Genomic DNA, 133,181 nt, shown 5'->3' with positions numbered 1-133,181 from the left:
CCCGGATAATTTTTATATTTTCAGTTGAGACAGGGTTTCACCATATTCACCACTCGAACCTGGATCACTCAAGTGATCCTCCCACCTCAGCCTCCCAGAGTGCTGGGATTACAGGCGTGAACCACCGCGACTGGCTGGATTATTTTAAATGAAATTCCAGATAGCACACCATTTTGGTCTCTAATAAAGGCTTTTAAACATCATAACCACAGTGCCACTATTACATCTTAAAGAGTTAACATTTACTAATTCCTTAACCTGATCTATGATCCAGTGTTCAAATTCCTCAATTGGAACTTTTTTGTTCGCTTTTTTTTTTTTTGAGACGGAGTCTCAACTCTGTCGCCTAATTGGAACTTTTTTGTTTGTTTTGTGAGATGGAGTCTTGCTCTTATTGCCCAGGCTGGAGTGTAATGGCGCTATCTCTGCTCACTGCAAACTCCACCTCCCGGGTTCAAGCAATTCTCCAGCCTCAGCCTCCCGAGTAGCTGGGATTACAGGAGCCCACTACAATGCCTGGCTAGGTTTTTTTTGGTTTTGTTTTTTTTTTTTTTTTTTTTTTGTATTTTTAGTAGAGACGGGGTTTCACCATGTTGGCCAGGCTGGTCTTGAACTCCTGACCTCATGTGATCTGCCTGCCTTGGCCTCCCAAAGTGCTGGGATTACAGGCGTGAGCCTCCGTGCCCGGCCTGGAACTGTTTTTTTTTTTTTTTTTTTTTTGAGATGGAGTCTTGCTCTGTCACCCAGGCTGGAGTGCAATGGCGTGATCTCGGCTCACTGCAACCTCCGCCTCCCAGGTTCAAATGATTCTCCTGCCTCAGCCTCCTGGGTAGCTGGGATTACAGGTACACACCACCACGCCGGGCTAATTTTTGTATTCTTAGCAAAGACAGGGTTTCACCATGTTGGCCAGGCTGGTCTCGAACTCCCAACCTCAGGTGACCCACCTGCCTCGAAGGATTACAGGTGTGAGCCATCACACCCGGGTGGAACCGTTTTTAAAAAGCATTTCTGGCCGGGTGTGGTGGCTCATGCCTGTAATCCCAGCACTTTGGGAGGCCGAGGCGGGCAGATCACCTGAGGTCGGGAGTTCAAAAACAGCCTGACTAACATGGAGAAACCCCGTCTCTACTAAAAATACAAAATTAGCCAGGCATGGTGGTACATGCCTGTAATCCCAGCTACTCAGGAGGCAGGAGAATCGCTTGAACCGGGGAGGCAGAGGTTGCAGTGACCCTAGATCGTACCATTACACTCCAGCCTGGGCAGTAACAGCAAAACTCCATCTAAAAAAAAAAAACAAACAAAAAAAAAACAATTTTGGCTGGGCGTGGTGGCTCACACCTGAAATCCCAACACTCTGGGGGGCCGAGGCAGGCAGATCACCTGAGGCCAGGAGTTCAACGTTGCAGTGAGCTATGACTGCACCACAGTAGTAAAGCCTGGGCAACACAGCACGACCCTGTCCCTAAAAACAAAACAAAACACAACAACAACAAAAAAAGAGGCGGAGCACAATGGCTGACACCTGTAATCCGGCACTGAGGTAGGCTGAGGCAAGAGGAACACTTGAGCCCAGGAATTCAAGACCAGCCTGGGCAACATAGTGAGACCCCCGTCTCAGTTTTAAAGTTTTTCTAAAAAAGAAAAAAAAAGAAGACCCACGTGGATTTTGGTTGGTTAAGACATAGATAAACTAGGCCGGTGCGGTGGCTCATGCCTGTAATCCCAGCACTTTGGGAGGCTGAAGCGGGTGGATCACCTGAGGTCAGGAGTTCGAGGCCAGCCTGGCCAATATGGTGAAACCCCATCTCTACTAAAATTACAAAAATTAGCTGGGCGTGGTGGCGCATGCCTGTAGTCTCAGCTGCTCAGGAGGCTGAGGCAGGAGAATCACTTGAACCCAGGAGGCGGAGGTTGCAGTGAGCCAAGATAGTACCACTGCACTCCAGCCTGATTGTAAGAGCGTGACTCTGTCTCAAAAAAAAAAGGGGGGGGGGGGGGGGGCGGGTGGCCAGGCACGGTGGCTCCTGCCTATAATCCCAGCACTGTGGGAGGCCAAGGTGGGCAGATCACAAGGTCAAGAGATCTAGATGATCCTGGCCAACATGCTGAAACCCCGTCTCTACTAAAAATACAAAAATTAGCTGGGCGTGGTGACGCACGCCTCTAGTCCCAGCTACTTGGGAGGCTGAAGCAGGAGAATCACTTGAACTCGGGAGGCGGAGGGTGCAGTGAGCCAAGATTGCGCCACTGCACTCCAGCCTGGCGACAGAGTGAGGCTGCCTCCAAAAAACAAACAAACAAAAAGACATACGTAAACTAGTCAAGACTGTGACTGTGTTGTCTAGGCAAGAGGTGACCTGGGTGGTGATGATGGACATGAAAAGAAGGGTCAGGTTTGTGACATTTAGAAAATAACACAAATAGGTCTTGGTGAGAGGCTGAGCAAAGGGTTAGAAAAGGTGTTAGAAATAAACTGCATGGCAAAAAATGAGGTCATGATCGGCACAGCTGAATGTCTATGTCCCAGAGAAAACACCCAAAGGAAACCAGGTTGGTGGCGAGGGAAAATCCCTGTGGTTTGGACACTGAGTCTGAGATGCCTCTGAGGCAGGACATCAAGACAGCGTTCCGACAGCCAGTGTCCAAAGAGTGCACCGCCAGATGTCTCTGTCACGCTTCTGCGTAAGCACCCTGAGGAAATCCTGCACTCCAGGATTTGGAGGAAAGAGATTCATCAAAGTTCACAGGTATAGGAGGAAAACCTGTCTTCTCACTAGAGTCATGTCATGTTCTGAGAAGTGCGTCGTTTGATGATGTTGTCGATATGCCAACATGAGACGGCACTTCCATGAGCCTAGATAGCATACCTAACACTCCTGGGCTAGACGGTGCGTCCCACTGCTCCAAGGCCAAGCGCGTTACTACACCAAATACTACAGCAATCCTAACACAATACTAAGTATTTGTGCATGTAAACGTTATCAAAGCATAGAAAGGGTACAGTAAATATACGGTATAATCTTTTTTTTTTTTTTTTTTAAGACAGATTTTTGCTCTTGTTGCCCAGGCTGGGTTGCAGTGAGCCGACGCGATCCCGGCTCACTGCAACCTCCACCTTCTGGGTTCAAGAGATTCTCCTGCCTCAGTCTCCCGAGTAGCTGGGATTACAGACACCCGCCACCACACCCAGCTAATTTTTGTACTTTTAGTAGAGACAGGATTTCACCACGTTGGCCAGGCTGGTCTCAAACTCCTGACCTCATGATCCGCCTGCCTCGGCCTCCCAAAGTACTGAGATTACAGTGTGAGCCACCGTGCCTGGCAAAATATGGTATAACCTTATAGGATCACCATCACATCCACGGTCCCCTGCTGACTGAAACATTGTTATGCTGCGTGTGACTGTACAGTTTTCACTTTCAGAATAAAGAGCCACTGGAGGTTGACATCTGACCCTCTTATGAGTTTCGTTATTGGCAACAACACACCTGCCTTGTACTCCAATTCCTCCTCTATGTGGAGGGGATGGAACATCCTCAGCCCAAGGGTCAGGGACCTAAGGTTAGAGCCAGGACAGACCCACTAGCCCACAACCCACCACTTCAGCCTGTGACACCCAGCTGGGTTGTGGGAGCCCCTTAACTGTCCTCCCGTGCAGGAGGAGCCCAAGGTACCAGGGGGCTCCCTTCCTGCCAAGTTTTACCCTATGTTCTGCTGCTGAAAAGCCTAAACCAAAAACAGTGCTTGCGAAGTGGCAGGGACTAAACAAATGAACTAACAACCCTGCTCCCCACAACACAGGCCTTAGGGAGACAGCAGGGTCCTGGGTACGACCTGGGAAGAATACGGAGGGTTTGGGGGAGGAGAGAGCCAAACGGTGGATGAGAGACTTACACATTTTAAGCTCTGTCTCCACTTCTTGCTGTCGCCGCTCAATCTTTTCCCGTCTCTGTCAGGAGAAAGGGGAGGTGGAGAAGTGAATGCAGATAGAAGTGCCCTAGTGTCAAGGATCATCTGGAGACAGTGGTAAAACAGGGGGTCAGGAAGCAAAAATGACATACTTTCCTCTCCATGCGCTCCTCTCGGGTTTCTGCACGAGTTGGAGGAGGGGCATCTCGAGGGTCCTGGGAACAAGAAGAGAGGTGACAGGGTGGGAAGGACTAGGGGAAATGGCAAGGGACACTCACCAAGGAAATAAGCAGGTTAACCCTCCCACCCCTACCCCCTACAAAAATAAACATCCACGCACACTTCTCCTGTCACAGTGGAGGGAGGGGAGTGGCACAGATCAAAGCAAGGTCTGCGGCCACCCACAGTGGCTTCCACTTGTAATTGCAGCACTTTGGGAGGACGACACAGGAAGAATGCTTGAGCCTAGGGGTTTCAGACCAGCCTGGGAAAACACAGTGAAACACCATCTCTACAAAAAACTTAAAAATTAGCCAGGTGTAAAGGCCGGGCGCAGTGGGCACACCTGTAATCCCAGCACTTTGGGAGGCCAAGGCAGGCAGATCATGAGGTCAGGAGATCCGAGACCATCCTGGTGAAACCCCGCCTCTACTAAAAATACACAAAATTAGCTGGGCGTGGTGGCAGGCGCCTGCAGTCCCAGCTACTTGAGAGGCTGAGGCAGGAGAATGGCATGAACCCGGGAGGCGGAGGTTGCAGTGAGCCGAGATCGCGCCACTGCACTCCAGCCTGTGCAACAAGGCGAGACTCTGTCTCAAAAAAAAAAAATCGTGTCTCAAAAACTAAGCACGGTCCATGGACCAGTACTATCTAAACTGTTGCTGGACTGTGATAAGTACTTCAGGAACTTCTACAGCAATTTCACAATTTGAAGTCCACTGACTCTAATACAAATTGGGTCTTTTATTCTGCAGGTCTTTTTTTTTTCTGAGATGAAGTCGTGGTCTGCTGCCCAGGCTGGCGCGCAATGGCGCGATCTGGGCTCACTGCAACCTCCGCTTCCCAGGTTCAAGCGATTCTAAGCCCTGCTTTCCCCCCGTGCCCCGTCTCTCTAAAGGAACCCAGGAACTGACTAGAATTGTTCAAGCGGTTCTCCTGCCTAAGCCTCCTGAGTGAGTACCTGGGATTACAAGCACACGACAGCACGTTGGCTAGTTTTTGCATTTTTAGTAGAGATAGGGTTTCACCATGTTGGCCTGGCTGGTCTTGAACTCCTGACTGTAGATCTTTCTTTAAAAAGTAATTCTATCATATTTATCAAAAGCAAACAGATTGGAAGCAGTATTTGTCCTTCACCAAGACAGTTTGAAAAAAGCACTGGTACAGGTGACATCTAGCTTTATAGTATTTAGGAAACACACTGTCTTCCATATTTAGGAAACACATTGCTTCTCACAGCTCCAAGTATCACTCACATTGAACAAAGTGCCAGGGGATGTGATGGGAGTGGAGTGATGGCAGGGCCCTGCTTATGAGTGCCAGTGAGGATGACCAGGCCTGAAGCAACATGAGCTGACAGAACAGGGCTCCGAAGCCCACAACTGCACACCCTCTGAGGGCCAAGGCAACTCTTAAAGGTCTCATCAACCACACATTAAATAGTAACTGGCTGGTAGGGTGCAGTGGCTCATGCCTGTAATCCCAGCACTTTGGGAGGCCAAGGCAGACAGATCACAAGGTCAGGAGTTTGAGACCATCCTGGCTAACACGGTGAAACCCCATCTCTACTAAAAATACAAAAAATTAGCCAGGCATGGTGGCGGGCACCCGTAGTCCCAGCTACTTGGGAGGCTGAGGCAGGAGAATGGCGTGAACTCGGGAGGCAGAGCTTGCAGTGAGCCGAGATCACGCCACTGCACTCCAGCCTGGGCGACAGAGCGAGACTCCACCTCAAAAAAAAAAAAAGTACCTGGCTCCCAGGCATGGTGGCTCACACCTGTAATCCCAGCACTCTGGGAGGCCAAGGGGGGTGGATCACCTGAGGTTAGGGGTTCAAAACCAGCCTGGCCTACATGGTGAAACCCCATCTCTACTAAAAATACAAAATTAGCCGGGCGTGGTGGCGCATGCCTGTAATCCCAGCTACTTGAGAGGCTGAGGCAGGAGAACTGCTTGAACCGGAGGCTGCAGTTAGCTAAAATCACGCCACTGCACTCCAGCCTGGGCAACAGAACAAAACTGTCTCATAAATAAATAAATAGTAACTGACACATGACCTGCATCATCAAAGGGCACCCACCACCCGCCTGTGCCCATTAAGTTAATTGGCCAGTAACATTTCTCAAGTGCGGGTTCACCAAGGGTGGCAAATCCCACTGAAGATACACCTTTCTGTTATCTACGAAATTCTGCTCTGCAACTCCCTCGCCTCCAGCTGCCCTTACCTACCCAATGCTAGAACGTTCTTCTTGTAACTTCCGGCTGTGTGCCAGCTTTTCTCAGGTGTGCTCTGATGCACCTAAGAGGTGACCCCTGTCATCCCATTTCACAAATAAAAACACAGAGGTCCAGAAGCCTAAGTCATTCATTCCTATTTACCCCGAAGGTGCAGAGCTAAGATCCCCATCTGCAGTTTTAAGCCCTCCAATACTCAATACTGGGTGCTAAGCCTTTATGAACATCATCTTATTAACAATAAAAATAGTAAACAGAGTAACAAACGCTGACACGTGCTGACTGCTTGGTGCCAAGCCCTCTTACATACAGTTTGCCATTTAATTCTCCACCAACATTATGAGGATGCTACCAATATCCCCTTGCTAAAGATAAAGAAACCAATGCATTAAGAGGATACAACATTTGCCCGAAGTCAGAGCTGATAAATGGTGCGGGTTAAGTATGAATCCTCAACCACTACTCACTGAATTTTCACAAAAATTCTACAAAAGGTGGATTATCAACCCCACTTTTTTTTTTGAGACAGTCTTGTTCTGCTGCTCAGGATGGAGTGCAGTGGCGCGATCTCGGCTCATTGCAACCTCCACCTCCTGGGTTCAAGTTGATTCCCGTGCCTCAGCCTCCCAAGTAGCTGGAATTACAGGCATCATCATGTCCGGCTAATTTTTGTTATCTTTAGCAGAGACGTGGTTTCACCATGTTGGCCAGACTGGTCTTGAACTCCTCACCTCAGTTGATCCGCCTGCCTTGGTCTCCCAAAGTACTGGGATTACAGGCGTGAGCTACCGCACTGGGCCACAACCCCACTTTAAAAAAAAATTTTTTTTTGAGAGACGAAGTCCTGCTCTGTCACCCAGGCCGGAGTATAGTGGCACAATCAGAAAGCACTCCAGCCTCCGACTCCTGGGCTCAAGTAATCCTCCCACCTCAGCCTCCTGAGTAGCTGAGACTACAGACGCACTCGACCACACCCGACACCCGGCTCCAACCTCATTTAAAACAGGGAAACTGAGGACCACAAAGATTAAGCCCCTCGCTTAAATCACGCAGCTAGCAAAATGGCCAGAGACTGGACTCCCAAATCCAACCCTCTGCTCCCCAGAACCCAAATCATTCCTGGCCTGCTCAGCGAACTCACCTCAAACTCTCGAATGTACGGCGCAATGCCACAATAAGGTTGATTGTGGTGTTTTTCATGTGGCAGTTTCTCCAGGGGTGGCAGGTATGGAATAGGGTCACGGGGGGCAAAGAGGGCCAGAAGGTTGGGCGGCAGGAACTGGGTCATCTTGCCAAGTCTGAGAGCAGAAGCAGGACAGCCTTAGGTTAGATCGGGTCTGCACAGAGAAAGCCCCTATTAATCCTTGACTCTCAAAATAAGAAAGACAGGAGAAAAGTCTCGGAATTAAAGCAGGCTCTGTAAGGGCAGAGAACGGTCCTGTGTTACGGGGGAAAGGGTACGTCTTGGTGGGGGTGGAGGTGAAAGGCCAGTGAAGAAACAAAAACAACGGCTGGAAAAGGGTTCCTGAGTAGCGAAGTCTCAGAGTCCTGAGACACGAGCTGTGGGGCGGAGAGGTTCCCTGGGAATTTCTGGAGGAATCAAGGACCCGAGGCAGGCCCAGAGCAGTTGTGGCTGCTCGTCCCGTGCCGTGGAGGGCAAATTACGAGATGCAGTTTGCAGGGTCCTGGGGATCGGAAGTTTCCAAGCAAAGAAAGAGAAACATAAGGAGCGAAGCCCCAAAACCAAGTGCCTGTGGGTAACAGACCTGGATCCCGCAAAAGCGAAAGGAATTATGGGTAAGGGTCCAAGACAACAGAGAAAAACGAAAAAGAAAAAAGGCCACACACCGCAAGTGCCTGTGGGTAGGGAACCGCGAGGGCGCTGTGGGAAGCGGGCGTGGGTGCCCAGAGATCTCGGGGTCCGGGAAAGAGATGCAGAAGGGACCTGTGGCGGGGACGCGGGAAAGGGGCCTGGCCGCGGGGAAGAGGACCGGGCCCACCGCTGGGGCTTCTGGGTAGCGGCCCCGCACCCCGTCGGGCCACTCAGTCACACTCACTCGCCGCGCAGCGCCCTCCTCGCTCTGGCGTCTGTCTGGAGGCTCGCGGCGGCTGCTGCGGCCCCTCAGCAACAACAACTCCTGCTTCGGTTTCCACTCCGGGGGCGTCCGCGTCCGTCTGATTCCGTCGCCCGCTAAGCGAGCGCACCAGGCCGCTGCTCACCCACCCGCGCGGCCTCGGATAGCGACTGGAGCAGGGGGTGGGTCCCGGCCGCAAATCCCTCCGCCGTCCGCACTGCGCACGCGCCGCGCGAGACCAAGAACAACCCACACACTAGGACCCGGCGCTGCCGCGGGCACAGCGCACGCGCGAGGTCACTACCCCGCCTTCGGGCACCTTGAGTACCTCAGCCGCGGGGAGCTGGCGTCTGCACTGCGCGCGCGCGCTTGCCCCAAGCCGCCCCTCCACTTCCCGCTTTCCGCTCCGAACCGCCTATGTCCGCGAGACTCTCCCTGATGCTCCGCCCCTTTCCGATCACACTTCCCGGATTTTTCGCGCATGCGTTTTGCGTAGAGAACTGTAATGTACCTCTCCGCCGCCTAGCAAAGAGTCCCTAGGTGAATAGCCTGATTGCGTTGATGTCTAATCTATTCAATCAGTAACTATTCATCGAGCATCTCGTGTGTGCTAGGCACTGTCTGGGCTTTGGAGGTACAGCACGTGATTAAAGCAAAGTCTTCTTCTGCTAGGGCTTACATTGTACTGGGAGAGACAATGAAAACATTTAACTGAATAAAGATAATTTGAGGCCAGGCGCGGTGCATCACGCCTGTAATCCCAGAACTTTTGGGAGGCTGAGGCGGGCAGATCACCTGAGGTCAGGAGTGTGAGACCAACCTGACCAACATGGTGAAAGCCCGTCTCTACTAAAAATACAAAAATTAGCCGGGCGTGGCGGTGCGCGCCTGTAAGCCCTGTTACTCTGGAGGCTGAGGCGGGAGAATCGCTTGAACTCGGGAGGCGGAGGTTGCAGTGAGCCGAGGTCGTGCCATTGCACTCCAGCCTGGGCGACAGAGCGACTCCGTCTCAAAAATAAATAAATAAATAAAAAATAAAAGATAATTTGAGATAGTGGCCAGCATAATGAAGAACGACGGAGCAGAATAAAGGGATGGGAAGTGAGAGCGAGGCTATTTTAGAAAGGGTGATAATGGAAGGCTCCTCTGAAGAGGTAACATTTGAACAAAGGCCAGATAGAAGCGAGATCTGGGGTGGGGCCCGGGGAGCGGTGTTTAACAGTAAGTGCAAAGGTCCTGAACTGGGACCAGATGGCAGGAATCTCAGGTTGTTGGCCATGAGATCAGAGAGCTGGCACTTGTTATTTAGAGCCCTGTTCTTAAGTATTGTATCTTAAGTTTTTTGGATGGATTCAATAGCCTGTTTAATAACTACAGAAATTATTGCAAAATTAAAATGACTAATTTTATGTTTCAAGAAAAAGGCCGAGTGCAGTGGCTCACGCCTGTAATCCCAGCACTTTGGGAGGCCAAGGCGGGCAGATCACCTGAGGTCAATAGTTCAAGACCAGACTGATCAACATGGAGAAACCCCGTCTCTACTAAAAATACAAAATTAGCTGGGCATGGTGGCACATGCCTATAATCCCAGCTACTTGAGAGGCTAAGGCAGGAGAATCACTTGAACCTGGGAGGCAGAGGTTGTGGTGAGCCAAGATTGCACCATTGCACTCCAGCCTGGGCGACAAGAGCGAAACTCCGTCCCAAATTAAAAAAAAAGAAGTGGGAGGATCGTTTGAGCCCAGAAAGTCGAGGCTGCAGTGAGTCAAGATTGTGCCAACAGACTCCAGCCTGGGCGAAAGAGTGAGACCCTGTCTCAAAAAAAAAAAGAAAGAAAAGGGCTAGGTGTGGTGGCTCACGCCTGTAATCCCAGCACTTTGGGAGGCCGAGGTGGGCAGATCACCTGAGGTCAGGAGTTAGAGACCAGCCTGGCCAACATGGTGAAATCCCATCTCTACTAAAAATACAAAAATTAACTGGGAGTGGTGGCACGCACCTGTAATTCCAGCTACCCGGGAAGCTGAGGCAGGAGAATTGCTTGAACCCGGGAGGCAGAGATTGCACCACTGCACTCCAGCCTGGGCAACAGAGTGAGAATCTGTCTCAAAAAAACAAACAAATAAAATAGGCCGGGTGTGGTGGTTCACACCTGTAATCCCAGCACTTTGGGAGGCCAAGGTAGGAGGATCCCTGAGATCAGGAGTTCAAGACCAGCCTGGACAACATGGCAAAACCCCTTCTCTACTAAAAATACAAAAATTAGCTGGACATGGTGGCACACACCTGTAATCCCAGCTACTTCGAAGGCTAAGGCAGGAGAATTGCTTGAATCTGGGAGGTGGAGGTTGCAGTGAGCTGAGATTGTGCAACTGCACTCCAGCCTGGACCAAGCAAGACTCTTATCTCAAAAAATAATAATGATGGCTGGGCGCGGTGGCTCACACCTGTAATCCTGCTACTTTGGGAGGCTGAGGCAGGCAGATCACGAGGTCAAGAGATCAAGATCATCCTGGCCAACATGGTGAAACCCCGTCTCTACTAAAAATACAAAAATTAGCTGGGTATGGTGGCATGTGCCTGTTGTCCCAGCTACTTGGGAGGCTGAGGCAGGAGAATCGCTTGAACCCAGGAAGCAGAGGTTGCAGTGAGCCAAGATCGTGCCACTATACTCCAGCCTGGCAACAGAGCGAGACTTTGTCTCAAAACAACAACAATAATAAAAATAATAATAATAATAGTAATAATAATAATAAAATAAAAGGGAGAAATCTGCCAAAGGAAAGGGAAAATAGGCTTAACAGAAGTCTGAAACACAGCAGAGAAGACATTAAACTTTAAAGCTCTGGCCTGGCACAGTGGCTCACACCTGTCATCTCAGCACTTTGGGAGGCCGAGGTGGGTGGATCACAAGGTCAGGAGTTCAAGACCAGCCTGGCCAAGATGGTGAAACCCCGTCTCTACTAAAAATACAAAAATTAGCCAGGTGTGGTGGCAGGTGCCTGTAATCCCAGCTACTCAGGAGGCTGAGGCAGAAGAATTGCTTGAACTCGGGAGGCGAAGGTTGCCTCAGCCAAGATTGCACCACTGCACTCCAGCCTGGGCAACAGAGAAAGACTCTGTCTCAAAAAAACAAACAAACAAACAAACAAACAAAAAACTTTAAAGCTCCAAAATAATCCCTGATTCCATGTTCTGCATCCAAGGCACACTGGTGCAAGGAGAGGGCTCCCAAAGTCTTGGGCAGCAAAGTCCAGCCCCAATGTCTCCTCACACAGGTTGGAGTTTAGTGCCTGCAGCTGTTGTAGGCTCAGGGTGCAATCTGCTGGCAGATCTATCACTCTGGGGTCTAGAGGGGAGGGGTCCCCTTCTCACAGCTCCACTAGGCAGCGCCCTGGTGGGGACTCTGTGTTGGGCCTCCAACCCCACCTTTCCCCTTGGCACTGTCCTAGTAGAGTCTCTCTGTAGGGACTCCAACCATGCAGCCGACTTCTGCCTGGACACCCAGGCTTTCCTACACATCCTCTGAAATCCAAGTGGGAGCTGCTAAGCTTTCTTCCCTCTTGCGTTCTGTGCACCTGCAGGCTTAATCCCACATGAAAGCTGCCAAAGTTTACAGCTTGCATCCTCTGGAGTGGTGGCAAGCTGTACTTGGGACCCTGTGAGTCATGGCTGGTGATGGAACAGCAGGGATGCAGGGGAGCAGTGTCCCCAGGCTGAGCAGGAGACAGGGCCCTGGATCTGGCCCAATAAACCATTCTTTCCTTATATGCCTCAGAGCCTGTGATGGGGGGAGGCTGTTTTGAAGACTCCTGAAATGCCTTCAAGGCCTTTTTCCCATTGTCTTGGCTGTTAGCACTTGGCTTCCTTTCAGTCAGGCAAACCTCTCTAGCAAGGCAATACAGCCTGCTTGTATTTCTCTCCTAAAAAATGCTCTTCCCTTCTCTACCACATTGGCAGGTTGTGACTTTTCTAAACTTTTATGCTGTGCTTCCTATTTATTGATTCATTTTTCAAAGACAGGGTCTCACTGTGTCACTGAGGCTCGTGTGCAGTGGCTATTCATAGGCATGATCCCACTCCTGATCAACACGGGAGTTTTGACCTGCTCCATTTCCAGCCTAGGTCAGTTCACCCTCTGCTAGGCAACCTGGTAGTCTCCCACGCCTGGGAGTTCACCATATTGAAGCCAAACTTAGTATGGACACCTAATCAGCATAACACACTACAACCCAGAACTCCTGGGCTCAAACAATCCTCCTGCCTCAGCCTCTAAGTAGCTGGGACTACAGGCATGTGCCACAGTGCCTGGCTGCCTCTCTTTATTTATTTATTTATTTAAGACGGAGTCTTGCTCTGCCTCACAGGCTGGAGTGCAGTGGTGCAATCTCGGTTCACTGCAAGCTCCACCACCCAGGTTCACGACATTCTCCTGCCTCAGCCTCCCGGATAGCTGGGACTACAGGCGCCCGCCACCACACTCAGCTAATTTTTTGTATTTTTAGTAGAGATGGGGCTTCACTGTGTTAGCCAGGATGGTCTCGATCTCCTGACCTCGTGATCAGCCTGTCTTGGCCTCCCAAAGTGTTGGAATTACAGGCGTGAGCCACCACGCCTGATCCAGAACATCCCTTTTTAAGAATGAAAACTTGCCAGGCACAGTGGCTTACGCCTGTAATCCCAGCACTTTGGAAGGCCGAGGTGGGTGGATCACCTGAGATCAGGAGTTCAAGACCAGCCTGGCCAACACAGTGAGACCCTATCTCTATTAAAAATACAAAAATCAGCCAGGTGTGGTGACACACACCTGTAATCCCAGCTGCTCAGGAGGCTGAGGCAGGAGAATTGCCAAGATCGCACCATTGCACTCCAGCCTGGGCAACAAGAGCCAAACTATGTAAAAAAAAAAAAAAAAGAAAAAGAAAAAAGAAAGAAAGAAAAGAAAGAGAAAGAAAGATAGATTTAAATTATTCGGGTGTGGTGGCTCAGGTCTGTAGTCCCAGCTACTTGGGAGGCTGAAATGGGAGGATCTGTTTGAGCCTGGGAGGTCAAGGCTGCAGTGAACTATGATTACAACACTGCACTCCAGCCTGGGCAACAGAGTGAGACCTTGTCTCAAGAAAAAAATGTTAACATCACCAGTGATATGGCATATGGACATCATACGCCCCCAGTATGATATAATGAGAAGAGCAATGCCTCTCTGTGGCATTCTCTCTACCCCCACCCCACAAAAAGTATAACCTCAATCCAAGCAAGATAACAGACCAGAGGAACACAAATTGAGAGACTGTCTACAAAACAACTGACTAGTATTCTTCTAGTTTCCAGATCAGGAAAGACAAAGAAAAAGTAACAAACTATCACAGATTGCAGAAGACTAAGGAGGTATGACAACCAAATGCAACATAGTAACCCTGACTGCAGCCTGGCGTGGGAAAAAGATATTAGTGGAAATAGGGAAAACCTGAATGAACTCTGTCATTTTTGTCAAAAGTATTGTGCCACCTCAATGTCTTGGTTTTTTTTGTTTGTTTGTTTTTTGTTTTTTGTTTTTTTTGAGGCAGAGTCTCGCAGTCTTACCCAGGCTGTAGTGCAATGGCGCGATCTTGGCTCACTGCAACCTCCACCTCCCGGGTTCAAGCCATTCTCCTGCCTCAGCCTCCCGAGTAGCTGGGACTACAGGCGCCCGCCACCACGCCCAGCTTTTTTGTACTTTTAGTAGAGACGGGGTTTCACCGTGTTGGCCAGTCTGGTCTCAAACTCCTGACCTCAGGTGATCCGTCCCCCCTAGCCTCCCAAAGTGCTAGGACTACAGGCATGAGGCACTGCTCCGGCCAATGTCTGAGCTTTAACAAATGTTGCTAAAGCAATGCAACATTCTAACATTTGGGGAAACTAGGTGATGGATATTTTTTAAATGTCTGTACAGTCTTTGCAACTCTTCTGTAAGGCTAAAAATAGTTCAAAGTGAAAATGAAACAAAACGGGCCCAACACAATAGCTCACACTTGTAATCCTAGCACTTTGGAAGGCTGAGGTGGGTGGATTACCTCAGGTCAGGAGTTCGAGACCAGCCTGGCCAACATAGTGAGACCAAAAATTAGGCCGGGCACGGTGGCTCATGCCTGTAATCCCAGCACTTTGGGAGGCCAAGTCAGGTGGATCACAAGGTCAGGAAATTGAGACCAGCCTGGATAACACAGTGAAACCCCGTCACTACTTAAAACACAAAAAAAATTTTAGCCGGGCGTGGTGGCACGCGTCTGTAGTCCCAGCTACTCGGGAGGCTGAGGCAGGAGAATCGCTTGAACCTGGGAGGTGGAGGTTGCCGTGAGCCAAGATTGGGCCACCGCACTCCAGACTGGGGTGACAGAGTGAGACTCCATCTCAAAAAAAAAAAAAAAAAAAAAAAAAAAAAGGCAGAGCAGGTCCAGTGGCTGACACATGTAATCCTAGCACTTTGGGAGGCTGAGGCGAGAGGATTGTTTGAGCCCAGGAATTTAAGATTGGCCTGGACAACATAGTGAGACCTTATCTCTACCAAAAATTTTAAAGAAAATTAGCCGGGCGTGGTGGTGCACACCTGTAATCTCAGCTACTCAGGAGGCTGAGGCAGGAGACTTGCTTGAACCCAGGAGGCGACGGTTGCAGTGAGCTGAGATCGCACCACTGCACTCCAGCCTGGGCAACAGAGTGAGTGAGACTCTGTCTCAAAAAATAAATAAAATAAAATAAAATAAAATAAATAAAATAAAATAAAATAAATAAAATATAAAATATAAAATAAAATATAAAATAAAATAAAATAAAATAAAATAAAAGCTACCATAACGTCTGAGAATGACTCTGAGGAATTGGAGAGTCTGTTATTTTCTTGTTGCCGCTACAACAACTTACCACGAACTTAGTGGCTTAAAACAACACAAGTTTATTAGAATGCAATTCTAGAGGTTAGACGTCGAAAATGGGGTGGCAGGGCTGTGTTTCTTCTGGAGGCTCTAGGGGAGAGTCTGTTTCCTTGCCTTTTCAAGCTTTGGGAAGCCGCCCCAATTCCTTGGCTCATGGCCGTTCCTCCGTCTTCAAACTTCAAAGCCAGCACCATGGCATCCTCTCTTCTCTGACCTCTATGTCCATCCTCACATCTTCCATGAATCAGACCTTCCTGCATCCCTCTTTTGTTTTATTTTTTATTTTTGAGACAGAGTCTCACTCTGTTGCCCAGGTTGGAGTGCAGTGGCTCAATCTTGGCTCACTGCAGCCTCCACCTTCCGGGTTCAAGCGATTCTCCTGCCTCAGCTTCCCAAGTCACTGGGATTACAGGCACCCACCACCATGTCCAGCTAATTTTTGTTATTTTTAGTAGGGATAGGGTTTTGCCATGTTGGCCGGTCTGGTCTTGAACTCCTGGCCTCAGGTGATCCACCTGCCTCGGGCTCCCAAAGTGCTGGGATTACAGGAGTGAGCCACTGCACCCAGCCACGTCCCTCTTTTAAAGACCCTTATGATTAGTGGGCCTACCCGAATGATCCAAGATAATATCCCTAACTCATCAGCCTTAATTTTTTATTTTTTATTTTTTTTAGACAGGGTCTTGCTTTGTCACCCAGGCTGGAGTGCAGTGGTGTGATCATAGCTCACTGCAGCCTTGACTTCCTTGGCTCAAATGATCCTTCCACCCAGCCTCCCAAGTAGCTGGATTACTGGTGTGCAGGACTACACCTGGCTTTTTGTTTTGTTTTGTTTTTGAGACACAGTCTCACTCTGTTGCCCAGGCTGGAGTGCAGTGGTGCCATCTCAGCTCGCTGCAACCTCCACCTCCCAGGTTCAAGTGATTCTCCTACCTCAGCCTCCAGAGTAGTTGGGATTACAGGCGCGAGCCACCCAGCCCAGCTAATTTTTGTATTTTTAGTAGAAATGGGGTTTCACCATGTTTACTAGGCTTGTCTTGAACTCCTGACCTCAGGCAATCCAGCCACCTCGGCCTCCCAAAGTGCTGGGCTTATGGGAGTGAGCCACTGTGCCTGACCCACCTTTTAAATTTTGTTCTAACTTCTTGAGCAAAAAAATGGCACCTTGGCTGGGTGCGGTGGTGCATGCCTATAATCTCAGCACTTTGGGAGGCCAAGTCAGGTGGACCACTTAAGGTCAGGAGTTCAAGACCAGCCTAGCCAACATGGTGAAACCTCATCTCTACTAAAAATACAAAAATTAGGTTGGGCGTGGTGGCTCACGCTTGTAATCCCAGCACTTTGGGAGGCCAAGGTGGGCGGATCATGAGGTCAGGAGTTCGAGACCAGCCTGGCCAACATGGTGAAACCCCATCTCTACTAAAAATACAAAAATTAGCCTGGTGTGGTTGCACACACCTGTAATCCCAGCTACTCAGGAGGCTGAGGCAGGAGAATCACTTGAACCAAGGAGGTGGAGGTTGCAGTGAGCTGAGATTACACCACTGCACTCCAGCCTGGGTGACAGAGCGAGGCTCCATCTCAAAAAAAAAAAAAAAAAAAAGGCTGAGCGTGGTGGCTCACGCCTGTAATCCCAGCACTTTGGGAGGCCAAGGTGGGCGGATCACGAGGTCAGGAGATTGAGATCATCCTGGCTAACACAGTGAAACCCCGTCTCTACTAAAAATACAAAAAATAGCCGGGCGCAGTGGCGGGCGCCTGTAGTCCCAGCTACTCGGGAGGCTGTGACAGGAGAATGGCGTGAACCTGGGAGGCGGAGCTTGCAGTGAGCTGAGATTGCGCCACTGCACTCCAGCCTGGGTGACAGAGCGAGACTCTGTCTCAAAAAAAAAAAAAAAAAATTAGCTTGTGTGGTGGTGCACACCTGTAATCCCAGCTACTCAAGAGGCCGAGGCAGGAGAATCGCTTGAACTCAGGAGGCGAAGGTTGCACAGTGAGCCGAGATCATGCCGCTGCACTCCAGCCTGGGCAACAAGAGTGAGACTCCGACTCAAAAAAAAAAAAAAAAACGAGAATGGGAGAAAATAGGAGACAGAGACCAGAAAGATGGTGGACAGAGAGAGATAGAGAAGGCCAAAGACCATGAAATAAATGGACACAGACCCAGACAGAGGGAAGATAGAGACCTAGAGAGAGGGACACAGAAGTCCAGGGGACATAGAATCCCAGACAGGGTGGGTGCAGTGGCTTACACCTGTAATCCTAGCACTTGGAGAGGCCTAGTACAGTGGATTGCTTGGGCTCAGGAGTAGAAGAGCAGCCTGGGCAACATAGCAAAACTCCGTCTCTACAAAAATTACAAAAAATAGCCATGCATGGTGGCTCACGCCTATAGTCCCAGTTACTTAGAAGAGGTGGGAGGGGCCAGGTGGGGTGGCTCATGCCTGTAATCCCAGCACTTTGGGAGGCCAAGGTGGGCGTATCACCTGAGGTCAGGAGTTCGAGACCAGACTGATCAACATGGAGAAACCCTGTCTCTACTAAAAATACAAAATTAGCTGGGCATGGTGGCACATGCCTGCAATCCCAGCTACTTGAGAGGCTGAGGCAGGAGAATCACTTGAACCTGGGAGGCAGAGGTTGTGGTAAACCGAGATTGCACCATTGCACTCCAGCCTGGGTGACAAGAGCGAAACTCCGTCTCAAAAAAAAAAAAAAAAAAAAGAAGTGGGAGGATCGTTTGAGCCCAGAAAGTCGAGGCTGCAGTGAGCCAAGATTGTGCCACTAGACTCCAGCCTGGGCGACAGACTGAGACCCTGTCTCAAAAAAGAAAGAAAGAAAGAAAGAGAAAAATAAAGAAAAGGGCGGGGCGAGGTGGCTCACGCCTGTAATCCCAGCACTTTGGGAGGCCGAGGTGGGCAGATCACCTGAGGTCAGGAGTTCGAGACCAGCCTGGCCAACATGGCAAAACCTCGTCTCTACTAAAAATACAATTGTAGGGTCCCACAGGGTTGGTGGGTTTTTCTCCCCGTTGCAGAGACGAGAGATTGTGGAAATAAAGACACAAGACAAAGAGATAAAAGAAAAGACAGCTGGGCCCGGGAGACCACTACCACCAAGACACGGAGACCAGTAGTGGCCCTGAATGCAGGCTGCGCTGATATTTATTGGATACAAGACAAAGAGGCAGGGTAAGGAGTGTGAGACATCTCCTACGATAGGTAAGGTCCCCTGGGTCACATGTCCACTGGACAGGGGGCCCTTCCCTGCCTGGCAGCCGAGGCAGAGAGAGGAGAGAGAGACAGCTAACGCCATTATTTCTGCATATCAGAGACTTTTAGTACTTTCACTAATTTGCCATTGCTATCTAAAAGGCAGAGCCGGGTGTACAGGATGGAACATGAAAGCGGACTAGGAGCGTGACCACTGAAGCACAGCATCACAGGGAGATGGTTAGGCCTCCAGATAACTGCGGGCGAACCTGACTGATCTCAGGCCCTCCACAAGAGGTGGAGGAGTAGAGTCTCCTCTAAACTCCCCCCGGGGAAAAGGAGACTCCCTTTCCAGGTCTTCTAAGTAGCGGGTGTTTTTTCTTGTCTTCCCAGACTCCGGCGTTACCGCTAGACCAAGGAGCCCTCTAGTGGCCCTGTCCGGGAATAACAGAAGGCTCGCACTCTTGTCTTCTGGTGACTTCTCACTATGTCCCCTCAGCTCCTATCTCTGTATGGCCTGGTTTCTCCTAGGTTATGATTGTAGAGCAAGGATTAGTATAATATTGGAATAAAGAGTAATTGCTACAAACTAATGATTATTGATATTCATATATAATAATATCTATGATCTATATCTAGTATAACTATTATTGTATATATTTTATTATACTGGAACAGCTCGTGCCCTCGGTCTCTTGCCTCGGCACCTGGGTGGTTTGCCGCTCACAAACAATTAGCCGCGTGGGGTGGGCGCCTGTAATCCCAGCTACTCGGGAGGCTAAGGAAGGAGAATTGTTTGAATTCAGGAGGCAGAGGTTGCAGTGAGCCAAGATCGCAACACTGCACTCTAGCCTGGGCGACTGCAAGACTCCATCTCAAGAAAAAGAAAAAGAAAGAAAGAAAAAAGGGCCGGGTGCAGTGGCTCACGTCTGTAATCCCAGCACTTTGGGAGGCCAAGGCAGGTGGTTCACGAGGTCAGGAGTTCGAGACCAGCCTGGCCAACATGGTGAAACCCTGTCTCTACTAAAAATACAAAAATTAGGTGGGCATGGTGATGGGTGCCCGGAATCCCAGCTACTCAGGAGGCTGAGGCAGGAGAATCGCTTGAAACTGGCAGGCGGAGGTTGCAGTGAGCTGAGATCACGTCACTGCACTCTAGCCTGGACAACAAGAGCGAAACTCCTCTCACCAAAAAAAAAAAAAAAAAAAAAAAAAAAAAAAAAAAAAAGAAGGAAGAGAGGAGGAATGGAAGGAAGGAAGACAGGAAGAGAAAGAGTGCCAGGATTAGCAGGGCGTTCTAACCCTTAGTACCTCTCTCCACACCTCCAGCAGAGGGCGACCAGGACTTCTTTCCTGGGAGTCTCAGTGATCAAACCCCTCCACTTCCCCCAAGCCCATCTGATGGAGCTATTTTTATGCAGTGTCACCGGACACCAGTGGCTAGAAGGCCACCGTCTTGTCTCTGCGCCCTTCAGTTCCTGAAAATGACCCTGTGGCATCTCCCCGGCCCACACCCCCAACCCCCGCCCATTCCGGCAAGACCAGACTCCTTTTGCGAGAGTCATAGCCACAGCTCAGGTCCTGCTAGGTCTCAGAAAGTCTTGCGAAGAATCCAGGTGGAGACTCTGGAGCGAACTCTGGGGAGAGAATGGGGCGTGTGTGCACATGCTCAGTGGTTTGCAGCTGCCAGAGTGACCCCAGGATGATGGGACAGCCACCGGGACTGTGGCAGGACCCACATGGAGTGATTATCAGGTCAGGGAGAGATCCAGAGATATGACTCCGGAGACCCTAAGTCCTCTAGAGACGCTAAGGGGAGACCCAAAGGGGAGCGGCAGAGGAACCTTGAGACAGAGACATGGAGGGCTAAGACATAACGAGCAAAAAGAGACCTAGAGAGGAGAGACAAAGAGACCAAGAGAGACAAGAGATAAACGGAGACAGACCAAGAATCAAAATAAAGACGGAGACCAAGACGTGGAGGCTGGCAGAGGGACCCATACAGAGGCCCCCAGAACGACGAATCTCAGAAATAAATGACCCATAGAGATACTCAGAGATACATCCCAACAGAGACAGAGACCCAGAGGGGACAGCCGGACACAGACACACAAGAGAGTGAGAGACAGGTGCAAACGGCGACTCCAGGCCGGGCGCCGTGGCTCACGCTTGTAACCCCAGCAATTCGGGAGGCCAAGGAGGGCAGATCACTTGAGGTCGGGAGTACCAGACCTGCCTGGCCAACATGGTGAAACCCCTTCTCAACGAAAAAAAAAAAAAAAAAAGAAAAAAGAAAAAAGAAAAAAAAATTAGCTGGGCTTGGTGGCGCCTGTAATTCCAGCTACTAGGGAGGCTGAGGCACGAGAATCGCTTGAGCCCGGGAGGCGGAGGTTGTCGTAGTGAGCCGAGATCGCGCCGCTGCACTCCAGCCTGGGCGACAGAGGGAAACTGTGTCTCAAAAAAAAAAAAAAAAAAGAAAGAAGAAGAAAGAAAAAAGAAAAGAGGCGACTGCAACCGAAGCCTGATTCTGAAGAGACACACGCACACGGAAACTTGGAGAGACGCAGGACAGGATCCCGGCGGCAGAAAGACGGAGAGAAACGGGATTCCGGGACGGGAAAGGCGCAGAGCAGGCGCGGGCGGCGGCGGCGGGGCAGGGCGGGCATCCCGGCAGAGGGCGCGCGGTCGCCCTGTCGCCCTCCGCCCCGCCGGGGTCACAGTGCCCCCTCCCCCGCGCCCTAGCCGCCCTGCCGGGCTATTTTTACGCGCGGACACCGGACACCGGACACCGGGCTGGGGCGGCGGCGGCGGCGGCCGAGGAGGCCAAGGCGGGGCCGCACCGGGGCCGGGCGTCGGGGCCACACGTCCGTTCGCGGGTCGCCGGGGCTGCGCGCGCCATGGAGCCGCGGTGCCCGCCGCCGTGCGGCTGCTGCGAGCGGCTGGTGCTCAACGTGGCGGGGCTGCGCTTCGAGACGCGGGCGCGCACGCTGGGCCGCTTCCCGGACACTCTGCTCGGGGACCCAGCGCGCCGCGGCCGCTTCTACGACGACGCGCGCCGCGAGTACTTCTTCGACCGGCACCGGCCCAGCTTCGACGCCGTGCTCTACTACTACCAGTCGGGCGGGCGGCTGCGGCGGCCGGCGCACGTGCCGCTCGACGTCTTCCTGGAGGAGGTGGCCTTCTACGGGCTGGGCGCGGCGGCCCTGGCGCGCCTGCGCGAGGACGAGGGCTGCCCGGTGCCGCCCGAGCGCCCCCTGCCCCGCCGCGCCTTCGCGCGCCAGCTGTGGCTGCTCTTCGAGTTTCCCGAGAGCTCTCAGGCCGCGCGCGTACTCGCCGTAGTCTCCGTGCTGGTCATCCTCGTCTCCATCGTTGTCTTCTGCCTCGAGACGCTGCCTGACTTCCGCGACGACCGCGACGGCACGGGGCTTGCTGCTCTAGCAGCAGCCGGCCCGGTGAGAGGCGGGGCGTGGGTGGAGATGGGCGGGGTTTGGGAGGAGATGGGCGGGGTCCAGAGGGGACCTGGCCAATCATAAGGCGGGGCCAGGGGCTACGAGGGGTGGGCCAGCCGAAGACAGGGTGGGAGGGAGGCGGGGCCTGAGGATCTGGGTCGGAGGACCTGCCCCATCAGAAGGTGGGGTTGAGGTCAGTGAGAAACCCGGCGTGCAGAGGGCAGGGCCCTTGATGCAAGGGGTAGGAGGACAGGAACCTTAAAAATCAGAGCTGAGGGGGCCAAGGAGAGCCTGAAAACTCCGGGGTCTGTGCGGCTGGGTGGTGGAAGCCAGGCCCTGAATAACGCCAGCTGAGGGTGCTGGAGCCCAAGGGGCGAGAGTAGGAGGAATCTATGGAAAGAAAGCCAGGCTGAGGGGCCAGAGGAGGGGCCTAGGGCTCGGCTTGCAGAGAAGGTCTTTTTTTTTTTTAATTTTCCTGTGAGACAGAGTCTTGCTCTGTCGCCCAGGCTGGAGTGCAATGGCGCTATCTCGGCTCACTGCAAGCTCCGCCTCCCGGGTTCAAGCGATTCTCCTGCCTCAGCCTCCCAAGTAGCTGGGATTACAGGTGCAGGCCACCACGCCTGGCTGATTTTTGTATTTTTAGTAGAGATGGGGTTTCACCATGTTGGCCAGGATGGTCTCTATTTCCTGACCTCGTGATCCGCCCTCCTTGGCTTCCCAAAGTGCTGGGATTACAGACGTGAGCCACCGCGCCCGGCCGCATTATAGTCTGGCCTGGGACTGGGGAGGGCAAGGAAAAGCTAGGCACAAAGTGGTGGGGCCAGGGCAGGGAACCCTCCCCATCTAGAAAATCAATACTGGAGGCGGAACTTTGGGAGAGAAGAGGTTGCACCCTACTCAAACATGAGTTCCCACGCATGAAGGGGCAGGGACCACCTCTCCAGCCACCCACCAGGTCAGGAAACCAGAAAGTCAGCGGCCCAGGGATGATCCCTGGGATCCTGGGAGGAAGTCTGGGATAACCAGGTCGCCGAGGGCCTTGGCGCAGCGGCTACTGACCAATGTGTAAAGAGGAGCTGAGTATTTAAATGATGATTAAGGCTGTCCCCGTGTCCTAGCCCCAGCCTGACCCTCCCTGAACACTTTCCTCCCTGCAGTTCCCCGCTCGGCTGAATGGCTCCAGCCAAATGCCTGGAAATCCACCCCGCCTGCCCTTCAATGACCCGTTCTTCGTGGTGGAGACGCTGTGTATTTGTTGGTTCTCCTTTGAGCTGCTGGTACGCCTCCTGGTCTGTCCAAGCAAGGCGATCTTCTTCAAGAACGTGATGAACCTCATCGATTTTGTGGCTATCCTTCCCTACTTTGTGGCGCTGGGCACCGAGCTGGCCCGGCAGCGAGGGGTGGGCCAGCAGGCCATGTCACTGGCCATCCTGAGAGTCATCCGATTGGTGCGTGTCTTCCGCATCTTCAAGCTGTCCCGGCACTCAAAGGGCCTGCAAATCTTGGGCCAGACGCTTCGGGCCTCCATGCGTGAGCTGGGCCTCCTCATCTTTTTCCTCTTCATCGGTGTGGTCCTCTTTTCCAGCGCCGTCTACTTTGCCGAAGTCGACCGGGTGGACTCCCACTTCACTAGCATCCCTGAGTCTTTCTGGTGGGCGGTAGTCACCATGACTACAGTTGGCTATGGAGACATGGCACCCGTCACTGTAGGTGGCAAGATAGTGGGCTCTCTGTGTGCCATTGCCGGCGTGCTGACCATTTCCCTGCCAGTGCCCGTCATTGTCTCCAATTTCAGCTACTTTTATCACCGGGAGACAGAGGGCGAAGAGGCTGGGATGTTCAGCCACGTGGACACGCAGCCTTGTGGCCCACTGGAGGGCAAGGCCAATGGGGGGCTGGTGGACAGGGAGGTACCTGAGCTACCACCTCCACTCTGGGCACCCCCAGGGAAACACCTGGTCACCGAAGTGTGAGGAACAGTTGAGGTCTGCAGGACCTCAAACCTCCCTAGAGGGAGGGAGGGAGGGCGGGCAGGGTGGAGGGCAAGGCTGGGGGGAGGGGATTGGGTTTAGGAAGAGCTAGGTTAAGTGGTAACGAGTGGGGAAACACTGAGTCTTGTTGGGTCTTGGGTTGTGTGGTTTGGTAGCTCCTGTGGGTACCTCCTGAAGCAGCAGCAAATGGCAATAGGTTGTGTTGTGTTAATGAAGACCCAATTGGTTCATATTACTCTGAGTTGTGCAAAGCTCATGGAGCCTTTTGGGGTAGTGTTGAGATAGGTTTGGTCGTATCATTTTGTGAGTTTCCTAGGTCAGTGTTGGGTTTGGTTGGGTTGTGAGTCTGGGAGAGTGTGGTCCAGCTGCATTGTGTAGGATTCTGTGGTTTGGTGGGCCCCCTAGGGCCATGTTGGGTCAAGTTAGGTGGCATTGTTGAGATGCCCCCATGGCATTGTTGAGATTGATTGTGTGTGGTGTTCAGTTTCGTTGAGACATGGTGGAAATTGTGTAGCTTTGTGATTCTTCTAGGGGCATGTTATTTTAGGTTCTGTGAACTTGTGAGTCACATAGAAATGTGAAGAGTCCAGTGGTAGAATTTGAGCTTTCTAGGTCACATTGGGTTAAGTATGTATGACCAAATGAATCTTGTAGGGTTCCGCTGGGCTGAACTGTGTAGAGGCGTGTGGCTGGACATTTATCATGGCCACAGCGAGTTGAGTTGTATTGAATTGTACAACCATATGAGCCTTGTAAGGCCAGTTCAGTTGGGTCATGCCACTGTTTGAGTCTCATAGGGCCATGTTGAGTTGAGTTCCATTGAGTTGTGTCACTATGTGAGTCCTACAGGAAGTTGGGTTGAGTTGGACTGTGTGAATGAGTTCCATAGGGCCACATCAGGCTGTTTTGCATTTAGTGGTAGCACCAGGACCCAAAGGAAATAGCAGTGGGGAAGCATCATGTATCAGGGAGCATGCAGTGGCGAGGGCTCTGGGAGACGTGCTGAGCTGGCTCCCCAGCTCACTGTAGGGAGCGGGACTGAATTCTGTATCCATGGGATTGGGTGTTCATCCAGAGGCGATTGGGGTAAACTAGGAAGAGGTGGATGCTCCTTCTGTTTACCCCACATCCACTTCATTGTGCCGTTCACTCCCATTCTCCCCTACAGTTTTGTGCTCAGACATGGAGGTCACAGCCACAAGGGAAGCGGGAGAGGGGGAGAAAACTGTACTCTGTCCAGACATGATAGAGGGACAGAGCCAAAAGGATGGGGAAAGAGATCCAGAAAAAGGAAGAGATGGAAACCCAGAGAGACAGAGACCCAAAGGGAGAGAAATAGAGACTCAGGGAGAGGGAGACAAAGACCTGGAGGGTGGGGTATGGCAGAGACACGGAAGAGGGGAAGAGAAATCCAGAGTGAGAAGGGGACAGAGACCAAGAGCAGGGGATAGAAGCCGGGCGAAGTGGCCCATGCCTGTAATCTCAGCACTCTGGGAGGCCAAGGAAGGGGGATTGATTGAGGCCAGGAGTTCAAGACCAGCCTGGGCAACATGGTGAGACCCCATCTCTCTACAAAAAATACAAAAATTAGCTGAGTGTGGTGGCACATGCCTGTGATCCCAGCTACTCAGGAAGCTGAGGCGGAAAGATCCCTTGACCCTGAGAGGTAGAGGCTGCATTGAGCCGTGATTGCACCACTGCACTCCAGCCTGGGCAACAGACGGAGCCCCCGTCTCAACAAACAAACAAAAAGAGCCTGGGGGACAGAGACCCAGAGGGCAGCGTCAGGCACCCAGAGTTGGAGACAGAACAACAGAGTCTCAGGGAAAGAGAACTACAATAGAAAAAGGCAGAAAAGGCCGGGCGTGGTGGCTATGCCTGTAACCCCACCACTTTGGGAGGCCGAGGCGGGCAAATCATGAGGTCAGGAGACCCAAACCACCCTGGCTAACACGGTGAAACCCCGTCTCTACTAAAAATACAAAAAAATTAGCCGGGTGCAGTGGCGGGCGCCTGTAGTCCCAGCTACTCGGGAGGCTGAGGCAGGAGAATGGCATGAACCTGGGAGGCGGAGCTTGCAGTGAGCCGAGATTGAGCCACTATACTCCAGCCTGGGCAGCAGAGCAAGACTCTGTCTCAAAAAAAAAAAAAAAAAGAAAAAAAAGAAAAAAGAAAAAGCCAGAAAAAGTTGGTGCCCCGAACCCAAGAGTGATGTACAGTCTATTCCATAGAATCACAGAACAATCCTGAACCAGGCCTGTCACCTACCCTCCCTGCAGCTCGGGAAGGCTGTCAGACAGGCTGGGGGCCTCACTCTGTTTTCCAGGGGAGAAACCTGAGTCTCAGAGCAGGTGAGTGGCTTCCCAAGGTCTCACAGCTTGTCCCCAGGGGCCAGGCAGGCTGTCTGTCTGCTTCACATGTCCCCATCAGCCTGCTGGGACACACGGGTCCTCCTGAGTCCCGTAGCCTCGTTTCTTACAGACAGGGAAACTGAGGCTCAGAGCAACGGGTGTTACCCAAGGTCACAAGGCCGAACATTTTCCGAAATCTTTCAGAACTCAAAGGGCATTTAGAGGAAGAAGGCTGAAATCACTAACACATATAGGGCTTCCTTTGGTATCAAAGTACTTTACTTGGATTAATTTATTAAAACCTATCCAGTGGTTTACAGACTGTTGTTGTTATTTTTAGCCAAACCCACCCCTTTTTTGGGTCAAATAAATCTTCCTTAGAGACACCAGTGGGAAGCATGGGAAGGGAACTGGTTGGAGGAGAACACGCCTCCTCTTGGCAACTCAAAATGCAGCTCAGGAATTCAGTGTGGAAACCCCTGGTTTCATCTGAGCACCTTTTCATACAGCTAAAGAGAAGGTACGGATGGTGGGAGGAGTTTGATAATGGTTGAAATTAATAGAAGCTTTAGGTAGTCACTTGTCTCTGAAATGGAGAGAAAGCCACATTTAGGGACAGAATGGAGACAGACCTCACAGTGACAAGAGACAGGTCGGACTCCAGCACAGAGACCTAAAGAGGAGACACAGACAGCAACTGAGGCTGGGAGGGAGGAGGGGCCTAGAGCAAAAGAGAGACATCCAAGGGCGAGGGGGAAGTGGGCAGATGGCTGGGACTGGGGACAGAGACCCCCACGAGGGGAAAGAGAAGCAGACAGTGACCCCAAGAGAGAGGATGCAAGAGGCTCAGAGAGAAGGAGACTGTGTCCCAGACAGGGTGGACAGATATCCAGAGAGAAGAAGACTGGGACCCAGAAAGAGGGGGACAGAGACCCAGAGAGAAGGGGGGACAGAGATCTTGGGGGGAACAGAGACCCAGAGAGAGGGGGGACAGAGACTCAGAGAGAGAGAGAGGGACAGAGACCCAGAGAGCGAAGGGGACAGAGACCCAGAGACAGAAGGGGAAAAAGACCCAGAGAGAGAGGGGGACAGAGACCCAGAGAGAGAGGGACAGACACCCAGAGAGAGAAGGACAGAGACCCAGAGAGAGAGGGACAGAGACCCAGAGACAAAGGGGGACAGAGACCCAGAAAGAGAGGGGGACAGAGACCCAGAGAGAAAGGGACAGAGACCCAGAGAAAGAGGGGGACAGAGACTCAGAGAGAGAGGGACAGACCCAGAGTTGGAGGGAGACAGAAATCCAGAGGGAGGGGGACAGTGACCCAGACAGGGAGAGGATAGAGACCTGGAGACAGGGGTACAGAGACTGTTTCCCAGTCACTCTGTTTGGAAACCTCATCCATACTATCCCCTCCAGGACTAGAAGCTAGAAGCTAGAGTCCTCCTGCCATGCGGCAGGATGTATTGGGTATTTAGGAACAGGGGAAGTGTGGAGACGCCGGAGAGGTGACCCAAACGCACACCCAAAGCCTGGGAAGTGGCCCTTCCCCCCCTCCAATAAATAACTGGAGCGGCCTTGTGTGTTGCCTTGGCTGGGATAGTGAGGAGCAGGAAACACCCTAACCGGGGACACCCTCCTGCCACCTTGCCATGCTATATTTAGGCTGGGGGGGTGTGGGATGACCCCCGAGGCAGGTGTCGGTTTTCCTTCTGAAAATAGCGCAGGCCGGGGGGAGCGGAGTCTCAGGGTGGAGGTGTGGTGGGGTGAGGAGCCCCACTGCCCTCATGACTGTCCTGAGACACTCCGGCTAGGGTCCCATCCCTGTCTTTCTCAGGGTCTCTCAGGGGCTCTGTCCCCTTCTCGGGGGGGGGGGGTCTGCCCTCACTCTCTCTGGGCCTCTGTCTTCTCTCTGGGCTCCTGCCCTCCCCCACTCTCTCTAGTCTCGGTCCCCCTCTTTCTTTTGTTCTCTCCCCACTTTTCCATGTCTTCTCCCTATCTCTGCCTTCATCTGTCACCGCGCACCATTTCTCAAAGTAGCTGATTGTTCTTAAGACGCATCTGTCTATCTCTGGGTCCTATGATACCTTGCACGTCTCTTATCTGAGCTCAGGACAAGACCCTCTCCCCGGTCTCCAGCCAGGAAATTCCAGGGGAGAGGAGTATGCGGGAGCCCCCACATCCACTGTCTCCCCGGGCCTGAAGTCTTATCACTGCCCAAGCCCAGCTGGTTAATGTCTGGCGTGGAGCTCCTGGGAAGTGGGGAGGAGAGCAGAGGGTGGGAATCTGCCCCGGGATTGACACGCAATTGGCAAAAGACGGCAAAGGAATCTCAGGCCCAGACTCCTGGGGCTAATGGAGGAGGAGGCTGGGGGCTGGACTCCTGAGTCTGAGACGGGGCGGGGTTGGGAGGTGGTGGGGGGAACTGTGGGCTTAGTACTCAGGCGCCTGGGGCTGGGGGGAGAAGTGGCTGGGGTCGCAAGTCCTGGGTCTGAGGGAGGAGGGGCTGGGGGCCTGGACTCTTGGGTCTGAGGGAGGAGGGGCTGGGGGTCTGGACTCCTGGGTCTGAGGGAGGAGGGGCTGGGGGTCTGGACTCCTGGGTCTAAGGGAGGAGGGGCTGGGGGCCTGGACTCCTGGGTCTGAGGGAGGAGGGGCTGGGGGCCTGGACTCCTGGGTCTGAGGGAGAAAGGGCTGGGAGCCTGGACTACTAGGTCTAAAGGAGGAGGCAGCTGGAAACTGGGACTCCCGTGACCAAGGCGGCCGGGTTGAACGAGCCAGGCCTGGCTTCCAAGGTCCCGGCACGCGTGTGCAAGGCAGGATCCCCCGGCCCCTCCTCTGCCGCCCGGCGCCGCCCCGCCCCCGCCCCCGACCCGGGCCCTGCGGAGCGTGAGCAGCTAGCAGCCGGCGGGCCAGCGAGCGTCCCTGCAGCCAGCGAGCAGGAGGAGGAGCTGCTGCCGGGCCGAGGGCAGCCGGGGGAGCCGAAGAGGGCGCCCCAGGTAAGAGCTCCACGCCTCCTCCCTCGGGATTCCGGCGTCCTGGTCGCCCTGCCCTCCGGTGGGGAGTGACGGGGGCGGGGCCGACCGGGGCGGGGCTTGGCGGAGGAAACTGAGGCAAGAGGGAAGTGTCCCAGATATGCAGCCGGTTTCCCCTGAGGGGTCTCGGAGTCCGGAACCCCCACCCCAAATCTGGAGGATGAGGAACCCGGAGTCTGCATTTCTTAGTACCCGAGAAGGAAGAGCCTGAATTCCAGAACTCCTGGGTCTGAGAGAGGAGGGCACTGGGGGCCTGGATTCCTGGGTCTGAGGGAGAAGGGCGCTGGGGGCAAGGACTCCTGTGTCTGAAGGAGGAGAGCGCTGGGGGCCTGGACTCATGGGTCTGAGGGAGAAGGGTGCTGGGGCCTGGGCCTGGACTCCTCCTGGGTCTGAGGGAGAAGGGTGCTGGGGGCCTGGACTTCTGGGTCTGAGAGAGGAGGGCGCTGGGGACCTGGACTCCTCCTGGGTCTGAGGGAGGAGGGCGCTGGGGATCTGAACTCCTGGGTCTGAAGGTGGAGGCCCTGGGGTCTGCACTACTCGGTCTGAGGGAGAAGGCGGTCCTGGTTGGGTCAGCCTGGGCTTCTTTCACTCTCCACCCTTCCCCTTTCCTGTACCGAGGAGCCAGGGCAGACAGCCACTCCAGGTATGTGCAGAAGTCTTGGGCGGGCCCTGGCCTGTCCTGTGAGGAGGGAACATTCCAAGAAGCAGCTTGGGGAACCAGGGCTTCTTGAATGTGGGCCCTCAGGGACCCGGGTGTCCAGGCCAGTTCCGCCCCATCTGGGAGATGAATGGGCCGAGGGGGATGTAATCTCTTCCATTCTCCTTCATCCACTGCCTCTCCCTTCCCCTCCTCCCCCTCCACTCCCTCCATCTGCCTCCCATCCCAGCCAGGAACCAGCACCTGCGTAGAAAAGGGGCCTCTGGAAAGGGGGCGGGGCCTTGACTCTTGGGTACCCTGCATTTGAAGAGGAACTCTGGGAAGGGGTTGTTCAGGGATTTGGCCCCTTCCCTACCTGCGTCTATAACCTGTCTATTCTTTTCTTCCCCTAGGTGGTTGCCCCCTCCCTCTCCTGAGATGTCAGGAAGGAGGGGGCCACCTGTGTCCTCCACAGGGGCCCCCCGAAGCCTGGGGACTCCCAGCCCCAGAGCTCCGAGGTGGAGGAGGTGCTGACAGGTCTGGTAACTACTGACTGTTTCCCAGTCTTCTCCACGCCACCCTTTCCCAGAACCACAGGCTTCCAGAACGTTGTAGAGAAACTGCAAAATTCACACCTCCACCAGCCTCTCCCAGAGCCGGGTCAATTTTACACACAGGGAAACTGAAGCCTGCCTCAGAGGGGCAGCGTTTTACCTCCTTAGTGGCAGTTTTGAGGTGAACTGGGGTCTCCCTAGGATTCCAGGTTGTGACCTTTCTCTAAATTGTGGAATGTGGCCAGGCGTGGTGGTTTGAGTCTGTAGTGCCAGCTACTCAGGAGGCTAAGGCAGGATAATCGCGTGAACTTGGGAGGCGGAGCTTGCAATGAGCCAAGATCGCACCACTGCACTCCAGCCTGGGCGACAGAGCGAGATTCCATCTAAAATAAAAAATAAAAAATTTGTTTGGGACCAGGCACGGTGGCTCATGCCTGTCATTCCAGCACTTTGGGAGGCCAGGACAGGACTATTGCTTGAGGTTGGGAGTTCAAGACCAGTCTGGCAAACATGGTGAAACCCCATCTCTAATAAAAATACACAAATTAGCTGGGCACAGTGGTAGGTGCTTGTAATCCCACCTACTCAGAAGGCTGAGGCAGGAGAATCACTTGAACCCAGGAGGCAGACATTGCAGTCAGCCAGGATTTTGCCACTGTACTCCAGCCTAGCCAACAGAGTGAGATTCTGTCTCAAAAAAAAAAAAAAAAAAATTGTTTGGAACATCCTCCAAGATGCAAGACTGTCGGTTCCTCAGAGTTGCACAGGAAAGATGGCAGAGTGCAATTGCCCAGAGGTGAAGTCCCATCTCTGCCATTTGCTGGCTGTGTGACCGGGCACAAATCATTAACTTCTCTGAGCCTGTATTTCAACATCTGTTACTATTAGGTAATAGTAGTTGAATTATTTTTATTTTTATTTTATTATTATTATTGTTTTTTAAGACGGAGTTTCGCTCTTGTTGCCCAGGCTGGAGTGCAATGGTGCAATCTCAGCTCACCACAACCTCCACCTCATGGGTTCAAGTGATTCTCCTGCCTCAGCCTCCCAAGTAACTGGGATTACAGACATGTGCCACCACACCCAGGTAATTCTGTATTTTTAGTAGAGAAGGGGTTTTACCATGTTGAACAGGCTGGTCTGGAACTCCTCACCTCAGGTGAGCCACCCACCTCAGCCTCCCAAAGTGCTGGGATTACAGGTGTGAGCCACCATGCCTGGCCTTATTTTTACCTTTGAGACAGAGTCTCACTCTTGTTGCCCAGGCGGCAGGGCAGTGGTGCGCTCTCTGCTAACTGCAACCTCGGCCTCCCGAATTCAAGTGATTCTCCTGCCTCAGCCTACCGAGTAGCTGGGATTACAGGCGTGCAGCACCATGCCCGGCTAATTTTGGTATTTTTAGTAGAGATGAGGTTTCACCATGTTGGCCAGGCTGGTCTCGAACTCCTGATCTCAAGTCATCCACCCGCCTCAGCCTCCCAAAGTGCTGGGATTAGAGGTGTGAGCCACAGTGCCTGGCCTGTAGTAGTGGAATATTTATTATTAATATACAAGTTGGGCATTATGCAAGCCCTAGATATAGGGTCCCCCAAACTTCTAGAACAAGGGCTTCCCCACAATCCTGGCAGGCAAGCCTCCCCTGGGGTTCCCAACTTCTGTCCCCGCTGAAGTTTTTACCCCCTTCTCTAATCCCAGCCTCCCTCTCTCTGTCTCCAGGTGCTCCGAGAGATGCTCCCTCTCCCCTCATGCTCCCTCCCCATCCTCCTCCTTTTCCTCCTCCCCAGTGTGCCAATTGAGTCCCAACCCCCACCCTCAACATTGCCCCCTTTTCTGGCCCCTGAGTGGGACCTTCTGTCCCCCCGAGTAGTCCTGTCTAGGGGTGCCCCTGCTGGGCCCCCTCTGCTCTTCCTGCTGGAGGCTGGGGCCTTTCGGGAGTCAGCAGGTGCCCCGGCCAACCGCAGCCGGCGTGGGGTGAGCGAAACTGCACCAGCGAGTCGTCGGGGTGAGCTGGCTGTGTGCGATGCAGTCAGTGGCTGGGTGACAGACCGCCGGACCGCTGTGGACTTGCGTGGGCGCGAGGTGGAGGTGTTGGGCGAGGTGCCTGCAGCTGGCGGCAGTCCCCTCCGCCAGTACTTCTTTGAAACCCGCTGCAAGGCTGATAATACTGAGGAAGGTGGCCCAGGGGCAGGTGGAGGGGGCTGCCGGGGAGTGGACAGGAGGCACTGGTTATCTGAGTGCAAGGCCAAGCAGTCCTATGTGCGGGCATTGACCGCTGATGCCCAGGGCCGTGTGGGTTGGCGATGGATTCGAATTGACACTGCCTGCGTCTGCACACTCCTCAGCCGGACTGGCCGGGCCTGAGACCCATGCCCAGGAAAATAACAGAGCTGGATGCTGAGAGACCTCAGGGATGGCCCAGCTGATCTAAGGACTCCAGTTTGGGAACTCATCAAATAATCACAAAATCACAATTCTCTGATTTGGAGCTCAATCTCTGCAGGATGGGTGAAACCACATGGGGTTTTGGAGGTTGAATAGGAGTTCTCCCGCAGCAACTTGAGGGTAATAATGATGATGATATAATAATAATAGCCACTATTTACTGAGTGTTTACTGTTTCTTATCCCTAATACATAACTCCTCAGATCAACTCTCAGGGATTTGATCATTGGTGGCCCTTGGTGTTAAGTTGCTGACTACTCAGTCTCAGAGGACACCACCTTGCTCATCCTGGGGAGTGGGAGGGGACATTTCACGATGTGGGTGGGGGAGGAGAGAAACTAGAACAGGCAAGCAGATGGCCAGGGGACCTTGAGAACGTGGCCCACAGAAGGCCTTTAAGTATCTGGGAGCTGGGGTTCAAATGGGAAATCTTACTTGGTAAGAAGGGGCAAAGGTTGACTTAGAATATTCTGTTTTGAGATAATGAGCTACCGATCACAGGGGAGTACAAGCAAGGTTGAATGAGAAGTGATCAGGAGGCTGGAGAGTTCAGCCCTCAGCGGGGAGCTAAAGTCAGATTTCTAGCCCTCTTCCCTTTCCCAACCTTTACTCTACATTGGGAAAGAAACAGACCTTAAAAATTTCCAGCTTGATGGCCAGGTGCGATGGCTCATGCCTGTAATCCCAGCACTTTGGGAGGCCGAGGTGGGTGAATCACCTGAGGTCAGGAGTTCGAGACCAGCCTGGCCAACATAGTGAAACCTGTCTCTACTAAAATTATAAAAAGAAATTAGCTGGGCGTGGTGGCGGATGCCTGTAATCCAAGCTACTCTGAAGGGTGAGGTAGGAGAATTGCTTGAACTCAGGAGGCAGAGGTTGCAGTGAGCCAAGACTGTGCCATTGCACTCCAGCCTTGGCAAAAAAAAGTGAAACTCCGTCTCAAAAAAAAAAAAAAATTTGTCCAGCTTGAGTGTGGCATGAGTTTCTGACTAACTCACCGGCCCCCTGGCTAGGATCCGGGGGTCACTCTCCATTGAGAGCCGTTGAGTAGGGCCAGCAAAATCCAACAGAAAGGCCCCAGAAGCCTGAATGGGGTTGGAGGGGTAAGTGGGATCCTGGGCCTGGCTGCACAAAGTAGCCTCAGTTTTCCTTGTCTGAAGAGTGGGCTGGTAGGATGAGATAATGGGGGTTGAGGAGTCAGAGGCCTTGACCAAAAGCTTTTTTTTTTTTTTTGAGATGGAGTCTTGCTCTGTCACCCAGGCTGGAGTGCAGTGGTGCGATCTGAGCTCACTGCAGCCTTCACCTCCTGGGTTGAAGTGATTCTTCTGCCTTAGTTGGGATTACAGGTGTGCGCCACCACGCCTGGCTACTTTTTGTATTTTTTGGTAGAGACAGGGTTTCGCCATGTTGGCCAGGCTGGTCTCAAACTCCTGACCTCAAGTGATCCGCATGTCTCGGCCTCCCAAAGTGCTGGGATTACGGGCATGAGCCACTGCGCCCGGTGATCAAAAGCTGTTTATAGTGAAGAAGTGACAAGGGAAGCCAGGGACAGACCACAGGCCTTCACAATAGCCCTTCACATGTTACCCATTGCCCCGCCAACTCTCTCTCTCTCTCTCTCTCCCTCAGGTCCAGCTTTGAGCAAAGGACATAGGCAACTTCTCCCCCCATCTATACAGACCAGGCCCCTGGGCAGGGTGGGGCGTGGCTGCCTCAGTTTCTACGGCTTCTTGTTTTCCATCTGCGATTTTGGTCGTTTTTGCCACCTTCATCTCTGTCTCTAACTTCCAGTGTCTCTCGCCTCTGGGTAGTACTAATAGCTCCCTTTCCATCGTGGTCTCTTTCTTCTTCCCTGTCTCTCCCCTTTCTTGTTGTATTTCTTCCTCACTCATCAAAGCCCATCTTTTTCGCTATGTCCCTGTGCACTTCTCTCTAGATCGCTTTCTCTTTCCCCACCCAGCATACCCAGGTGGAAGTTTTCAACCAAATCAAAGGCAGGCAGGACAGCTGACACCGCCGCTGACTCCTTCAGCACGTGCGGGAAGGGTTGGGGAGCCCCAGGGACGTCTGGAAATCGTTACCCCGAGGTGGGCAGGCCTGGCAGAGGGAGGAAGCACTGGGAGGTTCTGGACTCTGGAGCAAAGGGGGGTGTTTCTCATGGATGTCCTGAGGTGCTGAGTGCAGTGCAGGGGTCTCTGTCTGTATCTCTGACACCCCCAGGTCTCTGTCCTTCTTTCTGGGTCTCTGTCTCCCCCACCCCCTGGGTCTCTGAAATCCTGAACTTCTCCGTCCCCTTCTGCCCGCCTCTTTCTGACTCTCCATCCCCCACTCCGTGTTTCTCTGTGCCCCTCTTGGAGTCCCTGTCCCTCTGTCTCTGGGTCTCTTAATCACTCCATCCATCCAGGTGCCTGCAGGCCTTTCATTGGCTGGATTGGGGTAGGCGGGTTCTGTCACCTGGGGCAACAGCAACAAACCAGCTCCTGCTCGGCTACAGAGAGGGGGTGGAACCATGGCCAGTGGCACCCTGGCTCTGCGCTGTGGCCCCCCGTGGTCTTCCATCTCTGCAACGGAGATGCCTGAATCCTGGCCCAACTGGCATTTCACCAGCAGCTACGTTACCCATGGCATTATCCCACCCGTACCCTTCACCCCGCCCACGGTGCTGGTGGGCAGACCCTAGGCTGAAGCCCTGCCGGGCTTGGGGACCCAGAAAGATGGGGGCTGAGAAAAGGGGATTGGGAGCTTGGACTCCTCTCTGAAGGAGGAGGGTCCTGGAGTCCTGGGTCTGAGAGAGGAGGGGCCAGGGAAGCTGAATGCCAGGGACTGCAGAGGAAAGGGCTGGGGGCCGACTGGAAGACGTCAGAGTTTGGGGTGGGGGGTGATAGGGACTCCTGAGTCTTTCTAGCTGATGTGCGGCGCCTTCTCTCCAGTCCACGGTCGCGGACCCTCTACCTCCGACTGCAAAGCAGGATTCTCGCATCTGGGCTTTCGACGAGGTCCTCAGCAGATGGGAGACAACCTCTGGCTCGGCCTACGTGCCCAAGACCCATGGCTGGCCCTGCGCCCAGCCCAGAGCCCCAGAGCCTGCAGACCCCACGCGGACTGTGGGGATCAAGGATTCAGGAGAAAAGGTAAGATTTGGGGAGTGCCGGAGTCTGCAGGGGACAGGGCGGGGGACTGCATTTGAGTCCCCTGCTCCTTCACATGAGTCTCTGCGTCGCCTTTCCGCAGCTCAGACACCGCGGCTGGTGCCTCCCACTGACCACAAAGTACCAGAGCAGCGAGCCGAGGGCGCAGTACACTTGCTCTCCAGGCCCGGACGCGCGCGCCCCCAAATACATCGGGCCCCAGCCCCTCACAACTCTCAACCCACCACCGCGGGGGGCCTTCCCAGGTGGCTGGGTGGAAGCCAGCGCTGGCGAGATGGGGCGGAGCTCCGGGAGCCTGGGGCGGGGCCAGAAGTAATCACAGCTTTGGGGCGTGGCTAAAGGGTCTGGGGAGGGATCTGGAGGTTAGAGGAGCCGGGGGAGGGGCTGGGCATCCAGGCCAGGCCAGAAGAACCAGGGGCTGGAAACTCGCCTTCAGGGCTCCTAAGCTGCTGCGGAGCTAGACGGCTGGCTGTGGGTGGGGACGAGACTAGAATATTCTGAGACGTGGTCTGGTGGGAGTTAGGAGAGGTAACGTGGAGTTGTTGCCCAAGATGCAGCTCAGCTCCAGTGGCCACACCAAGAAGGCTTGAGACCGCGGGCGGAACCAGGGGGGGTTTTGTGGTGACTGGGGGCCTGGATTTGAGTTCCTTGACCAGCAGGAGGGCTTGGATTTAGGGAGGTGAGGCTGGGAAGGGTTCCCGTATGAGGAAGGAAGCTGAAGTTCCCTGGCGTGGGTGGCAGGAAGGGCTCTGACTCTGGGGCGGGGTGCGAGGGCCGTGGCCGTCATGGCTGTCGGGGCCGAAGGAGAGGGATTCTGAACTCGGGACCCAGGGCTTGGGATGGGGTATGAAATCTAGGTCTTGGGTATGCCTCCTCCCCCAATCTTGATCAGGCTCTAATCTCCTGCACGCAGAACCCCGCGCTGTCTGGCCGGCCTTTCACAGTATCCGACCGGGGCGTCCTGGACCGCCGCCAGCTCTATCTAACCACCTCGGCGCGGGACTTTCGGTTCTATCCCAAGTAAGCCGGGCTCTCGCTGGGCACCGCCTCCTGCACAGCCCCCGCCTTGGCCGGTGCACGCCGAGCCCCTGGGCTGGCTCCCATTCCCTGACCGGTGGTCTCAGTCTCGACTCCTATAGCAGCAACAACCACAGTTCAGGCCCCAGCCCCTCCCTCTTTTAGCACCCAGGAGTCCTTAGTGTCACCTCTCAGGAACCGCGGTAGGGACAGGAAGCCTGCACAGCGGCTCGAGGGGATTCTGGATCTGAGGGCAGGGCCTCCTTCGGTACTGGAGACCCCAGATACTCCTTCCCAAGGAAGCGAAAGCCCCCTTTTACTTCCCTAGGATGCGAAAGCTCAGTTTCCAGGACGTTAAGTACTTCGAGGACCCAGGAACGCAGGCTACGCGTGCCCGGTCGCGTCCCTCCTAAGGGGTCCTCTCCTGGAAATGCAGGAGTTTGAATGTGCAGACTCCTTAGATCCCGAGGTCTGAACCTCGTCCCCAAGGATCCAGCTGTATCCTCACCACCCTGCCCTGCTGCCACAGGACGGAGCTGTCCGGATACCCCCGCAAGGACTACCTGACATACTGGAGTTTCGAAGAGAGGCCCCAACTCTGGAGTCACGACTCGCAGCGGCAGCCCTGTCTCTGCTCCTCCCGGCCGCCTCCAGCGCCGCACGGCGGGGCCCTGTCTCTGGCTCAGGAATCCTACAGCCCCTCGCTGCACCCGCTCCGACGGCTCGACCGCTTCCGCCCGCTGGAGGCGACCTGGCGTGGCCCCCACTGGAAGCCCCTGCCGGGCATCCACAGCCTCCCGAAAGCCTACAGCACCGAGAACTCCCGCTCAGGCAGCTGGAAGCCGGCGCTAGTGGGAGCCTGCCCGGCCAGCCCCACCCCAGACACGCTCCCTGGCCTGGGGGCGGAGCGGAGCTCTGGACCTCCGCTCACTACCCAGTGTCCGGACCTAGGCGGGCTCGCACTCATTAAGTCTATCCGCAGTGTGGGGACAGGACTAGCCCAGACACGCCCACCCAGCTGCGGCAGGATCGCGGGGAAGGGACTAAGTCCAGATAATGTCCCCGGAGGCTGTGGACCCGCGGGCAGGACACACCTCCTGCGGGCCTATTCAATAATCAGTCAAATCACCTGAAGCACACGCATTTCCGGGGACCGCTCCGGGTATCCTGGCTTGAGGGTAGAGTGGGCGAAGGTTCCTAAGGGAGAGGTGTGGCTCGGGCTGAATCCCTCGTTGGGGGGCATCTGGGTCAAGTGGCTTCCCTGGCAGCACAGTCACGGGGAGACCCTCTCTCACTGGGCAGAAGCTAAGTCCAAAGCAGCGCCCCTCCTGGGAGGTTAGACTGTGGCGCAGGAAAGCTTCAAATAGAGGAGGGTTGAGGCTTCAGTCCAGCACCTTTCTCGGGTCAGGGCCTCCTCCTGGCTCCCAAGACCCCACCATAGGCAGAGGCAGGCCTTCCTACACCCTACTCCCTGTGCCTCCAGCCTCGACTAGTCCCTAGCACTCGACGACTGAGTCTCTGAGGTCACTTCACCGTGGTCTCTGTCTCATCCTTGGCGCCCGACCACTGAGGGGAGAGGGCTGGGGCGCTCTGCTGAGGCACTCCTGCACCTCCCTGTCCTTGTCTACCTCTCGTCCCCCGAGGGGTTAGTGTCGAGTTCACCCCAGCATCCTATCACCTCCTGGTGGCCTTGCCGCCCCCACAACCCCGAGGTATAAAGCCAGGTACACGAGGCAGGGGACGCACCAAGGATGGAGATGCTCCAGGTAAGACTGCAGGGCCCCTGGGCACCTTCCACCTCCCTCCAGGCCATCACTGGCATGAGAAGCGGCAGACCCGTGTGAGCGGTGGAAGGAGGCCTCTTTCTGGAGGGGCATGACCCCCAGTAAGCTTCAGGTGGGGCAGTTCCTGAGGGTGGGGATCTGAAATGTTGGGGTATCTCGGGTCCTCTGGGCTGTGGGGTGAGCTCTGAAAGGCAGGTGTCCGGGTGGTGGTTCCTGAATAGGAGATGCCGGGAAGGGTCTCTGGGTGTCTGTGGGTGGTGTACCCCGGGGGATGGGAAGGGCAGGGCTCAGGGCTGTGGTCTCAGACCCGGGTGAAGCAGTGTCCTTGTCCCAGGGGCTGCTGCTGTTGATGCTGCTGAGCATGGGCAGGACATGGGCATCCAAGGAGCCGCTTCGGCCACGGTGCCGCCCCATCAATGCCACCCTGGCTGTGGAGAAGGAGGGCTGCCCCGTGTGCGTCACCGTCAACACCACCATCTGTGCCGGTTACTGCCCCACCATGGTGAGCTGCCCGGGGCCGGGGCAGGTGCTGCCACCTCAGGGCCAGACCCACAGAGGCAGTGGGGGAGGAAGGGTGGTCTGCCTCTCTGGTCAGGGGCTGGGAAATGGGGTGTGGGAGGGCAGGAACAGAGGGCTTCCTGGACTCCTGAGTCTGAGAGCTGTGGGGGCAGCTGGGGAGCTCAGCTGAGGCGCTAGCCCCAGGCACATGCTCATTCCCCCACTCAAACGGCTTCCAGACGCGCGTGCTGCAGTCGGTCCTGCCGCCCCTGCCTCAGGTGGTGTGCAACTACCGCGATGTGCGCTTCGAATACATCCGGCTCCCTGGCTGCCCGCGAGGCGTGAACCCCGTGGTCTCCTACGCCGTGGCTCTCAGCTGTCAATGTGCACTCTGCCGCCGCAGCACCACTGACTGCGGGGGTCCCAAGGACCACCCCTTGACCTGTGATGACCCCCGCTTCCAGGACCCCTCTTCCTCAAAGGCCCCTCCCCCCAGCCTTCCAAGTCCATCCCGACTCCCGGAGCCCTCAGACACCCCGTTCCTCCCACAATAAAGGCTTCTCAATCCACACTCTGGAGGTGTCTTTCTGTGGGCTCAGGGCAACCACACACACACAGGGTGGGTCCAGTTTCCAAATCATTTCATACAGAGTCACGGTATCAGAACTCTGGTAGAAAACAGGGTGGACGGCTGGGCGCGGTGGCTCACACTTGTAATCCCACCACTTTGGGAGGCCGAGGCGGGCGGATCATCAGGTCAGGAGATCGAGACCATTCTGGCTAACACGGTGAAACCTCATCTCTACTAAAAATACGAAAACTTACCCCGGCTTGGTGGCAGGCGCTTGTAGTCCAGGCTACTTGGGAGGCTGAGGCAGGAGAATGGAGTGAACCTGGGAGGGGGAGCTTGCAGTGAGCCGAGATCGCGCCACTGAACTCCAGCCTGCATGACTGGCGAGACTCCATCTCAAAAAAAAAAAAAAAAAAAAAAAAAAGGAAAGAAAGAAAAAGAAAACAGAGTGGAGATGGGGGATGACCTCCAGCTCAGGAGGTGTCCGGGGTCTCGCCTTCTGTGCGGAGAAGGAAGGCCACATGATCGGTGTGGCCCAGGGGGCAGGGCCTCAGCCTTCTAAGGCGAGCTCCCTCTTCCTCCCTCTGAGGTTGGCACTGGCAGTGCAGGTGGGGGCTTCGGGACCTGAATGGGATGAATGGGCCGAGGGGGATGTCATCTCTTCCAGCCTCCTTCATCCACTGCCTCTCCCTTCCCCTCCTCCCCCTCCCCTCCCTCCATCTGCCTCCCATCCCAGCCAGGAGCCAGCACCTGCTTAGAAAAGGGGCCTCTGGAAAGGGGGCGGGGCCTTGACTCTTGGGTACCCTGCACTTGAAGAGGAACTCTGGGAAGGGGTTGTTCAGGGATTTGGCCCCTTCCCCACCTGGCTGTATAACCTTCCTGTTCTTTTCTTCCCCTAGCCGGTTGCCCCTCCCTCTCCTGAGATGTCAGGAAAGAGGGGGCCACCTGCATCCTCCACAGCAGCCCCCGAAGCCTGGGGTTCCCAGCCCCAGAGCTCGGAGGTGGAGGAGGTGCTACAGCTCTGGTGACCACTGGTTGTTTCCCAGTCTTCTCCACGCCACCCTTTCCCAGAACCACAGGCTTCCAGAATGTTGTAGGGAAACTGCAAAATCCACACCTCCAGCAGCCTCTCCCAGCGCCAGGTCAATTTCACACACAGGGAAACCGAAGCCTGCCTCAGAGGGGCAGGGTTTTACCTCCTTAGTGGCAGTTTTGAGGTGAATCGGGGTCTCCCTAGGATTCCAGGTTGTGGACTTTCTCTAAATTGTGGAAAGTGGCCAGGTGTGGTGGCTTGAGTCTGTAGTCCCAGCTACTCAGGAGGCACAGCAGGAGGATTGCTTGAGCCCCGGAGTTCAAGTGCAGTGGGGAAACATAGGGAGACCTCGTCTTAAAACAATTTGTTTGGGGCCAGGTGTGGTGTCTCACGCCTATAATCCCAGCACTCTTGGAGGCCAGGCCAGGAGTATCACTGGAGGTTGGGAGTTTGAGACCAGTCTGGCCAATGTCGTGAAACCACATCTCTACTAAAAATACAAAAATTAGCTGGGCACGGGGGCAGGCGCTTGTAATTCCTGTTACTCAGAAGGCTGAGGCAGGAGAGTCACCTGAACCCAGGAGGCAGGCATTACAGTGAGCCAGGATTGTGCCACTGTACTCCAGCCTGGCCAGACAGAGTGAGACTCTGTCTCAAAAAAAAAAAAAAAAAATAGGGCCGGGTGCAGTGGCTCATGCCTGGAATCCCAGCACTTTGGGAGACCAAGGTGGGAAGATCACGAGATCAGGAGATCAAGACCATCCTGGCTAACACGGGGAAACCCCGTCTCTACTAAAAAATACAACAAATTAGCCAGGCGTGGTGGTGGGCGCTTGTAGTCCCAGCTACTCGGGAGGTTGAGTCAGGAGAATGGCTAGAACCTGCGAGGCAGCGCTTGCAGTGAGCCAAGAACGAGCCACTGCAGTCCAGCCTGGGCGACAGAGAGAGACTCCACCTCCAAAAAAAAAAAGAAATTGATTGGAACATCCTCCAGGATGCAAGACTTTCGGTTCCTCAGAGTTCTACAGGAAGGATGGCAGAGTGCGGATGCCCAGAGGTGAAGTCCCATCTCTGCCATTTGTTGGCTGTGTGTGTGACCGGGCACAAATCATTAATTTCTCTGAGCCTGTATTTTACCATCTCTTGCTACTGCGTAATAGTCGTTGACTATTTTCTTTTTTTATTTTTATTTCATCTTATTATGGTTTTTTTTGAGACGGAGTCTCGCCCTGTCACCAAGGCTGGAGTGCAGTGGCGCGATCTCGCCTCACTATACCTATGCTTCCCGGGTTCAAGCAATTCTGCTGCCTCAGCCTCCCGAGTAGCTGGGACTACAGGCGCGCACCACCACACCCAGCTAATTTTTGTAATTTTTTTAGTAGACACAGGGTTTCACCATGTTGGCCAGGCTGGTCTCAAAGTCCTGACCTCAGGTGATGCACCCGCCTCGGCCTCCCAAAGTGCTGGGATTGCAAGCATGAGCCACTGCGCCTGGCTGAACATTTTTTATTTTTATTTTATTATTATTATTATTATTATTTTTTGAGGTGGAGCTTTGTTTTTATTGCCCAAGCTGAAGTGCAATGGTGCGATCTTGGCTGACGGCAATCTCCGCCTCCTGGAATCAAGCGATTCTCCTGCCTCAGCCTCCCAAGTACTTGGGATTCTAGGCATGCACCACCACGCCCGAGGATATTTTGTATTTTTAGTAGAGATGGGGTTTCTCCATGTTGGTCAGGCTGGTCTGGAACTCCTCACCTCATCTGATCCACCCACTGCAGCCTCCAACAATGCTGGGATTACAAGTCTGAGCCGCCATGCCTGGCCTTATTTTTTATTTTATTTTTTTGTGAGACAGAGTCTCACTGTGTTGTCCAGACGGAAGTGCAGTGGCACGATCTTGGCTCACTGCAATCTCAGACTCCCGGGTTCAAGCAATTCTCCTGCCTCAGCCTCCCGAGTAGCTGAGATCACAGGCGTGCAGCATCATCCCTGGCTAATTTTGGTATTATCAGTAGAGATGTGGTTTCACAGTGTTGGCCAGGCTGCTCTCGAACTCCTGACCTCAAGTTATCCACCCGCCTCAGCCTCCCAAAGTGCTAGGATTACAGGTGTGAGCCACAATGCCTGACCTGTAGTTGTTGAATATTTATTATTAATCTACAAGTTGGGCGTTATGCAAGTCCTATATATGGAGTCCCCCAAACTTCCAGAGCAAGGGCTTCCCCATAATCCTGGCAGGCAAGCCTCCCCTGGGGTTCCAAACTTCTGTCCCCACTGAAGTGTTTATCCTCTTCTCTAATCCCAGCCTCCTTTTCCCTGTCTCCATGTGCTCTGAGAGATGCTCCGGCTCCCACAGGCTCCCTCTGCATCCCCCTCATTTTCTTCCTCCCCAGTGTGTCAATGGAGTCCTAACCCCACCCTTGACATTGTGCCCTTTTCCTACTCCAAAGTGGGACCTTCTTTCCCCCGAGTGGTCCTGTCTAGGGGTGCCGCTGCCGGGCCCCCTCTGGTCTTCCTGCTGGAGACTGGGGCCTTTCGGGAGTCAGCAGGCGCCCGGGCCAACCGCAGCCAGCCTGGGGTGAGCGAAACTTCACCGGGGAGTCATCGGGGTGAGCTGGCTATGTGCGATGCAGTCAGTGGCTGAGTGACAGACCCCCGGACTGCTGTGGACTTGGGTGTGCTCAAGGTGGAGGTGTTGGGAGAGGTGCCTGCAGCTGGCGGCAGTTCCCTCCGCCAGCACTTCTTTGTCACCCACTTTGAGGCCGATGACTCTGAGGAAGGTGGCCCGGGGGTAGGTGGAGGGGGCTGCCACCAGGCTGTGGACCGGGGGCACTGGGTGTCTGAGTGCAAGGCCAAGCAGTCTTATGTGCGGGCATTGATCGCTGATTCCCAGGGCCCTGTGGACTGGCGATGGATTCAAATTGGTACTGCCAGTGTCTGCACACTCCTCAGCCGGACTGGCCGGGCCTGAGACTTATACTCAGGAACTGGTCAGGCAGAAAAAGAACAGAGCGGCATGCTGAGAGACCTCAGGATTGGCCCAGCTGCTCTATGGACCCCAATTGGGGAACTCATCAAATCATCACAAAATCACAACTCTCTGAATTTGAGCTCAATCTCTGCAGGATGGGTGCAACCACATGGGGTTTAGAAGGTTGAATAGGACTTCTCCCGGGGGAACTTGAGGGTAATCATGATGATGATGATGATGATAATAGCCATTATTTACTGAGTGTTTACTCTTTCTTAGCCCTAATACATAACTCCTTGGATCAACTCTCATGGATTTGATCATTGGTGACCTTTGGTGTTAAGTTGCTGACTGCTCAGTCACAGAGGACACCACCTTGCTCATCCTGGGGAGTGGGAGGGCACATTTCATGATATGGATGGGGGATGAGAGAAACTGGAACATGCAAGCAGATGGCCAGGGGACCTTGAGAACATGGTCTACAGCAAGCCTTTAAGTATCTGGGAGCTGGGGTTCAAATGAGAAATCTTACTTGGTGAGAGCGGGCAGGGGTTGGCTTAGAATATTCTGTTTTGAGACAATGAGCTACCGATCACAGGTGGAGTACAAGCAAGGTTGAATGAGAAGTGATCAGGATGCTGGAGAGTTCAGCCCGCTGGAGAGTTCAGCCCTGGGCGGGGAGCTCAAGTCAGGTTTCTAGCCCTCTTCCCTGTGCCAGCCTATACCCTACACTGGGAAATAAACAGACCTTAAAATTGTCCAGCTTGATGGCATCGCGGGGAAGGGACTAAGTCCAGATAATGTCCTCCGAGGCTGTGAACCCGAGGGCAGGACACACCCCCTGTGGGCCTATTCAATAATCAGTTAAATCACCTGAAGCACACGCATTTCCGGGGACCGCTCCAGGCATCCTGGCTTGAGGGTAGAGTGGGCGGAGGTCCCAAAGGGAGAGGTGTGGCTCAGGCTGAATCCCTCGATGGGGGCACCTGGTTCAAGTGGCTTCCCTGGCAGCACAGTCACAGGGAGACCCTCTCTCATTGGGCAGGAGCTAAGTCCGAAGCCGCGCCCCTCCTGGGAGGTTGGACTGTGGCGCAGGAAAGCCTCAAGTAGAGGAGGGTTGAGGCTCAGAGAAGTGAGTCTCTGAGGTCACTTCACCGTGGTCTCTGTCTCACCCTTGGCGCTGAACCACTGAGGGGAGAGGGCTGGGGCGCTCTGCTGAGGCACTCCTGCACCTCCCTGGCCTTGTCTACCTCTTGCCCCCCGAGGGGTTAGTGTCGAGGTCATCCCAGCATCCTATCACCTCCTGGTTCACGAGGCAGGGGACGCACCAAGGATGGAGATGCTCCAGGTAAGACTGCAGGGCCCCTGGGCACCTTCCACCTCCCTCCAGGCCATCACTGGCATGAGAAGGGGCAGACCCGTGTGAGCGGTGGAAGGAGGTCTCTTTCTGGAGGGGCATGACCCCCAGTAAGCTTCAGGTGGGGCAGTTCCTGAGGGTGGGGATCTGAAATGTTGGGGTATCTCGGGTCCTCTGGGCTGTGGGGGGGGCTCTGAAAGTCAGGTGTCCGGGTGGTGGTTCCTGAATAGGAGATGCCGGGAAGGGTCTCTGGGTGTCTGTGGGTTGTGTACCCCGGGGGATGGGAAGGCCAGGGCTCAGGGCTGCGGTCTCAGACCCGGGTGAAGCAGTGTCCTTGTCCCAGGGGCTGCTGCTGTTGATGCTGCTGAGCATGGGCGGGACATGGGCATCCAAGGAGCCACTTCGGCCACGGTGCCGCCCCATCAATGCCACCCTGGCTGTCGAGAAGGAGGGCTGCCCCGTGTGCGTCACCGTCAACACCACCATCTGTGCCGGCTACTGCCCCACCATGGTGAGCTGCCCGGGGCCGGGGCAGGTGCTGCTACCTCAGGGCCAGACCCACAGAGGCAGTGGGGGAGGAAGGGTGGTCTGCCTCTCTGGTCAGGGGCTGGGAAATGGGGTGTGGGAGGGCAGGAACAGAGGGCTTCCTGGACTCCTGAGTCTGAGAGCTGTGGGGGCAGCTGGGGAGCTCAGCTGAGGCGCTAGCTCCAGGCACATGCTCATTCCCCCACTCAAACGGCTTCCAGACGCGCGTGCTGCAGTCGGTCCTGCCGCCCCTGCCTCAGGTGGTGTGCAACTACCGCGATGTGCGCTTCGAATACATCCGGCTCCCTGGCTGCCCGCGAGGCGTGAACCCCGTGGTCTCCTACGCCGTGGCTCTCAGCTGTCAATGTGCACTCTGCCGCCGCAGCACCACTGACTGCGGGGGTCCCAAGGACCACCCCTTGACCTGTGATGACCCCCGCTTCCAGGACCCCTCTTCCTCAAAGGCCCCTCCCCCCAGCCTTCCAAGTCCATCCCGACTCCCGGAGCCCTCAGGCACCCCGTTCCTCCCACAATAAAGGCTTCTCAATCCACACTCTGGAGGTGTCTTTCTGTGGGCTCAGGGCAACCACACACACACAGGGTGGGTCCAGCTTCCAAATCATTTCATACAGAGTCACATTATCAGAACTCTGGTAGAAAACAGGGTGGACCGCTGGGCGCGGTGGCTCACACTTGTAATCCCACCACTTTGGGAGGCTGAGGCGGGCGGATCATCAGGTCAGGAGATCGAGACCATTCTGGCTAACACGGTGAAACCTCATCTCTACTAAAAATACGAAAACTTACCCTGGCTTGGTGGCAGGCGCTTGTAGTCCAGGCTACTTGGGAGGCTGAGGCAGGAGAATGGAGTGAACCTGGGAGGGGGAGCTTGCAGTGAGCCGAGATCGCGCCACTGAACTCCAGCCTGCATGACAGGCGAGACTCCATCTCAAAAAAAAAAAAAAAAAAAAAAAAAGGAAAGAAAGAAAAAGAAAACAGAGTGGAGATGGGGGATGACCTCCAGCTCAGGAGGTGTCCGGGGTCTCGCCTTCTGTGCGGAGAAGGAAGCCCACATGATCGGTGTGGCCCAGGGGGCAGGGCCTCAGCCTTCTAAGGCGAGCTCCCTCTTCCTCCCTCTGAGGTTGGCACTGGCAGTGCAGGTGGGGGCTTGGGGACCTGAATAGGATGAATGGGCCGAGGGGGATGTCATCTCTTCCATTCTCCCTCATCCACTGCGTCTCCCTTCCCCTCCTCGCCCCTCCCCTCCCTCCATCTGCCTCCCATCCCAGCCAGGAGCCAGCATCTGCTTAGAAAAGGGGCCTCTGGAAAGGGGGCGGGGCCTTGACTCTTGGGTACCCTGCACTTGAAGAGGAACTCTGGGAAGGGGTTGTTCAGGGATTTCGCCCCTTCCCCACCTGGCTGTATAACCTTCCTGTTCTTTTCTTTCCCTAGCCGGTTGCCCCTCCCTCTCCTGAGATGTCAGGAAAGAGGGGGCCACCTGCATCCTCCACAGCAGCCCCCGAAGCCTGGGGTTCCCAGCCCCAGAGCTCGGAGGTGGAGGAGGTGCTACAGCTCTGGTGACCACTGGTTGTCTCCCAGTCTTCTCCACATCACCCGTTCCCAGAACCACAGATTTCCAGAATGTTGTAGGGAAACTGCAAAATCCACACCTCCAGCAGCCTCTCCCAGCGCCAGGTCAATTTCACACACAGGGAAACCGAAGCCTGCCTCAGAGGGGCAGGGTTTTACCTCCTTAGTGGCAGTTTTGAGGTGAATCGGGGTCTCCCTAGGATTCCAGGTTGTGGACTTTCTCTAAATTGTGGAAAGTGGCCAGGTGTGGTGGCTTGAGTCTGTAGTCCCCCAGCTACTCAGGAGGCACAGCAGGAGGATTGCTTGAGCCCAGGAGTTCAAGTGCAGTGGGGAAACATAGGGAGACCTCGTCTTAAAACAATTTGTTTGGGGCCAGGTGTGGTGTCTCACGCCTATAATCCCAGCACTCTTGGAGGCCAGGCCAGGAGTATCACTGGAGGTTGGGAGTTTGAGACCAGTCTGGCCAATGTCGTGAAACCGCATCTCTACTAAAAATACAAAAATTAGCTGGGCACGGGGGCAGGCGCTTGTAATTCCTGTTACTCAGAAGGCTGAGGCAGGAGAGTCACTTGAACCCAGGAGGCAGGCATTACAGTGAGCCGGGATTGTGCCATGCTACTCCAGCCTGGCCAGACAGAGTGAGACTCTGTCTCAAAAAAAAAAACAAAAATAGGGCCGGGCGCACTGGCTCATGCCTGTAATCCCACCAGTTTGGGAGGCCAAGGTGAGCAGATCACAAGGTCAGGAGATCAAGACCATCCTGGCTAACACGGGGAAACCCCATCTCTACTAAAAAATATAAAAAACTAGCCAGGCGTGGTGGTGGCCTCCTGTAGTCCCAGCTACTTGGGAGGCTGAGGCAGGAGAGTGGTGTGAACCCGGGAGGCAGACCTTGCAGTGAGCCCAGATCGCACCACTGCAGCCCAGCCTGGGCGACAGAGCGAGAATCCGCCTCAAAAAAAAAAAAAAAAAAAAATTGATTGGAACATCCTCCAGGATGCAAGACTCTCAGTTCCTCAGAGTTCTACAGGAAGGATGGCAGAGAGCAGTTGCCCAGAGGGGAAGTCCCATCTCTGCCATTTGTTGGCTGTGTCACCGGGCACAAATCATTAATTTCTCTGAGCCTGTATTTTACCATCTGTTGCTATTGAGTAATAGTAGTTGAATATTTTCTATTTTTATTTTTATTTTATTTTATTTATTTTTATTTTTTTGAGACAGAGTCTCGCCCTGTCACCCAGGCTCAAGTGCAGTGATGCACTCTCGGCTCACTGTACCTCTGCTTCCCGGGTTCAAGCAATTCTCCTGCCTCAGCCTCCCGAGTAGCTGGGACTACAGGCGCGCAACACCACATCCAGCTAATTTTGTATTTTTTTTTTTAGTAGAGACAGGGTTTCAACATGTTGGCCAGGCTGGTCTCGAAGTCCTGACCTCAGGTGATGAACCCACTTCGGCCTCCCAAAGTGCTGGGATTGCAGGAGTGAGCACTGCGCCCGGCTGAACATTTTTAATCTTTATTTTATGATTATTATTATTAATTTTTTAAGATGGAGCTTTGTTTTTGTTGCCCAAGCTGAAGTGCAATGGTGCGATCTTGGCTTGCTGCAACCTCCCCCTCCTGGGATCAAGCGATTCTCCTGCCTCAGCCTCCCAAGCAGCTGGGATTCTAGGCATGCACCATCACACCTGAGGATATTTTGTATTTTTAGTAGAGATGGGGTTTCTCCATGTTGGTCAGGCTGGTCTGGAACTCCTCACCTCAGCTGATCCGCCCACCGCAGCCTCCAACAATGCTGGGATTACTAGTGTGAGCCACCATGCCCGGCCTTATTTTTATTTTTATTTTTTGTGAGACAGAGTCTCACTGTGTTGTCCAGTTGGAAGTGCAGTGGCACGATCTAGGCTCACTGCAATCTCGGCCTCCCGGGTTCAAGCGATTCTCCTGCCTCAGCCTCCCGAGTAGCTGAGATCACAGGCGTGCAGCATCACGCCTGGCTAATTTTGGTATTATCAGTAGAGATGTGGTTTCACAGTGTTGGCCAGGCTGCTCTCGAACTCCTGACCTCAAGTCATCCACCCGCCTCAGCCTCCCAAAGTGCTGGGATTACAGGTGTAAGCCACAATGCCTGACCTGTAGTTGTTGAATATTTATTATTAATCTACAAGTTGGGCGTTATGCAAGTCCTATATATGGAGTCCCCCAAACTTCTAGAGCAAGGGCTTCCCCATAATCCTGGCAGGCAAGCCTCTGTGGGGTTCCAAACTTCTGTCCCCACTGAAGTGTTTATCCTCTTCTCTAATCCCAGCCTCCTTTTCCCTGTCTCCATGTGCTCTGAGAGATGCTCCCGCTCCCACAGGCTCCCTCTGCATCCCCCTCATTTTCTTCCTCCCCAGTGTGTCAATGGAGTCCTAACCCCACCCTTGACATTGTGCCCTTTTCCTACTCCAAAGTGGGACCTTCTTTTCCCCCGAGTGGTCTTGTCTAGGGGTGCGGCTGCCGAGCCCCCTCTGACCTTCCTGCTGGAGACTGGGGCCTTTCGGGAGTCAGCAGGAGCCCCGGCCAACCGCAGCCAACCTGGGGTAAGCGATACTTCACCGGGGAGTCATCAGGGAGAGCTGGCCATGTGTGATGGAGTCATCAGGGAGAGCTGGCCATGTGTGATGCAGTCAGTTGCTGAGTGACAGACCCCCGGACTGCTGTGGACTTGGGTGTGCTCCAGGTGGAGGTATTGGGAGAGGTGCCTGCAGCTGGCGGCAGTTTCCTCCGCCAGCACTTCTTTGTCAATGCTTCCAGGCCGATAACTCTGAGGAAGGTGGCCTGGGGGTAGGTGGAGGGGGCTGCTGCCGGGTTGTGGACCGGGGGCACTGGGTGTCTGAGTGCAAGGCCAAGCAGTCCTATGTGTGGGCATTGATCGCTGATGCCCAGGGCCCTGTGGACTGGCAATGGATTCAAATTGGCACTGCCTGTGTCTGCACACTCCTCAGCCGGACTGGCCGGGCCTGAGACTTATACTCAGGAACTGGTCAGGCAGAAAAAGAACAGAGCTGGATGCTGAGAGACCTCAGGGTTGGCCCAGCTGCTCTATGGACCCCAGTTGGGGAACTCATCAAATCATCACAAAATCACAACTCTCTGAATTTGAGCTCAATCTCTGCAGGATAGGTGCAACCACATAGGGTTTTGACGATTGAATAGGAGTTCTCCCGGGGGAACTTGAGGGTAATCACGATGATGATGATGATGATAATAGCCACTATTTACTGAGTGTTTACTCTTTCTTGGCCCTAATACCTAACTCCTCGGATCAACTCACATGCATTTGATCATTGGTGACCTTTGGTGTTAAGTTGCTGACTGCTCAGTCACAGAAGACACCACCTTGCTCATCCTGGGGAGTGGGAGGGCACATTTCATGATGTGGATGGGGAGGAGAGAAACTGGAACCTGCAAGCAGATGGCCAGGGGACCTTGAGAACATGGTCTACAGCAAGCCTTTAAGTATCTGGGAGCTGGGGTTCAAATGAGAAATCTTACTTGGTGAGAGCGGGCAGGGATTGGCTTAGAATATTCTGTTTTGAGATAATGAGCTACCGATCACAGGTGGAGTACAAGCAAGGTTGAATGAGAAGTGATCAGGATGCTGGAGAGTTCAGCCCGCTGGAGAGTTCAGCCCTGGGCGGGGAGCTCAAGTCAGGTTTCTAGCCCTCTTCTCTGTGCCAACCTATACCCTACACTGGGAAAGAAACAGACCTTAAAATTGTCCAGCTTGATGGCATCGCGGGGAAGGGACTAAGTCCAGATAATGTCCTCCGAGGCTGCGGCCCGAGGGCAAGACACACCCCCTGCGGGCCTGTTCAATAATCAGTTAAATCACCTGAAGCACACGCATTTCCGGGGACCGCTCCGGGTATCCTGGCTTGAGGGTAGAGTGGGCGGAGGTCCTAAAGGGAGACGTGTGGCTCAAGCTGAAACCCTCGATGGGGGCACCTGGGTCAAGTGGCTTCCCTGGCAGCTCAGTCACGGGGAGACCCTCTCCCACTGGGCAGAACCTAAGTCCGAAGCAGCGCCCCTCCTGGGAGGTTGGACTGTGGTGCAGGAAAGCCTCAAGTAGAGGAGGGTTGAGGCTTCAGTCCAGCACCTTTCTCGGGTCACGGCCTCCTCCTGGCTCCCAAGACCCCACCATAGGCAGAGGCAGGCCTTCCTACACCCTACTCCCTGTGCCTCCAGCCTCGACTACTCCCTAGCACTCGACGACTGAGTCTCTGAGGTCACTTCACCGTGGTCTCTGTCTCATCCTTGGCGCCGGACCACTGAGGGGAGAGGGCTGGGGTGCTCTGCTGAGCCACTCCTGCACCTCCCTGTCCTTGTCTACCTCTCGCCCCCCGAGGGGTTAGTGTCGAGTTCACCCCAGCATCCGACCACCTCCTGGTGGCCTTGCCGCCCCCACAACCCCGAGGTATAAAACCAGGTACACGAGGCAGGGGATGCACCAAGGATGGAGATGCTCCAGGTAAGACTGCAGGGCCCCTGGGCACCTTCCACCTCCCTCCAGGCCATCACTGGCATGAGAAGCGGCAGACCCGTGTGAGCGGTGGAAGGAGGCCTCTTTCTGGAGGGGCATGACCCCCAGTAAGCTTCAGGTGGGGCAGTTCCTGAGGGTGGGGATCTGAAATGTTGGGGTATCTCAGGTCCTCTGGGCTGTGGGGGGGGCTCTGAAAGGCAGGTGTCCGGGTGGTGGTTCCTGAATAGGAGATGCCGGGAAGGGTCTCTGGGTGTCTGTGGGTGGTGTACCCCGGGGGATGGGAAGGCCAGGGCTCAGGGCTGTGGTCTCAGACCCGGGTGAAGCAGTGTCCTTGTCCCAGGGGCTGCTGCTGTTGATGCTGCTGAGCATGGGCGGGACATGGGCATCCAAGGAGCCGCTTCGGCCACGGTGCCGCCCCATCAATGCCACCCTGGCTGTCGAGAAGGAGGGCTGCCCCGTGTGTGTCACCGTCAACACCACCATCTGTGCCGGCTACTGTCCCACCATGGTGAGCTGCCGGGGGCCGGGGCAGGTGCTGCCACCTCAGGGCCAGACCCACAGAGGCAGTGGGGGAGGAAGGGTGGTCTGCCTCTCTGGTCAGGGGCTGGGAAATGGGGTGTGGGAGGGCACGAACAGAGGGCTTCCTGGACTCCTGAGTCTGAGAGCTGTGGGGGCAGCTGGGGAGCTCAGCTGAGGCGCTAGCTCCAGGCACATGCTCATTCCCCCACTCAAACGGCTTCCAGACGCGCGTGCTGCAGTCGGTCCTGCCGCCCCTGCCTCAGGTGGTGTGCAACTACCGCGATGTGCGCTTCGAATACATCCGGCTCCCTGGCTGCCCGCGAGGCGTGAACCCCGTGGTCTCCTACGCCGTGGCTCTCAGCTGTCAATGTGCACTCTGCCGCCGCAGCACCACTGACTGCGGGGGTCCCAAGGACCACCCCTTGACCTGTGATGACCCCCGCTTCCAGGACCCCTCTTCCTCAAAGGCCCCTCCCCCCAGCCTTCCAAGTCCATCCCGACTCCCGGAGCCCTCGAACACCCCGTTCCTCCCACAATAAAGGCTTCTCAATCCGCACTCTGGAGGTGTCTTTCTGTGGGCTCAGGGCAACCACACACACACAGGGTGGGTCCAGCTTCCAAACAATTTTATGCAGAGTCACAGTATCAGAACTCTGGTAGAGAACAGGGTGGAGGGCTGGGCGCGGTGGCTCACTCTTGTAATTATCGGAGGCTGGGGTGGGTGGATCAGCTGAGGTGAAGAGTTCCAGACCAGCCTTACCAACATGGAGAAACCCCATCTCTACTAAAAATACAAAATATCCTCGGTCTTGGTGGTGCATGCCTATAATCCCAGGTATTTGGGAGGCTGAGGCAGGAGAATCGCTTGATCCCAGGAGGCGGAGGTTGCAGTGAGCCAAGATCCTGCCATTGCACTTCAGCTTGGGCAACAAAAGCAAAGCTCCATCGCAAATAATAAAATAATAATAATAATAATAATAATAATAATAATGATAATAATAATAAATGTTTGGCCAGGCGCAGTGGCTCATGCCTGCAATCCCAGCACTTTGGGAGGCCAAGGCGGGTGCATCACTTGAGGTCAGGACTTCGAGACCAGCCTGGCCAACATGGTGAAACCCTGTCTCTACTAAAAAAAATACAAAAATTAGCTGGGTGTGTTGCTGCGCACCTGTAGTCCCAGCTTCTCGGGAGGCTGGGGCAGGAGAATCGCTTGAACCCGGGAAGCATAGGTATAGTGAGGCGAGATCGCGCCACTACACTCCAGCCTGGGTGACAGGGCGAGACTCCGTCTCAAAAAAAATAAAAAATAAAAATAAAATAAAAATAGAAATGGAAAATATTCAACTACTATTACTCAATAGCAACAGATGGTAAAACACAGGCTCAGAGAAGTTAATGATTTGTGTGGGGTCACACACACAGCCAACAAATGGCAGAGATGGGACTTCCCCTCTGGGCAACTGCTCTCTGCCATCCTTCCTGTAGAACTCTGAGGAACCGAGAGTCTTGCATCCTGGAGGATGTTCCAATCATTTTCTTTTTGTTTTTTTTGAGGCAGATTCTTGCTCTGTTGCTCAGACGGGATTGCAGTGGCCCGATCTGGGCTCACTGCAAGATCCGCCTCCCGGATTCATGCCATTCTCCTGCCTCAGCCTCCCAAGTAGCTGGGACTACAGGAGCCGGCCACCATGCCTGGCTAATATTTTGTATTTTTTAGTAGAGACGGGGTTTCCCCGTGTTAGCCAGGATGGTCTTGATCTCCTGACCTTGTGATCTGCCCACCGCGGCCTCCCAAAGTGCTGGGATTACAGGCATGAGCCACCACGACCGGCCCAATTTTCTTTTGTTTTGTTTTGTTTTGTCTTGTTGTTTTGTGAGAGGGTGGCGTGGAGAAGACTGGGAGACAACCAGTGGTTACCAGACCTGTAGCACCTCCTCCACCTCCGAGCTCTGGGGCTGGGAACCCCAGGCTTCGGGGGCTGCTGTGGAGGACGCAGGTGGCCCCCTCTTTCCTGACATCTCAGGAGGGGGAGGGGGAACCGGCTAGGGAAAGAAAAGAACAGGAAGGTTATACAGCCAGGTGGGGAAGGGGCCAAATCCCTGAACAACCCCTTCCCAGGGTTCCTCTTCAAGTGCAGGGTACCCAAGAGTCAAGGCCCCGCCCCCTTTCCAGAGGCCCCTTTTCTAAGCAGGTGCTGGCTCCTGGCTGGGATGGGAGGCAGATGGAGGGAGGGGAGGGGGGAGGAGGGGAAGGGAGACGCAGTGGATGAAGGAGGCTGGAAGAGATGACATCCCCCTCAGCCCATTCATACCATTCAGGACCCCAAGCCCCCACCTGCACTGCCAGTGCCAACCTCAGAGGGAGGAAGAGGGAGCTCGCCTTAGAAGGCTGAGGCCCTGCCCCCTGGGCCACACCGATCATGTGGCCTTCCTTCTCCGCACAGAAGGCGAGACCCCGGACACCTCCTGAGCTGGAGGTCATCCCCCATCTCCACCCTCTTTTCTTTTTCTTTCTTTCTTTCTTTCTTTTTTTTTTTTTTTTTTGAGATAGAGTCTTGCTCTGTCGTGCAGGCTGGAGTGCTGTGGCGCGATCGTGCAGGCTGGAGTGCTGTGGGCTCACTGCAAGCTCTCCCTCCCAGGTTCACTCCATTCTCCTGCAAGTGCCTGCCACCAAGCTCAGATAAGTTTTTGTATTTTTAGTAGAGACGGGGTTTCACCGTGTTAGGCAGGATGGTCTCGATCTCGTGACTTCATGATCCGCCCACCTCCGCCTCCCAAAGTGGTGGGATTACAGGCGTGAGCCACCGCGCCCAGCCGTCCACCCTGTTTTCTACCAGAGTTCTGATAATGTGACTCTGTATGAAATGATTTGGAAGCTGGACCCACCCTGTGTGTGTGTGGTTGCCCTGAGCCCACAGAAAGACACCTCCAGAGTGCGGACTGAGAAGCCTTTATTGTGGGAGGAACGGGGTGCCTGAGGGCTCCGGGAGTCGGGATGGACTTGGAAGGCTGGGGGGAGGGGCCTTTGAGGAAGAGGGGTCCTGGAAACGGGGGTCATCACAGGTCAAGGGGTGGTCCTTGGGACCCCCGCAGTCAGTGGTGCTGCGGCGGCAGAGTGCACATTGACAGCTGAGAGCCACGGCGTAGGAGACCACGGGGTTCACGCCTCGCGGGCAGCCAGGGAGCCGGATGTATTCGAAGCGCACATCGCGGTAGTTGCACACCACCTGAGGCAGGGGCGGCAGGACCGACTGTAGCACGCGCGTCTGGAAGCCGTTTGAGTGGGGGAATGAGCATGTGCCTGGGGCTAGCGCCTCAGCTGAGCTCCCCAGCTGCCCCCACAGCTCTCAGACTCAGGAGTCCAGGAAGCCCTCTGTTCCTGCCCTCCCACACCCCATTTCCCAGCCCCTGACCAGAGAGGCAGACCACCCTTCCTCCCCCACTGCCTCTGTGGGTCTGGTCCTGAGGTGGCAGCACCTGCCCCGGCCCCAGGCAGCTCACCATGGTGGGGCAGTAACCGGCACAGATGGTGGTGTTGACGGTGACGCACACGGGGCAGCCCTCCTTCTCCACAGCCAGGGTGGCATTGATGGGGCGGCACCGTGGCCGAAGCGGCTCCTTGGATGCCCATGTCCCGCCCATGCTCAGCAGCATCAACAGCAGCAGCCCCTGGGACAAGGACACTGCTTCACCCGGGTCTGAGACCGCAGCCCTGAGCCCTGGCCTTCCCATCCCCCGGGGTACACAACCCACAGACACCCAGAGACCCTTCCCGGCATCTCCTATTCAGGAACCACCACCCGGACACCTGCCTTTCAGAGCCCCCCCCCCACAGCCCAGAGGACCTGAGATACCACAACATTTCAGATCCCCACCCTCAGGAACTGCCCCACCTGAAGCTTACTGGGGGTCATGCCCCTCCAGAAAGAGGCCTCCTTCCACCGCTCACACGGGTCTGCCGCTTCTCATGCCAGTGATGGCCTGGAGGGAGGTGGAAGGTGCCCAGGGGCCCTGCAGTCTTACCTGGAGCATCTCCATCCTTGGTGCATCCCCTGCCTCGTGTACCTGGCTTTATACCTCGGGGTTGTGGGGGCGGCAAGGCCACCAGGAGGTGATAGGATGCAGGGGTGAACTCGACACTAACCCTTCGGGGGGCGAGAGGTAGACAAGGACAGGGAGGTGCAGGAGTGCCTCAGCAGAGCACCCCAGCCCTCTCCCCTCAGTGGTCGGGCGCCAAGGATGAGACAGAGACCACGGTGAAGTGACCTCAGAGACTCAGTCGTCGAGTGCTAGGGAGTAGTCGAGGCTGGAGGCACAGGGAGTAGGGTGTAGGAAGGCCCGGCTCTGTCTATGGTGGGGTCTTGGGAGCCAGGGGGAGGCCGTGACCCGAGAAAGGTGCTGGACTGAAGCCTCAACCCTCCTCCATTTGAAGCTTTCCTGCGCCACAGTCCGACCTCCCAGAAGGGGCTCGGCTTCGGACTTAGCTTCTGCCCAATGAGAGGGGGTCTCCCCTTGACTGTGCTGCCAGGGAAGCCACTTGACCCAGATGCCCCCCAGCGAGGGATTCAGCCTGAGCCACATCTCTCCCTTAGGGACCTCCGCCCACCCTACCCTCAAGCCAGGATGCCCGGAGTGGTCCCCGGAAATGCGTGTGCTTCAGGTGATTTAACTGATTATTGAATAGGCCCGCAGGGGGTGTGTCCTACCCTCGGGGCCGCAGCCTCAGAGGACATTATCTGGACTTAGCCCTTCCCCGCGATGCCATCAAGCTGGACAATTTTAAAGTCTATTTCTTTCCCAATATAGGGTATAGGTTGGCACAGGGAATAGGGCTAGAAACCTGACTTGAGCTCCCCGCCCAGGGCTGAACTCTCCAGCGGGCTGAACTCTCCAGCATCCTGATCACTTCTCATTCAACCTTGCTTGTAGTCCACCTGTGATCGGTAGCTCATTGTCTCAAAACAGAATATTCTAAGCCAACCCCTGCCCGCTCTCACCAAGTAAGATTTCTCATTTGAACCCCAGCTCCCAGATACTTAAAGGCCTTCTGTAGACCATGTTCTCAAGGTCCCCTGGCCATCTGCTTGCATGTTCCAGTTTCTCTCCTCCCCCATCCATATCATGAAATGTGCCCTCCCACTCCCCAGGATGAGCAAGGTGGTGTCTTCTGTGTCTGAGCAGTCAGCAACTTAACACCAAAGGTCACCAATGATCAAACGCATGAGAGTTGATCCGAGGAGTTATGTATTAGGGCTAAGAAAGAGTAAACACCCAGTAAATAATGGCTATTATCATCATCATCATCATCATGATTACCCTCAAGTTCCCCCAGGAGAACTCCTATTCAACCTTCAAAACCCCATGTGGTTGCACCCATCCTGCAGAGATTGAGCTCAAATTCAGAGAGTTGTGATTTTGTGATGATTTGATGAGTTCCCCAATTGGGATCCATAGAGCAGCTGGGCCAACCCTGAGGTCTCTCAGCATCCAGCTCTGTTCTTTTTCTGCCTGACCAGTTCCTGGGTATAAGTCTCAGGCCCAGCCAGTCCGGCTGAGGAGTGTGCAGACACAGGCAGTGCCAGTTTGAATCCATCGCCAGTCCACAGGGCCCTGGGCATCAGCGATCAATGCCCGCACATAGGACTGCTTGGCCTTGCACTCAGACACCCAGTGCCCCCGGTCCACAGCCCAGCGGCAGCCCCCTCCAACTACCCCATGGCCACTTTCCTCAGAGTTATCGGCCTGGAAGCAGGTGACAAAGAAGTGCTGGTGGAGGGAACTGCCGCCAGCTGCAGGCACCTCGCCCAACACCTCCACCTCGAGCACACCCAAGTCCACAGCGGTCCGGAGGTCTGTCACCCAGACACTGACTCCATCGCACATAGTCAGCTCACCCCGATGACTCCCTTGTGAAGTATCGCTCACCCCACGCTGGCTGCGGTTGGCTCCAGCGCCTGCTGACTCCCTAAAGGCCCCAGTCTCCAGCAGGAAGACCAGAGGGGGCCCGGCAGCAGCACCCCTAGACAGGACCACTCGGGGGAAAAGAAGGTCCCACTTTGGAGTAGGAAAAGGGCACAATGTCAAGGGTGGGGTTAGGACTCCATTGACACACTGGGGAGGAAGAAAATGAGGGGGATGCAGAGGGAGCCTGTGGGAGCGGGAGCATCTCTCAGAGCACATGGAGACAGGGAAAAGGAGGCTGGGATTAGAGAAGAGGATAAACACTTCAGTGGGGACAGAAGTTTGGAATCCCAGGGGAGGCTTGCCTGCCAGGATTATGGGGAAGCCCTTGCTCTAGAAGTTTGGAGGACTCCATATATAGGACTTGCATAATGCCCAACTTGTAGATTAATAATAAATATTCAACAACTACAGGTCAGTCACTGTGGCTCACACCTGTTATCCCAGCACTTTGGGAGGCTGAGGCGGGTGGATGACTTGAGGTCAGGAGTTCGAGAGCAGACTGGCCAACATTGTGAAACCACATCTCTACTGATAATACCAAAATTTGCCGGGCATGGTGCTGCGCTCCTGTAATCCCACCACTTTGGGAGGCCGAGGCGGGCGGATCGTCAGGTCAGGGGATGGAGGCCATCCTGGCTAACACGGTGAAAGCCCCTCTCTACTAAAAATACAAAAACTTATCTGGGCTTGGTCGCAGGCGCCTGTATTCCAAGCTACTTGGGAGGCTGAGGCAGGAGAATGGAGTGAACCTGGGAGGGGGAGCTTGCAGTGCGCCGAGATGGCGCCACTGAACTCCAGCCTGCACGACAGAGCAAAACTCTATCTCAAAAAAAAAAAAAAAAGAAAGAAAGAAAGAAAAAGAAAAGAGGGTGGAGATGGGGGATGACCTCCAGCTCAGGAGGTGTCCGGGGTCTCGCCTTCTGTGCGGAGAAGGAAGGCCACATGATCGGTGTGGCCCAGGGGGCAGGGCCTCAGCCTTCTAAGGCGAGCTCCCTCTTCCTCCCTCTGAGGTTGGCACTGGCAGTGCAGGTGGGGGCTTGGGGTCCTGAATGGGATGAATGGGCCGAGGGGGATGTCATCTCTTCCATTCTCCCTCATCCACTGCGTCTCCCTTCCCCTCCTCCCCCTCCCCTCCCTCCATCTGCCTCCCATCCCAGCCAGGAGCCAGCACCTGCTTAGAAAAGGGGCCTCTGGAAAGGGGGCGGGGCCTTGACTCTTGGGTACCCTGCACTTGAAGAGGAACTCTGGGAAGGGGTTGTTCAGGGATTTGGCCCCTTCCCCACCTGGCTGTATAACCTTCCTGTTCTTTTCTTCCCCTAGCCGGTTGCCCCTCCCTGTCCTGAGATGTCAGGAAAGAGGGGGCCACCTGCGTCCTCCACAGCAGCCCCCGAAGCCTGGGGTTCCCAGCCCCAGAGCTCGGAGGTGGAGGAGGTGCTACAGCTCTGGTGACCACTGGTTGTTTCCCAGTCTTCTCCACGCCACCCTTTCCCAGAACCACAGGCTTCCAGAATGTTGTAGGGAACCTGCAAAATCCACACCTCCAGCAGCCTCTCCCAGCGCCAGGTCAATTTCACACACAGGGAAACCGAAGCCTGCCTCAGAGGGGCAGGGTTTTACCTCCTTAGTGGCAGTTTTGAGGTGAATCGGGGTCTCCCTAGGATTCCAGGTTGTGGACTTTCTCTAAATTGTGGAAAGTGGCCAGGTGTGGTGGCTTGAGTCTGTAGTCCCAGCTACTCAGGAGGCACAGCAGGAGGATTGCTTGAGCCCCGGAGTTCAAGTGCAGTGGGGAAACATAGGGAGACCTCGTCTTAAAACAGTTTGTTTGGGGCCAGGCGTGGTGTCTCACGCCTATAATCCCAGCACTCTGGGAGGCCAGGGCAGGAGTATCACTGGAGGTTGGGAGTTTGAGACCAGTCTGACCAATGTCGTGAAACCGCATCTCTACTAAAACCACAAAAATTAGCTGGGCACGGGGGCAGGCGCTTGTAATTCCTGTTACTCAGAAGGCTGAGGCAGGAGAGTCACTTGAACCCAGGAGACAGGCATTACAGTGAGCCGGGATTGTGCCACTGTACTCCAGCCTGGCCAGACAGAGTAAGACTCTGTCTCAAAAAAAAAAAAAAAATTGGGCTGGGCGCATTGGCTCATGTCTGTAATCCCACCACTTTAGGAGGCCAAGGCGGGCAGATCACAAGGTCAGGAGTTCAAGACCATCCTGGCTAACACGGGGAAACCCCGTCTCTACTAAAAAATACAACAAATTAGCCAGGCCTGGTGGCGGGCGCCTGTAGTCCCTGCTACTTGGGAGGCTGAAGCAGGAGAGTGGTGTGAACCTGGGAGGCAGACATTGCAGTGAGCCGAGATCGCGCCACTGCAGTCCAGCCTGGGCAACAGAGTGAGACTCCGCCTCAAAAAAAAAATATTGATTGGAACATCCTCCAGGATGCAAGACTCTCGGTTCCTCAGAGTTCTACAGGAAGGATGGCAGAGTGCACTTGCCCAGAGGTGAAGTCCCATCTCTGCCATTTGTTGGCTGTGTCACCGGGCACAAATCATTAATTTCTCTGAGCCTGTATTTTACTATCTGTTGCTATTGAGTAATAGTAATTGAATATTTTCTATTTTTATTTTTATTTTATTTTAATTTATTATTATTATTTTTTTGAGACGGAGTCTCGCCCTGTCACCCAGGCTGGAGTGCAGTGGTGCACTCTCGGCTCACTGCACCTCTGCTTCCCCGGTTCAAGCAATTCTCCTGCCTCAGCCTCCGGAGTAGCTGGGACTACAGGCACGCACCACCACACCCAGCTAATTTTTGTATTTTTTTTAGTAGAGACAGGTTTTCACCATGTTGGCCAGGCTGGTCTCGAAGTCCTGACCTCAGGTGATGCACCCACCTCGGCCTCCCAAAGTGCTGGGATTGCAGGCGTGAGCCATTGCGCCTGGCCGAACATTTTTTATTTTATGATTATTATTATTATTTTTTTAAGACGGAGCTTTGTTTTTGTTGCCCAAGTTGAAATGCAATGGTGCGATCTTGGCTCACTGCAACCTCCGCCTCCTGGGATCAAGCGATTCTCCTGCCTCAGCCTCCCAAGCAGCTGGGATTATAGGCATACACCACCACACCTGAGGATATTTTGTATTTTTAGTAGAGATGGGGTTTCTCCATGTTGGTCAGGCTGGTCTGGAACTCCTCACCTCAGCTGATCCGCCCACTGCAGCCTCCAACAATGCTGGGATTACAAGTGTGAGCCGCCATGCCCGGTCGTATGTTTATTTTTATTTTTGTGAGACAGAGTCTCACTGTGTTGTCCAGTTGGAAGTGCAGTGGCACGATCTAGGCTCACTGCAATCTCGGCCTCCCGGGTTCAAGCGATTCTCCTGCCTCAGCCTCCCGAGTAGCTGAGATCACAGGCGTGCAGCATCATGCCTGGCTAATTTTGGTATTATCAGTACAGATGTGGTTTCACAGTGTTGGCCAGGCTGCTCTCGAACTCCTGACCTCAAGTCATCCACCCGCCTCAGCCTCCCAAAGTGCTGGGATAACAGGTGTGAGCCACAGTGACTGACCTGTAGTTGTTGAATATTTATTATTAATCTACAAGTTGGGCGTTATGCAAGTCCTATATATGGAGTCCTCCAAACTTCCAGAGCAAGGGCTTCCCCATAATCCTGGCAGGCAAGCCTCCCCTGGGGTTCCAAACTTCTGTCCCCACTGAAGTGTTTATCCTCTTCTCTAATCCCAGCCTCCTTTTCCCTGTCTCCATGTGCTCTGAGAGATGCTCCGGCTCCCACAGGCTCCCTCTGCATCCCCCTCATTTTCTTCCTCCCCAGTGTGTCAATGGAGTCCTAACCCCACCCTCGACATTGTGCCCTTTTCCTACTCCAAAGTGGGACCTTCTTTTCCCCCGAGTGGTCCTGTCTAGGGGTGCCGCTGCCGGGCCCCCTCTGGTCTTCCTGCTGGAGACTGGGGCCTTTAGGGAGTCAGCAGGCGTTGGAGCCAACCGCAGCCAGCGTGGGGTGAGCGATACTTCACAAGGGAGTCATCGGGGTGAGCTGACTATGTGCGATGGAGTCAGTGTCTGGGTGACAGACCCCCGGACTGCTGTGGACTTGGGTGTGCTCGAGGTGGAGGTGTTGGGCGAGGTGCCTGCAGCTGGTGGCAGTTCCCTCCGCCAGCACTTCTTTGTCACCCGCTTCCAGGACGATAACTCTGAGGAAGGTGGCCCGGGGGTAGGTGGAGGGGGCTGCCGCCGGGCTGTGGACCGGCGGCACTGGGTGTCTGAGTGCAAGGCCAAGCAGTCCTATGTGCGGGCATTGATCGCTGATGCCCAGGGACCTGTGAACTGGCGATGGATTCAAATTGGCACTGCCTGTGTCTGCACACTCCTCAGCCAGACTGGCCGGGCCTGAGACTTATACCCAGGAACTGGTCAGGCAGAAAAAGAACAGAGCTGGATGTTGAGAGACCTCAGGGTTGGCCCAGTTGCTCTATGGACCCCAATTGGGGAACTCATTAAATCTTCACAAAATCACAAGTCTCTGAATTTGAGCTCAATCTCTGCAGGATGGGTGCTACCACATGGGGTTTTGAAGGTTGAATGGGAGTTCTCCCGGGGGAACTTGAGGGTAATCACGATGATGATGATGATGATAATAGCCATTATTTACTTAGTGTTTACTCTTTCTTGGCCCTAATACATAACTCCTCGGATCAACTCTCATGCATTTGATCATTGGTGACCTTTGGTGTTAAGTTGCTGACTGCTCAGTCACAGAGGACACCACCTGGCCCATCCTGGGGAGTGGGAGGGCACATTTCATGATATGGATGGGGGAGGAGAGAAACTGGAACATGCAAGCAGATGGCCAGGGGACCTTGAGAACATGGTCTACAGAAGGCCTTTAAGTATCTGGGAGCTGGGGTTCAAATGAGAAATCTTACTTGGTGAGAGCGGGCAGGGGTGGGCTTAGAATATTCTGTTTTGAGATAATGAGCTACCGATCACAGGTGGACTACAAGCAAGGTTGAATGAGAAGTGATCAGGATGCTGGAGAGTTCAGCCCGCTGGAGAGTTCAGCCCTGGGCGGGGAGCTCAAGTCAGGTTTCTAGCCCTCTTCCCTGTGCCAACCTATACCCTATATTGGGAAAGAAATAGACTTTAAAATTGTCCAGCTTGATGGCATCGCGGGGAAGGGCTAAGTCCAGATAATGTCCTCTGAGGCTGCGGCCCCGAGGGTAGGACACACCGCCCTGCGGGCCTATTCAATAATCAGTTAAATCACCTGAAGCACACGCATTTCCGGGGACCGCTCCAGGCATCCTGGCTTGAGGGTAGAGTGGGCGGAGGTCCCAAAGGGAGAGGTGTGGCTCAGGCTGAAACCCTCGATGGGGGCACCTGGTTCAAGTGGCTTCCCTGGCAGCTCAGTCACAGGGAGACCCTCTCTCATTGGGCAGGAGCTAAGTCCGAAGCCGCGCCCCTCCTGGGAGGTTGGACTGTGGCGCAGGAAAGCTTCAAGTAGAGGAGCGTTGAGGCTCAGAGAAGTGAGTCTCTGAGGTCACTTCACCGTGGTCTCTGTCTCACCCTTGGCGCTGAACCACTGAGGGGAGAGGGCTGGGGCGCTCTGCTGAGGCACTCCTGCACCTCCCTGGCCTTGTCTACCTCTTGCCCCCCGAGGGGTTAGTGTCGAGATCATCCCAGCATCCTATCACCTCCTGGTTCACGAGGCAGGGGACGCACCAAGGATGGAGATGCTCCAGGTAAGACTGCAGGGCCCCTGGGCACCTTCCACCTCCCTCCAGGCCATCACTGGCATGAGAAGGGGCAGACCCGTGTGAGCGGTGGAAGGAGGCCTCTTTCTGGAGGGGCATGACCCCCAGTAAGCTTCAGGTGGGGCAGTTCCTGAGGGTGGGGATCTGAAATGTTGGGGTATCTCGGTTCCTCTGGACTGTGGGGGGGGCTGTGAAAGTCAGGTGTCCGGGTGGTGGGTCCTGAATAGGAGATGCCGGGAAGGGTCTCTGGGTGTCTGTGGGTGGTGTACCCCGGGGGATGGGAAGGCCAGGGCTCAGGGCTGCGGTCTCAGACCCGGGTGAAGCAGTGTTCTTGTCCCAGGGGCTGCTGCTGTTGATGCTGCTGAGCATGGGCGGGACATGGGCATCCAAGGAGCCGCTTCGGCCACGGTGCCGCCCCATCAATGCCACCCTGGCTGTCGAGAAGGAGGGCTGCCCCGTGTGTGTCACCGTCAACACCACCATCTGTGCCGGCTACTGTCCCACCATGGTGAGTTGCCTGGGGCCGGGGCAGGTGCTGCCACCTCAGGGCCAGACCCACAGAGGCAGTGGGGGAGGAAGGGTGGTCTGCCTCTCTGGTCAGGGGCTCGGAAATGGGGTGTGGGAGGGCAGAAACAGAGGGCTTCCTGGACTCCTGAGTCTGACAGCTGTGGGGGCAGCTGGGGAGCTCAGCTGAAGCGCTGGCCCCAGGCACATGCTCATTCCCCCACTCAAACGGCTTCCAGACGCGCGTGCTGCAGTCGGTCCTGCCGCCCCTGCCTCAGGTGGTGTGCAACTACCGCGATGTGCGCTTCGAATACATCCGGCTCCCTGGCTGCCCGCGAGGCGTGAACCCCGTGGTCTCCTACGCCGTGGCTCTCAGCTGTCAATGTGCACTCTGCCGCCGCAGCACCACTGACTGCGGGGGTCCCAAGGACCACCCCTTGACCTGTGATGACCCCCGCTTCCAGGACCCCTCTTCCTCAAAGGCCCCTCCCCCCAGCCTTCCAAGTCCATCCCGACTCCCGGAGCCCTCAGGCACCCCGTTCCTCCCACAATAAAGGCTTCTCAATCCACACTCTGGAGGTGTCTTTCTGTGGGCTCAGGGCAACCACACACACACAGGGTGGGTCCAGTTTCCAAATCATTTCATACAGAGTCACGGTATCAGAACTCTGGTAGAAAACAGGGTGGGGTCGGGGGATGACATCGCACCTTTACTCTACATTGGGAAAGAAACAGACCTTAAAATTTTCCAGCTTTATGGCCAAGTGCGATGGCTCATGCCTGTAATCCCAGCACTTTGAGAGGCCAAGACAGGCGAATCACCTGAGGTCAGGAGTTCAAGACCAGCCTGGTTAACATTGTGAAACCCCGTCTCTACTAAAATTACATAAAGAAATTAGCTGGGCGTGGAGGCGGATGCCTGTAATCCAAGCTACTCTGGAGGGTGAGGCAGGAGAATCGCTTGAACCCAGGAGGCAGAGGTTGCAGTGAGCGGAGACTGTGCCATTGCACTCCAGCCTGGGCAAAAAGAGGGAAAGTCCGTCTCAAAAAAAAAAAAAAAATTGTCCAGTTTGAGTGGGACATGAGGTTCTGACTAACTCGCCGGCCCCCTGGCTAGGATCAGGGGGTTACTGGTCATTGAGAGCCCTTGAGTAGGGTCAGCAAAATCCAACATTAGGGCCCCAGAAGCCTGATTCGGGGAGGAAGGGTAAGTGGGATTGTGGGCCTGGCTGCAGAAGGCAGCCTCAGGTTTCTTTGTCTGAAGAATGGGCTCGTGGGATGAGATAATGAGGGTTGAGGAGGCAGAGGCCTAGATCAGAGGCTAATTTTTTTTTTTTAGAGATGGAGTCTTGTTCTGTTGCCCAGGCTGGAGTGCAGTGGCGTGATCTCAGCTCACTGCCACTTTCACCTCCTGAGTTCAAGTGATTCTCCTGCCTTAGTTGGGATTACAGGTGTGCGCCACCATGCCCGGCTAATTTTTATATTTTTCGATAGAGACAGGATTTTGCCATGTTGGCCAGGCTGGTCTCAAACTCCTAACCTCAAGTTATCTGCCTGCCTCTGCCTCTCATAGTGCTGGGATTACAGGAGTGAGTCATCGTGCCTGGTGACCAAAAGCTCTATATGGTGAAGAAATGACAAGGGAAGCCAGGGACAGACCACAGGAGTTCACAGTAGCCCTTCACCTATTATCCATCTCCCCACGTGTTGCCAACACACAGACAGACAGACAGACACACACACACACACACTCTTTCTCTTTCTCTCTGTCTGGGACAGACCACAGGACTTCACAATAGCCCTTTACCTATTACCCATCTCCCCACATGTGTTGCCAACACACAGACACACACACAGACACACACACACACACTCTCTCTCTCTCTCTCTCACTTTCTTTCCCCCCCTCTCTCTCTCAGGTCCAGCTTTGAGCAAAGGACATAGGCACGTCCTCCACCAATCTGTACAGACCAGGCCCCTGGGCGGGGTGGGGTATGGCTGCCTCCGTTTCTACATCTCCTTGTTACCATCTCTGATTTTGCTCTTTTTTGCCACCTTCCTCTCTGTCTGTAACTTCCGGTGGCTCTAGCCTCTGGGTGAGTACTAATAGCTCCGTTTCCAACGTGGTCTGTGTCTTCCTCCCTGTCTCTCTCCTCTCTTGTATTTCTTTCTCACTCATCAAAGCCCATCTTTTTCGCTATGGTCCGGTGCACTTCTCTGTGGGTCCCTCCCTCTTTCCACACCCTGCCTACCCAGGTGGAACTTTTCAAGCAAATCAAAGGCAGGCAGGATAGCCATGCTGGTGCTGATTACTTCAGCACGTGCGTGCGGGGAGGGTTAGGAAGCCCTGGGGATGTCTGGAAATCGTTACCCTGAGGTGGGCAGGCCCGGCAGAGGGAGGAAGCAGCCGGGAGCATTTGGGCCCTGGAAGAAAGGGGGGTGTTTCTCATGGATGTCCTGAGTTGCTGGGTGCAGTGCAGGGGTCTCTGTCTCTCTGTCTGGATCTCTGACACCTCCAGGTCCCTGCCCCTCTTTTTGGGTTTCTCTCTCCCCCACCCCCTGGGTCTCTGAAATTCTGAACTTCTCCTTCCCCTTCCGCCCTCCTCTCTTTAAGTCTCCATTCCCCCTCCTTGTGTTTCTTTGTAACCCTCTTGGGGTCCCTGTCTCTGGGTCTCTTTCTCGCTCCATCCATCCAGGGGCCTGCAGGCTCTTGATTGACTAGGTTCTGGGTGGGCGGGTTCTGTCACCTGGGGCAACAACCACAACAAGCCAGCTCCTGCTTGGCTACGGAGTGGGGGTGGAACCATGGCCAGTGGCACCCTGGCTCTGTGCTGTGGCCCCGCTTGCTGTCGTATCTCTGCAACCGAGGTACCTGGATCCAGGCCCAGCTGGCATCTCACCAGCAGCTACGTTGCCCACCGCATTATCCCACCCATACCCTTCACCCCGCCCACGGTGCAGGTGAGCAGACCCTAGGCTGCAGCCCTGCCGGGCCTGGGGACCCAGAAAGATGGGGGCTGAGAAAAGGGGATTGGGAGCTTGGACTCCTCTCTGAAGGAGGAGGGTCCTGGAGTCCTGGGTCTGAGAGAGGAGGGGCCAGGGAAGCTGAATGCCAGGGACTGCAGAGGAAAGGGCTGGGGGCCGACTGGAAGACGTCAGAGTTTGGGGTGGGGGGTGATAGGGACTCCTGAGTCTTTCTAGCTGATGTGCGGCGCCTTCTCTCCAGTCCACGGTCGCGGACCCTCTACCTCCGACTGCAAAGCAGGATTCTCGCATCTGGGCTTTCGACGAGGTCCTCAGCAGATGGGAGACAACCTCTGGCTCGGCCTACGTGCCCAAGACCCATGGCTGGCCCTGCGCCCAGCCCAGAGCCCCAGAGCCTGCAGACCCCACGCGGACTGTGGGGATCAAGGATTCAGGAGAAAAGGTAGTTTGGGGAGTGCCGGAGTCTGCAGGGGACAGGGCGGGGGACTGCATTTGAGTCCCCTGCTCCTTCACATGAGTCTCTGCGTCGCCTTTCCGCAGCTCAGACACCGCGGCTGGTGCCTCCCACTGACCACAAAGTACCAGAGCAGCGAGACGAGGGCGCAGTACACTGGCTCTCCCAGCGGGGACCCGCGCGCTCCGGAATACTTCGGCCCCCAGCCCCCACAACTCGCAGACCACCACCGCGGGGGGCCTTCCCAGGTGGCTGGGTGGAAGCCGGCGCTGGCGAGATGGGGCGGAGCTCCGGGAGCTTTGGGCGGGGCCAGAAGGAATCACGTCTTTGGGGCGTGGCTAAAGGGCCTGAGGCGGGATCTGGAGGTTAGAGGAGCCGGGGGAGGGGCTGGGCATCCAGGCCAGGCCAAAAGGACCAGGGGCTACAAACTCACTTTCAGGGTTCCGAAGCTGCTGCGGAGCTCGACGGCGGGCTGTGGGTGGGGACGAGACTAGAATATTCTGAGACGGGGTCAGGTGGAAGTTGGGAGAGGTAACGTGGAGTTGCTGCCCAAGATGCAGCTCAGCTCCAGTGGCCACACCAAGACGGTTTAAGACCGGGAGCGGAACCAGGGAGGTTGTTTTTGGTGGCTGGGGGCTTGGGTTTGCGTTCCTTGACCAGCAGGAGGTACTTGGATTTAGGGAGGTGAGGCTGGGAAGGGTTCGGGTATGAGGAAGGAAGCTGAAGTTCCCTGGCGTGGGTGGCAGGAAGGGCTCTGACTCTGGGGCGGGGTGCGAGGGCCGTGGCCGTCATGGCTGTCGAGGCCGAAGGAGAGGGATTCTGAACTCGGGACCCAGGGCTTGGGATGGGGTATGAAATCTAGGTCTTGGGTATGCCTCCTCCCCCAATGTTGCTCAGGCTCTAATCGCCTGGACGCAGAACCCCGCGCTGTCTGGCCGGCCTTTCACAGTATCCGACCGGGGCGTCCTGGACCGCCGCCAGCTCTATCTAACCACCTCGGCGCGGGACTTTCGGTTCTATCCCAAGTAAGCCGGGCTCTCGCTCGGCACCGCCTCCTGCCTAGCCCCAGCCGTGGCCGGTGCACGCCGAGCCCCTGGGCTGGCTCCCATTCCCTGACCCGGTGGTTTCAGCCTCGACTCCTGTAGCAGCAAGAACCAAAGTTCAGGCCCCAGCCCCTCCCCCCCTTTTTTTTAAGCACCCAGGAGTCCTTAGTGTCACCTCTCAGGAACCGCGGTAGGGACAGGAAGCCTGCACAGCGGCTCGAGGGGATTCTGGATCTGAGGGCAGGGCCTCCTTCGGTACTTAAGCCCCCAGATACTCCTTCCCAAGGAAGCGAAAGTCCCCTTTTACTTCCCTAGGATGCGAAAGCTCAGTTTCCAGGACGTTAAGTACCTCGAGGACCCAGGAACGCAGGCTACGCGTGCCCGGTCGCGTCCTTCCTAAGGGGTCCTCGCCTGGAAATGCAGGAGTTTGAATGTGCAGACTCCTTAGATCCCGAGGTCTGAACCTCGTCCCCAAGGATCCAGCTGTATCCTCACCATCCTGCCCTGCTGCCACAGGACGGAGCTGTCCGGATACCCCCGCAAGGACTCCCTGACCTACTGGAGCTTCGAAGGGACGCCCCAGGTCTGGGGCCACGGCCCGCAGAGGCCGCCCCGACCACCGCGGGTCCGCGTGCCGCGCGTCAGCCCGGTGACCTCGGCCATGCCGCACCGGGGCGCCCTGTCTCTGGCTCAGGAGTCTTACATCCCCCTGCTGCACCCGCTCCGGCGGCTCGACCGCTTCTGCCCGCTGGAAGCGCCCTGGGGCGGCCCGCACTGGAAGCCCCTGCGGGGCATCCACAGCGTGCCGAAAGCCTACAGTACCGAGAACTTCAGCTATGGCAGCTCGAAGCCGGCGCTGGTGTGAGCCGGCCCGGCCAGCCCCACCCCAGACCCGCTCCCAGGGCCGCGCGGGCGAGCGGAGCTCCGGACCTCTGCTCACTAGGAGGGGTCCGGACCCAGCCTGAGTCGCACTCATTACGTCTATTGGCAACGTGGGGGCGGGACTAGCCCAGACACCCACTCAGCTGCGGCGTCGCGGAGAGGGGACTAAGTCCAGATAATGTCCCCGGTGGCTGTGGCCCCAGGGGCAAGACACGCACCCTGAGGGCGTATTAAATAATGAGTTAAATCACCTGAAGCACACGCATTTCCGGGGACGCTCCGGGCATCCTGGCTTGAGGGTAGGGTGGGCGGAGGTCCCTAAGGGAGAGGTGTGGCTCAGGCTGAATCCCTCTTTGGGGGCATCTGGGTCAAGTGGCTTCCCTGGCAGCTCAGTCACGGGGAGACCCTCTCTCACTGGGCAGAACCTAAGTCCGAAGCAGCGCCCCTCCTGTTAGGTTGGACTGTGGTGCAGGAATGACTCAAGTGGAGGGTTGAGGCTTCAGTCCAGCACCTTTCTCGGGTCACGGCCTCCTCCTGGCTCCCAAGACCCCACCATAGGCAGAGGCAGGCCTTCCTACACCCTACTCCCTGTGCCTCCAGCCTCAACTAGTCCCTAGCACTCGACGACTGAGTCTCTGAGGTCACTTCACCGTGGCCTCTGCCTCACCCCTGGCGCTGGACCACTGAGGGGAGAGGGCTGCGGCGCTCTGCTGAGCCACTCCTGCACCTCCCTGGCCGTGTGCACCTCTCGCCCCCAGGGGGATTAGTGTCCAGGTTACCCCAGCATCCTATCACCTCCTGGTGGCCTTGCCGCCCCCACAACCCCGAGGTATAAAGCCAGGTACACGAGGCAGGGGACACACCAAGGATGGAGATGCTCCAGGTAAGACTGCAGGGCCCCTGGGCACCTTCCACCTCCCTCCAGGCCATCACTGGCATGAGAAGCGGCAGACCCGTGTGAGCGGTGGAAGGAGGCCTCTTTCTGAAGGAGCGTGACCCCCAGTAAGCTTCAGGTGGGGCAGTTCCTGAGGGTGGGGATCTGAAATGTTGGGGTATCTCGGGTCCTCTGGGCTGTGGGGGGGGCTCTGAAAGGCAGGTGTCCAGGTGGTGGGTCCTGAATAGGAGATGCCGGGAAGGGTCTCTGGGTGTCTGTGGGTGGTATACCCCGGGGGATGGGAAGGCCAGGGCTCAGGGCTGCAGTCTCAGACCCGGGTGAAGCAGTGTCCTTGTCCCAGGGGCTGCTGCTGTTGATGCTGCTGAGCATGGGCAGGACATGGGCATCCAAGGAGCCGCTTCGGCCACGGTGCCGCCCCATCAATGCCACCCTGGCTGTCGAGAAGGAGGGCTGCCCCGTGTGCGTCACCGTCAACACCACCATCTGTGCCGGCTACTGCCCCACCATGGTGAGCTGCCTGGGGCCAGGGCAGGTGCTGCCACCTCAGGGCCAGACCCACAGAGGCAGCGGGGGAGGAAAGGTGGTCTGCCTCTGTGGCCTGCGGTTGGGGAATGGGGTGTGGGAGGGCAGAAACAGAGGGCTTCCTGGACACCTGAGTCTAGAACCTGTGGGGTCAGCTGGGGAGCTCAGCTGAGGCGCTGGCCCCAGGCACATGCTCATTCCCCACCCAAACGGCTTCCAGACGCGCGTGCTGCAGTCGGTCCTGCCGCCCCTGCCTCAGGTGGTATGCACCTACCGCGACGTGCGCTTCGAGTCTATCTGGCTCCCTGGCTGCCCGCGTGGTGTGGACCCCGTGGTCTCCTACGCCGTGGCTCTCAGCTGTCACTGTGGACTCTGCCGCCGCAGCACCTCTGACTGTGGGGGTCCCAAGGACCACCCCTTGACCTGTGACCACCCCCAACTCCCAGGCCTCCTCTTCCTCTAAAGACCCTCCCTGCAGCCTTCCAAGTCCATCCCGACTCCTGGAGCCCTCAGATACCCCGTTCCTCCCACAATAAAAGCTTCTCAATCCGCACTCTGGAGGTGTCTTTCTGTGGGCTCAGGGCAACCACACACACACAGGGTGGGTCCAGCTTCCAAACCATTTCATACAAAGTCACAGTGTCAGAACTCTGGTAGAAAACAGGGTGGGGTTGGGGGATGACATCCAGCTCAGGAGGTGTCCATGGTCTCGCCTTCTGTGGGGAGAAGGAAGGCCACATGGTCAGTGTCGCCCAGGAGGCAGGGCCTGAGCCTTCTAGGCCGAGCTCCCTCTTCCTCCCTCTGAGGTTGGCTCTGGCAGTGCAGGTGCGGGGTGGGGATTCTTACTGAGTTCATTGAAGAGGAAGGCGTCCTGGTACTCCTTCATGTACTGCGTGGAGCGGGACTCGTCCAGGAAGAGTGAGTAGACCCGCTTGATGTCATCCACCTGCACTTCTGTACCCTGGAGGGGGAAGGCGAGTCCTCAGTTGGGCCCCTCTCCGTGAGGCTCACAACACAGACCCCAGTGTATGCCACCTCCATACTCTAGGCAGCAGAGCGTGGCATGTGAGGGGAGGGCATTCTGGGCCAGACTGCCTGGGTTCAAATCCTGCCTGGCCATCTCCTGGTTGTGGGCCCAGCCTCTTCATTCCTCAGTTTCTTTATCTGTAAGGTGGACCTAACAGCATCTACTTACAGTCAACAGAGATTTACTGAGCACCTACTATAGGCCAGGCTGGGTGATACAGAAGCCAACCTGAGGGATGAAAATTCCCTGCCTCTGAAAATGTACATTCTAGGATGAAATCGGAACCCTGGAAGCCCCTCAAGTACTGCGTCACTCACTGCCGCCATCTGGCCCTGCTGGCTAATTTGGCTGGCTGACCTTGCGTTTCCGGCACACCAGGCTGGCAGCCGTGATGAGCTGGATGGCGTAGCGCAGTGACGTCTCCAGCCCAATGCGGGTCAGCACCGTGTAGGCGTCCTCACTCATCTCCACATCTTCCTCCTCGCACCTGCAAGTAGTGGGGCACAGGGGTGGCTCAGCCGGGGCCCAGCCTCTGACTGCAGAAGTGGCCACAGCAACCCTCTGGCCCCTCCCCACTGGGAATATGTGGCGCCTGCATCTTAGAACCGTAGAATGCTGAGGCTAGAGGAGCCACGGAGAAAGGGGCTGGGCTGGACCTAAAACCTAGGCCTCCTGACCACCCCCAGGGCGCTGGCCCCAACACCAGTCACGGGTATCTCGCCTCCCTTTCCCACCGTGGCTCCTGCTCCCGGATCGGAGGCCACTGTCTGGGTGTCCGCTCAGCCCTCTCCCTTGCAGGCCCAGTCACCATGCCACTCCGCCGGGCCTCAGTGTCAGCATTTGTCTGACAGGGTAGACCCCAGCCCTGCCTCTCAGGCGCATGGCCTGGTCCTGCCCGCACCGGATGCGGAGGATCTGCTTCGTGTCTTTCTCGCTGTAGGGGGTGGTGGAGACGATAAGCAGCCGGTCCAGCAGGTCTATGGGGATGCCGTGAGGGCTCTGGTAGCTGGTGCCCCGGATTCTGAGGAAGAGGCAGAAAGAGGGGGCTGTCAGGGGCATGTTCCCTCTTCATTCCCTGTGCTGGGAACACTCTCACCTCCCATCACCACCCACTCACTGGGCCCAACACCACTTAACCTTTAGCTCGTGTCTCCTGTCACATGATGACATCACCCCCGATGACGCAGCCTTCCACAACTGCGTCAGTCCCCCAAGGGCACCTTTCTGCAGAGCTGGGCTGCTTTAAGCTAGATCTCTGCCTCCAGGATTACTGGATCAAGGTCCCACTCCCGTGCTCAACACGAAGCTTCACAAAGGAGGGGACTGCACCTGTCTTGTTCCCTGCTGCAGCGGGGCCAGCCCAGGGCTGGTGCCAGGGGATACAGTCAGTTCCCCTTATTCACAGTAGTGAGGTTCTAAAAAGTCATCGTGAACACTCCAATTAGCTGATCCTGAGCCACTGCTCCTAGTGGAATACAGGTTTAGGCTCTCTTGAGCCTCTGCTTACAGTATTTTCATCAATCAATATATATATAATCTAGGTCTATGTGTGTTTTCATTTGTGTGTTTCTGGTCTTTTCGGTTTGTTTTTAGAGATGGAGTCTTGCTCTGTTGCGAGGCTGGAGTGCAGTGGCGCGATCTCGGCTCACTGCAACCTCCGCCTCCCAGGTTCAACCGATCCTCCTGCCTCAGCCTCCCAAGTAGCTGGGTCTACAGGCGCACGCCACCACGCCCCGCTAGTTTTTTCTATTTCTAATAGAGACGGGGTTTCACCATGTTGGCCGGGATGGTCTTGTTCTCTTGACCTCGTGATCCGCCCACCTCAGCCTCCCAAAGTACTGGGATTACAGGTGTGAGCTACCGCACCTGGCCTCATGTATGTGTGTTTCTATTTCCATGTGTTTGTTATGTAACATCACTGTTTATTCTCTAACATGGAGCTCGTGTCAATAGCATTCTAACTTGGGCTCAGTGAAGCGTCTGTAACACGGCATTTCCTCCGTCAGGCATCACAGCCTCCTTGCACTTAGAATACTAGACAGCACTTCAGCACTGTGCACAGCGGACACTTCAAATGGCAATATCACCAACAAATGGCCCCAAAAAGTTAAAAAAAAAAAAAAAGGCACAAAAAAAGTGACAACACTTTGGGAGGCTGAGACGGGAGGACTGCTTGAGCCCAGGAGTTTGAGACCAGCCTGGGCAACATGGCAAAACCCCATCTCTACAAAAAAATACAAAAAAAAAAAAAAAAAAAAAAAAAAATTAGGCTGGACACGGTGGCTCACCCCTGTAATCCCAACACTTTGGGAGGCTGAGGTGGGCAGATCACGAGGTCAGGGGTTCGAGACCAGCCTGGCCAATATGGTGAAACCCCGTCTCTACTAAAAATACCAAACTTAGCTGGGCATGGTGGTGGGTGCCCATAATCCCAGCTACTCGGGAGGCTGAAGCAGGAAAACTGCTTGAACCCGGGAGGCAGAGGTTGCAGTGAGCCGAGATCATGCCACTGCACTCCAGCCTGGTGACAGAGCTAGACTCCGTCTCAAAACAAAAACAAAAATTAGCTAGGCATAGTGGTGCATGCCCGTGGTCCCAGCTGATGAGGAGGCTGAGGCCAGAGGATTGATTGAGTCCCAGGGGTGGTGTGTGTGTGTGTGTGTGTGTGGTGCGCACTGAGGCTGCAGTGCGCCATGATTGTGCCTCTGCACTCCAGCCTGGGCGACAGAGCAAGACCCTGTCTCAAAGAACAAAAGTGACAAACGTAGCACTAAATAGAATACAACAAGGACACTTATTTACAGCATGAGCGCTAAAGGGAGCAGGCAGTGTTGCCTCATTCACACTCAGCTGGGAAAGTGGGTGTCAGGTGACTTGAATTTGTTGCCGAAAGCAGGGCAGATATTTATTTGGGGATTACAAATAAATCTTAGCAAGCGAGGAGATTCTCAGATATGGAGTCTACGAACAATCAGGGCTGCCCGTAGCTGCTGCCTCCCACAGGAGGTGCCCCTGGGCAGTCCCCAGGCCCTGACCTGCAGTTTCTGTGAAAACACCATCAGCCATGGGGGTCTCTTCCAGTGTCCAGCCATCCAGAGACCAAATTACGGCCCTGCTACCTTCTAGACTTGTGACCTGGGCAAATCACTGGGCCTCACTGTCCTGCCCTATAAAATGGGGCTGAGGTGATATCTACCTTCTGAGCTTCTTCTGCGGATCCAAGGAGTTAAAAAGAGCCAAACACAGAGCCAGGCACAGAGGCCCACCATCCTCTGTAGGATGCCCACTTCTTCCCTTTTGTGATGCCCACCCCAACCGTCCAGTTTCAGCTGGGCCCATGGCTGCAGGGCTGGAGCTGACAGTCCCCAGCCTTCTTTGCCACCAGGTACAGCCCTGAGCCCAAGCAGTGCCGGGCAATGGAATGTGGGTGCAAGGGTGGGGTGCAGCCTGTGGATCACAGCCTATGGGGGCTGCCTGCCCTCCACATCCCCCTGCTTCCTGCGGGCCAAAATGTGGCGAGGTGGAGAAGACAGCCAGCGGGCATGGTGGCAGGTGCCCGTAATCCCAGCTACACAGGGTGCTGGCAACACCTGGGAGACGAGGTTCCCAGGCTTCAGCGGAGCACAGTACCCTCTGTGTCACAGGAATCTGTCCCGGCATCCTCAGGCCAAACACAACACTAAGAGTTCCCTGTGCACAGGGTGCTGGCAACACCTGGGAGATGAGGCTCCCAGGCTTCAGCGGAGCACAGTACCCTCTGTGTCACAGGAATCTGTCCCTGGCATCCTCAGGCCAAACACAATGCTAAGAGTTCTGTTAACGAAGTTGTTGGGTCGAAGTGACTGAACAATCGTAGTTTATGTTATGTCTAACAGATGTCACTGTGCTTCCCTCAAGATTAGAAAACATCCCACAGCACTCCTGTGAGTTTCCTGCAGCACCCTGGGGTGCCTCGGCACGCAGTTTGAAAACTGCAGCCTTGGGGGCTAAAGGAGCAGCAAGACAGAAAGGCAGCAAGAACACAGTCCCTGGGCTTCCTCGGGCAGCAGAGCTGCCTCCCACCCGCCTTTTGTAAGCGAAGAGCGCACACTGCAGTCATGCGTCCCTCCCTGACCCGGTGTCAACACAGGCTCCTGTTGACCCTCTGACCACACCCACTGCCCAGAGCATCCAGTTTTCCCCAGAGGCCCCTGTAGCCGGCTTACCGCGTGATGCCACGGTTGGTGGCCATGATCAGGACAGGCGCCATGTCGCTCTCCAGGGCCCGGTTGAGGAAGGAGAAGCTCTCGATATCCAGCATGTGGACCTCGTCGATGAACAGCACCTGGGATTGGGGTGTGTGTGAGAGTCACCACCTGCGCCCCCACTTCCCCGGCCCACCTCCGCCCCACCAGCTGCCCCGGCCATGTCACGGGTCCTCACTCCAGGGATGATCTCCGCCTTGCCCTCCTCGCGCCACTCGGCCACCTTGGCATTGATCTGCTCGCGGACTTCCGACTTGATCTCCCCTGTGTCACCTACGGGAGGCACAGGTGGCATCAGGGAAGTCAGAGAGGAGGCGGGTTCCAGGGCCAGAGTGTGGCTAAGACAGAGAAGGATGATGCCAGGGATGGAGGAAGGGGAGCAAAGCAAGGAGGGACGAGGAGCCTGAAACATCCCCAGAGAGGAGGAACAGAGGCAGAGAACACAGGAGGGGAGAGGGCAGGGCCCCACCCCCATCACAGCACCAGCAGGGGTGGGGACGAAGCGGACTTGCAGGTGGAGAACAGAGGCAGCCACGGACCAGAGTTACAGGAAACGGCGTGGAGCAAGTGGGCCACACTCGGAGCTCAGGAACAGAGGGAGCCCGAGGGAGGCTGCTAGGCTTGGGGCAGGGCAGGGCAGGGCAGGAGGGGCCTCACCTGAGAAGAGCGCCAGGAAGCCCTGGGTGCGAGAGTTGATGACGTCGATCTCGTGCAGGGACACGGTGTGCACCACCTCCTTGCGTTTCTGGAGCTCCCCATCTGGGCACTGCACGAACTTGGTCTATGGGGCGGGGGTGGGGGAAGAACGGAGGAGACAGGACAGGGAAGGGCATGAAGGGGGCCCCTAAAGCCCTCTGTCTGGGGAGACTGGAGCTCCAGGAAATGGAGCTGGGAGGCTAAACGGGGTCATCTGGAAACCCCAGGCCCAGGAGGTAGTCAGGACTAGGGGCATTCCAGAGCGCTGAGGGTCACGGGGGCTCCCGGAGGACCTCAGAAGCCACAGGCCGCATGTGGCGATGTGAAGCTATAGTGCCAGGCTGAGGGGCCCTGCTGTCCTAGGGTTACAGGGAAGACCCAGGAGTACCAGGACAAACAGTCAGGGTGACAGGAAGATCCAGACCCTATGGGTCAAGGGGGTGATGGAGGAGATGAAAACACCCCAGTGCTGGGGGCGAGGGGATCCCGGGAGTCCCGGCCGCACCTGGGAGCCCATAGCATCGTAGTCGCGGGCGCGTGTGAAGGAGCGGCCCAGCTTGGAGATCTTGCCCGTTGCCTTGTCGATGGTGATCACGTCCCTACAGGGGGATGGGGGGTGGGGTAAGGAAAGGAATGGGCCCAAGCTCGCCCATCCCCCTGGCTGCCTGGCATGGCCCCTGACTGCTCACCCGGCCTGGACCTTGTCCTTGGTCAGGGACTCAATCATCTTGGTGCCCAGGTCGTAGATGGTCTCCATCTCTGTGGTCTTGAGGGTCAGTTTGCCCACCTTGGAGCCCTGAGAGTGGGGACGAGCCAGGGATGGGGCTCAGAGAGGGCCCTGATGTTGCCCCAGTGCCCCCAGTGTTGATAAGCTTCTGGCTCTGCTCCGGCCTCTGCTTACGCAGCTTCAAAATGGGCACAACACAAGGAAGCTCTTCGGGGAAGAGATACGGTGCGCTCACCAGCCTGACGTGGTGATAGCTCCGCAGTTGAACATGTGTGTCCCAACTGACCATACTGGACACTTGCAATGTGTACAGCTTTCTGTATGTCAATTAAAACTCAATAAAGTTCTTTTTTTTTTGAGACGGAGTCTTGCTCTGTCGCCCAGGCTGGAGTGCAGTAGTGCAATCTCGGCTCACTGCAAGCTCTGCCTCCCGGGTTCACACCATTCTCCTGCCTCAGCCTCCCGAGTAGCTGGGACTACAGGCGCCCACCACCACGCATGGCTAATTTTTGTATTTTTAGTAGAGACGGGGTTTCACCGTGATAGCCAGGATGGTCTCGATCTCCTGACCTTGTGAACTGCCCGCCTCAGCCTCCCAAAGTGCTGGGATTACCGGAGTGAGCTACTGCGCCTGGTGAATAAAGCTCTTTTTTTTTTTTTTTTTTTTTTTTGAGATAGAGTCTTGCTCTGTCGCCCAGGCTGGAGTGCAGTGGTGCGATCTCGGCTCATTCCAACCTCCACTTCCCGGGTTCAAGTAGTTCCCCTGCCTCAGCCTCCCAAGTAGCTGGGATTACAGATGTGTGCCACCATGCCCAGCTAATTGTTTTGTATTTTTATTATTATTATTTTTTGAGATGGAGTTTTGCTCTTGTTGCCCAGGCTGGAGTGCAATGGTATGATCTCGGCTCACTGCAACCTCCGCCTCCCAGATTCAAGCGATTCTCCTGCCTTAGCCTCCCAAGTAGCTGGGATTACAGGCACCCACCACCACGCCCAGCTAATTTTTTGTATTTTTAGTAGAGACAGGGTTTCACCATGTTGGTCAGGCTGGTCTTGAACTCCTGGCCTCAGGTGATCCTCCCACCTCGGCCTCCCAAAGTGCTGGGATTATAGGCGTGAACCACCGCGCCCAGCCATTTTGTATTTTTAGTATAGACAGGCTTTCACCATGTTAGTCAGGCTTGTTTCGAACTCCTGACCTCAAGTGATTGCCCACCTCAGCCTCCCAAAGTGCTGGGATTACAGGTGTGAGCCACTGAGCCCGGCCAAAACTCAATCAAGCTCTTAATAAAAATAGTAAACAGGCAGGGTACGGTGGCTCACACCTGTAATCCCAGCACTTTGGGAGGCCAAGGCGGGCAGATCACAAGGTCTGGAGATTGAGACCATGGTGACACCCCATCTCTACTAAAAATACAAAAAATTAGCCGGGCGTTGTGGCGGGTGCCTATAGTCCCAGCTACTCGGGAGGCTGAGGCAGGAGAATGTCGTGAACCCGGGAGGCGGAGCTTGCAGTGAGCCGAGATTGCGCCACTGCACCCTAGCCTGGGCGACAGAGCAAGACTCCGTCTAAAAAAAAAATTATAATAAAATAAAATAAAAATAAAAAATAAAAATAGCAAACAAACAACATGCCTAAAAAATAAAGTCTATCAAAAACAACATAGGCCCGAGGTCTCGCAAAATTGCCAAAGGTCACACTTTGACATTCCTATTTTATACCCAAATAAAAAGTGTTTTTGTTGATCACAAAATCAGAAAACACAGCTATGCAAAAAGGAGAAAACAGAAATTGTAATAAAAAAAAAAAAAAAAAAAAAAAAGGACAGGTATGGTGGCTCACGCCTGTAATCCCAGCACTTTGGGGGGCCAAGGTCCGGAGTTTGAGACCAGCGTGGCCAACATGGTGAAACCCCGTCTCTACTAAAAATACAAAAATTAGCTGGGCGTGGTGGCATGCTCGCACCTGTAATCTCAGCTATTCGGAAGGCTGAGGCAGGAGAATCACTTGAACCCGGGAGGCAGAGGTTGCAGTGAGCCGAGATTGCACCACTGCATTCCAGTCTGGGGGAAAGAGGGAGACTCTGTCTCAAAAACAAAAAAAAAAAGAGAGAGCAAATCACCTGTATCATGTAAGCTGGACAGGACATGCCTTTCGGCCACAGAACGAGTTTTGAAGTCTGTTGGGTTTTGAGGTCTGTTGGGAACTCACTAACAGATCTCTCTCATTATTTTACCGCCTCAGTTTCTATTGCCCATCATGTCCCTCATAAGGGGATAAGCCATTGTCAAGTTAACTGACCTCCTACTGTAGGCATGTACATGTCTCTAGTCTGCAGCTAGAACATTCCATGGGATTCTGACCTCAGTGCAGACCTGACATCTACTCTCTCCAACCCTGGCACTGGAGGTGGCCTCAGCAGGGTACAGACCCACACAGACTCACCGTCCCTGTTGCCGGTCGATCAATCTGGATCTCCACCACCTCCCCTTCGATGATCTCCGTCTCCTCCCTAGCCAGAGAGCAGATCTGAGGAGACAGCCTGACACCTGGGCCCTCGGGAATCACAACCTTCCATGAACTCCGGGACAAAGGACAAGCCACCCAGGGTGCGGGGTTGCTCCCAGGCTCTGGGGTCTGGCACCCACCTTGGGTCCCCCGCTTACTTGATGCGAACGCCAATGGACCGCCGGAAGGCCTGCGTCAGCGCCTCGGTCTTGCTCATCTCCAGGGAGAAGATTTCACTGCCGGCGATGGCTGTGAATGGTGTGTCAGGGCCCAGGGCCTGCGCCATGCCTGGGAAGGAGGCAATCTGGGTAGGTGAAGCCGCTCTGGCACCAGGTCCCCGACACCTGCTCTGTGGCAAACTAGCTCTTCTCCCACCCCAGGAAAGAGGGTTCAGTGCCATCCTACATGTAAGGACTTGGCTCCGAGCTGAGCAGAGCCCTGGGGAGGGGGAACTGGAGAGCGGGGTTCAGCCATGAGGCAGACAGTGAGTGAGAAGCCAGGGAGGGCAGGTTGCTCCGGCAGGCCTGGCTTAGAATCCCACACTGCCCAGAGGGTACACCCTAGAACCTCGCCACACCTCAGTCTCCCAGCCTCTACGAGCTGTTTAGCTTCAGAGCTGGGTGAAGGGGACCAGGGACGAAGGCCAAGGAGCCCACACAATAGCTATAAGTGATGAAGGCAGACTGCCTCAGTTCCGATCCCAGATCCACCACTTAGTGCAGTTGGCGCTGTGTGATCTTGAGCGATCTCAACTGCTCCCTGAGCCTCAGTCTCCCACTCTGTCTAATGGGGATAATAATAGAACAGGTGCCAGCATGGGATGACAGCCTGCTTAGGAGCGACTATGGGCAGGCAGGCAGGCAGGCACTGGTGCTCAGCAGTAACACGGTTGCACAGCCTGAAACTGGCACAGGGCAGGACGCTCTACCGCCTGTGGCCTGGGGTGGCTGGCAGGAAGCAGGGCTGTCTCCAGCAATGGCTCTGAGCGCCAGACCTTTCGTTCCAGCTCCCTGGCCACAAGGTTTGGTCCAATGTGGGGCACGCCCTTTCAGACAGGCTGACGCCACACCCTCCTGCCCAGTGTCAAGTGGGATCTGTTCTTAGTCCCCTTTGCGGATGCACAATGGCCCTCATCACGGAACTCAGCAAGTATCTGCTGAGGACTGAGTGGATGAGCACGGCCCATGCCATCTGGGGACACCAGGGGTCCTCTCTGCCTCTTTCACTAGACTAAGGAGCGTCCCCGCCAGGGAGAGGCTGGCCTCACCCCAGTGCTGCCCAGCACAGGGTTTGGCCTGCAGGAGGCTTTGCCCAGGAGACACAAGAAGAGGAAAGGCGAGGCCGGGCACGGTCACAACATGCCTAAAAAACAAAGTCTACAGGCTCTCGCCTGTAATCCCAGCACTTTGGGAGGCCGAGGCAGGCGGGTGGATCACCTGAGGTCAGGAGTTCAGGGCCAGCCTGGCCAACATGGTAAAATCCCATTTCTACTAAAAATACGAAAATCAGTTGGGTGTGGTGGCACACAGCTGTAATCCCAGCTACTTGGGAGGCTGAGGCAGGAGGATCACTTGAACCCAGGAGGCAGAGGTTGCAGTGAGCAAAGATCACACTACTGCACTCCAGCCTGAGCAACAGAGTGAAACTGTCTCAAAAAAAAAAAAAAAAAAAAAAGAAGAGTAGGAAAGCAGAAAGGATGGAGGGAAGGAAGGTACTGTGTGTGCCACATTCTGGGCCTGGACATGCTGTCCCCAGTGTCCGCTCAGGAGCCTCCTGGCCATCCTACTAGGCTTAGCTCAAGTATCTGCTTCTCTGGAAGCCTCTACCAACAAATGCCACCACATGCCCCGTTTTCCTACCAAAGTCAGGAGCCTCCTCTGTCACGTGCTACCTGCATTGTAACACATGTTGCCTTGGAAGGGATCGTGTCCATGACCACCTCCTCCAGACCAGGAGCTATTTGAAGTCAGGCCTTGGTCTAACTCGTCTATGGGTCCCCAGTGTCCAGTCCCAGGCCTGGCACCCCAACAGGCACTGCTTTATCTTTACTGAAGACCTGGCTGTTACTCTGATTCTCCCTGCCTGGCCCCAGCCTCAGCACAGAGGTGGGAGTGAGTGGGAAGAGCAGTGGGTTAGGAAAAGCTTCAATGGGGCAGAGATGCTAAAGTAGGGTTTTGAAGGATAGATAGGAGTTCAACAAGGAAGAAGAGGAACAGCTGGGAGTGAAAAGATCATAAACCACTAGTGGACTGCAACAAAGACTGCTGGGTGACTCCTCAATACCCACCTTCCCCTTCTTCCTTAGTTCCAGAACCTTCATTTTCTTTCCTGTTTGTTTTTTTTTAATTTTTAATTTTTACAACAACCTCTTGCCCAACAGAAGAATCCTCATTTTCTTAAGGCAAAAATGGTCCAAATTATGAAATTTAAAAAAACATTTAATGTGCCAGCCTCCCCTGAAGCAGAGTGTGATCATATGATTAAATTCTAGTCAATGAGATAATGAGATATAAGCAGAAGCATGGAGGATTTCCAAGATGACTGTTTAAAGGAAGCCAACTCAAGGGGGTTCATCCTCATGGCAACTCCTTTCTCCCCGCTGCCTGGATTATGAGTGGGAAGGCTGGAGCTCCAGCAGCCCTCTTGGAACACGACATCCTCTTGACACTGGAACCAAGTGCAGAGGATGATGAGGCAGGAAGATGGAAGACTTCCTGGAACTGCTTAATAAGCCCCAAATGGCCTACCTCTAGATTCTTCCATGGGCGAGAATGAATCCTGAGTGTTTAAGCCACTGCCATTTTGGGTCATCTGTTAAATGCAGCTCATCCTGACCCTGACTTACACAGGAGGAGTTATTTAGCAGGGAACAGGAGAGTTCCTGCCCTGGGAGGTTTCTTACCCATGGCGATGGCCGTCTTCCCCGTGCCCGGCTGGCCAGCAATAAGGACTGCCCGCCCGGCAATCTTCCCTTCCCGGATCATCTCCAGCACCACACCGGCTGCCCGCCGCGCCGCCAGCTGACCCACCATGCCCTGCGAAGCCTGTGGGAGGCAGCACATGAGGTGATTTCCTACGGGGCTACCACGGCATTTCTACCACATCCCGGCTAGTGAGATGGAAGCAGACATTCCTAGCTGGGACTTCCAGGAAAAGCCAAAAAAGCTTTCTCTGCCTTTTTTTTTTTTTTTTTTTTTTGAGACAAGAGCTTGCTGTCACCCAGGCTGAAGTACAGTGGTATGATCATGGCTCACTGTAGCCTTGACCTCTAGGGATCAAGAGATCCTTCCACCTCAGCCTCTTAAGTAGCTGGGACCACAATGTGCACCACCATGTCCAGCTAATTTTTACAATTTTTTGTAGAAATGAGGTCTCACTATGTTACCCAGGCTGGCCTCAAGCTCTTAGGCTCAAGCAATCTTCCCACCTCAGCCTCCCAAAGTGTTGGGATTACAAGTGTGAGCCACTGCACCCAGTCTAACTTTTTTTTAAGGTGGCAAAGCAATTGCTACCTACTCCCAATTCTTTTTTATTTTTTTTTTGATATGTCACCCAGGCTGGAAGGCAGTGGCACAATCTCGGCTCATTGCAACCTCCACCTCCCGGGTTCAAGCGATTCTCCTGCCTTAGCCTCTTGAGTAGCTGGGATTACAGGCGTGCACCACCATGCCCGGCTAATTTTTGTATTTTTAGTAGAGACGGGGTTCCACCGTGTTGGTCAGGCTGGTCTTGACTCTGACTTCAGGTGATCCACCCACCTTGGCCTCCCAAAGTGCTGAGATTATAGGCATGAGCCACCACACCTAGCCTAACCAATTCTTTAGTACCAAGAAAACCCACGTGTGGCTGAAGTTTATGGGTATGTAGCCAAAGGTCCAGAAGACCGTAACATAGTCCCCACACTCCCCAGGGCCCTGGGTACCCACTACCCAAGACCTTCATGGAGAGGCCCTCACACCCCAGCCTCCTCTGCTCTACCTGCCGAGGCTCCAAGGCATCGTCCAGCCCCAGTCCCCGGATGTGGGAGTGGGCACCTATATGAAGGGAAAGAACAAAGACTCAGTTACTAGCCAGCTTGCTGCACATTTGGCCTGACCCCTCAGAGCCCTGGTTTCCTTCTTTGTCAAAGGGGTGGGTGGGAGTAGGGAGCAGGGGTTGGGGGAATGAAGGGGCACGTGGGAAGGATATCCCAAATTGGCACCTCCCTAGGAAGATGGCTGAACGTGGTAAATGCTCAATGAACTGGAGCTGCTCTGAGGATGCATCCTAGTTAAACAAAAGTCACTGAGGCCTGATTAATCACATAATTGTACCAAGAACTAACCACAAGGGCTAATGATCACAATTACTTCGTGTTTATGGTTTACACAGCACCCACATGTTCTCAGTTTATTCCATATGACCCTGCAGAAAAAGAGCCCTGGCTGGGGCCGGGCGCAGTGGCTCCTGCCTATAATCCCAGCACTTTGGGAGGCCGAGGCAGGCGGATCACTGGAGGTCAGAAGTTCGAGACCAGCCTGGCCAACATGGTGAAAACCTGTCTCTACTAAAAATACAAAAATTAGCTGGGCGTGGTGGCAGATGACTGTAATCCCAGCTTCTCAGGAGGCTAAGGTAGGAGAATTGCTTGAACCTCGGAGGCGGAGGTTGCAGTGAGCCAAGATTGTGCCACTGCATTCCAGCCTGGGTGACAGAGCAAGACCTGTCTCAATAAAACAAAATAAAATGAAACAAGAGCCCTGGCTGCTATCACCCTGAAAGCACTTCTGGGTATCAAAATGGCAACAGTCCCAGAACCTATTGATATGAATGGGGAGGGAGCTCAGAGAGGTTAGGTCCCATGCCCCAGCCACACAGCCAGCAAGAGGGGAAGATGGGATTCCCATGCTTTACATTAGATGAAGGTTGAGCAAACCTCAGCCTGGAGGCCAGCCACCTGTTTTTGCAAATAAAATTTTATTGGAGCTGGGTGCAGTGGCTCACGCTTATAATCCCAGCACTTCGGGAGGCAGAGGCAAGCAGATCACCTGAGGTCAGGAGTTCGAGACTAGCCTGGCCAACATGGTGAAACCCCGTCTCTACTAAAAAATACAAAAATTAGCCTGGCGTGGTGGCATCCACCTGTAGTCTCAGGTACTCGGGAGGCTGAGGCATGAGAGTCGCTTAAACCTGGGAGGTGGAGGTTGCAGTGAACTGAGATCGCCCCACTGCACTCCAGCCTGGGCAACACAGCGAGCGAGACTCCATCTCAAAAAAAAAAACCAACCAAAAAATCTTTGTATTGGAACACTGCCATTTATATACTGTCTGTGGCTACCTTCGCACTGCAAGAGGAGAGTTGAGTAGTTTCAACAGCGGAAAGATTTACCATCTGACCCTTTAAGAAAGATTTACTAGGGTCCAGGCGTGGTGGCTCACGCCTGTAATCCCAGCACTTTGGGAGGCCGAGGCGGGTGGATCACAAGGTCAGGAGATTGAGACCATCCTGGCTAACACGGTGAAACCACGTCTCTACTAAAAATATAAAAAATTAGACGGGCATGGTGTCGGGCGCCTGTAGCCCCAGCTACTCGGGAGGCTGAGACAGGAGAACGGCATGAACCCGGGAGGTGGAGCTTGCAGTGAGCCGAGATTGCGGCACTGCACTCCAGCCTGGGGGACAGAATGAGATTCCATCTTAAAAAAAAAAAAAAAAAAAGAAAGATTTGCTGACCCAAGTGCTTGACTGTGGACTGTGAGCACCCCAAGGGAGGCTCCTGGGTGCAGCTAGTTACTGGGTCCTCAGCTCACAAGCAGTGCTTGGCTCTTCATCTTTTTTTTTTTTTTTTAATTTTTTATTGTTTTTTGGCCAGGCGTGGTGGCTCACGCCTGTAATCCCAGCACTTTGGGAGGCCGAGGTGGGCGGATCACGAGGTCAGGAGATCGAGACCATCCTGGCCAACACGGGGAAACCCCGTCTCCACTAAAAACACAAAAAATTAGCCAGGCGTGGTGCGGGCGCCTGTAGTCCCAGCTACTTGGGAGGCTGAGGCAGGAGAATGGCATGAACCCGGGAGGTGGAGCTTGCAGTGAGCCAAGATTGCGCCACTGCACTCCAGCCTGGGCGACAGAGCGAGACTCCATCTCCAAAAAAAAAAAAAAATTTTTTATTTTTATTTTTTGAGAGAGGGTCTCACTGTCGCCCAGGCTGGAGTGCAGTGGTGCAGTCACATCTCACCACATCCTGAACCTCCTTGGTTCAAGCAGTTCTCCCAAGTAGCTGGGACTCAGGCACGCACCACCACTGCCAGCTAATTTTTTGATTTTTTTTTTTTTTAGAGACAGGATCACACTATGTGACTCAGGCTGGTTTTGAACTCCTGATTCAAGCAGTCCTCCTGACTCTGCCTCTCAAAGTGCTAGGATTACAGGCATGACCCATCATGCCCGGCCATACTTGGCACTTTTTGTTTGTTTTTGAGATGGAGTCACTCTTGTCACCCAAGCTGGAGTGCAGTGGCACGATACTGGCTCACTGCAACCTCTGCCTCCCAGGTTCACGCCATCCTCCCTAGTAGCTGGGACTATAGGCAGGCACCACCATGCCTGGCTAATTTTTGTATTTTTAGTAGAGACAGGGTTTCACCATGTTGGCCAAGCTGGTCTCAAACTCCTGACTTCAGGTGATCCACCCACCTTGGCCTCCCAAAGTGCTGGGATTACAGGCGTGAGCTACAGCGCCCAGTCTCAGCACTTTTATTTATTTATTTATTTAGAGACAGAGTTTCACTCTTGTCACCCAGGCTGGAGTGCAATGGCATGATCTTGGCTCACTGCAACCTCCACCTCCTCGTTCAAGCGATTTTCCTGCCTCAGCCTCCCGAGTAGCTGGGATTACAGGCACGCGCCACCATGCCCAGCAAATTTTTGTATTTTTAGTAGAGACGAAGTTTCACCATGTTGGCCAGGCTGGTCTCAAATTCCTGACCTCAGGTGATCCGCCCACCTCGGCCTTCCAAAGTGCTGGGATTACAGGCATGAGCCACTGCGCCCAGTCCCCTGGCACTTTTAATAGATGACACAGTGTTGGCACACAGACCCAAAATGCTTTATATGAACTACCTTACTGAATCTTACATTAACTGATGAGGTGAACTATCATAGCTTCATCTTGCAGATAAGGAAACTGAGGCACAGAGAGGAACTAGTTAGTCCCTGGCCACATGGTGGAAAAGTGGCAGAGCTAAGCTCCAGGAATCCAGCACTGGGCTTCTAAAACCCATGTTCACAGCCAGGAGCCCTTACTGCCTTTCTCGGAGGCCCTGAATCAGTGAGCCTGCTGCATGAATGAATGCGGGCTCTTCCCTGCCGGTAAAGCTCTTTGTGAGAGCGCACCCTGCTGGCCTCACTGCGTCTCAACTTCCTGCTCTGTGTGAGCCGGGGCCAGGGATTTAGCTGTTCTGAAAATTCAGTTCCCTCAGCTAACAGTTACAATATGCACCTCATGCAGCTACTGCAAGGGTTCCACAGGACGCAAACTCGTGCATTCAATGGTTATCTCTTGATCGTCTGCTCTGTCAGGTCCTGTGCTAGGGACACAGCTAGGAATGAGACAGACCTGGCCCTGCCCTCAGGGAACTCACCCCACAGTGTGTACTGGGTATACGAGGCCAAACCTAGTAAAGCACCCAGTAAATATCTATGACTTCCAGGTAAATATACCCGGGAACCCCACCAGGATAGCCAGGATAGCAGCCTGGTCCTCAGTGCATCATCTGACCCAACTCTGGAACTGAGGATCCTCCTCCCCCATTAGAGAGTGCAAGTGGGGGAATGGTAGTAGGGGGGCAGTTGGTGTGCAGGCCACCTCCCTCTCCATCTTAGGGGTCCTCAATAGGTTTGCTCTGTCAGGGCACATGGCAGGCAGGGCTTAGGTCCTATTCCTGACCCAATTCACTCACCGATTCGCTCAATCCTTGTCACATCACGGATCTCCGGGACTTTGGTTGTGGCTGTCTGGGGGTGCAAGAAGATGTGTCAGAGGACTAGTGTGGTCCCAGCTTTCACCAAACCCTCCTCTGTCCCTCCCATGAGATGGTCCTTTCCACTCCTTCCCCTCACAGGCAGGCGATGGGTCAGGTACCAGTCACCCCCACCCCTCTTGCCTGTCACTGCCTAATGGCTGGTTGGTTGAGCCCCAGGAAGACAAGGACTGTCTGTCTCATCCACAGCTTGGTCCTCAGGGTCCAGCACATATTTGGTTATTTGGTGAATGAATGAAATCCTCCCCGTTTCTTTTTTTTTTTTTTGAGATGAAGTCTCGCTCTGTCACCCAGGCTGGAGTGCAGTGGCCAATCTCGGCTCACTGCAACCTCCGCCTCCTGGGTTCAAGAAATTCTCTGCCTCAGCCTCCTGAGTAGCTGGGATTACAGGCGTGTGTCAACACACCTGGCTAATTTTTGTATTTTTAGTAGAGATGGGGTTTTGCCATGTTGGCCAGGCTGGTCTCAAACTCCTGGCCTCAAGTGATACACCAGCCTTCGCCTCCCAGAGTGCTGGGATTATGGGCATGAGCCACTGTGCCCGGCCAAGTCCTCCTTATTCCTTTTTTTAATTTTTAATTTTTTATTTTTTGAGACGGAGTCTGCTCTGTCACCCAGGTTGGAGTGCAGTGGCCCGATCTCAGCTCATTGCAACCTCCGCCTCCTGGGTTTAAGCGATTCTCCTGCCTCAGCCTCCTGAGTAGCTGGGACTACAGGCACACACCACCACACTTGGCTAATTTTTTTTTGTATTTTTAGTAGAGATGGGGTTTCGCCCATCTCTACTGGGGTTGGCCAGGCTGGTCTCGAACTCTTGACCTCAAGTGATCTGCCCGCCAAGGCCTCCCAAAGTGTTGGGATTACAGGTGTGAACCACCGTGCCCAGACAAGTCCTCCCCATTTCTAATAACTGTGAGCTCCATAAGAACAGACACCAATGAGGAGCAGGCATGGAGCTGGACATGCTCTGGCCCCTGCTAATTTCCCAGCATCCCTTGTACCAGGCGGCCCCAGTTCTCAACCACCAGGCCTTGCACATGCTGGCCCCTGAGTCCAGACTGCTCTCCCTGCCCTCTCACTGAATTAGATCAAGTGCTGCCCCCTAGGGGTGGCCCTTTCCGACCACCACCCCTGCCAGGCTAGTTCTAGGACCTCTAGACATTCAGACAGATGAAAGGCCTCCCTGGGAGCCTGATCTCCTCGTGTGATCTCACATTCCTGAGGGAGATGGATGGATCAATATTCTCAGCTCCAGTGGACATGAGTCCCATGAAGGGCACGGCCTGTGCCTCTCTTGTTCACCTCGGGACTCAATGTCTGTGGTTAGCATAAGTGATACTCTAAAGTGCTGAGCTCATTCAACAAGAATATACCGAGGCCTCCCATGTTGACAGTTCTCCAAAGAGAGGAGCCAGCTACCACCCCTTCTCACATGGGGGAGGGAGGTGAGTAAACACCACCCGGGACAATTCAGGACCCCCCCGGAAGTCCACACAAAACATGGACACGAGTGTTCACAGCAGCACTATTCACAACAGCCAAAAGATAGAAACAACCCACATGTCCATCAGCTGATGAATGGCGAAATAAAACATGGTCTATTTGTGCAACGGAATATTATTCAGTCATAAAAAGGAATAGAGTTCTTTTTTCTTTTTCTTTTTTTTTTTTTTTTTTTGAGACAGAGTCTCACTCTGTCACCCAGGCTGGAGTGCAATGGCGCAATCTTGGCTCACTACAACCTCTGCTTCCTGGGTTCAAGTGATTCTTCTGCCTCAGCCTCCCGAGTAGCTGGGATTACAGGTGCCCGCCACCACACCTGGCTATTTTTTTTTGTATTTTTTAGTAGAGATGGGGTTTCACCATGTTGGCCAGGCTGGTCTTGAACTCCTGACCTTAGGTGATCCACCTGCCTTGGCGCCCCAAAGTGTTGGGGTTATAGGCGTGAGCCACTGCGCCCAGCCAGGAATGGAGTTCTGATACATGCTACAACGTGGATGAACTTTGAAAACATTATACTGACTGAAAGAAGCCACACACGAAAGACACATATGGTATGATTCCATCTACATGAAGTAGCCACAATAGACAAATGCATATACAGAGAAAGATTAGTGACTGCCTAGAACTGAAGACAGGAGGTATGGAAGGATTAGCGGTGACAGGTAAGAGGCATGGGGTTTCTTTTTGGGGTGATGACAATGTTCTAAAATTGACTGTGGAAACGGCTGCACAACTCTGTGAATATACTAGAAAACACTGAGCTGTATACTTTAAATGGGTGAATTACGTAGTACGTGAATTCTATCTCAATAAAGCTATTAAGAAAAAAAAAAAAACAGGCTGGGCGTAGTGGCTTCCACCTGTACTACTAGCACTTAGGGAGGCTGAAGCAGGCAAATCACTTGAGGTCAGGGGTTCGAGACCAGCCTGGCCAACATGGTGAAACCCTGTCTCTACTAAAAATACAAAAATTAGGTCAGGCACGGTGGCTCATGCCCGTAATCCCAGCACTTTGGGAGGTCAAGGCAGGTGGATCACTTGAGGTCAGGAGTTCGAAACCAGCCTGGCCAACATGGTGAAACCCAGTCTACACTAAAAATACAAAAAATTAGCTGGGCGTGGTGGCAGGCGCCTGTAATCCCAGGTACTTGGGAAGCTGAGGCAGGAGAATTGCTTGAACCCAGGAGGCGGAGGTTGTAGCGAGCAGAGATCGCGCCACTACACTCCAGCCTGGGCGACAGAGCAAGACTCTATCACTAACACACACACACACACACACACAGATACAAAAATTAGCTGGGCGTGGTGATGTGCACCTGTAGTCCCAGCTACTCGGGAGGCTGAGGCAGGAGGATCATTTGAACATGGGAGGGAGGCAGAGGCTGCAGGGAGCCAAGATCATAGCACTGCACTCCAGCCTGGGAGACAGAGTGAGACTCTGTCTTGAAAAAAAGAAAAAACAAAAAAACAATTCTGGATGGTGGATCTTTGCATGTCTGTTACATTATTTTCTGACACTTCGGAATAGTTCATAATTTCTCATAAGGAAAAGGAAGCCTAAGAAGCTAGCACGCTAACCGAGGCCAACCATCCCCAACTCTCCTTCCTTCCCACAGGTTTGTGTTTTTTCTTTTTTTTGAGACAAGATCTCATTTTGTCACCCAGGCTGGACTGCTGTGGCCTCCACCTCCCAGGCTCAAGCAATCCTCCCACCTCAGCCTCCCAAGTAGTTGGGACTACAGGTGTGTCCCACCACACTTGGCTAATTTTCTTTTCTTTTTTTTTGAGACAGCGCCTCACTCTGTCACCCAGGCTGGAGGGCAGTGGCATGATCTCAGCTCACTGCAACCTTGGCCTCCCGGGTTCAAGCAATTCTCCTGCCTCAGCCTCCAGAGTAGCTGGGACTACAGGCATGTGCCACCACGCCTGGCTAATTTTTTTTGTATTTTTAGTAGAGACGGGGTTTCACCATATTGGCCAGGCTGCTCTCGAACTCCTGACCTCGTGAACTGCCCGCCTCGGCCTCCCAAAGTGCTGGGATTACAGGTGTGAGCCACCGCGCCCGGCCTAATTTTCTTATTTTTTTGTAAAGACAGGGTTTCGCTATGTTGCCAGGGCTAGTCTTAAATTCCTGGGCTCAAGCAATCCTTCTATCTCGGCCTCCCAAAGTGTGGGATTACAGGCGTGAGCCACGGTGCCCAGCCCACAGGTCTTTCTTCTCTTCTTCCCCCAGAGAGGACATGCAGTTATCTAGCCCAGAGGAAGCCTCCTCCCTCTCGAGCCAATCATTTAGACTTTCTGGCCATCAACGGTCACAAGCTTTCCCTGTCACTGTGTGAACCTTCCCACCTACTGTCTCCTATAGGAAGCTGGAACCCAGGAGCATAGAACATTACCCCCAGACTACAAGCAGAAGACTAGGCATCCCCACCCCACAAAAAATACATGAATCCAGGAATCCCAAATTTAGCTCTCTCAACATAAACAGGCCCCTTACCAAGGACTGTCTCCTACAAAGACTTTCTCTTTCACCATAAGTCTCTCCAAAACCTTGCTGCCCACTGGCCCCATGAAAACCAAGGTCATTTCAAAACTCAGCACCCACCATCCCCTCATACTCCAATACTTTCTCCACAGTAGTTCTGGTCATAGCCTTCCTCTTCTACTTCCCCATCCACCTCCTCCTCCTCCTTGCCCTGGTGATAGCAACAGACTCAAATCTCATCCCCAGCTACCAACAACTTTCTCCCCCTCCCTTCCTCCATCTTGACTGGGCTCATCATGGAAACTGAAGCACCTGTAAGCCCAGCCCAGTCCCTAAGTTCAGGTCACATCACCTTTTTTTTTTTTTTTTGGAGACAGAGTCTCGCTTTGTCGCCCAGGCTGGAATGCAGTGGCGCGAGCTTGGCTCACTGCAACTTCTGCCTCCCAGGTTCAAGCGATTCTCCTGCCTCAGCCTTCTGACTAGCTGGGATTACAAGGCCTGCATCACCACACCTGGCTAATTTTTGTATTTTTAATAGAGATGGCGTTTCGCCATGTTAGCCAAGAACTCCTAACCTGAAGTGATCCGCCCACCTCGGTCTCCCAAAGTGCTGGGATTACAGGCATGAGCCACCACGCCAAGCCAAAATCACTTCTTTATTCAGGTAATTGAGCAGGTGCCAGGCCTAGTTTCCTGGCCTCTCCTTCATTCACATGTATTCATTCATTCAAATATTCAAGTGATAATTTATTCAGCATTTACACTGAGACACAGCCCGTGTGAAATATTGGAAATATGAAAATGGCCAAAACGGTAGCATGACAAGATCCCGATTTCTGGGTCCCTAATCCTTTAGTCCTCTCCACTAAGACTCTCTTGTTCCTCGACAATTTCTTCCCACTAAAGGCTCACTAGGCGCTCTCGCGCTTCCAGCTTGGATCTCAAGTGCCATTGGCACCACTAACAATCCAAGGCTCCCAAATGGCTCGAAGCGCAAGGTCCTACAACCCTCCTCATCACACACTGGCGCCAAGGACTGCGGAACCGGCCGTTGCGCCAAGAGGATTTTGAAAGTTGGAGTTCCTATAGCACGATGGGGCCAGACCTGAGATTCCAGGATCCCAGCCCCCTCCCCGCCTCAGATCCAGAAGTCCAGCCCCCATGTCCTCTTCTCCCCTAGATCTGGGAGGCCGAGCTTCCTCCTCCTTCAGACCCAGGAGTCTGAACCCCCAGATGCCCCCTCCCTCAGACCCAGGAGTCAGGGCCTCCAGCATCCTCCTCTCTCAAACTCGAGACTGCTAGCTCGCTCCTCACCCTCCATGCACCCACACTTACAACGGTTGCCATGATGCTCACCAACCGCCAGAGTCCTAGAGGAAACGGAAACGCGCGAGGAGCGAGACGTTCTGGCTCCTCTAGGCTAGCTGGTTCTTCAAAGATCTCAATGGTTCCTCATAAATATGTAAATCTTGTGGGGGCGTGGCGGGACTTTAGGCCCCGCCCCCACACCGAGGCTGCGCTGGAAGACGGGTGTCCGGAACTCCTGGGTCCATTCCCAATGCCTCCTGGCTCCTCCTCCTTTTGCTCAGCCCCACCACCGCCCCGCTCAGGCCGATTGCAAAATTCTTAGCTGTTCTTTGAGTAACCACACGTCCTCCACGCTCCTTTCCTCTTTATCCCACCCTCCTCCTCCTCCCCACTTTGAGGCCTCCAGCTTCAGATTGACAGAGCTGAAGACCAATCGTTTCCGTAGAGCGCAGCGGCAAGCTCCGCCCCCTGGAGGTCTCACGGCCGAGGCGGGGCCAGGACATAGAGATTCCAACCCGTTCCACCACCAATGAGGACACGCGGAAATCCCCGCCCCCGGGCGTGGGCCAATGGCGCTGGTTGGGGGGGCGGCCACCGCCTCCTGGCGGCGGCGAGGTTTCACTGCAGGGGAGCCGGTGGGCTCAGTGACGCTGCGGCCGCCTTCTGCTTAGGTCCGAACGCTTCGGGGCGGGGGTGCGGTCTTGCAGTAGGAAGCTGAGCGTCTTGCAAGCTTCCTGTCGGGCACCAGCTACTCGGCCCCGCACCCTACCTGGTGCATTCCCTGGACACCTCCGGGGTCCCTACCTTGAGGTCCCCGGAGCCCCCTTCCTGCACCAGCCATGCCTTTAAACCGCACTTTGTCCATGTCCTCACTGCCAGGACTGGAGGACTGGGAGGATGAATTCGACCTGGAGAACGCAGTGCTCTTCGAAGTGGCCTGGGAGGTGGCTAACAAGGGTGAGCACGCCAGGCGTCGGGGCCCTTGACGAGAAGGACAGTAGTGGATGGGGGCCCGGAACTATGAGTTGTAGGAGGACGGGGCTACTAGGGGAACCCTTGGGACCTGGGCAAGGAGGCTGTGACTCCTGTGTCCTTGAGGAGGGGCTGGGAGGCCGGAGGTGGGTGGGAGAGGGATGGTTCGTTTGACTTAAGATGAAAGGAGGCTGGAAGCCCGGGTTCTGGGTCCTAGGGAAGAGGGCGCTAAAATGAGACTCCTAGGTCCTGGAGGGAGGCTTCCGAGAGACTGGATACCTGGGTCCTGAACAGGGAAGGGGATGGGGGGATGGGATTTCTGCGTGCAAACCTGGGAAGCTGCCTGGGTTTCAGACCTATGACCCTAACAACATGGTCTAGGGGATAAAACTCCAGATTTGAGAGAGAGCTGACTGGGAGATAGGAGGCCTGAGCGGCGGTGGGAGGACCTGAGGACCTGGCTGCTTTAGAATAAAGATGGGACGGGCTGGAGACTGTAATCCTTAGATACTAGGGTCGGAGAGGCTTGTGGGCCTGAATGCCTGGGCTTTGAAGGAGCTGAGGGCCTGAGCTATTAGTTCCTAGGAGTAGAGGAGCCCTTGGCCTGGGACACATGCGTACTGGAATAGGGGAAGGCTGGGAAGTCCTAAGTTAGTCAGGGGCTGGGCCCTAGGATGGGAGGGGCTAGGAGCCTGCATTTCTGTGTCTTGGGCTTCAGAAAGCTGAGGTTCTGGCCTTGGAGAAGGCTGGGGCTGAAATCCCCAGGAACAAGCCAATCTCACACCTCAAAGAGCAGGGTCTGGGGGGTTGCTTTGCTGGGTCTTGGAGGGGAAAGGGACTGTGTCTTCCAAGAGGAGAGGGGGCCCGTGAACACACAGCCGGGTATCGCCAGGGCCTGGGCTCCAGGAGGGGAGGAGGCTGGGGACTGGGGCTCCTGGGTCTGGGATGGGGTCTTGGGAGAGGAAGAGCCCTGCATGCTGGTGTCCCTAGTCAGGGAGAGGAAATTGGGAGGCAGGTCAGCGAGGTCCCTGGGGGCAGGGAATGACCATGCAGGCTTCTCTTGGGCAATGGTAAGAAGCTGGATTGGCCATGAGGAGGTCTCCCTCACCGGGTTTTGGAGCCTGGCTGCGATTTAAACCCAGCTCCTGTGAGCTGGGAACTCGGGAACCTGAGTCCGGGTAGTCCTCAGCTCTGCCATCCTTAGAGCCGCAGTCCCTAATTCCTTCAGACCAAGGGGTCCCGGCACCCAGCCCCTTCTCTCTCAGACCCAGAAGTCTAGCCTGAGCCCCCTCCTCCCTCAGGATCCTGACCCCAGCCCCCTTCTCCCTTAGACCCCGGAGGACTGCCCCCCAGCCCCCCTGTTCCCTTCATCCAAGCCTCTAACCCCTACTCCAAACTACGGGCTCCCAGTCCCCTCTTCCCCCTGAGCTAGGGGTCTGGGGCCTGAGTGCCCCCTACATCCCCGGCCCACCCCACCCCAGGTCCCAGAACTATGGACCTCGGCCGGGGCCTGCCCTTACACGCTTGGGCCCACAGTGGGTGGCATCTACACGGTGCTGCAGACGAAGGCGAAGGTGACGGGGGACGAATGGGGCGACAACTACTTCCTGGTGGGGCCGTACACGGAGCAGGGCGTGAGGACCCAGGTGGAACTGCTGGAGGCCCCCACCCCGGCCCTGAAGAGGACACTGGATTCCATGAACAGCAAGGGCTGCAAGGTGGGACATGGCCCAGCCCAGGGCAGAAGCGAGTGGACAGCCTGCCATTGGTGTGGGAGCCAGTGACGGAGAGCGGGCAGGGTGGACAGCCCCAGCCAGAGAGCAAGGCAGGCTTGGACATAGGAAGGAGGCGTGATAGGACACCCAGACAGATGCAGGGCCTGGAAGTGGGTGGGTGGATCCTAGACATGGGCGGATGGACAGACAGATGGCAAGTATGTGACAGACTGAGACGGAGATCCAAGAGGCCAAGGTCCTCAGACCCAGAGAGAAAGAGAGCAAGATCGAAAGACAGCCTGGTCAACATGGCAAAACCCCGTCTCTACTAAAAATACAAAAATTAGCTGGGTGTGGTGGCGGGCGCCTGTAATCCCAGCTACTCGGGAGGCTGAGGCAGGAGAATCGCTTGAACCCGGGAGGCGGAGGTTGCAGTGAGCTGCGATTGGGCCACTGCACTCCAGCCTGGGAGACGGAGCAAGACTCTGTCTCAGAAAAGAATGCCAGCCAGCCAGGCAGAGCTGGGGAGAAGTGGGCCTGGGGTCGGGAAGGAGCAGGATTCTGGAGCCTGAAGTTCAAGTTCACCCTCCACTTGCTGCCTGTGTGTCCTTGGCTAATGAACATGCTAATAGCATCTACCTTCTAGAGGTGCTGGGAGGAGGAAACAGTTAACAAGGATAAAGTGGTTAGTCGAGTTCTTGGCAAGAAGGTAGCACAGTATGTGGGCAGTGATTGTCATTGTTATTATGATCATCGTCATTATTGTTACTAACAGCCAAGCTTGGAGAGTGAGGGGGACAGGCAGACCAAGGGAGAAGGGTGGATGGAGCCACGGGCAAGAGTAATAGACAGACTAGGGACAGAAGAGAGGCCGCCAGATGTTTCAGAAAGTCAGTCCTAGAAGGAGAGAGAGGCATGGAGTATCAGGGAAGAGAGGAGAGGTCAGCGGACAGACCCACAGGACAGAGTCTGAGATGGGCAGATCAGGGATTAGAGAGGAGGGGGAGTTCCAGGGCCCCAGGATGAAGATTGAAAGAGACATGCTGTTGTCCAAGAAGAAAGCCATCAGGCGGCAGGGCTAAGGGACAGACAGGTCCAGGCTGGGGATGGAGAGGCACTGTGGTTCCTCTTATTCACAGCCTCTGGTTTGCGGTGGGGTCTGGAATCCATTCAGGCCCGACTGTGTCCCTGAGGGAACCCAGAACAGCCCAGTCCCTTCCTGAGGGCAGCTGCTTCCCACGTGCTGGGGGCCTAAGAATAGCCCCCCCCAGCAAAAGGGCAGACAACAGCTGGGAGGGGGAGGGACCTCAGAGCGAGGCTCCGGGCAGCAAAAAGCCAGGTCGGCGAGGAGCGGGGCTGCTTCTCTGCTGCTGTGGCAGCAGGCCCAGAACCAAGGCCATGGTCTCAGGGAGGAAAACAGCCAACTGGAGAAATGTGGCAGAGGCAGAAGTGAGACAGCAAGTTTTAGAAACACGGCAGTGGCTAGAAAAATGCAGCCCCAAGGCACGGACAGAGGATGGGCTATGTTAGAAATGTGTGGCGTGGCCGAGGGCGGTGGCTCATGCCTGGAATCCTAGCACTTTGGGAGGCCGAGGTGAGAGGATAGCTTGAGCCCAGGGGTTCCTGACCCGCCTGGGCAACATGGTGAAACTCTGTCTCTACTAAAAATACAAAAAATTACCCAGGCATGATGGTGTGTGCCTGTGATCCCAGTTACTCAGGAGGCTGAGATGGGAGGATGGGATGTGGAGACTGTAGTGAGCCGATTTTTTTTTTTTTTTTTTTTGAGATAGAATCTCGCTCTGTCGCTCTGTCTGGAGTGCAGTGGTGCAATCTCGACTCACTGCAACCTCCGCCTCCCGCGTTCAAGCAGTTCTCCTGCCTCAGCCTCCCAAGTAGCTGGGACCTCAGGTGCATGCCGCCACGCCCGGCTAATTTTTTGTATTTTAGTAGACACAGGGTTTCACCGTGTTGCCCAGGCTGGTCTCAAACTTCTGAGCTCAGGCAATCCGCCTGCCTCGGCCTCCCAAAGTGCTAGGATTACAGGCGTGAGCCACCGCGCCCAGTCCAGTGAGCCATAATTGCACCACTGCACTCCAGCCTGGGCGACTGGAGTGAGACCCTGTCAAAAAAAAAAAAAAAAAGGAAGAAAGAAAAAGGAGAGAGGGAGGGAAGGAGGGAGGGAAGGAAGGAAAGGAAGGAAAGGAACGAAGGAAAGGAAGGAAGGAAGGAAAGAAGGAAGGAGGCAGGCAGGCTCTGGACTACAAAATGGGCCTATGGATAGAGGAGAGAGGTCGCAGGTGACAGATATGTGACGAAAGGAACAGAAACAAGGCATCATGGGGAAGAAAAGTGGCAGCATGAACAGTAAGAGAATCATTACAGGCTGGGTGCAGTAGCTCACGCCTGTAATCCCAGCACTTTGGTAGGCTGAGGCCAGGAGTTTGAGACCAGCCCGGGCAACATGGTGAAACCTTGTCCTTACAAAAAATTTAAAAATTAGCCGGGATGTGATACCGTGTGCCTGTGGTCCCAGCTACGTGGGAAGCCGCATGCGGTGGGAGGACTGCTTGAGTCTGGGAGGTCGAAGCTTCAGTGAACCATAATTGCACCACTCCATTCCAGGCTGGAGGACACAGCAAGACCCTATCTCTGAAAATAAAAAAGAGCCTGGTTTGGTGGCTCACACTTCTAATGTCAACACTTTGGGAGGCTAAGCAGGAAAACTGCTTGAACGCAGTTCACGATCAGCCTGGGCAACATAGTGAGACCCCATCTCCACAAAAAATTAAAAAATCAGCCTGGCATGGAGGCCCACGCCTGTAGGAATTGAGGTGGGAGGATAGACTGAGCCAGGGAGGTTGAGGCTGCAGTGAACCGTGTTCATACCACTGCACTCCAGCCTGGGCAACAGGGCGAGACTCTGTCTTAAAACAAAAAAGAAGCATCCCATGGAAGGAATTAGCATCAGAAAGAAAAGAGTAGGAGATGCAGATGGTTGGTAAGAGAAAGGTGGCAGCAAGTACAGAAACAAGGCAGCAGGTAGGAGAAATGATTTGCAGAGTGGCCAGACAGGGCAGTGGGGGCATAGACACAGGACATGTGACATATGTGGTTATAAGCAGAGAAAGGAGGCAGCGAGTAAGAGAAGGGTAGCAGTTATAGGAATTAAACAGGAGGCTGGGTGTGGTGGCTCACGCCTGTAATCCCAGCACTTTGGGACACCCAGGCGGGCGGATCATGAGGTCAGGAGATCGAGACCATCCTGGCTAACATGGTGAAACCCCGTCTCTACTAAAAATACAAAAAAAATTAGCCGGGCGTGGTGGCGGGCCCCTGTAGTCCCAGCTACTTGAGAGGCTGAGGCAGGAGAATGGCGTGAACCCGGGAGGCGGAGCTTGCAATGAGCCGAGATCATGCCACTGCACTCCAGCCTGGGCAACAGAGCCAGACTCCGTCTCAAGAAAAAAAAAAAAATTAGCCGGGTGTGGGGGTGGGTGCCTGTAATCCCAGCTACTTGGGAGGCTGAGGCAGGAGAATTGCTTGAACCCGGGAGGCAGAGGATGCAGTGAGCTGAGATTGTGCCACTGCACTCCAGCCTGGGCCACAGAGCGAGACTCCATCTCAAAAAAAAGAAAGAAAGTAAGTAAGCAGGGGGCAGGGAAAATATTGCAACAGAGATGGAAAAAATGTGTAGCAGGAATAAATCATGCAAATAGAGAAGTAAGGCTAAGGCAGCAGGTGAGAAATTAGTAGCAGATATGGAAACAGAAGGTAAGAGAGCTGAGGCTTAAGTCTAGACATCTGCCTGCAAATGGGAGAACCACAGATGCACGCAGATATGAGGTTGAAGCCCAGAACCTCCCTATGGTGCCTCCCCCACCCCATCCCAGGTGTATTTCGGGCGCTGGCTGATCGAGGGAGGCCCTCTGGTGGTGCTCCTGGACGTGGGTGCCTCAGCTTGGGCCCTGGAGCGCTGGAAGGGAGAGCTCTGGGATACCTGCAACATCGGGGTGCCGTGGTACGACCGCGAGGCCAACGACGCTGTCCTCTTTGGCTTTCTGACCACCTGGTTCCTGGGTGAGGTAGGCCCCGTCTGACACGTTCCACCCATACCTGAAACTACAATGACCATCAGCCCCTGGGCCAGAGGATGGGCTTCTCCCTGGGCATTTTGGGAGTCATAGGGTCCTTTAATCCAAGGATTAGCTCTGGCCTTTGAGGACATGGACATCCAGGGGCCCAGGCTCTACTCTCGATGCCAACTTCATTTACTCCAGTCTTCCAAGCGTAGGGTTTCTAGCGCAAAGTGAGGCTGGCGGGCTTGCCCGAGGAATTCTGGGAGTTGTAGTTCTCTAGTGTGATATCACTGGACTCAGCTCTCAGATGCTGCCCTGGATGCTTATGAATCCCCAGCCTGACCTGGTTTTGACCCCCTTCTAGGTTTTAAAAGGCTCAAGAAGCTTAGTTTCCAGGCTGAGCACGGTGGCTAATGCCTGTAATCCCAGCACTTTGGGAGGCCGATGGGGGAAGATCACCTGAGGCCAGGAGTTCAAGATGGCCAAACCTCGTCTTTACTAAAAATACAAAAAAATTAGCTGGGCGTGGTGGTGGGCACCTGTAATCCCAAATCCCAGCTACTTGGGAGGCTGAGACAGGAGAATTGCTTGAACCTGGGAGGCGGGAATTGCAGTGAGCTGAGATCGCATCACGGCACTGCAGCCTGGCCACAGAGTGAGACACTGTCTCAAAAAAAAAAAAAAAAGAGAAAAGAAAAAAAAAAGCAGCTTAATTTCTCATGCCCTGGGACAAATAATTCAGGAACTGGCTGCTCCTGTGGCATTCTGGGAGTTGTAGTCCTTTTGCCAATGTTGGGTGCAGACAGCGTACCCTTGAGACAAGGGGTCTTTAGAGACTATGTCCAGGACCTGGGGACATGAAAACTTCAGTCTGTCCAATCTAACCCTGCCAGGACTTAGATGGTTGGCCAAAAAATCCTCAGTTCCTGTCAACCCCTGAGGAGGCAGTCACTTGAGCCCAGAAGTTCAAGACCAGCCTGGGCTGCCTCAGGGATTTACAGGTCCCTGTCCGGTTGGGATTGCTGCAGTGGGCCGCTGCCCACTCTGTGCAGTAGTGGTGACAGATTTACCTCTCCCCGAGTCCTTGTCCCTACTGGGGATTGCCGATTCTCTTCCCAACACTCGTGGAGACAGCGGCCCTGTCCCTGTTGCCCACAGTTCCTGGCGCAGAGTGAGGAGAAGCTACACGTGGTTGCTCACTTCCATGAGTGGTTGGCAGGCATTGGACTCTGCCTGTGTCGTGCCCGGCGACTGCCTGTAGCAACCATCTTCACCACCCATGCCACGCTGCTGGGGCGCTACCTGTGTGCCGGTGCCGTGGACTTCTACAACAACCTGGAGAACGTGAGCTGGGACCGTGGCAGATGGGGGACCGCGAGGATGCCAGGGAAACCCAAAGCTCTGGGGGGCCCAAGGGGATGGCGCCCCCTCTTCTCCCAGGATCCAGGAGTCCAAGTCCCCAGACCCCTCCTACCTCAGACCCAGGAATCCAGCCCCCAGCACCAATTTCTCTTAGGACCCCAGTGTCTGGACCTCCAGAGTCTTCTCCCCAGTCCTTCTAACCAGACTGCTGTCCCCTCCATGCAGTTCAACGTGGACAAGGAAGCAGGGGAGAGGCAGATCTATCACCGCTACTGCATGGAAAGGGCGGCAGCCCACTGCGCTCACGTCTTCACTACTGTGTCCCAGATCACCGCCATCGAGGCACAGTACTTGCTCAAGAGGAAACCAGGTAGGGGCTGGGCTGAAGTCCCCAGATGTGAATGAGGTAGGCAGCTGTCTATGCCAAAGCCAGTTGCTCCTCACCCCAAGAAGCCCACTGTAAGCTGAAATAGCATCAACCGAAAATGTATTTCGGCTGGGCACGGTGGCTCACACCTGTAATCTCAGCACTTTGAGAGGCCAAGGCAGGAGAACCCCTTGAGCCCGGGAATTTGAGACCAGTCTGGGCAACACGGCGAATCCCTGTCTAAAAAATTCACCAGACATTGTGGTGTGTGCCTGTATCCCTAGCTACTCAGGAGGCTGAGGTGGGAGGACTGCTCGAGCCTAAGAGGTCAACGGTGCAGTGAGCTGTGATCGTGCCATTGCATGATTTGGGTGGCCTGGAAAGACCCTGTCACAGCCTGGGTGACACAGTGAGACCCTGTCTCAAAAAATAAAAAAATGCATTTAATACACCTAACCTACTGAACATCATAGCTTAGGCTAGTATACCTTAAATGTGCCCAGAACACTTTATGTTAGCCTACGACTGGGCAAAATCATCCAATGCAAATCTGTTTTATTTTATTTTGTTGTTATTTATTTATTTATTTTTGAGATGGAGTCTCGCTCTGTCGCCCAGGCTGGAGTGCAGTGACGCTATCTCAGCTCACTGCAAGCTCCACCTCCCAGGTTCACGCCATTCTCCTGCCTCAGCCTCCCAAGTAGCTGGGACTACAGGCGCCCGCCACCATGCCTGGCTAATTTTAATACAAACCTATTTTGTCATAAAGTGTTGAATAGGCCGGGTGCAGTGGCTCACACCTGTAATCCCAACACTTTGGGAGGCCGAGGCGGGCAGATCACGAGGTCAGGAGATCGAGACCAGCCTGGCCAACATGGCGAAACTCCATCTCTACTAAAAATACAAAAATTAGCCAGGCGTGGTGGTGGGTGCCTGTAATCCCAGCTACTCGGGAGGCTGAGGCAGGAGAATCACTTGAACCCGGGAGGCAGAGGTTGCAGTGGGCTGAGATTGCACCACTGCACTCCAGCCTGGATGACAGAGTAAGACTCTGTCTCAAAAAAAAAAAAAAAAAAAAGTGTTGAATATCACAAAATCCAAAATTGGACACGTGTGGATGTGTGTAACTTTCACACCATCATAAGGTTGAAAAATCATAACTTGGCTGGGCACAGTGGCTTACACCTGTAATCCCAGCACTTTGGAAGGCTGAGGTGGGCAGATCACCTGAGGTCATGTGCTCAAGACCAGCCTGGCCAACATTGTGAGACCCCCCTCTCTACCAAAAATACAAAAATTAGCTGGGCATGGTGGCAGGCGCCTGTAATCCCAGCCACCCAGCTACTCCGGAGGCTGAGGCAGGAGAATCTCTTGAACCCAGGAGGCAGAGGTTGTAGTGAGCCAAGATTGCACCATTGCACTCCAGCCTGGACAACAAGAGCGAAACTCTGTCTCGAAAAGAAAAATCATAACTTGGACCATCCTAAGTCCTAAGCTGGGGACCATCAGTTACAATTTTTTTTCCTGAAGAATAGAGAACTACAGCTTCCAGAAGGCTGTGGGGGTGGTGACCTGTATTTGAGGCTCTCTGACTATATACTCTGGAGGCTAATGGGAGGTAAATTTCTTTCATATTAATTTCAGATATGATAAAATTCTGTAATTGGCTAATGTAGATTGGTCTTATGAAAGGGAATGGAAGATCAGTGGACTTTGCTTTTGAGAAAGGTTAGGTCGGAACTGGGCATTCTTCCCAGCCCTTAGTATCCGTTCTCAGTGCGTATAAGGTGAGAACTACAACTCCCAGAAAGCCTTTGACTGGTTAGCTCCATATGTTCCAGAACTTTGCCCTAGGTGCTGATGGGGGTTGTAGTTTTTCGTTGATATACTTTAATTTCTATGAGGAGAAGAAATGATTAGGTCCCTGTAAGAAGCTTGGAAGTAGAGGATATATCCTAGGAGAAGCAGGACTTCGGGGATGTTTAATCATTTCCATCTCAGGGTGGGCCAAGAGGAAACAAAAGAACTACAACTTTCCCAGAATCACCAGTGTGGATCAGATCCCTGTTAGCCATTTGCAGTAGCTGAGGAGACTTATACTTGTGCTTGTGAACCTAAGCAAGTAATATTAGGCAAGAAGGCATCTTGGAGTCAGGGTATGTGTGTCACCAAGGGAACTGGCCAGGCATGGTGGCTCACACCTGTAATCCCAGCACTTTAGGAGGCCAGGGCAGGAAGACTGCTTGAAGCCAGGAGTTTGAGATCAGCCTGGGCAACATGACAAGACCCCATCACTACAAAAGTAAAATCAATAAATTAGCCGGGTGTGGTAGTGCACGCCTGTAGTGCCAGCTACTCGGGAGGCTGAGGAGGGAGGATTGCTTGAGCCCAGGAGGTCAGGGATGCAATGAGCTATGATTGTGCCACTGCTCTCCAGCCTGAGCGACAGAGAGAAACCCTGTCTCCAAAAACAAACACAAAAGGCGGGAGGGGGGACCTCATAGGAACGCTCTTGAAACAAAAAAATTGCAAAAGGCAAAGGGTGTTTTCTTCATTTATTCATTCGACCACAACATTGATCTGAATGAACAAATAAAACATGGGACCCTCACCCCCAATCCCAGATATTGTGACCCCCAATGGGCTGAATGTGAAGAAGTTTTCTGCCATGCATGAGTTCCAGAACCTCCATGCTCAGAGCAAGGCTCGAATCCAGGAGTTTGTGCGGGGCCATTTTTATGGGTACGTGGGGCATATACCTAGGTCTTAAGAGAGGAGGGCGTTGGGAGCCTAACCATCTAGGTCTGGGGGAGGGGGCAGCTGGGGGCCCAGACTCCTGGGTCTGAGGGAGGGGGCACCTGGGTATTCGGCCTCCTTAATTCTTGAGCGCCGGAACAATGGGCTGAGGATTAAAGGAAATCTCCATCTAAAGAGAAGAACTACAACTCCCAGGAGGCCCCATGATGCCTCTGTATTACCTAAGACATCCTCTGCCCCCCACCCGTAACTTCTGGGATTTGTAGTTTTGAGGCCAGGGCTAGCGGGTGAGGGCTTTGGGCTTTACCGTGCCTTGTGGGTTCTTTAGGCATCTGGACTTCAACTTGGACAAGACCTTGTACTTCTTTATCGCCGGCCGCTATGAGTTCTCCAACAAGGGTGCCGACGTCTTCCTGGAGGCCTTGGCTCGGCTCAACTATCTGCTCAGAGTGAGGCCTGGGCTATGAGGGGACAGAGGGAGGGTAAGCAAAGCAGTTTATAACTAGGGAGAACAGCCAGGTGCAGTGGCTTACGCCTGTAATCCCAACACTTTCAGAGGCCAAGGCGGGTGGATCACTTGAGCCCAGGAGATGGAGACCAGCCTGGGCAACATGGTGAAACCCCATCTCTACAAAAAATACAAAAATTAAATTAGCCAGGCATGGTGGCTCACACCTGTAGTCCCAGCTACTCGGGAGGGTGAACGGGGAGGATCACGTGAGCCCGGGAGGTGGAGGTTGCAGTGAGCCGAGATCACATCACTGCACTCCAGCCTGGGTGACGGAAAAAGACGCTGTCTCAAAAACAAAACAAAACAAAAAATAACAGAACAGAAACCCAAGAAGCCAGGCAGATGGGGGTAGGAAAGCCCCTGCGTGTGGTGGGGGGCTGTGAGGGGAGTATAGAGACCCAGAAAGAAGGTCAGAGTCCAGGTGGGGACTGTCCTATAATTCTCCTTGACAGGAAGGGGTATGGCAGGATCCCAGTGGTCTTGGCAGAAAGGCTGGCTGGTTCCAGGCTTCCCCCACATGATCCTGGCCTCCCCCTCCTTTCTTTCTGCGCAGGTGAACGGCAGCGAGCAGACAGTGGTTGCCTTCTTCATCATGCCAGCGCGGACCAACAATTTCAACGTGGAAACCCTCAAAGGCCAAGCCGTGCGCAAACAGCTTTGGTCAGCAGCCCTCGCTCCGGCCCCTGGCCCAGCCCACTCCCAGCTGCATGCTTTGGGTCCCGTGTTTCTCCTAGAGTCTCAGTCTTTTTTTTTTTTTTTTTTTTTTTTTTTTGAGACAATCTCACTCTGTTGCCCAGGCTGGAGTATAGTGGCGCGATCTTGGCTCACTGCAACCTCTACTTCCTGGGTTCAAGCAATTCTCCTGCCTCAGCCTCTCGAGTAGCTGGGACTACACGTGCGCACCACCATGCCCAGCTAATTTTTGTATTTTCAGTAGAGATGGGGTTTCACCATGTTGGCCAGGCTGGTCTCAAACTCCTGACCTTGTGATCTGCCCGCCTCAGCCTCCCAAAGTGCTGGGATTACAGGCATGAGCCACAGTGCCCAGCCCTCTTTTTTTTTATTATTTTTTTGAGATGGAGTCTTGCTCCTTCGCCCACTACCACACCTGGCTCATTTTTTTTTTTTTTGAGACAGAATCTCGTTCTGTCGCCCAGGCTGGAGTGCACTGGCACTATCTCAGCTCACTACAAGCTCCACCTCCCGGGTTCATGCCATTCTCCTGCCTCAGCCTCCCGAGTAGCCGGGACTACAGGCGACCGCCACCACGCCCGGCTAATTTTTTGTAGTTTTAGTAGAGATGGGGTTTCATCATGTTGGCCAGGCTGGCCTCGAACTCCTGAGCTCAAGCGATCCACCTGTGTCAGCCTCCCAAAGTGCTGGAGTTACAGGCGTGAGCCACCATGCCCAGTCCTGGGGTCTCAGTTTTGTCATCTGTAACATTATCAACCTGCCCCATTGATTCCTAGTGAAGTCACTTCCTTGTGACATTTCCAGCTTGGGGGCAGTAAGAAGGCACAGGCAGGAAATGTGTGACAGTGTGACCAGGGTGCTGATATCAAACCATGGAGGTTTCACTCATGCCACCGACCCTCACTGGCTTGGTCAGTTCAGGCAAACCACCGCCCCTGTCTGAACCTCAGTTTATTTTTCTTTTCTCTTTCTTTTCTTTTTTTGAGACTAGTCTCACTGTGTCACCCAGGCTGGAGTGTAGTGGCACGATCTCAGCTCACTGCAACCTCCACCTCCTGGGTTCAAGCAATTCTTCTGCCTCAGCCTCTCGAGTAGCTGGGACTACAGGTGCACACCACCATGCCCGGCTAATTTTTGTATTTTCAGTAGAGACAGGGTTTCACCACGTTGGCCAGGCTGGTCTCAAACTCCTGACCTCATGATCTGCCCGCCTCAGCCTCCCAAAGTGCTGGGATTACAGGCGTGAGCCACCATGCCCGGCCCTCTTTTTTTTTTTTTTTTTTTTGAGATGGAGTCTTGCTGTCGCCCAGGCTGGAGTGCAATGGCATGATCTCGGCTCACTGCAACCTCCGCCTCCTGGGTTCAAGCGATTTTCCTGCCTCAGCCTCTTAAGTAGCTGGGACTACAGGGGTGTGCCACCACACCTGGCTAACTTTTTATTTTTATTAGAGATAGGGTTTCACTATGTTGGCCAGGCTGGTCTCAAACTCCTGACCTCAGGTGTTCCATCTGCGTCGGCTTCCCAAAGTGCTGGGATTCCAGGCGTGAGCCACCACGCCTAGCCTTTTTTTGTATTTTTAATGGAGATGGGGTTTCACCATGTTGGCCAGGCTGATCTCGAACACCTGACCTCAGGTGATCCAGCCACCTTGGCATCCCAAAGTGCTGGGATTACAGGGGTGAGCCACTGTGCCCAGCTTAGTTTCTTTTTCTTTTCTCTGATTTTTTTTTTTTTTTTTTTTTTTTTTTTTTTTTGAGACAGAGTCTCACTTTATCGCCCAGGCTGGAGTGTAGTGGCGTGATCTCGGCTCACTGCAACCTCCGCCTCCCAGTGAAGCTCAGTTTCTTCATCTGTAAAACCGTTCATTCATTAGCAGCAGATAGTCACTGAGCATCTACTATGTGCTGGGTAATTTTTATATTTTTAGCACCGATGGGATTTCACCATGTTGACCAGGCTGGTCTTGAACTCCCGACCTCAAGTGACCTGCCCTCCTCATGTATTCCAGGTCCTGGGAATACAGCTGTGAACCAGAAAGATCCCTTTCCTCATGGAGCTTGTATTCTAGAAAATCCTGTAGACAGAATTTACTTTCGGGCAAAAATAAAGCAGAACTGGAATATGAGACGGGGTTGTCAGGACAGGCCACACTGAGCAAGTGCTGTTGGGCAGAGATGAGGAAAGGTGACGAGGGAGCAAGCCCTGTAGGTATCTGAGGAACAGCAAACACGAAGGCCCTGAGGCATGATTGAGACGCGGTGGGGAGTCCCGTGGGCCTGGAGCGGCATGTCTCATAGAGAAGCGGAAGAAAGTGAGGCAAGATGGGGGGCACCTGTAGTCCCAGCTACCCAGGAGGCTGAGGCAGAAGGATCATTTTGGCCCTGAAGGTTGAGGCTGTAGTGAGGCATGATTGCGCCACTGCACTCCAGCCTAGGCAACAGAGTGAGACTCTGTCTCAAAAAAATAAAAAAGAAGTCGGGTGTGGTGGCTCACACCTGTAATCCCAGCACTTTGGGAGGCCGAGGCGGGTGGATCACCTGAGGTCAGGAGTTTGAGACCAGCTTGACCAACATGGTGAAACCCGTCTTCACTAAAAATAAAAAAAATTAGCTGGGTGTGGTGACACACATCTGTAGTCCTAGCTACTCGAGAGGCTAAGCAGGAGAATCGCTCGAACCCAGGAGGCAGAGATTGCAGTAAGCCAAGATCGCGCCAATGCACTCCAGCATGGGTGACAGTGAGACTCAGTCTCAAAAAAAAGAAAGAAAGAAAGAAAGAGACTGGGTGCAGTGGCTCACACCTGTAATCCCAGCACTTTGGGAGGCTGAAGAGGCTGGGTGCGGTGGCTCACACCTGTAATCCCAGCACTTTGGGAGGCTGAGGAGGGCAGATCACGAGGGCAGGAGTTCGAGACCAGCCTGGTCAACGTGGTGAAATCCCATCGGTACTAAAAATATAAAAATTAGCCAGATGTGGTGGCACACACTTGTAATTGCAGCTACTCAGGAGGCTGAGGCAGGAGAATTTCTTGAACCTAGAAAGTGGCGGAGATTGCACCATCCTGGGCAACAGAGCAAGACTCTGTCTCAAAAAAAAAAAAAAAAAGAAAAGAAAAAAGAAAAAGAGACGAAAGAAGAAAGAAAAATAAATGCGGCCAGAGCTATGGGAGGATTTTAAGTAGAGGAGTGACCATGGGGCTGTCGTGTGACACTGCTAGCTTTACTTGTGTGCCTAAGTGGTCCTTTCTCAGAATCTTACTTTCTTTTCGTATAAAATGGGGCTTAGCATTGCCATCTGCAGGACAAGTACAAGTCCTAATAATAGTTGACATTTCTGGAAGGCTTGCCGTGTGTACTTTTTGGCATGACATCTTTGGGTCCTCATTGCAAACCTCTGAGGTTGATTCTATTTTCATCCTCCTCTGAAAAATGAGTCACTGCAGTCAGAGAGGGAAGGCCACCTGTCCCTGACCACACAGCTGATGTCGGGCACATGGGATCTAAGCCTTCCAGGGCCTGCCCCTGGGTCCCCATCCTCTAGCCTGGAGGCCCCAGGGCACGGCTTCCCTGCTCACACCTCAGTTTCCTTGCTACCCTAGAAACCTAAGAGTAGCTGGGCGCGGTGGCTCACGCCTGTAATTCCAGCACTTTGGGAGGCCAAGGTGGCCAATTACCAGCCAGAGGTCAGGAGTTCGAGACCAGCCTGGCCAACATGGTGAAACCCCGTCTCTACTAAAAATACAAAAAGTAGCCGGCCATGGTGGCAGGTGCCTGTAATCCCAGCTACTCAGGAGGCTGAGGCAGGAGAATTAATTGAACCTGGGAGGCAGAGGGTGCAGTGAGCCAAGATCACACCATTGCACTCCAGCCTGGGCGACACAGTAACTCTGTCAAAAAAAATAATAATAAATAAACTGCCGGGCGTGGTGGCTCACGCCTCTAATCTCAGTACTTTGGGAGGCCGAGGTGGGCAGATCACCTGAGATCGGGAGTTTAAGACCAGCCTGACCAACATGGACAAACCCCGTCTTTACTAAAAATACAAAATTACCCGGGCGTGGTGGCGCATGCCTGTAATCCCAGCTACTCGGGAGGCTGAGACAGGAGAATCGCTTGAATCCGGGAGGCAGAGGTTGCGGTGAGCTGAGATCACACCATTGCATTCCAGCCTGGGCAACAAGAGCCAAACTCCGTCTCAAAATAAACTAACTAACTAACTAAAGAAGCCTAACAGTAAATGACAGCTGGTGTGTGTGTGACCCTGTTGCTCTGCTTCCTCCAGGGACACAGCCAACACGGTGAAGGAAAAGTTCGGAAGGAAGCTTTACGAATCCTTACTGGTGTGAGTGCCCCACCCTCAGCCCTGTGCCCTCCTAGGCCCTGACTAACCCCTCTCATCACTCCGTTCTCACATGCACACCCCCGCTTGCCTTGCAGTGGGAGCCTTCCCGACATGAACAAGATGCTGGATAAGGAGGACTTCACTATGATGAAGAGAGCCATCTTTGCAACGCAGGTATGGACTGGACCTCTGTGCAGACAGATGGCAGTTCCTGGCAGCCCCAGAGGCAGCTTGCCACGCCAGCTCAGACCCCAGAGATTGCCGGGAGTGCTGCTTTCTCCCACAGCCCTTTATGAAGGGATCTATTCTGAGGTCCACAGAAGGGCACGTGCTGACTCGTACAACTTCAATTGCCGGAGGCACTTAGGGTGGGCTGTTTTGTGTGGCTTATTCTGCCACGAGGGTTGCTGGGAGGTGTGGTTTCTCTGGGACTCTGGGGTCAATGAGCAAAGGGAAGCTTATTTATTTATTTTTATTATATTTATTTATTTATTTATTTATTTTGAAATGGAGTCTCGCTCTGTCGCCCAGGCTGGAGTGCAGTGGCGCGATCTCAGCTCACTGCAACCTCTGCCTCCTGGGTTCAAGCGATACTTCTGCCTCAGCCTCCCAAGTACCTGGGGTTACAGGCACATGCCACCACACCCAGCTAATTTATGTATTTTTAGTAGAGACGAGATTTCACCATGTTGGCCAGGCCAGTCTCAAGCTCCTGACCTCAAGTGATCTGCCTGCCTCAGCCTCCCAAAGTGCTGGGTTTACAAGCGTGAGTCCCTGTGCCCAGCCCAAAGGGAAGTTTAAAAGGAAGTGTAGAAATTTAATAAAGGGCCAGGAGTGGTGGCTCACGCCTGTAATCTCAGCGCTTTGAGAGGCTGAGGCAGGAAGATCACTTGAGACCAGGAGGCTGAGGCTGCAGTGAGCCATGACTGTGCCACTGTACTCCAGCCTGGGGACAGAGCCAGATCCAACACTACCCCCCCGCCCCCGCTCCACCCCCAAAAGAAAGTCAAGGCCCGGCTTGGTAGCTCACACCTGTCAGTTTTCCCAGCACTTTGGGAGGCTGAGGTGGGAGGATCGCTTGAGCCCAGGAGTTTGAGACCAGCCTGGGCAACATGGCGAAACCCCGTCTCTACCAAAAATACAAAAATTAGCTGGGCATGGTGGTGTACACCTGTTATCCCAGCTACTTGGGAGGCTGAGGCCAGAGGATGCCTTGAGCTCAGGAAGTCGAGGCTGCAGTGAGCTATGATTATGCCACTGCACTCCAGACTGGGCAACAGAACGAGACGGACACATATAGACACACACACACGAAAGAAGGAAGAAAGAAAAGAAAAGGTCGAGACAGCCATAAAAGAATTACAACTCTCAGCTCTCCTTGGGCCTTGCTGCACACGGCTCCACGTCTGCCCCTAAAACTGCTGGGAGTGGTAGTTTTATCGGGCCACTTTAGGGACGGAGTCAGGAGGTGAGCAAAAGCACTCAGCATTCTCCAGAAAACATTGCAAACTCTCAGCAGCTGCGGTTTCTTATTCCAGAGGCTGTGTGTTGGTCCCCAGACACCCCTGGGAATTGTAGCTGCTTTAGATTCCTAACTTCAGAGAGAATTGGCATTTATAAAACTTACGGTCATTCTATTGAGTCTAGGTGCCCAAGAAACTACAACTCCCAGCAGCCCCTGCTGGCTTTCTGGGGCATTGACTCTTCCCTTGTCCAGAGGCTTCTGGGAGTTAGAGTTTTTTCATTCTCTGGGGGTCCAGGGACTTCAGTACTTGTGGTCTACATTGGTGAGCCATTTCCTGGGGAATGGAAACCTAGACAGCTAAGTTGTAGAAACAAAACGTGAACTGGTTTTGGCTAACCTATAATTTCCAATAGTCCCTAAAGCAGCCCACCTCATTGTGAATGTTTCTGCCATGGGGCTGCTGGGAGTTGTAGTTTCTCGGGCCCCTAGACTCAGTAGAGGGATGGTAAGTAAAGTCTTTAATGAGCTATGATGGAACAGTTGCAAAGAACTATACACCCCAGCAGTCCCCAGGACTTCCTATCACACTAGCTCTGTCTTGCTCCAGAGACTCTTGGAAATTGTGGTTTCTTTGGGCCTCTGTTACAGTTGGAGGTGAATTTTCTTTTTTTTCTTTTTTTTTTTTTTTTGAGACGGAGTCTCGCTCTGTCGCCCAGGCTGGAGTGCAGTGGCGCAATCTTGGCTCACTTCAACCTCCACCTCCCGGGTTCATGCCGTTCTCCTGCCCCAGCCTCCTGAGTAGCTGGGACTACAGCCGCCCACCACCACACCTGGCTAATTTTTTGTATTTTTAGTAGAGACGGGGTTTCACCGTGTTAGCCAGGATGGTCTCGATCTCCTGACCTCGTCATCCTCCTGCCTCGGCCTCCCAAAGTGCTGGGATTACAGGCGTGAGCCACCGCGCCCGGCGGTTGGAGGTGACTTTTCATAAGGAAACTACAACTCCCAGCAGTCTCCAAAGCTTGCTGCCATATTGGCACAGTCTCCACCCCCATTGCCTGGGGATAATTATACTTCCTTTGGGTTTCTTTAATAATAGAGCCCAGAGTACAGAACAAGGTAGCTGCAACTCCTCATAGTCCTTGGAGGTAAGGGAGTTGCTAACACGGCTTTGCCTCAAAGACAGCTGGGAATTGTAGTTCTTTTAAGCTCATGGTGGTTAAGGGAAAGAAAACCTTTCCAGGCCAGGTGTGGTGGCTCACGTCTGTAATCCCAGCACTTTGGGAGGCCGAAACGGGTGTATCACTTGAGCCCATGAGTTCGAGACCAACTTGGCCAACATAGTGAAACCCCATCTCTATTAAAAAAAATAATAATAATAGGCCGGGCGCGATGGCTCATGCCTGTAATCCCAGCACTTTGGGAGGCCGAGACGGGTGGATCACGAGGTCAGGAGATCAAGACCATCCTGGCTAACACGGTGAAACCCTGTCTCTACTAAAAATACAAAAAATTAGCCGGGCATGGCGGCAGGCGCCTGTAGTTCCAGCTACTCGGGAGGCTGAGGCAGGAGAATGGCATGATCCTGGGAGGCGGAGCTTGCAGTTAGCCAAGATTGTGCCACTGCATTCCAGCCTGGGTGACAGAGCGAGACTCTGCCTCAAAAATAAATAATAATAATAATAATTTAAAAGAAAAGAAAGAAAGAAAACCTTTACGGGTTGTACTAGTGGGAATCCACAACTCTTGGTGATCACTTGGGTTTGTTGCCCCACGGCCTGGTGCACTTGCGGTCTCCTTGGGTGCCCCAGGGTCAGCATGGCTCATGAGGAAGTAGGGAGTTCTCTGTCCCTTCCATGACCCCTTACCCTTCTTGTGGGTCCTGCAGCGGCAGTCTTTCCCCCCTGTGTGCACCCACAATATGCTGGATGACTCCTCAGACCCCATCCTGACCACCATCCGCCGAATCGGCCTCTTCAATAGCAGTGCCGACAGGGTGAAGGTGAGGGCATTTGGTCAGGGCTGGGTTGGGCATGGCAGAGGGAAGGGGTTGGGTCTTGGGCCTCACACAGTCCATTCCCCCATAAGTTTTATCGAAGGTATTGCTGTGGTTAGAAAAAACCCTGGCTTCTGAGGCAGACAGACCTGGGTTTGAACATTGGTCCTGCCAAACACATGCTGTGTGATGCTAGACAAGCTTTTTACCCTCTCTGGGACACCTTGGGATCTCAGGGCTTAGTTAAATAAGGCACTTGGGCTGAGTCCTTCTTTTTCACTACTAGGTGATTTTCCACCCGGAGTTCCTCTCCTCCACAAGCCCCCTGCTCCCTGTGGACTATGAGGAGTTTGTCCGTGGCTGTCACCTTGGAGTCTTCCCCTCCTACTATGAGCCTTGGGGCTACACGCCAGGTGAGTGTAGTGGGCAGAGGACAGCGTGGTCGTGGCATCCTAGACAGAGCTAGCATGTCTTGGGGCAAGGCACTGGCCTTCTCTGAGCCTGTTGCCTTCTTTGCAAAACAGGAACAATGGTAATCATCTGTTCTGCTACAGCGCGTGCTTTTGTGACAATAGCTCATGTATTGAGAAACTACAAGACTGGGTTTTGAGGACTAGTTAGCGTCAAATGGATGTCACAGTTCACACTGCTTTCTCCCAGTGCATGGGCATTTGGCCCCCCAAATAGCAGCAATGAAATGCACAGTTCACAAATACAGCCGAGTATGGCCAAGTCTCCTCGTAAGACATTCCCAGTGCCCATCAACTCCACCTTCCTCTTGTTGGTTCACATTAGCCAGTGTTTTTAAAGCTAAATAAGGCTGGGCGTGGTAGCTCACGCCTGTAATCCCAGCACTTGGGGAGGCCAAGATGGGCAGATCAGGAGGTCAGGAGTTTGAGACCAGCCTGGCCAATATGGTGAAACCCTGTCTCTACTAAAAATATAAAAATTAGCCAGGTGTGGTGGTACGCACCTGTAGTCCCAGCTACTCGGGAGGCTGAGGCAGAGAATTGCTTGAACTTGGGAGGTGGAGGTTGCAGTGAGCTGAGATCACGCCACTGCACTCCAGCAGTGCTGTGCTCTGGGTGACAGAGCGAGACTCCGTCTCGAAAAAAAAAAAAAAATTAAAGCTAAATAAGTGCCATTTCCTAATTTATTAGTAATTTAACAAGTCATGAAAACTGTGCTTTCATGATAATTAGAAGTCATGTGGTCAGCCCCAATTCCCTTTTTCCATAGGCCTTGTTTTATAGATAGATTGATAGATAGTATTAGTCTGTTTTCACACTGCTATAAAAAAAAAATATCCAAGACTGGGTAATTTATAACGGAAAGAGGTATAATTAACTCACAGTTCCACATGTCTGGGGAGGCGTCAGAAAGCTCAGTCATGGCAGAACGGGAAGAAAGAAGCTTCTTCGCATGGCAGCAGGAGAGAAAAGTATGTGAGGGTGCAGGAAAAACGAACATTTATAAAACCATGAGATCTCGTGAGAATTCACTCACTATCGTGAGAACAGCAGCGGGGGAACCACCCCCGTAATCCAATCATTTCCCTCCCTCGACACGTGGGGACTACATTTCGAGATGAAATTTGTGGGGAACACAGAGTCAAACTATATCATAGATATATATTTAATGCTTTTTACTATTTGTTTCTCTTTTGAGATGGGGGTATTACTCTGTTGCCCAGGCTCACCTGGAACTCCTAGGTTCAGGTGCTTCTGCCTCAGCCTCTTGAGTATCTGTCATTATAGGTGCACCCCACCATGCCTGACAGACCTATTATATTTAGTGCCTATTTTTGCAGTTTACAGAGGTTTTTAGGAAAACTTACATAAGAATTATAGATCAGGCCAGGCATGGTGGCTCATGCCTATAATCCCCACATTTTGGGAGGCCGAGGTGGGAGGATCACTTGAGGACAGGAGTTCGAGACCAGCCTGGCCAACATGGTGAAACCCTATCTCTACTAAAAATACAAAAATTAGCCGGGGGTGGTGGCAGGCACCTGTAATCCCAGCCCCTCGGGAAGTTGAGGTGAGAGAATCGTTTGAACCCCAGAGGCAGAGGTTGCAGTGAGCCGAGATCGCGCCACTGCACTCCAGCCTGGGCGACAGAGTCAGATCCTGTCTAAAATAATAATAATAATAATTATAGGTCAGGGGCAATGGCTCACACCTATAATCCTAGCATCTTGGAAGGCTGAGGTGGGAGGATAGCTTGAGCCCAGGAGTTCAAGACCAGCCTGGACAACATGGTGAGACCCTGTCTCTATAAAAGATTTTTTTTTTTCTTTTTTTTTTGAGACAGAGTCTTGCTCTATCGCCAGGCTGGAGTGCAGTGGCACAATCTTGGCTCACTGCAACCGCCTCCCGGGTTCAAGTGATTCTCCTGCCTCAGCCTCCAGAGTAGCTGGGACTACAGGCGCCCGCCACCACACCCAGATAATTTTTGTATTTTTAGTAGACACAGGGTTTCACCATGTTGGCCAGGATTTTTTTTTTTTTTTCTCTTCTTGACCTCGTGATCCACCCACCTTGGCCTCCCAAAGTGCTGGGATTACAGGCCTGAGCCACCGTGCCCGGCCTTTTTTTTAATTAGCCAGGCGTAGTGTTGTGTGCTTGTAGTGCTTGTAGTCCCAGCCACTTGGGTGGCTGAGATGGGAGGATTGCTTGAGCCTAGGAGGTCAAGGCTGCAGTGAGCTATGATCAAGCCACTGTCCTCCAGGTTGGGTGATAAAGTGAGACCTTGTCTCGAGAAAAAAAAAAAAGCATTGGGCCAGGCGTGGTGGCTCACGCCTATAATTTCACCACTTTGGGAAGCCAAGACGGATGGATCACCTGAGGACAGAAGTTCGAGACCTGCCTGGCCAACATGGTGAAACCCTGTCTCTACTAAAAAATACAATAATTAACTGGGCATGGTGGTGTGTGCCTGCAGTCCCAGCTACTCGGGTGGCTAAGGCACGAAAATCGCTTGAACCCGGGAGGTGAAGGTTGCAGTGAGCCGAGACTGTGCCACTGCACTACAGCTTGGGTGACAGAGTGAGAACCTGTCTCAAAAGAAAAAAAAAAAGCATAAAAATCCATCAAAAAATTATAATACATTTCTTGAACTATTTCTAAAGGTTGTTAAAGGTATTAAACAAGACGTACTAGATGCTCTGTACACAGGGATACTAATAATAAGAGACCTTATCTTACCCCCCCGTTAAAATAGACTAAGTCTGTACAAGATACTGGCACAAGAAAGGATCTTACAGGTTGTGACAATTAAGTAGAATGATGGACCTTGGCCTGATCCTACAGGTTGTGAGAGTTAAGTCAAATGGACATTGGGATGCTCAATAAATTAGCATCCTTATCTCCCAACTATAGACTTTCCCGCATCTTGGAGCAAGAGCAAGTAGTTCTCTTTTCTGAGCCTCTTAGCGTCCCCTCTGAGAAATAGGAAAATGCACAGCCTCGTTGTGGGGGCTCAACGAAGCTCCGCACAGCGCCTGGCACTTGGTACAGGCGCCAGTAGAGGGCGGTGTTGAGGCGTCTATTGCGATTATGACGGTAGGAGATGAGAGAAGCTAAGTGGGTCTCTCTCCTGCCTTCCCGCAGCTGAGTGCACGGTTATGGGAATCCCCAGTATCTCCACCAATCTCTCCGGCTTCGGCTGCTTCATGGAGGAACACATCGCAGACCCCTCAGCTTACGGTCAGCGCCCAGGCCCCTGAGGATTCTAGAAGGGGGCTTGAGAACAGTGACTCCTGGATCCTGGGAAGGAGGAGCTTGCACCCTTAGAGACCAGGGGCACCAGGAAATGGGGGGGCTCTCGGGCCGCTGGGAGAGGAGGGGTCCTGGTGCCACAGAGTCCTGGAGACCATGAAGATCTCCCCAGGATGTTTTCTGAACCTGGGTCCTGGCCTCCACAGGTATCTACATTCTCGACCGGCGGTTCCGCAGCCTGGATGATTCTTGCTCGCAGCTCACCTCCTTCCTCTACAGCTTCTGTCAGCAGAGCCGGCGGCAGCGTATCATCCAGCGGAACCGCACGGAGCGCCTCTCCGACCTTCTGGACTGGAAATACCTAGGCCGGGTAGGACCCCCACTTTCCTATCCTCTCCTGGCAAATCAGTCGCTCCTGGCTAGGGGTCTTAGGTGCAGGGCGAAGGGTCTCATCCTACTTGTAACAGTTGCTGTCCCTTTAAGCAATGAACCAGGCCGATCGCGATGGTAGCTCATGCTTGTAATCCCAGCACTTTGGGAGGCCTAACAGGGAGGATCGCATGAGCTCAGGAGTTAAGAGACCAACCTGGGCAACATTTTATTTCTACTAAAAATAAAAAAAATCAGCCGAGCGTGGTGGTGCGTGCCTGTAGTCCCAGCTACTGGGGAGGCTGAGGTGGTAGGGTCGCTTGAGCTCCGGAGGTTGAGGCTGTAGTGAGCCTTGATCAAACCCACTGCAGTCCATTCTAGAGTAACAGAGGAAGACCGTGTTTAAAAAGAAAAAAAGAACATTGATCAGGCGTTCTCATTTGCATAAGGGTGTGGCCAAAGAGGTGACTGACTTGAGAATTCGGCCCCTGTTTGAGGGGTGTGGCTCAGAAACTGTCCATTCACAGGTCTGCTTATCTACATAAGGGGTGGAGTCAGGTAGATGGATTATTTGCATGGGGTGCAGCAGTGTGCTCATCTGCATAAAGGGTGTGGCCAGGACCCCATCATCTTCCTGGGGGTGGGGCCTGGCTCTCACATCCTCTGCTCCCTCTCCTCCTTTCCCCTAGTACTATATGTCTGCGCGCCACATGGCGCTGTCCAAGGCCTTTCCAGAGCACTTCACCTACGAGCCCAACGAGGCGGATGCGGTGAGTGGACCCTGGATTTCTGCTTAGCCAGGAGCTAAAGGGCTGGGCTTCGGTGGGGTGGGGGTCCCTCCTGGAGTGGGAAGGCCTAGAGGTGGCTGGATGCCTGGGTGGGACTGTGAGGTCCTCAGCTCACCCTGGTTTGCACCCACATCCCCGTATGCAGGCCCAGGGTTACCGCTACCCACGGCCAGCCTCGGTGCCACCGTCGCCCTCGCTGTCACGACACTCCAGCCCGCACCAGAGTGAGGACGAGGAGGATCCCCGGAACGGGCCGCTGGAGGAAGACGGCGAGCGCTACGATGAGGACGAGGAGGCCGCCAAGGACCGGCGCAACATCCGTGCACCAGAGTGGCCGCGCCGAGCATCCTGCACCTCCTCCACCAGCGGGAGCAAGCGCAACTCTGTGGACACGGCCACCTCCAGCTCACTCAGCACCCCGAGCGAGCCCCTCAGCCCCACCAGCTCCCTGGGCGAGGAGCGTAACTAAGTCCGCCCCACCACACTCCCCGCCTGTCCTGCCTCCCTGCTCCAGAGAGAGGATGCAGAGGGATGCTGCTCCTAAACCCCCGCTCCAGATCCGCACTGGGTGTGGCCCCGCAGTGCCCCCACCCAGTCCGCCAAACACTCCAGCCCCTCCAGCTCCACTTTCCAAGTGTCCTGCACTCCAGAATCCACAAAGCCGTGCCTTTCTCTGGCTCCAGAATATGCATAATCAGCGCCCTGGAGTCCCCTGGGCCTGGACCGCTTCCCAGAGTCCAGGAATCTGCCATTACTCTGCAGTGGTGCCAGAGGTTTTAGGAAACCTGGCATGGTGCTTTCTGGTCTGGGGCTCCTAGAGCCCCCCATGTGGCTTACAAATTCTACAGCATACAGACCAGGCCACGCTCAGGCCCGGCGTGCGGGCCACCAAGTGCTGGAAACCACGTGGTGTCGCTGCGAATGGGGCAATCAAGTCCAGAGCCGGGGCACTTTCAGAGTTTGAAGGTAACTGAGAGCAGATGGTCCTCCATTTCAACTCCAGAAGTGGGGCTCTGGGAGGGGCTCATGTTCCAGCCCTCCCTGGCATGTCAGAGCCAGGCTCTGCCTGGAGGATCCCTCCATCCGGCTCCTGTCATCCCCTACACTTTGGCCAAGCAAGAGGTGGTAGAACCACTTGGCTGCTCATTCCTTCTGGAGGACACACAGTCTCGGTCCAGATGCCTTCCTGTCTTTCTGGCCCTTTCTGGACCAGATCCAACTCCTCCTTTCTAAATCTGAGATCTCCCTCCAGGGAATCCGCCTGCAGAGGACAGAGCTGGCTGTCTACCCCACCCCTAACCTGGCTTATTCCCAACCACTCTGCCCACTGTGAAACCACTAGGTTCTAGGTCCTGGCTTCTAGATCTGGAACCTTACCACGTTACTGCATACTGATCCCTTTCCCATGATCCAGAACTGAGGTCACTGGGTTCTAGAACCCCGACATTTACCTCGAGGCTCTTCCATCCCCAAACTGTGCCCTGCCTTCAGCTTTGGTGAAAGGGAGGGCGCCTCATGTGTGCTGTGCTGTGTCTGCACCGCTTGGTTTGCAGTTGAGAGGGGAGGGCAGGAGGGGTGTGATTGGAGTGTGTCCGGAGATGACATAAAAAAAATACATCTATATTTAAGAATCCCAGGTGTGGTCAGACATGAACACTTGGTGGGCCTGGCTCTGACATCCCCCCAATGCCACCCCTTCCCTGGTCTGAGCTCATCCTCCTATTCTAGAGAGACTTGGATTTTGCTGCTCTAAAATTCCAGTGTCATTCATGGAAGATATCTCTGATTGCTTACTTGGGACTTGATTTGCAAGTGGCAAAAATTTGGCTTAAGACATCTTTGGCATAAAGGGGCTATGTGACTGGGAGGAAGATCTATAGGACAGCTGTGAACCTCGTGTAGCTTTTTTTTTTTTTTTTTTTTTGAGACAGAGTCTCACTCTGTCACCAGGCTGCAGTGCAGTGGCATGATCTCGGCTCATGCCCGGGTTCAAGTGAATCTACTGCCTCAGCCTCCAGAGTAGCTGGGATTACAGTTGCCCACCACCACGCCCAGCTAATTTTTGTATTTTGAGTAGAGATGGGGTTTCACCATGTTGGCCAGGATGGTTTTTTTTTTTTTTTTAGACAAGAGTCTCGCCTTGCTTCCAGGCTGGAGTGCTGTGGAGAGCAATCTTGTCTCGGCTCACTGTAACCTCCGCCTCCTGGGTTTAAGCAATTCTCCTGCCTTAGCCCCCTGAGTAGCTGGGACTACAGGAGCACGCCACTACATCAGGCTAATTTTTGTATTTTTAGTAGAGGCGGGGTTTCACGTTGTTGGCCAGGCTGGTCTCCACTCTTAAACTCAGGTGATCTGCCCGCCTTGGCCTCCCAAAGTGCTGGGATTACAGGTGTGACCCACCGTGCCCAGCCACTTCTTTTTTTGATACAGGGTCTGCCTCTGAATCCCAGACTGGAGTGCAGTGGAGCAATCATGGCTCACTGCAGCCTCAACCTCCCAGGCTCCAGTGATCTTCTCGCCTTAGCCTCACAAGTAACAGGGACTGTAGGTACTTGCTACCACACCTGGTTAAATTTATTTTTTTCTTTTAGAGAATGGGGGTCTCCCTATGTTGCCTAGGCTGGTCTCAAACTCCTGGGCTCAAGTGATCCTCCTGCCTTGGCCTCCCAAAGTGCTGTGATTACAGGCTTGAACCACCCTGCCCCAGCCCCAGGGGAAGAAGGGGGAGGAGTCAGAGCTGACACAGCAGTTTTGCAGCTTGGACCCAGCAAGTGCCTTTTAAGCTTCTTCAGTTCCCATTTGGAGAATCCGGCCCAAAGTTTCACATCCCATTTCTATGATGAACCCTAAACCCCTTGTCCAGCATTGCTTGGGCCTCACGTGTTCCTGGCTGCTCAGCTCCACTTGCCAGTTCCTCTCAGTGTGCGCCTCACATTGGGATTACTGAAGCTTGGGCTGTAATCTCTAAACTCTGGAGCAAAGACCTTAGTGAGCCTCCTGGTTGCCATGCAAGTTGCATAGCAATAGCGTCAATGTGCCCATATAAAGGGCCTAATAATTCCAACTGCCTCCCAGAATTGAGGCTTTTGAGACAGAATCTTACTCTGTTGCCCAGGCTGGAGCACAGTGGCGTGATCTCAGCTCACCGCAACCTCCGTGAGGCAGACATGTTTTTTGTTTGAGACGGGAGTTCCGCTCTTTTTGCCCAGGCTGCAGTGCAATGACGCGATCTCAGCTCACTGCAACCTCCACCTCCCAGGTTCAAGCGATTCTCCTACCTCAACCTCCTGACTAGCTGGGATTACAGGTATGAGCCACCACACCCGGCTAATTTTGTATTTTAGTAGAGATGGGGTTTCATCATGTTGGTCAGGCTGGTCTCGAACTCCTGACATCAGGTGATCAACCCACCCGGCCCCATAATCACTCATTAAATAGGGCTGTTTCTGGCTGAGACCTGACAGATCTGTTTCTAGATACCAACCTAGGTCTTAATTCAACTCCCTGGAGTCTATCTCTACCATCTGGGAGGGACAGTTAACAGCCAGGCAAGCAGAGAACCCTCAGGTTCAACACTACCCAGATAGCTTCTTGTCTTAGGACAGGTAAGAAAATGGGAGATGGGGCCACCTCCTCTTTCACTGGCATCCCAACCCAGCCAGAAGCTTTATGAGAACAGATCCCACCTCATCTTCCACACCACACACAAAACCACCAGCTGCATCAAAAAGCTTTATTTCCATTTGGTCCAAGGCTTGTTAGGATAGTTAAGAAAGCTGCCTATTGGCTGGAGGGAGAGGCTTGGGCAGAAGCCCTATTACTTTGCAAGGGGCCCTTCAGAAGTCGCTGGGCTCAGAAGGCTCTTAGTCGTGCTTGAGAGTGAGCCTTTCGAAGAGATACTCGCCCAGCCCAGCCTCCGGGCCTCCCAGCCTGTGGAGGTTGGTCAGGTGGTCACCCATCTTCTTGATGAGCTTCACTTCCTCATCTAGGAAGTGAGTCTCCAGGAAGTCACAGAGCTGAGAGAGAAGAGGGAGAAATTAGAAACCCAATCCCTGGAAAAGAGGGAGAGAGAGCAGCCAGTTGCAGATTAAAATGTGACAGGTGTGAAATGAGGCTCTGAAGGAAATTTGCCCAAAGGGAGCAGAGGCTTGAGGAGTATAGTTGGGTAGCCATGGATGCAGGGGGTACGTACATGGGGGTCCGTGTGGGCAGAACCCAGGGCATGAAGATCCAAAAGGGCCTGGTTCAGCTTTTTCTCCAGGGCCATGGCGGCTTTCATGGCGTCTGGGGTTTTACCCCACTCATCTTCAGCTGGCTTCTATACGGAAGGGAGAAATGGCTCAGAATACACACACTCGGCACATAGAACTAAACCTACATTTCCCAAGAGTCGTTGGGGGTCAGAGGCCCAGGCCACAAAGACATGTAACAGCTTGTATTTATCACTCTCCGCACCCTGTCCTAGCTCTTACAGCTACACGTCCCTAAGACCATGCAGCGGTGTGGACTGCCGCGTCTTGGGGGCACTGCACGAGGTGTGCCTCTATTTCCAGCCGTTAAGAGGGTTCACAAGACCGAACTCAATCTCCCAGAAGCCCACGCAACACCTAAGCCCTCAAATCAAGGCTCCTCGCGCGCACGGCCTGCTGGGAGATGTAGTCCATTACCCACACACTAGTTACCTTGATGTCCTGGAAGAGAGCGCGGCCGCCACGCTGGTTTTGCATCTTCAGGAGACGCTCGTAGCCCTCGCGCTTCTCCTCGGCCAATTCGCGGAAGAAGTGGCTCACGCCTTCCAGAGCCACATCATCGCGGTCGAAATAGAAGCCCTACGGGAAGAGATGGAGGCAACAATGGTTAGGGGGAGGCGAGGCCAAGGGGGACTCCGCCCTCTGTTTACCCGACCGCACAAAGAAGGCCGGCGCGTGCAGTGAGGGCCGGAGGTGCGCAGCTGGAAGAAATTAGGGCCAGGGGCGTCCTGGGGACTCACCAGAGAGAGGTAGGTGTAGGAGGCCTGCAGGTACATATTGACCAGGCTGTTGACGGCTGCCTCCACGTCGGTGGAATAATTCTGACGAATCTGGGAGCTCATGGTTGGTCGGCAAGAAGGAGCTAACCACAAAAACGGTGCTGGCAGGTCCCAGAAGCAGGAGATGGCCGAAAAGATGGTCCCGGAGGTTGCAAGTGGAGAGGAAATCGGAGGGCGGTCGGAGGCTGGAAGAGAGTCCCCGGATCTGTTCCGTCCAAACACTGTTGAAGCAAGAGACAGACCCGCGGGACCGCCGAACTGCGAGGGGACGTGGCGAGGGCGGCTTCTTTTATAGTGCGCTGGCCCTCAGAGGCGGGGCGCTCGGGGCGGGCTATCGGCCAATCTGCGGTGGCAGGAGGCGGGGCCGAAGGCCGTGCCTGACCAATCTGGAGCACATAGGAGTCTCAGCCCCCCGCCCCAAAGCAAGGGGAAGTCACGCGCCTGTAGCGCCAGCGTGTTGTGAAATGGGGGCTTGGGGGGGTTGGGGCCCTGGGGCTGATTCTGGAAATGTAGGGTTTCGTGGGCGGGAGGGTGGGGGCTGGGGTCCCTCTGGGAGGCTAGAGTTTTATGGGAGCACTAACAGCCCTGTGAACTGATGACCCTGGGGTCCTGGGGGTGCCTCGGGAAAGTAAGATTCTGGGGTTTCCGAGGGCATGGATTTTTTCTGGAACCTTGAGTGGGGGGAGGGGCACCTCAGAGGTGCAGGGAAGACCTGTAGTTGCCTGAGGTTTGCGCTGCGAGATAAGGAGTCTCCAGATCCTTGGGAAGCTTGGAAGGCTGTGAGGTGTTATTTCTGGACCCCTGGAGATCTCTGGAAGATGGAGTGGTGCCGGGACTGGAGTCCTGGGATTTACAGAGGTGGGGGTTCACGATGCAAACTCTCTATATTTTGGAGCCCTCCCCGGGGAGATCTTTAGGTTCTTGAGGTGCTCTGCAAGTTGGAAAGGGCAGTTATTCTGGAGCCGTGGTTTTCACCCAGTGCGGGAAGCCCAGGAGGAGCATTGTATGAGGTAGGGTGACTTCTGGAACCCTGGACAGCCCTCTGGAACCCTCCAAAGATGGGCTGGGACTTTGGGGATACCTTGGAGCTCTTTCAGGGGCCCAGGCTTTTTCTGGGAGTGGAAACGGGGAGGAATGAAAAGTCTGTTTCGAGCTTTGCGGTGTCTCTGGGATTGCATTTCCTGGAGGCTGTTTTGGAGGCAACTCACAGACTTCGAGAATTCTCCGTGGCCCTGAGCAGTGTCTCTGAAGTTGCCCTCGTGTCTTGCCTGACGTGTGCTCTTTCAGGCCCACAAAGAGAAGCCCTGCGTTGTGGACAGAGTCTGGGACCTATGGACGAGACGTCTGTCTTCGACTAATGCATATTTTTTAAGTGGGCCTGGTCCATGTTGATTTCTGGGAGACGGAGTCGGCGCAAACCTTGACCCTACTTAAGTGCCCTGATGGAGGCAGCCCGTGCGCTGGGCAGGGAGCTGAAGCCACTGGGGTGTCGGGTGAGGTCAGGCCCTGCCCTACAGAGGAGCTGCTCCGAACAGCCCAGGCGGGGCAGCCCCTGACCGAGGGGATCTGCAGATGCCCCGCCAGGCAGGTATCTGGGGTCCTTGTTGCAGGCAGCGACTGCTGAGTCATGCTGAGCTCAGCGCGGGAAGGGGCCCCCCGCGGGGACGGATGGGGGTGGGGCCACTCGGTGACCTCATCCCCTTGGCACTCCCCGACTTTTTTGGTGGGACCCTCAGAACTAGACCTGGCTCAGACCCAAATCGGGCCCCCTTCCCCAAGGTCCCCCCTTGTTGGAAGCCGGCTGTGTGCTTTGTCTCCGTGTCTTTTTGGTTCCCATAATTTTTTTTTTTCTGGGATCCTGCCTGTGGCCATATTGTCCCCTCACTCTGGGTGGTGGCTCAGTGTACACTCATTGATCCTCTGCTCCTCTCTCTCTCCTGACTTGGGGTCTCTGGGAAGAGTCCATGGAGGAGGGGCAGCCGCCCAAAGCACTCCGTTGACTGTGGGGCCCGAGTTACTCATTTACCAAATGTCATACCTCAGCCCAGAGACCTTTAGTCGGCCGAGAGGGGCCTTGGGGCCCATAGGTGGAGGGAGAGGAGGGGCTGAGACAGCCAGGATCTGAAGACCATAGAGAATGTGGGGTGGGGAGACAGAGGCCCAGAGAAAAAGAGACTCAGACAGAGACCCTGAGAGAGAGGGGGACAGAGACCTGGGCGGGGGGACAGAGACCCAGAGAGAGGGGAAAAGAGACCCAGAGACAGAGGGGTACAGAGATCCCGAGAGAGGGGTACAGAGACCCTGAGAGAGAGGGGGACAGATCTAGAGAGGGGGACAGATCTAGAGAGGGGGACAGAGACCCAGAGGGAGAGGGGGACAGAGGTGGGGGGGACAGAGGTAGGGAGGTACAGAGACCCGGGGATGGGGGGGATTGAGACCCAGAGGGACCCGGCGGGGGGCGGATAGAAATCCAGAGTAGGGGACAGAGATCCAGAGAGAGGTGGGGACAGAGATCCAGAGAAGGGGGGACAGAGACCCAGAGAGAGGGTGACAGAGACCCAGAGAGAGGGGGGTCAGGAACTCAGAGAGAAGGGGACAGAGACCCGGCGGGGGGGGACAGGGACCCGGGGGCGGAGGACAGACACTGGGGAGAGGGAAAGAGACCCAGAGAGACAGGAGGTACAGAGACCCAGGAGAGGGTGACAGCCAGAGAGAGGACAGAGACCCAGAGAGAGAGGGGGACAGAAACTCAGGGTGGGGGGACAGACTCAGAGAGAGATGGGGGGCCAGAGATCCAGAGGGGGGGACAGAGACCCAGAGAGAGGGGGCCAGAGGTCTGGGTGCCGGGGGTGGAAAGAGGCCCAGAGAAAGAGGGCCAAAGGTGGGGTGGGAACAGACTCGGAGAAAGAAGTGGGAACAGAAACCCAGAGATGGGAGGGGGTAAAGACCCAGAGGGGGGCGCCAGAGACCCTGTGACTGAGAACCCACATCCTCTAGCCCCCTTGTCTTCGCTCCGCCTGTGTCTAAGGTCACTGGGCCTCTGAGCTCAGCACCTTCTTCCGGCAGTTCCTCTCCAGGGGGGCCCCACCCAGCTGTGGGGCCAGACCAGGTTCCTCCTCCTCTGCCCTGCCCTCCAGCCTCTCAGTCCCCAGCCAGGGGACTCTCAGTCCTCTCTGTCCTCAGCCCAGCTCAGGAGGCCTCTCCCGTGGGCCCTCGCCCTGGTGTCCTCAGCCTGCCACCCTCCAGCGACATCACCACCAGGCTCCAGAGCCCTTCCTGCTCCCTTAGTCCTCCCATCCCTCCTCCCCCCACTCCCATTCTCCAGCTCAGTAAAGGTATGGCCTCCTGAGGTCCCATGTGTGACACTCCAGGCTCTGGTCCCCGGGCCCCAGAGGCTTGCTCTGCAGCCGGCTGCGCTGTTCTTCCCCTACCCACACGCCTGCTCAGGCCTCACAGACCGCTGCCTCTGTCCTGCACAGATCATCCTGGGCTGCAACAGATGTGCCACCAATCACCCTCCTTTCCCGTGAGCTCCTGCAGGTCAGGCCCGGGACCAACTAATCCCTAACCCACAGACCCCACAGGGCACCCCAGAAATGATGTCAAGTGACTGCAGAGAGCCCCACGTCCCTGAGTGGCCCAAGCAGGTATCTCTAGGCCTGGCGTGGGGCGGCAGGCAGGGCCTGCTCTCCTGATGTGCCGGGGAGCGGGGCAGAGACCCAGTGACTCAGATGCCGAAGTGTGTCCCGAAGGAGGTTTATTACCCCCTCAAGACCACTCTTCCCCACCCCCCCAATAATTACAAAAGTAAGAAAAATGCCCATGTCCCCCAATCCCCACCCCTCCCAGAAAAATGCCATAATTTATGGAGGAAAAACACAGTCCAAAGCAGCTGGGGGCCTCAGCCCATCTTCTTCCAGATGGTGAGTGAGGCGGTGAGTACTCCAGCCACGAAGATGGTCACGGTCTGCCACGTGGGCGTCCCAAAGTAGGAGAGGAGGCCGTCCTGGGGACAGGGACATCAGTCGCTTCAGCGACTCGGCCAGGGGCAGCCCCTGGGCAGGCAGAGGCGGGATCAGGGATGGAGGAGGCCAGAAGGCAGGATTGTGGGCAGGGGACTAAGATGAATGGGCATTAAAGAGCTGGACGCAGGCCAGGCATGGTGGCTCACACCTGTAATCCCAGCACTTTGAGAGGCTGAATCGGGAGGATCGCTTGAGGCCAGGAGTTCGAGACCAACCTGGGCAACATAGCGAGACCCCTTCTCAGTGAAAAAAAAAAAAAGGAAAGAGTTGGGGTCAGAGGGTCATCAATGAACTTGAGCAATTCCAGAGGCAGTGGAGGCTCCAGGGAGGGCAGAAGGCACTAATCAAGTCAAGGTCACAGCGAGGTCAGGGGTCACTGGGGGGTCAGCAGGGTAGATGAATCAGGGATTGATCAGACACGTAAGGAAACGCATTATAGACCACATCTGATGATCTGAAGATGGGGAGAGGGCACCACTGTGACCTGCTCCAGAAGGCCCAGGGTCCCAGAGGAGTGGCAGGGGGCAGGGACGGTGGGGCAGGGGTGGTGGTGAGGGCGTGGTGGTGGGGGTGAGGAGGCTTGAGGAGTCTCACCCAACCACCCTGGTCTTGGATCCAGCCCAACAGCCGCTCCCGGAGGAAGTCCAATGTCCAGCCCATGATGGTTCTGATCAGTTCGGGCACCTTGGTGCACAGGGCCTGTGGGGAGTGGAGTGGGCGTTAGGGACTGAACCTTGTCCCCACTGCCTGGAGATAGTGGCCCCAAGCCTCCTTTCTCAATTCTTTGCCTCCCCTCAAAGATTTCTGCCACCCACAATTGAAGTCAGCTTCAAAAATTGTAAACATGGCCAGGTGCGGCGGCTCATGCCTGTAATCCCAGCACTTTGGGAGGCCAAGGCAGGCAGATCACTTGAGGTCGGGAGTTCAAGACCAGCCTGACCAACATGGAGTAACGCCATCTCTACTAAAAATACAAAATTAGCCAGGTGTGGTGGCGCAAGCCTGTAATTCCAGCTACTTGGGAGTCTGAGGCAGGAGAATTGCTTGAACCCGGGAGGCGGAGGTTGCAGTGAGCTGAGGTTGCGCCATTTCACTCCAGCCTGGGCAACAAGAGCAAAACTCCATCTCAAAATAAATAAATACAAAAATTAGCTGGGTGTGGTGGCAGGCACCTGTAATCCCAGCTCCTTGGGATGCTGAGGCAGGTGAATCACTTGAACCCAGGAGGCAGAGGTTGCAGTGAGCCCAGATCACGCCATTTCACTCCAGCCTGGACAATAGAGCAAGAATCCGTCTCAATAAATAAATAAATAAATAAATAAAATTGTAAACAAGATAATGTTACTCTCAACTGCCCCACCCCTGAGCCTTCTGTGGCTCCCCAGTACCCTCAGGATGAAGACCCGAAGGCACAGCGCAGCCCACAAGGCCTGTGTGCAGGCTCTGGCCTGACCTCACTCCACCTTTCCACTTCCTGTTTTGTGCCTCGCTAAGCTGCTTCCATTTTTTTTTTTTTTTTTAAGATGGAGTCTTGCTCTGACACCCAGGATGGAGTGCAGTGGCGCAATCTCGGCTCACTGAAAGCTCTGCCTTCCGGGTTCAAGCAATTCTCCTGCCTCAGCCTCCCAAAGGGCTGGGATTACAGGTGCCTGCCAACATGCCTGGCTAATTTTTTTTTTTTTTTTTTTTTTTTGAGACGGAGTTTTGATCTTGTTGCCCAGCTGGAGTACAATAGCGCAATCTCGGCTCATTGCAACCTTCCCCTCCCGGATTTAAGTGATTCTCCTGCCTGAGCCTCCCACGCAGCTGGTATTACAGGTACCCGCCATCACACCGGGCTATTTTTTTTTGTATTTTTAGTACAGACAAGATTTCACCATGTTGGTCAGGCTGGTCTCAAACTCCTGGCCTTAGGTGATCCGCATGCCTCAGCCTCCCAAAGTGCCAGAATTACAGGTGTGAGCCACCATGCCCGGCCCCATTTTTTTTTTTTTTTTAATTTTTTAAATTCCCATCAAATTCTTCCTGCCTCAGGACTTCATGTACTCCTGTTTCCGCCTAAACCGGCCAAGCAAATTCTTACCCTTCAGTTCTCAGGGCAAATGTCACTTCCCCAGAGAGGACTTTTCTTTTTTTTTTTTTTTTTTGAGACGGAGTCTCACTCTGTCGCTCCAGGCTGGAGTGCAGTGGTGCAATCTCGGCTCACTGCAAACTCCGCCTCCCAGTTCACGCCATTCCTCTGCCTCAGCCTCCCGAGTAACTGGGACTACAGGCGCCCACCACCACGCCTGGCTAATTTTTTGTATTTTTAGTGGAGACGGGGTTTCACCATGTTAGCCAGAATGGTCTCGATCTCCTGACCTCGTGATCCGCCCGCCTCGGCCTCCCAAAGTGCTGGGATTACAGGCGTGAGCCACCACGCCCAGCCAGAGAGGACTTTTCTGGACCAGAGAAGATCAACCCCTGACCATGGACCCCGACCTGCTCTCCCAACTCCCAAGACTTCTCCTGCAGCCTTTATCTGGCCACTTCTATTCTGTCATCCCCACTCTGTAGGTGGTCCCACCATCACCTGCACTGCTATTCCTCTCACCTCCGATGTTCAAGCCCCATCAGCTCAATCTTGAAAACACATCAAGAAATATCCCTCTCGGCTGAGCACGGTGGCTCACGCCTGTAATCCCAGCACTTTGGGAGGCCGAGGCAGGCAGATCACCTGAGGTCAGGAGTTCGAGACCAGCCTGGCCAACATGGTGAAACCCCATCTCTACTAAAAATGCAAAAATTAGCCAGGTGTGGTGGCAGATGCCTGTAATCCTAAGCTACTCGGGAGACTGAGGCAGGAGAATCGCTTAAACCCAGGAGGTGGAGGTTGCAGTGAGCTGAGATTGTGCCACTGCACTCCAGCCTGGGTGCAACCAAGAGAGACTCCATCTCAGAAAAAAAAAAAAAGAAAGAAATATCCCTCCCATTAGCTGGTGTGGTGGGGAGCACCTGTAACCCCAGCTTCTCAGGAGGCTGAGGTAGAATTGCTTGAACCTAGGAGGTGGAGACTGCAGTGAGCCAAGGTCATGCCACTGCACTCCAGCCTTGGTAACAGAGCAAGACCCTGTCTCAAAAAAAAAAAAAAAAAAAAAAAAAACTTCCAAAAAGAAATATCCCTCCCTGTTGGAGACCAGCCTGGACAACATAGCGAGACCCCATCTCTATAGAAAAAGGCTAATGCAACAGTTAGTGGGACGTGGTGGCATGCTCCTGTAGTCTCAGCTACTCTGGAGACTGAGGTGAGAGAACTGCTTGGGCCCAGCAGTTTGAGGCTGCAGTGAGCTATGATCACTACTGCACTCCAGCCTGGCCAACAGAGCAAGACCCCACCTCTTTAAAAAAAAAAAAAAAATCCCCCCCCCACCTCTGCTGCTACCACCAGGGCTTCTCATCTTTCAGTAAGACTATGACAGGTGCCACCTCTCCAGGCTCCTTGCTTCTGCCCTTGTGACCCATGAACTCTTTTGACCAAGAACAGCCAGGAGCATTTCACCACCACCCCCACCATATTTTCTTATGAGAATCTTCATAAAGAAAAGTTAAAAGAATTTCACAGTTAAAAGCCATATAGCCGCCACCTACAATTAGATTCTACAATTAACATTTTGCTATACAGACAGTCCCCAACTTATGATGGTTCGACTTACAATTTTGACCTTACTATGGGTTTATCAGGGCATTGAATGCATTTTCAACTTATGTTATTTTCAATTTATCATGGAATTACTAGGATGTAACAGCACTGCAAGTCAAGGGGCATCTATACTTGCTAGAATAATCTCTTAAATTTATAAATCAGGTCCCGTCACTTCCGTATTTAAAACCAGCCAATCACTCCCATCACACTCAGAGTAAAGTTAAAGTCTTTCCAGGCTGGGTACAGTGGTTCACGCCTGTAATCCCAGCACTTTCGGAGGCCAAGGTGGGCGGATCACTCAAGGCCAGGAGTTTGAGACCAGCCTGGCCAACATGGCGAAACCTGTCTCTACTAAAAATACAAAAACTAGCCAGGCGTGGTGGTGCCTGCCTGTAATTCTAGCTACTTGGGAGTGCTTTAGCTCACTTGAACCTGGGAGGCAGAGGTTGCAGTGAGCCGAGATGGCGCCATTGCACTCCAGCCTGGGCAACAAAGTGAGACTCTGTCTCAAAAAAAAAAAAAAAAAAAGTCTTTCCAGCAGCCTGAAAGACTCCATACAATCTGCCTCTGCCCGACTGTGCCCTTCTTTCCCACCCTCTCCCCAGCTCACTCTGTTCCAACAGCACTGGCCTCCTCCCTACCGTCAAAAGATGAGGCTTGGTCCTACCTCAGGGCCTTTGCACTTGCTGTTCCCTCTACCAGATGCCTCTTCCCCCTGATCACTATAGATCACTGCATCCTTCTTATCATTCCACCTTTGGCTTTAATGTCACCTGCTCTTAGATGTCACCTGCTCTTAGAAGTCTCTCCTGGCTGGTTGCGGTGGCTCATGCCTGTAATCCCAGCACTTTGGGAGGCCAAGGCGGGTGGATCACTTGAGGTCAGGAGTTCAAGACCAGCCTGACCAACATGGTGAAACCCCATCTCTACTAAAAATACAAAAAAAAAAAAAAAAAAAAGCCAGGGATAATGGTGCACACCCGTAATCCCAGCTACTCACGAAGCTGAGGCAGGAGAATCGCTTGAACCTGGGAGGCAGAGGTTGCAGTGGACCAAGATCGTGCCATTGCACTCTAGCCTGGGCAACAAGAGCAAAACTCCATCTCAAAAAAAAAAAAAAAAAAAAAGAAGTCTTTCCTGACCACTCTGCTAAATCACACTGTCCACTTTACTTCGCCCCTGCACGTGAACTCCCTGAAAGCAG

General features: G+C 54.2%; 15 protein-coding genes and 4 pseudogenes across 34 annotated transcripts in view; 13 read left to right on the top strand and 6 right to left on the bottom strand.

Annotated features, from left to right (window-relative positions):
* The window catches only part of SNRNP70 (small nuclear ribonucleoprotein U1 subunit 70), a 23,117-nt gene extending 14,214 nt beyond the window's left edge, over positions 1-8,903 (bottom strand). Inside the window, exons 1-4 of one of the 5 annotated variants that reach the window (XM_054464346.2) lie at positions 8,427-8,903; positions 7,511-7,667; positions 4,068-4,130; positions 3,901-3,955 (exon numbers count right to left, since the gene is read on the bottom strand). In XM_054464346.2, the coding sequence (XP_054320321.1) occupies positions 3,901-3,955; positions 4,068-4,130; positions 7,511-7,657 (265 nt within the window). In that variant the 5' untranslated portion in view covers positions 7,658-7,667; positions 8,427-8,903. Of the gene's footprint in view, positions 1-3,900; positions 3,956-4,067; positions 4,131-7,510; positions 7,668-8,217 lie in introns of all 5 variants that reach the window. The other 4 variants (XM_054464348.2, XM_054464349.2, XM_054464347.2 and 1 more) reach the window with 4 other exon arrangements.
* A 12,444-nt stretch (positions 8,904-21,347) lies between these two features.
* On the top strand, positions 21,348-26,672 carry KCNA7 (potassium voltage-gated channel subfamily A member 7). The gene is made up of 2 exons (XM_054464344.2): positions 21,348-22,016; positions 23,171-26,672. The coding sequence occupies exons 1-2, from the start codon at positions 21,462-21,464 to the stop codon at positions 23,984-23,986; spliced, it is 1,371 nt and encodes a 456-aa protein (XP_054320319.1). The 5' UTR covers positions 21,348-21,461; the 3' UTR covers positions 23,987-26,672.
* A 3,245-nt stretch (positions 26,673-29,917) lies between these two features.
* On the top strand, positions 29,918-34,966 carry NTF4 (neurotrophin 4). Its single transcript, XM_054464335.2, has 3 exons — positions 29,918-30,559; positions 32,293-33,138; positions 34,648-34,966. The coding sequence occupies exon 2, from the start codon at positions 32,305-32,307 to the stop codon at positions 32,935-32,937; it is 633 nt and encodes a 210-aa protein (XP_054320310.1). The 5' UTR covers positions 29,918-30,559; positions 32,293-32,304; the 3' UTR covers positions 32,938-33,138; positions 34,648-34,966.
* A 158-nt stretch (positions 34,967-35,124) lies between these two features.
* On the top strand, positions 35,125-39,032 carry LOC129020246 (stabilizer of axonemal microtubules 3-like). The gene is given in 6 exon segments (XM_054464343.2): positions 35,125-35,683; positions 35,949-36,149; positions 36,250-36,369; positions 36,371-36,412; positions 37,060-37,187; positions 37,714-39,032. Coding segments are annotated over 6 exon segments (1,251 nt in total). The 5' UTR covers positions 35,125-35,527; the 3' UTR covers positions 38,318-39,032.
* LOC129020245 (choriogonadotropin subunit beta 3) lies at positions 38,150-40,037 on the top strand. Of its 4 annotated transcripts, none has more exons than XM_054464340.2 (3): positions 38,150-38,950; positions 39,303-39,470; positions 39,706-40,037. In XM_054464340.2, the coding sequence occupies exons 1-3, from the start codon at positions 38,936-38,938 to the stop codon at positions 40,018-40,020; spliced, it is 498 nt and encodes a 165-aa protein (XP_054320315.2). In that variant the 5' UTR covers positions 38,150-38,935; the 3' UTR covers positions 40,021-40,037. The 4 variants fall into 4 exon arrangements, with proteins under 4 accessions (XP_054320315.2, XP_054320317.2, XP_054320316.2 ...); XM_054464342.2 differs by having other exon boundaries at positions 38,291-38,346; XM_054464341.2 differs by having other exon boundaries at positions 38,334-39,069.
* A 461-nt stretch (positions 40,038-40,498) lies between these two features.
* Positions 40,499-44,044, top strand: LOC129021086 (neurotrophin-4-like; annotated as a pseudogene).
* Positions 44,045-45,377: 1,333 nt separating this feature from the next.
* LOC129020243 (choriogonadotropin subunit beta 3) lies at positions 45,378-46,470 on the top strand. 2 transcript variants are annotated; one of them, XM_054464331.2, is made up of 3 exons: positions 45,378-45,392; positions 45,745-45,912; positions 46,148-46,470. In XM_054464331.2, the coding sequence occupies exons 1-3, from the start codon at positions 45,378-45,380 to the stop codon at positions 46,460-46,462; spliced, it is 498 nt and encodes a 165-aa protein (XP_054320306.1). In that variant the 3' UTR covers positions 46,463-46,470. The 2 variants fall into 2 exon arrangements, with proteins under 2 accessions (XP_054320306.1, XP_054320305.1); XM_054464330.2 differs by lacking the exon at positions 45,378-45,392 and having other exon boundaries at positions 45,665-45,912.
* A 469-nt stretch (positions 46,471-46,939) lies between these two features.
* LOC129021085 (neurotrophin-4-like) lies at positions 46,940-50,520 on the top strand (annotated as a pseudogene).
* A 1,017-nt stretch (positions 50,521-51,537) lies between these two features.
* On the top strand, positions 51,538-53,114 carry LOC129020242 (choriogonadotropin subunit beta variant 2). Its single transcript, XM_054464329.2, has 2 exons — positions 51,538-52,547; positions 52,783-53,114. Exons 1-2 carry the CDS (start codon positions 52,317-52,319, stop codon positions 53,095-53,097), a joined length of 546 nt encoding a protein of 181 aa, XP_054320304.1. The 5' UTR covers positions 51,538-52,316; the 3' UTR covers positions 53,098-53,114.
* Positions 53,115-55,512: 2,398 nt separating this feature from the next.
* On the bottom strand, positions 55,513-56,376 carry LOC129020241 (choriogonadotropin subunit beta variant 2). The gene is made up of 2 exons (XM_054464327.2): positions 56,063-56,376; positions 55,513-55,827 (listed from the first exon to the last, which is right to left on the bottom strand). Exons 1-2 carry the CDS (start codon positions 56,291-56,293, stop codon positions 55,513-55,515), a joined length of 546 nt encoding a protein of 181 aa, XP_054320302.1. The 5' UTR covers positions 56,294-56,376.
* Positions 56,377-58,093: 1,717 nt separating this feature from the next.
* Positions 58,094-58,892, bottom strand: LOC129021083 (neurotrophin-4-like; annotated as a pseudogene).
* A 515-nt stretch (positions 58,893-59,407) lies between these two features.
* LOC129021082 (neurotrophin-4-like) lies at positions 59,408-62,941 on the top strand (annotated as a pseudogene).
* A 1,318-nt stretch (positions 62,942-64,259) lies between these two features.
* On the top strand, positions 64,260-65,370 carry LOC129020240 (choriogonadotropin subunit beta 3). The gene is made up of 3 exons (XM_054464324.2): positions 64,260-64,289; positions 64,642-64,809; positions 65,045-65,370. Exons 1-3 carry the CDS (start codon positions 64,275-64,277, stop codon positions 65,357-65,359), a joined length of 498 nt encoding a protein of 165 aa, XP_054320299.1. The 5' UTR covers positions 64,260-64,274; the 3' UTR covers positions 65,360-65,370.
* Positions 65,371-67,572: 2,202 nt separating this feature from the next.
* On the top strand, positions 67,573-70,423 carry LOC129020236 (stabilizer of axonemal microtubules 3). 2 transcript variants are annotated; one of them, XM_063657296.1, is made up of 5 exons: positions 67,573-67,766; positions 68,032-68,232; positions 68,331-68,492; positions 69,142-69,269; positions 69,804-70,423. In XM_063657296.1, exons 1-5 carry the CDS (start codon positions 67,611-67,613, stop codon positions 70,150-70,152), a joined length of 996 nt encoding a protein of 331 aa, XP_063513366.1. In that variant the 5' UTR covers positions 67,573-67,610; the 3' UTR covers positions 70,153-70,423. The 2 variants fall into 2 exon arrangements, with proteins under 2 accessions (XP_063513366.1, XP_063513367.1); XM_063657297.1 differs by having other exon boundaries at positions 67,594-67,766; positions 69,163-69,269.
* A 522-nt stretch (positions 70,424-70,945) lies between these two features.
* LHB (luteinizing hormone subunit beta) lies at positions 70,946-72,139 on the top strand. Of its 2 annotated transcripts, XM_054464323.2 has the most exons (3): positions 70,946-71,052; positions 71,405-71,572; positions 71,807-72,139. In XM_054464323.2, the coding sequence occupies exons 1-3, from the start codon at positions 71,038-71,040 to the stop codon at positions 72,047-72,049; spliced, it is 426 nt and encodes a 141-aa protein (XP_054320298.1). In that variant the 5' UTR covers positions 70,946-71,037; the 3' UTR covers positions 72,050-72,139. The 2 variants fall into 2 exon arrangements, with proteins under 2 accessions (XP_054320298.1, XP_054320297.1); XM_054464322.2 differs by lacking the exon at positions 70,946-71,052 and having other exon boundaries at positions 71,177-71,572; positions 71,807-72,138.
* Positions 72,140-72,192: 53 nt separating this feature from the next.
* Positions 72,193-94,627, bottom strand: RUVBL2 (RuvB like AAA ATPase 2). Of its 3 annotated transcripts, none has more exons than XM_054464316.2 (15): positions 94,134-94,627; positions 88,730-88,784; positions 84,768-84,823; positions 83,692-83,833; positions 80,948-81,077; positions 80,727-80,793; positions 78,243-78,349; positions 78,059-78,152; positions 77,515-77,638; positions 77,036-77,130; positions 76,819-76,937; positions 73,515-73,634; positions 72,971-73,100; positions 72,433-72,547; positions 72,193-72,302 (listed from the first exon to the last, which is right to left on the bottom strand). In XM_054464316.2, exons 1-15 carry the CDS (start codon positions 94,143-94,145, stop codon positions 72,277-72,279), a joined length of 1,392 nt encoding a protein of 463 aa, XP_054320291.1. In that variant the 5' UTR covers positions 94,146-94,627; the 3' UTR covers positions 72,193-72,276. The 3 variants fall into 3 exon arrangements, with proteins under 3 accessions (XP_054320291.1, XP_054320290.1, XP_063513365.1); XM_054464315.2 differs by having other exon boundaries at positions 94,113-94,180; XM_063657295.1 differs by having other exon boundaries at positions 94,155-94,174.
* GYS1 (glycogen synthase 1) lies at positions 94,503-120,872 on the top strand. Of its 3 annotated transcripts, XM_054464312.2 has the most exons (16): positions 94,664-95,063; positions 96,615-96,796; positions 100,687-100,878; positions 102,031-102,216; positions 102,460-102,604; positions 105,226-105,343; positions 105,687-105,807; positions 106,423-106,529; positions 110,845-110,904; positions 111,000-111,078; positions 114,258-114,371; positions 114,652-114,778; positions 117,977-118,072; positions 118,291-118,454; positions 119,143-119,223; positions 119,387-120,872. In XM_054464312.2, the coding sequence occupies exons 1-16, from the start codon at positions 94,946-94,948 to the stop codon at positions 119,708-119,710; spliced, it is 2,214 nt and encodes a 737-aa protein (XP_054320287.1). In that variant the 5' UTR covers positions 94,664-94,945; the 3' UTR covers positions 119,711-120,872. The 3 variants fall into 3 exon arrangements, with proteins under 3 accessions (XP_054320288.1, XP_054320287.1, XP_054320289.1); XM_054464313.2 differs by lacking the exon at positions 114,258-114,371 and having other exon boundaries at positions 94,503-95,063; XM_054464314.2 differs by lacking the exon at positions 96,615-96,796 and having other exon boundaries at positions 95,004-95,063.
* Positions 120,873-122,960: 2,088 nt separating this feature from the next.
* Positions 122,961-125,886, bottom strand: FTL (ferritin light chain). 3 transcript variants are annotated; one of them, XM_063657302.1, is made up of 6 exons: positions 125,479-125,833; positions 124,983-125,201; positions 124,232-124,656; positions 123,924-124,070; positions 123,434-123,559; positions 122,961-123,257 (listed from the first exon to the last, which is right to left on the bottom strand). In XM_063657302.1, exons 3-6 carry the CDS (start codon positions 124,331-124,333, stop codon positions 123,105-123,107), a joined length of 528 nt encoding a protein of 175 aa, XP_063513372.1. In that variant the 5' UTR covers positions 124,334-124,656; positions 124,983-125,201; positions 125,479-125,833; the 3' UTR covers positions 122,961-123,104. The 3 variants fall into 3 exon arrangements, with proteins under 3 accessions (XP_063513372.1, XP_063513373.1, XP_063513371.1); XM_063657303.1 differs by lacking the exon at positions 125,479-125,833 and adding an exon at positions 125,352-125,447 and having other exon boundaries at positions 124,983-125,113; XM_063657301.1 differs by having other exon boundaries at positions 124,232-125,113; positions 125,352-125,886.
* A 2,124-nt stretch (positions 125,887-128,010) lies between these two features.
* The window catches only part of BAX (BCL2 associated X, apoptosis regulator), a 6,927-nt gene continuing 1,756 nt past the window's right edge, over positions 128,011-133,181 (bottom strand). For 2 of the 4 annotated variants that reach the window (XM_054464318.2, XM_054464319.2), the window contains 2 exons: positions 128,890-128,994; positions 128,011-128,276 (listed from right to left, as the gene is read on the bottom strand). In XM_054464318.2, coding sequence (XP_054320293.1) covers positions 128,172-128,276; positions 128,890-128,994 — 210 coding nt within the window. In that variant the 3' untranslated portion in view covers positions 128,011-128,171. Of the gene's footprint in view, positions 128,995-133,181 lie in introns of all 4 variants that reach the window. The other 2 variants (XM_063657298.1, XM_063657300.1) reach the window with 1 other exon arrangement.

The sequence above is a fragment of the Pongo pygmaeus genome, chromosome 20 (genome assembly GCF_028885625.2).
Source record: "Pongo pygmaeus isolate AG05252 chromosome 20, NHGRI_mPonPyg2-v2.0_pri, whole genome shotgun sequence".
NCBI classification, from domain to species: Eukaryota; Metazoa; Chordata; class Mammalia; order Primates; family Hominidae; genus Pongo; species Pongo pygmaeus.
This window is presented reverse-complemented; position numbering and strand designations above follow the sequence as displayed.

Excerpts from the sequence above, each read along its gene's own strand:
- KCNA7 (XM_054464344.2), top strand. The coding sequence starts at position 21,462 with ATGGAGCCGCGGTGCCCGCCGCCGTGCGGCTGCTGCGAGCGGCTGGTG. Across the intron at positions 22,017-23,170 it reads CTCTAGCAGCAGCCGGCCCG|TTCCCCGCTCGGCTGAATGG; the intron begins GTGAGAGGCGGG and ends TCCTCCCTGCAG.
- NTF4 (XM_054464335.2), top strand. The coding sequence starts at position 32,305 with ATGCTCCCTCTCCCCTCATGCTCCCTCCCCATCCTCCTCCTTTTCCTC.
- LOC129020245 (XM_054464339.2), top strand. The coding sequence starts at position 39,240 with ATGGGAAGGGCAGGGCTCAGGGCTGTGGTCTCAGACCCGGGTGAAGCA. Across the intron at positions 39,471-39,705 it reads CCGGTTACTGCCCCACCATG|ACGCGCGTGCTGCAGTCGGT; the intron begins GTGAGCTGCCCG and ends AACGGCTTCCAG.
- LOC129020243 (XM_054464330.2), top strand. The coding sequence starts at position 45,682 with ATGGGAAGGCCAGGGCTCAGGGCTGCGGTCTCAGACCCGGGTGAAGCA. Across the intron at positions 45,913-46,147 it reads CCGGCTACTGCCCCACCATG|ACGCGCGTGCTGCAGTCGGT; the intron begins GTGAGCTGCCCG and ends AACGGCTTCCAG.
- LOC129020242 (XM_054464329.2), top strand. The coding sequence starts at position 52,317 with ATGGGAAGGCCAGGGCTCAGGGCTGTGGTCTCAGACCCGGGTGAAGCA. Across the intron at positions 52,548-52,782 it reads CCGGCTACTGTCCCACCATG|ACGCGCGTGCTGCAGTCGGT; the intron begins GTGAGCTGCCGG and ends AACGGCTTCCAG.
- LOC129020241 (XM_054464327.2), bottom strand. The coding sequence starts at position 56,293 with ATGGGAAGGCCAGGGCTCAGGGCTGCGGTCTCAGACCCGGGTGAAGCA. Across the intron at positions 55,828-56,062 it reads CCGGTTACTGCCCCACCATG|ACGCGCGTGCTACAGTCGGT; the intron begins GTGAGCTGCCTG and ends AACGGCTTCCAG.
- LOC129020240 (XM_054464324.2), top strand. Across the intron at positions 64,810-65,044 it reads CCGGCTACTGTCCCACCATG|ACGCGCGTGCTGCAGTCGGT; the intron begins GTGAGTTGCCTG and ends AACGGCTTCCAG.
- LOC129020236 (XM_063657296.1), top strand. The coding sequence starts at position 67,611 with ATGGCCAGTGGCACCCTGGCTCTGTGCTGTGGCCCCGCTTGCTGTCGT. Across the intron at positions 67,767-68,031 it reads TCACCCCGCCCACGGTGCAG|TCCACGGTCGCGGACCCTCT; the intron begins GTGAGCAGACCC and ends CCTTCTCTCCAG. Across the intron at positions 69,270-69,803 it reads GACTTTCGGTTCTATCCCAA|GACGGAGCTGTCCGGATACC; the intron begins GTAAGCCGGGCT and ends CTGCTGCCACAG.
- LHB (XM_054464322.2), top strand. The coding sequence starts at position 71,342 with ATGGGAAGGCCAGGGCTCAGGGCTGCAGTCTCAGACCCGGGTGAAGCA. Across the intron at positions 71,573-71,806 it reads CCGGCTACTGCCCCACCATG|ACGCGCGTGCTGCAGTCGGT; the intron begins GTGAGCTGCCTG and ends AACGGCTTCCAG.
- RUVBL2 (XM_054464315.2), bottom strand. The coding sequence starts at position 94,145 with ATGGCAACCGTTGTAAGTGTGGGTGCATGGAGG. Across the intron at positions 78,350-80,726 it reads ATCGACCGGCAACAGGGACG|GGCTCCAAGGTGGGCAAACT; the intron begins GTGAGTCTGTGT and ends CCCCACTCTCAG. Across the intron at positions 77,639-78,058 it reads ACGATGCTATGGGCTCCCAG|ACCAAGTTCGTGCAGTGCCC; the intron begins GTGCGGCCGGGA and ends CCCGCCCCATAG.
- GYS1 (XM_054464312.2), top strand. The coding sequence starts at position 94,946 with ATGCCTTTAAACCGCACTTTGTCCATGTCCTCACTGCCAGGACTGGAG. Across the intron at positions 105,808-106,422 it reads GGCTCAACTATCTGCTCAGA|GTGAACGGCAGCGAGCAGAC; the intron begins GTGAGGCCTGGG and ends CTTTCTGCGCAG. Across the intron at positions 114,779-117,976 it reads GCCTTGGGGCTACACGCCAG|CTGAGTGCACGGTTATGGGA; the intron begins GTGAGTGTAGTG and ends GCCTTCCCGCAG.
- FTL (XM_063657301.1), bottom strand. The coding sequence starts at position 124,333 with ATGAGCTCCCAGATTCGTCAGAATTATTCCACCGACGTGGAGGCAGCC. Across the intron at positions 123,560-123,923 it reads CTCTCTTCCAGGACATCAAG|AAGCCAGCTGAAGATGAGTG; the intron begins GTAACTAGTGTG and ends CCTTCCGTATAG. Across the intron at positions 123,258-123,433 it reads CTGCCCACACGGACCCCCAT|CTCTGTGACTTCCTGGAGAC; the intron begins GTACGTACCCCC and ends CTTCTCTCTCAG.